Source organism: Oryza glaberrima, chromosome 2 (assembly GCF_000147395.1).
Source record: "Oryza glaberrima chromosome 2, OglaRS2, whole genome shotgun sequence".
Classification (NCBI taxonomy): domain Eukaryota; kingdom Viridiplantae; phylum Streptophyta; class Magnoliopsida; order Poales; family Poaceae; genus Oryza; species Oryza glaberrima.
In genome coordinates this window covers 28,477,106-28,592,475 of record NC_068327.1, presented here as the reverse complement: position 1 = coordinate 28,592,475, position 115,370 = coordinate 28,477,106, and the positions used below count along the sequence as shown (strand labels likewise).

General features: G+C 44.1%; 13 protein-coding genes and 1 long non-coding RNA gene across 18 annotated transcripts; 8 read left to right on the top strand and 6 right to left on the bottom strand.

The window, feature by feature from the left end:
- Positions 1-4,148: 4,148 nt before the first annotated feature.
- Positions 4,149-13,229, bottom strand: LOC127761210 (uncharacterized). The gene is made up of 14 exons (XM_052285463.1): positions 12,729-13,229; positions 12,458-12,519; positions 12,072-12,186; positions 11,814-11,937; positions 11,549-11,629; positions 10,770-11,111; positions 10,505-10,671; positions 9,594-10,423; positions 7,779-9,129; positions 5,491-5,902; positions 5,327-5,395; positions 5,067-5,195; positions 4,530-4,629; positions 4,149-4,450 (listed from the first exon to the last, which is right to left on the bottom strand). The coding sequence occupies exons 1-14, from the start codon at positions 13,073-13,075 to the stop codon at positions 4,317-4,319; spliced, it is 4,263 nt and encodes a 1,420-aa protein (XP_052141423.1). The 5' UTR covers positions 13,076-13,229; the 3' UTR covers positions 4,149-4,316.
- Positions 13,230-15,474: 2,245 nt separating this feature from the next.
- LOC127761209 (AT-rich interactive domain-containing protein 5-like) lies at positions 15,475-20,675 on the top strand. The gene is made up of 13 exons (XM_052285461.1): positions 15,475-16,290; positions 16,389-16,428; positions 16,599-16,651; positions 16,745-16,790; positions 17,362-17,454; positions 18,679-18,798; positions 18,881-18,911; positions 19,004-19,079; positions 19,301-19,367; positions 19,512-19,562; positions 19,733-19,825; positions 19,905-20,068; positions 20,153-20,675. Exons 1-12 carry the CDS (start codon positions 15,605-15,607, stop codon positions 20,007-20,009), a joined length of 1,461 nt encoding a protein of 486 aa, XP_052141421.1. The 5' UTR covers positions 15,475-15,604; the 3' UTR covers positions 20,010-20,068; positions 20,153-20,675.
- Positions 20,676-21,575: 900 nt separating this feature from the next.
- LOC127763870 (pyrophosphate--fructose 6-phosphate 1-phosphotransferase subunit alpha-like) lies at positions 21,576-27,299 on the top strand. The gene is made up of 18 exons (XM_052288670.1): positions 21,576-21,787; positions 22,533-22,705; positions 22,925-23,037; positions 23,641-23,829; positions 23,918-23,985; positions 24,106-24,189; positions 24,432-24,485; positions 25,002-25,082; positions 25,169-25,262; positions 25,368-25,441; positions 25,509-25,619; positions 25,710-25,754; positions 25,858-25,914; positions 26,037-26,141; positions 26,225-26,341; positions 26,435-26,538; positions 26,654-26,819; positions 26,928-27,299. Exons 1-18 carry the CDS (start codon positions 21,698-21,700, stop codon positions 27,054-27,056), a joined length of 1,854 nt encoding a protein of 617 aa, XP_052144630.1. The 5' UTR covers positions 21,576-21,697; the 3' UTR covers positions 27,057-27,299.
- Positions 27,300-29,897: 2,598 nt separating this feature from the next.
- On the top strand, positions 29,898-32,592 carry LOC127762983 (diacylglycerol O-acyltransferase 2D-like). The gene is made up of 9 exons (XM_052287528.1): positions 29,898-30,244; positions 30,361-30,435; positions 30,525-30,610; positions 30,897-31,003; positions 31,189-31,344; positions 31,465-31,551; positions 31,664-31,761; positions 31,845-31,932; positions 32,132-32,592. Exons 1-9 carry the CDS (start codon positions 30,027-30,029, stop codon positions 32,231-32,233), a joined length of 1,017 nt encoding a protein of 338 aa, XP_052143488.1. The 5' UTR covers positions 29,898-30,026; the 3' UTR covers positions 32,234-32,592.
- Positions 32,593-32,836: 244 nt separating this feature from the next.
- LOC127762984 (uncharacterized) lies at positions 32,837-37,123 on the bottom strand. Of its 2 annotated transcripts, none has more exons than XM_052287529.1 (8): positions 36,669-37,123; positions 36,419-36,542; positions 35,737-35,863; positions 35,428-35,464; positions 35,093-35,333; positions 34,759-34,879; positions 34,590-34,682; positions 32,837-33,841 (listed from the first exon to the last, which is right to left on the bottom strand). In XM_052287529.1, the coding sequence occupies exons 1-6, from the start codon at positions 36,912-36,914 to the stop codon at positions 34,788-34,790; spliced, it is 867 nt and encodes a 288-aa protein (XP_052143489.1). In that variant the 5' UTR covers positions 36,915-37,123; the 3' UTR covers positions 32,837-33,841; positions 34,590-34,682; positions 34,759-34,787. The 2 variants fall into 2 exon arrangements, with proteins under 2 accessions (XP_052143489.1, XP_052143490.1); XM_052287530.1 differs by having other exon boundaries at positions 34,759-34,876; positions 36,669-37,122.
- Positions 37,124-39,583: 2,460 nt separating this feature from the next.
- On the top strand, positions 39,584-44,900 carry LOC127761214 (3-hydroxy-3-methylglutaryl-coenzyme A reductase 1). Its single transcript, XM_052285467.1, has 4 exons — positions 39,584-40,707; positions 42,790-42,971; positions 43,585-43,931; positions 44,160-44,900. Exons 1-4 carry the CDS (start codon positions 39,848-39,850, stop codon positions 44,400-44,402), a joined length of 1,632 nt encoding a protein of 543 aa, XP_052141427.1. The 5' UTR covers positions 39,584-39,847; the 3' UTR covers positions 44,403-44,900.
- A 10,849-nt stretch (positions 44,901-55,749) lies between these two features.
- On the top strand, positions 55,750-61,964 carry LOC127761316 (AT-hook motif nuclear-localized protein 25-like). Of its 3 annotated transcripts, none has more exons than XR_008015234.1 (3): positions 55,750-56,198; positions 56,460-57,887; positions 61,846-61,964. XR_008015234.1 is itself a non-coding variant. In XM_052285589.1 (2 exons), exon 2 carries the CDS (start codon positions 56,561-56,563, stop codon positions 57,569-57,571), a length of 1,011 nt encoding a protein of 336 aa, XP_052141549.1. In that variant the 5' UTR covers positions 55,750-56,198; positions 56,460-56,560; the 3' UTR covers positions 57,572-60,003. The 3 variants fall into 3 exon arrangements, 1 of the variants encoding a protein (XP_052141549.1); XR_008015235.1 differs by lacking the exon at positions 61,846-61,964 and adding an exon at positions 60,414-60,517; XM_052285589.1 differs by lacking the exon at positions 61,846-61,964 and having other exon boundaries at positions 56,460-60,003.
- Positions 61,965-64,330: 2,366 nt separating this feature from the next.
- LOC127764749 (uncharacterized) lies at positions 64,331-64,755 on the bottom strand. The gene is made up of 3 exons (XR_008015940.1): positions 64,680-64,755; positions 64,527-64,588; positions 64,331-64,415 (listed from the first exon to the last, which is right to left on the bottom strand). It is a non-coding gene; the product is annotated as an uncharacterized LOC127764749 (long non-coding RNA).
- Positions 64,756-71,212: 6,457 nt separating this feature from the next.
- Positions 71,213-73,287, top strand: LOC127764748 (F-box/LRR-repeat protein At5g02910-like). Its single transcript, XM_052289667.1, has 3 exons — positions 71,213-71,293; positions 71,463-72,347; positions 72,886-73,287. The coding sequence occupies exons 1-3, from the start codon at positions 71,213-71,215 to the stop codon at positions 73,285-73,287; spliced, it is 1,368 nt and encodes a 455-aa protein (XP_052145627.1).
- A 1,442-nt stretch (positions 73,288-74,729) lies between these two features.
- On the bottom strand, positions 74,730-77,981 carry LOC127763828 (thioredoxin reductase NTRB). The gene is made up of 2 exons (XM_052288625.1): positions 76,943-77,981; positions 74,730-75,142 (listed from the first exon to the last, which is right to left on the bottom strand). The coding sequence occupies exons 1-2, from the start codon at positions 77,865-77,867 to the stop codon at positions 75,072-75,074; spliced, it is 996 nt and encodes a 331-aa protein (XP_052144585.1). The 5' UTR covers positions 77,868-77,981; the 3' UTR covers positions 74,730-75,071.
- Positions 77,982-79,918: 1,937 nt separating this feature from the next.
- Positions 79,919-80,692, bottom strand: LOC127763829 (uncharacterized). Its single transcript, XM_052288626.1, has one exon. The coding sequence runs from the start codon at positions 80,573-80,575 to the stop codon at positions 80,123-80,125; it is 453 nt and encodes a 150-aa protein (XP_052144586.1). The 5' UTR covers positions 80,576-80,692; the 3' UTR covers positions 79,919-80,122.
- A 2,617-nt stretch (positions 80,693-83,309) lies between these two features.
- LOC127762642 (LOB domain-containing protein 12-like) lies at positions 83,310-89,080 on the bottom strand. Its single transcript, XM_052287117.1, has 3 exons — positions 88,933-89,080; positions 85,802-85,815; positions 83,310-83,462 (listed from the first exon to the last, which is right to left on the bottom strand). The coding sequence occupies exons 1-3, from the start codon at positions 89,078-89,080 to the stop codon at positions 83,310-83,312; spliced, it is 315 nt and encodes a 104-aa protein (XP_052143077.1).
- Positions 89,081-96,285: 7,205 nt separating this feature from the next.
- LOC127764045 (probable L-type lectin-domain containing receptor kinase S.5) lies at positions 96,286-100,667 on the top strand. Of its 2 annotated transcripts, none has more exons than XM_052288858.1 (3): positions 96,286-96,451; positions 96,728-98,470; positions 99,488-100,667. In XM_052288858.1, exons 2-3 carry the CDS (start codon positions 97,102-97,104, stop codon positions 100,357-100,359), a joined length of 2,241 nt encoding a protein of 746 aa, XP_052144818.1. In that variant the 5' UTR covers positions 96,286-96,451; positions 96,728-97,101; the 3' UTR covers positions 100,360-100,667. The 2 variants fall into 2 exon arrangements, with proteins under 2 accessions (XP_052144818.1, XP_052144817.1); XM_052288857.1 differs by having other exon boundaries at positions 96,286-96,472.
- Positions 100,668-101,076: 409 nt separating this feature from the next.
- LOC127761795 (probable L-type lectin-domain containing receptor kinase S.5) lies at positions 101,077-104,772 on the top strand. The gene is made up of 2 exons (XM_052286127.1): positions 101,077-102,900; positions 103,453-104,772. The coding sequence occupies exons 1-2, from the start codon at positions 101,352-101,354 to the stop codon at positions 104,304-104,306; spliced, it is 2,403 nt and encodes an 800-aa protein (XP_052142087.1). The 5' UTR covers positions 101,077-101,351; the 3' UTR covers positions 104,307-104,772.
- The last annotated feature ends 10,598 nt before the right edge of the window (positions 104,773-115,370 follow it).

Below are 115,370 nucleotides of genomic sequence, written 5' to 3'. Positions count from 1 at the left end.
ACCCAACATAAAACATGGTCCAAAACCTTCAAGAGATGTTGAAAAACTTGCAAAGAAACCCGGTGTAAGTGTTGTGACAAGTGAAACAACTCGGGATTGAAATTTTGACTTAGGTTTTTCAACTCACACAAAGATGAAGCATTTTGAGCACTAGTATTCTACCAATAATATGCATGTGGTATCCCTCTTAATAGTACGACATTCCTACGACACAATGTAAGGTAAAAGATACAATATACTATTTGATCATTGCCGCATTGCATCGTGATGTCGCATTCATGGGGTATGCATCTCATTACAACATGTCGAGGACATAACAACCTTTACATTTGCTTGAATAAAAGTGTTAGTCCTCTCTAATCGCATTGTAATCAATCATCAAAATCATTAGGGGCCTACATGCACTTTCACCGGCAACGGGCGATGCGGTGGGCGGCCTTCTTGGTGCGGTCTAGGAGTTGATGACCACACGTGCCACCTCCTCCGCCTCCACCTCCACAGTGCACACCTCCCACACCATCCTTCTCGCCAGGAATCCCCTTGCTGCAGCCCACCTCCTCGATGACGCCCACCACCAATCCTCACGCCCTCGTCGTCGCCACCGGCTCGAGACCTACGACATTGTCGTCGAGGCCACGCGCCGCCTACAACCGCGTCGCGTTCCAGCTCCGCTGATCCAAGGCCATCCTCAACTTCCCCAACGAGGTCACAGCCGACTCAAATTCCTACATGAAATTTTCTTTGAATGCTTGTCTATAACTTTTCTAACATTGTACGAGTGAAATTCATTTGTTTATAACCCTCAGTAGCTATTAAAAAACTAAACAATTAGCTATCTCAAACGGAGCCTCAATATTCAAATATAAGGAATATTAGGTTCTACCAATATCTGTTCTGAACATACTAACATATACTTCCTCCGTTCCACAATATAAGACATTTTGGCATCTTCATACCTCGTCTAAATTCACCAACATCTATATAAATTAGGACGCGTATATGAAATACATATATGGATCCATGCATCTATTTAAAACCCAAAACGTCTTGTAGTGTGAAATAAAAGATATCATATAAATTCACCAACATTCATATGAATTTGGACATGTATATAAAGACACATACATGGATACATGCATAACTATTTAAAACTCAAAACGTCTTATGGTGTGAAATAGAGGAAGTATAAATTTAAAATATAGGTGTATATATTTGGCATATCCTTTTTATTTGTTCTATAATATATTATTAGTCTGTTTGTTAAAACTCTAATTCCTAAATTTAACTTCACTTGCTTTAGAGTGGAGTTGTGAAGCGGCTCGAACCCCACTCAGTTTACCTCTCTAGTCCATTTTATGATAGCTCTTCAGTATTTTCCGCTCCCTTTTTAGGTGAAGCTATAGTTCTGCCAACAAGCTCTCTATCTAGTACTACTGGTTCTATTATAGTTCTTGGTTAAGTACTCTCTCCGTCCTAGAAAAAATAAATCTAGGATTGGATGTGACACATCCTAATACAACGAATCTAAATAGAGATATGTTCAGATTCATAGTAGTAGGATGTGTCATATCTAATACTAGATCGGTTTTTTCTTGGACGGAGGGAGTAATGCCTTCCATGTGCATCCTAGCCATTCAGTTCTCTAGGCAAATTCTCTTGGCCGGCACTTGACCTAGGGCTCATTTGGATTTGGAGGACTAATAATTAGCCCTCCGAAATCTTGCTATTTAGAAGTATTTAATAAAGTCTATGTACAGAACTACTTGTTGAACCCCTGGGCTAATTCGCAAGACGAATCTAACGAGGTATATTAATTCATAATTAGCGGATGATTATTGTAGTATCACTGTAGTAAATCATGGATTAATTAGGATTATTAGATTCGTCTCCTAAATTAGCTTACGGGTTATGGAATGGGTTTTGTTAGTTATCTACGTTTAATACTTCTAAATAGTAAAGATTCTGGAGGGCTAATAATTAGCCCTCCGGATCCAAAGAGGCCCTAGTTGATTATGCTCCCTTCAAGAGCCAGACCCTCGCTTTCCCCTATAGATGGCCATAAGGCCCGCTCGGCACGGCCCGGCCCAGGCACGGCTAGGCACGGCCCACCAGCCATCGGGCCGGCACGGCCCGATCGGCCGCACCTCCGGCCCAGGCACAACCCACCAGTAGTCGGGCCGTGCCGTGCCGGCCCGAAGGCACGGGTGGCCCATCGTGCCTTTTTTTAAATAAGTCTATTCTCCCTCCCTCCTCTTTGGGCTGTGACATATTCCCTCCCTCCTCTTTAGGCTAACATATATATAGCTAAAATAAGTCTATTTTATGTCCCTATTCTTTGGACCGTGGCATATAAAATAAGTCTATTTTTACTCCCTTTTGTTGTGTGTTGGGCCTGGCTGCTGGCCCAACGTGCCGGAGGAGGGGCCCAGGCACGGCCCGGCGGTCGGGCCGGACCGGCACGGGCCCTACCCCGTCGGGCCGTGCCGTGCTTAGGCCAGGCCAAAATGTCGTGCCGTGGGCCGGACCGTCGGGCCTCGGACCTTTTCGCCATCTATACTTTCCGCTTTCAAGCTACAGCTCTATCGTCGCTTGTTCGGCCCCTTTTCCTCCTTTCCTCCGATGATTCGTCGTCGGCGGAGAGAGGGAGAGGGGTCCGGTCCTTCCCCCTAGTATTAGGTTAGTTTAGTCGGGTTTTCCTGTTTAGTCGGGGTTCTCCCGTTGTGTAGTTGGTTTTTTGAGTCCGGAGCAAGATGAACACAGCTGGAGCTAGCTCTGGAGTTTGTTCTCAGGGTCTTCTAGTCATCACTCGGGATCCCTCCAGATCTGCGAGTTCACAGGTAGCGTCGACCAACTTTCATTTCTTCGACGAATTTCTTCCTCGGCTGGTTCTCCTCTGCTACTTCTCCAGCGAAGGATTTTTTTTCTCCAAGGCGTTTGATATTTCCAAGTCTAGCCGAGATGGTCTCAATCTCCTATGAATCGGGTATGCCTCTCAGTTTTCTTTGCAAACTGCTACGTTCTCTCTCTAATCCTCGCCAGTGGAATAGTTATAGGGTTCATCCTGCCAGTGGAATAGTTATAGGGTTCATCCTTGGAATTTTTGTCTGCAAGCCAACTTTCTTTCACTGATCCGGATCCGGCGAATTTCTTATATGTTGTTGCTGATATTATTATGTGAATTCCAACATCCAAACCTCCTTTGCAAGGCCCCGTTTGGGACAGCATGTTGGTTCAATCTCCTGCAGCGCATCCTCCACCGTCGGAGTCAAGTTTCTGGATTTCGTCGTTGGGGTTGAAGGCAAAAAAGGGGGAAAGGACTCCATTGCTTTTTGCTATTTTTTAAGTCCTTTTCTGCACTTTATTAAGCTCAAGTGTAATTTGCCCAGTTCTAAGGGGCTTTTCTGCAAACCTGGTTGTATTCCAGTGTCCTCCACTGTATGCAAACTTGTACTCGTGTACTGTGTTACTTCTCTTACTTAAATAAAGTTACATGAGTTCAAAAAAAGAAAAGAAAAGAGCCAGACCAATAATCGGAGAATGAAAAAATATTACCAGGCTATTCTACTTTTACTTGTCAGGAGCATGAATTATCTCGATAGAACATTATGCAACTTTTACTAGGAGCCAGTTAAAAGGAGAGAATACTGATGCTACATACGTATGCTCCACTTTTCTATACATCAGCTATCTATATGATGTCTTCAAAAGAAGTGATCCATTCCATCCTATAGCACACAATGCACTGTCGTACAACACAACGCACAACGAATTGAAGAGGTAATTCTTCTTCCCAAATAACATACTTTCTTCATTTCACAATATAAGTCATTCTAGCATTTCCCACGTTCATGTTGATGTTAATGAATCTACTAACATCAACATGAATGTGGAAAATTCTAGAATGACTTACATTGTGAAACAGAGGGAGTACCAAATAATCAACCAGCATGTGTTGCTATAAGAACTCAAAATGTAGAATAAAACATGAGTTTTAATAAACAGTCATATCAATATTAAGACAGAAATAAGCGCTTTTTTCGGGAGCAAGACAAAAAACGAGCACTTGTGCAGATGTGCTCTGCCTCCAGTAGTATACATGTCAGGAAATAAAGCAGTGATTGTGTGCGCTTTGCTCAAGAAGGAACAGATGAGCATCAAATGCCTTATTTTACCATCACATATTGAGATGTTTATGAAGACGTCAGGCCAAAGCCATAATTAAGATAACTCACTCCACATTATTTGTTTTTACTGGAGCTGAAAGTGAACTCTTACATTTAGGAAAAATGGGAGTAGCCCATTACCAAAAACAAAGTTCATATTTGAAGGGCATCCGCAATCGAACCAGCAAGGCTCAACACCTCAAATGGAGGTTGTTGGTTGATGGCTTTCACTGTTTGAGGGCAGGAGTCAGTGATCCAGAAATACGCAAACTTGTCAGCTGACCCAGCTGTGAGAGGGAAAAAAAAAAGGGTGAGAACTGAAGTTGAGTGGCTGAAAGGTAGAAAGAGAAGAGAATCACGAATTACCGGAATTAGTGTGAGTGAAGCGCTCATACGACTGCTTGGGAAAAACAGCATGAGTAACGTAAGCACTAACTTTTGCAGCACCATGAGCAGCCAAAACTTTCTGCAAAATAATTAGACAAAGAAGCATTAATGAGAAATGCAACATAAAGCAGCATATCCCATCAACAGTTTATGAATTAGTACATCCTCAAATGTGTTAAAACAATTACATGGAGTAAAATGAACATCAAGCCTACTAAAAAATGAAAATGCAAAAATAAGCATGTGACTGACTTTGCTAAGATCAGGTTTCACAAGGGCATGTAATTAATCTCTGTTTTTCAGGACCTCTGCCTGTTGGCAATTAATATGTGAAACGTATATTATAGGAGGCATTACTCTTTGTCAGACAACTAAAAACAAAGATAGCAAAAAACCATATCCCTCTTGGCCTCTCCCACTAAAGTGGAAGTAAGAAAATCCAACATTAGTAAAAATTAAGTCACTGAAGCACTACTTTGTAGTATCATGGCAAAGCCACAGAGAGTATGTTGATACCTGACATTCTCTAAGAGTTCCCCCAGATTGCACTAAATCATCAACAATAACCACATGCCGGCCTTCAGGATTCCCCTCCTTAATTCGAACTATCCTCTTGTCACCTTCCCGAACCTTTGCGCAGACAACCTTATAATCAAACAGCCCAAAGTAAAAACTCGGAGTCTTTCAACCAGAAAAAAAAAAAAGAGCAATTCCACAATGGCATGCATAACCGAATTTCGACATGTTCATTCATTCACACAAAACAAGAAGCTAACCATTGGGAAGTTGAGCAATAGCTTGTGGAAACGCTTCCACGCCCCATCATCCGGGAAGGCAATGGTGATCTGCGCAACACACAAATCACACAAGTCAGAGCAGTAGCAACACGAATTGGGTACTTGAAAGAAATTAGTAGGACACCGGTGGCCTTGCTACGCACATTGTCAGCATCGGGGAGCTGCCGGAGGCGCTGCAGCAGGAGCGGAATCCCGGTCTCGAAGCAGGGGAGGACGTCGTCCCCAAAGTAGAACCTCTCCTGGAGCGCGTGGATGTCGTAGATGACGACGCTGGTCGGGCCGCCCCGGGACTTGGGGATCATGGAGAGGATGCGCGCGAGGGTGAACGCGGTGGCGACGTCGCCCTCCTCCTCGACGCGCTCGAAGGAGCCCGTGGGGAAGAAAGGCAGCACGAGCGTGAAGGAGGCGATGAACAGCTTGGGCAGCGCGAAGATGACGGAGATCTGCTCGAAGATGACCGACGGCGAGCTGAACGACGCCAGGAACGCCACGTGCTGCCCCCGGATGTCGTGCGCGTTGTTGATGAACAGGTTGGGGAACCCGTCGTCGAAGCTCCTGCGCGGCGGCGGCGGCGGAAGCGAATCAGCGAATCAGGTGACTCCACGAAACCGGCGAGGAGGAGGAGGAGGAGGACGGGGAGCGTACCTCCAGTTGATGGACTGGAGATGGATGGCGTCGGAGCTAGCGGCGACCTTGAGCGCGAGCTCCTCGCACTCGGAGCAGTAGAAGAGGTTTATCTGCTTCTTCGCCTTCGGCTGCCTCGCCACGACGACCTCCATCCTCGTCCCGGGCTCCCCGGCGGGCGGCTGCAGCGGCGGCGGCGCGCGCGAGCGGAATCTCCGAAAAGAACGGCGCGGGGGGACGCGAGCAGTGTGGTCGGCTTTATCGACAGGGGAGAAGCAGCAAAGGTCTAGGAGCAAATTATTCGCTCAACACTTTTCTTTTTTTTTTTCGCGAGCGTAAACCCTAGCTTAGACCCCAGCCGCGCGGCGCGAGCAGGCTGGATTTGGGCTCGAGGCGAGACTAGCACCTACTAGTAGCGGCGCACATTGGGGAAGAAGATAATGCGAGATTTTTATAGAGCGCTACTTGCAAAAACTGACGAAAAAAAAACAAAAAGGGAGAAAGCATGGAACGCGCCGCCGCCGCTGCAACGCGACGGATTACTATCACCAATCCGATACCATATGGTGTCATAGAGAGGCATGAAGTACACAACCAACGGCTGGCTCTCAGGGATTAAACGTCGGTTCTAAAATGTACACACCGTTTCGAAATATTTGACGCCGTTAACTTTTTAGCACATGTTTGATCATTCATCTTATTCAAAAAATTTAAGTAATTATTAATTCTTTTCCTATCATTTGATTCATTGTAAAATATATTTTTATGCAGGCATATAATTTTACATATTTTACAAAAGTTTTTGAATAAGACGAACGGTCAAACATGTGCTAAAAATCAACGGTGTCAAACATTTCGAAACGGAGGGAGTACTAGTATACAGTAGTACAAATTTGAATTGACTCATATCTAATACTATCTAAACGGATATTCGTACGGTCAGATTCGCTAAACAAACTCTTACCACACTATCTAATACTATTACTACTACTAATCTATAAATAGAGATTCGCTAAATAATAAACTCTTACTATACAATCTAATGACCTGTTTGGTACAGCTCCAACTCCTAAATTTAGCTTCAGGAGTTAGGTATGTAATAAAGTTGTGGAGCTGCCTAAAGAGCTATACCTGTACCAAACCGGCCTAATACTACTATTAGTAGTATGTAGTGTTAGACTGTAGTATTATATAATATCTAATTCATTATTTGGTTAATATATTTTAGTACGAATGAAGCACCGAAGAGCATTGTTGGTGAAGGTTTTTCCCATGAAAACAAAGCGTACAGAAGCAAGGGAATCGTAAGAAGCATATGAGAACCTGAGCAGAAGACAAGAAAATTTCTCGAGTTCTAATGGGAGACATGGGACTAGTTTATTCCCCATTTGTCTCTAGTGGGGTGCTAATTTACACCAGCCCGTCTTGTGTGTGTGATTGATTATCCTTAGCCAAAATCAACGGTACAAAAATCGTAAGTTACAGAAATGTGGTCAATCCAAAAAGGTATACGAAATCAACACCTGAAAAGAATGCCAAAACTTTTGCAATGATCCAACCGCTGTTCACCAACAGAATCTGATCCAGGCCTATTCAAGAATTAAGATAAAACTGGCGTGTTTTTTTCAGGAGCATACCTCGCTTCTCCGGAACAAAGCTAAGAGCTGCCAGAGTATCTGAGTATATACAAGTCTAGCTAACGCACGGATCAGTTGACGAATAGCCCTTTTCCAAATTGAATTTCGGCTCGCTGGGATATACAAAGACAGTTGCGGCTGAGGCTGAAGGAGTCAGTGCAGCAGAATACCTCACTGAAGTAATTGTTATCCTTGGCAGCTGCTGGGAACCAGAACCAAGCGGCACAAGCTTATGGCTAACAATATGCTCGGTTTTCGGCAGAATGGATGCAGCATGATTGTGAGCCCCAGAGAAGACGAAGTTCTGGGAATCAACAAGAGAGTACTTGATTTCCTGAAGTAAGGATGTTGAATTGTAGATCTTCACATGAAAAGTGAAAGGGATTCCAAGGATAGCATAAGGAGGGCACTCCATGGTCACAACAAGTGGCGGCTCCTCGATATGAATTTCAGGTAACCTTTCTTTCATTATAACACGGCTATCTTGACTCTCTCCAATGCTTGAATCTCTTGACCAGCTCAGGCAAATTTCACCTAGAAAAAAGCTTGGACTAATAGTATGTGGATTCACTGAAAATATTCCTTTGTATTCTTCACTAGGAGCAATAACTGCGTATTCATTGGAAATCCCACTGATCTGTTGCACTGAGCAGAGTTGTTTTCCATCATCATTAGACGCAATAGTCATCGTGTGTAGCCGCAAAGGTACCTCTGTGCAATTTCTAGCACTTAAAATAAGCATATTTGACTCGTTGAAAGCAAGAGAACTTTTTTTATCATCATCACTTGAGGATCTGATCCTAGATAATAACAGGGGTTCTCGCCTAAATGGTCTCAAAAACTGTTGACTGACTATCATGGGGATCTTACCTTCAATTTGCAAGCTTCTGTGCACATTAAGTCTGTGCAGTGCTGCTTCTTCAGTCGAGTCCAGGGAATAGCCAAGTGAGACATAGAACATCACTGACATTGCTTGATGCCATTTTATTTCCAATTTGCATGACCAGGAATCACCTGCATATAATGTGGGAACAGATACAACCCCAAACGAGTGCTGGATTTTTCTTATGCTATCAACTTCTTCCTTTGACCCATTTTCCGTGGTCACATCTGAGACACCAAGAAGTTCAACATGATGACTTTCAGATTCTTCTGCTTCCCTAGGACTCATCAAAAGGCCTCCACCTTTGGCATCGACAAGGTTGATTTTCAGTTCACCAGAATGAACTGCGTGTCCTTTTGACAATATGGTCACTGGGACTGTAAATAATTCTCCAACCAATGCAGGACCAGGACAATCTAAGACAAGGTCAACTTGAGCATCTGGCTCTTCAACTTGGATCAGTTTCTGCCCAGAAAAAGCAAGTACATTGTCCTTCATAGGTAATGCCTCTACTTGGTCCTCAAATTTCCACAATGAAAATTCTCCCATTGAAACAGGACTTTCCGCTTGGCAGCAAACTACAAGACGTTTACTTATTGTTGCCTTCACCGCCAAACATTCCAGCTTTCCACTCTGTCCTGCAGAAAGTACTCACATTGTTATTTCATGATAGGACTAACAGAAGGGGAAAAGTTTAACATCAGCAAATGCCGAATAAAGCTTAAATTTTGATTTTCAATCTATCAGCCACAGCCAAAATTTGGATTTTAGAACTTAATTTTATAGTTGATTTTGATGTTTTTTCATCGTAGTTCATTTTCCAGCATTGGCATTTAAGTCGCTAAGAACACATATAAAAGAGTTTTACCCGCAACTTATGTTTTGGTTGCTAATAAGTGTCATGACTTAAAATCGGTTGTACGCAAAACGATGAGACTGGTAATGTCCTGTTGTTTCTGTATGTTCAGATTAAGATACTAATATGACAATATTTACAGGTTACTTTTCAAGAAATAAAACATTTACAAGTTACAATACGTGCAGAGAGCGGGTGGATGAACATCTAATGAAATAAACTATATATAATATATATAACTGATACCTGGTTTAACTTCATGAGTCAACCGCATCCATTTATCAGTGAACAGTGTCAGAGGAGTCTGAACAGCTCCATCATGAACATGTGAATTTGATGCAGAACAATCTTCCTGTGCACTAACTATGACAAAGTTACAGTCGGATTGGTTAAACTGAACCTCCAACTTATCAATCATAACTGGACAAGGAAGATGAGACTGTAGAGAGACACTGACAAGCATTGGTGAATCAGGTTTTACAGATTGATCGTGAAAAGCAACAGATGCGAGAAACACTATCCTTAGTGGACTTATTTGATCAATATCGAGGTGAGTAGATTCTTCCATCAAATGAAGATCAAATTCATCATCAGTGTTCTCCGATGCATGCTTTCCTTCCAAGATATTAATAACTTCCTGCTGTATAAGCTCTCTACTGGAAATGGTAGGAGATCCTGCTGGTCCATTTTTTCTTTTATTTTCTGAATTTCCCTGTCCACTGCCAGAGAATAAAGGTAATGCAGCCATCTCAAGTGAATAACTGATAAAGTCCTTCAGAGACTTAAGTTTCCTTGCACATTCTCTCAAGTAACCTAGGTTTTCCCAAAGTAAAGTGGCCCAACCTTCTTGACGGTATAGGCCAGCAACACCATCAAAAAGTTGTTTTGCATTACTAAAATCCCCTGCTGCATAATACTCAATGGCCATTCCACCACTACAGGCAGAAGCCATTCTTGTGGCACCTAGGCTCCGAAATGATTCATAAGCTTTTCTGAACAATGCAATTATCTCATAGGAATCTTGAAACCTTTCAGCTTCTGACAAAGCATAGCTGGTATACTCAGTATCAGAAAGGCTGCAAGCACAGTGTCAGATATAAGTAGTCATATAAAAGTTACGTTAACATCTAAAAGTAACTAAGGGTCAAAGAACTTACGGAAGCACCGCAACTGTATCTCCTTGCTCAAACAAGCGTACATACTGACCAACATATACGGAAGGCATTACTGACTCAGGTAATCCATTGACTCCTTTGGTAAGGCTTACACTTGATGAAGAGAACTCTAAGGCATACCTCTTCTCTCTCAAGTAATTTGCCGCCAACTGCCAGAAGGGAAGGCATCATAAAAAGATCACTAGTGTGGTCAAGTAAAAGGAATGAAACATCCTCTGTTGTAGTGCTGTGTAGGGAGAGGTTGAACCTGATAGTAGTAAGCTGGTTGAAATTCCCACTCGGTCAGTGCGTTGTCAGCAGTGCCAAAACGAGGAGATAGTGTATCCGGAACAGTTGTAGATGTTGTTTCTATGAGCTCACCAAAGACAAGGAACTGCCTGCTAAACCATTCCCAGTGAAGAAAAGCAACTTCTGGTGATCCAACAACACGCTCATAGCTTCTGATATGCTTACGGAACCATGTGATTGCTCCCACAACCTTCCCCCCATGAAGTAATATTGTTGATATCTTAAAGTGAAATTGCTCAGCAACTGCTTTTACCTCAACAAGGCGTTGTGTTGGAGGCAGTCTTGTTGAAGTTCCTATCATCTAAATAAGAGCAATTGTCAATGAAGGGTGTAAAGCCAATAGAAACTGCTTAAGCAATAGTGTCGGAAAAATAAAACAGTAAGGAATCTTGAAGGCTTTCAATATGTAATGTGAGATGCAAACACACATGGAGAGGATAGGGCAGGATAGAGTGGTAGCTTGGATAAATTATCTTTAATGCTAGACAGGTATGAGATCCTCATGAAGTGTTTTCTATATTTAATATTTTAAAAGTAGCACGTGCACAAGGGTATATTCAGCATTACAAATATATACGACATTTGGATGGATAGCAACCATAGCTGTCTTTCTTTATTTACTCATGAGTTCAGTGTCACAATAATCTGGCTTCTAAAAGAGTATGTCAGGTGTGGATTCACTTAATTATCAGTCTTTTAAGGTCTATGGCAAACATGGAACAGGGATCCAATTCACACCTCACGCAGAACACGAATGCCCTCCTCATAGAACTTTAATGCTTCAGGCCAATCCCGCCTAAACTCCGCATAAACAGCGACCTGGTGTTAGAATCAGAAATATCAGAGGAATGCAGCCCAAAAAAAATAAAAATTAGAGTAGTGAGAAGTCATTAGCACTACTGACTTTACCAAGCATGTGAAGAAAAATTTTTGTCCCAATACCACGGGCATTAAGAATGACTAACAGTGCTAAATTGAACCAGAGAGAGATTCCTCTTCCTACCTTGAAACAGTAGCGAATGCTCAGCTCAACAGATGAGAAATTCCTTTTCTCGATGCGAGCTTTGACCCTTCGTCCTTCATCCTTATAGTATGTTGTACATAACTCCGCAAAAACAGTTGTCAACCTTTCAATACAGAACATAATGCAGGTTAGTAGGTATAACTCCAAGGAACACATGAAAAAGAAAAGAGCAAAAGATAGTTTCAAAAAAAAAAGAAATATAACAGTAGAAGATTAAGGGGAAGTTTCAGAGCATACTTGTTGAGAGATTTCGTCCATTCCATTTCATCTCTCTCAACCAAAACAACCAGGTGCTTTGAATCAATTTCTGCACGTTTCCTCAAAGCAACCGTAACATCCTCGCTCAGTTCATCTGCAAAATGTTATTGGCTATCTGGTTAGGTTTGACGACACAAATATCATGCGAGTATAAGGGTCTGTTATCATAAGGCCCATGCCCAAGCCCAACCCTCGATTCCCATGACGCAGAGTGTAGGCATTGACATGTGTAAAATAACAGATCTAATGCTGTTGCAGATATGGCCAGTTGCAGATTGTTTAGCTAAGCTTCGTAAGCTAAAGTGCTAATTGCTTGTTCAGCGAGAAAATGTATTACTATTACGTATACTCGAGAGGATGCTTACCACCAGCTTGACTCTGTACAAGGATCACCACTAATTTAGTGTTTCTTCCCTGAATCACAGACCTGCAAAAAAAAAAAATGAACATTACTTGGTATTTGCGAATTCAGTCTGTGCTACACTAGCTGCTTATACACTGCTGATACTTCAGAAAAGTCCTTAATCCAAAAGAGGTCGATAGTTTCCAATTTGCATTGCAGGGGTGATATTTATGAGTTCTGATTATGCGCACATCTATTTGGGATCAACGATGCAAGAGATGTAGAGGAGGTACTTGAGGTTCTCGAGATCGGAGCAGGCCTGGAGCCACTGGGCGGGGTCCCCGGAGACCTGATCGGCCCGGAACATCGCGGCGACGGCGGCGGGCACTCGGGTGCGGTGCTTGAGGAGCCAGTCCTTCTTCAGGATCCCGGCGGGGGCCTGCGGCGGCGCGAGCGGGTCGCGGGCCTTGGCGGTGCGAGCGAGGATGGAGGCCTTGGAGAAGTCCGGGAGGGCGAGCAAGTTCATGGGCGGCTGCCTGGAGCTCAGCGCCGCCGAGATCGCGGGGTGCAGCTCCGGGCACCCCACGATGGACACCAGCGACAGCGGCGGCGTCCGCAGCTCCTCCGGGTAGTCCTCCATGGCCGCCCCACCCGCGGCGCCGCGGCGAGGCGAGGCGAACGGTCGGGAGGCGCTAGGTCCGGTCGCCGCCGGAGTGGTGGCCGGGGAGGACGGGGAGCTCGGATCTGTGGTGGCTGTTTGGTTCGTTTGGAAGAACCGGGTGGGGGCGAGGACGACGACGCGCAAGGAGTGGAAACACGTATCGCTATGTGAGATGTAATAATGAATATAGTCAGGGTGTTTTCTATGAAGTCTGAAGGACCTTGTTATAAAATTTCAGAATTCTGACAGTCATAAGGTTAAATGAACAAATCAATAAACTAGCTAGTACTCCTTCCATACTCATAAAGAAAGTCGTTTAATACAATATTTAAGTCAAACATTAGAAATATAAATCATAAATAACTCTCAAGTTGTTGAGTTTGAAAATGTAAAAAATATATGAATAGATTTGTCTTGAAAAATACTTTCACAAAACTATACACATATCATTTTTCAATAAATATTTTTATAGAAACAAGAAGTCAAAGTTGTGTTTGGAGACCATGTCGCTGTCCAAAACAACTTCCTTTACAAGTACGGAGGGAGTAATTCGTTTATGTTGAAAATGAAGATGAACTTAGAGCACGGAAAACAAAAAAAATCATAGGCGTATGATTAATTAAGTTTAGTTATTACAAAATTAGAAAATGGTTTTATCTAACATTTCAAAGCAATCTATATATAGATAGTTTTTCACACGAAATACACCAGTAGGCAGTTTGAAAAAACTAAAATATAGGGATGCAAGCGGGTCAACCCGCGAGTTCACTTATAGGTCAAATACTCCCTCCGTACTCGTAAAGGAAGTTGTTTTGGACAGCGACACGGTCTCCAAACACATAACTTTGACTTCTTGTTTCTATAAAAATATTTATTGAAAAGTGATATGTGTATAGTTTTGTGAAAGTATTTTTCAAGACAAATCTATTCATATATTTTTTACATTTTCAAACTCAACAACTTGAGAGTTATTCATGATTTATATTCCCAAGGTTTGACTTAAATATTGTCTTAAACGACTTCCTTTACAAGTACGGATGGGAGTAGATGATAACTCATGGATTTTTGCAACGTGGTCCGACTTGCCGCATCTAGAGATGCAAGTGGGTCGATCTATAAACTCATTTATAGGTCAAATTAATAGATAACCCGCAAGTCAAACCCATGGGTTACCCACTAATTTTGCCTATAAACGGGTCCGCGGACAAGCCTGCTTGCACCCCTAGTGAAATATTTTTTAATGACAAAAGAACATGATCTGTTTGGATCCCATGAAGACAAATATTAAGTATGGACATGTAAAACTAGAAAGCCAATAACACATGGTTAATTTAGTTTTAATTATTTTAAACTTAGAAATGGATTTATCTTATATCTTAAAACAATTTCACATAGAAAGTTTTAGCACAAAATACATCGTTTTAGCAGTTTGAAAAACGTGCTAATGAAAATCGAGGTAAAATATGTATCTTATAAGACAACGGAAGTCATTCGAATTTTTTTAGTGAATATCAACAACTAATTCCTAACTACACTAATTCGAAAGCAGAAATCACAGATTCAGAGGTCGGGTGGACCGACACGGGAACAGAGGAGGCCCGCGGTGGTGGGGCGATGCCATGCTCCCTAGCCTCCCCACTCTTCTCGCCAAGCTCACGCTTCCCCTCATTGTGTCGCCAAAGGTGATGATACCTAGCCTCTCTCTCTCTCCTTTCCCATATCTTCCCATTATGTTCTCTCCTATCTTCACGACGCCGAGGCCTGAGGCCCTCACGACAGCAAAAACGACAACCTAAGCATCAACCTGAGCTTCCCCATCTTTGTCACCGACAGAGCTCGGTGATGCCGCCGCCACCGTCTAGCTCCTCTCTGCCGACTACCGCCCTTCTCCCTACACAGGCACGTGCCATGGAGCCCTGAATAGAGATGAGGAAGAGAGAGAGGGGAGGAAGAAGATGTTGTTTCAATATTTAGGACCATCATGATTTTTTTTATTTTCTATTTTTGCTTTTGGTTCCAGGTCAGCTTAACAGAGCCTACAAAGCTGCCTTGGGACTACATTCGTTTGTTTTGAAAGATAAAGAACGTGTGTTATACTTATATCTGGTACTGCGGTCCAAAGACACGGTTTGAACTCAACGTGAATTATGAGGGACCTAAAGTGAACTTATTCTATCACGCGGTTGGAGTTCAATAGTCTATCAGGCCCATCCGGGCAGAGAGAACAAAGCGGCCCATCCAGGCAGAGAGAACAAAGCGGCCCACCACTGGCGGGAGTAGGCGAAGGAACAATCTGTCCCTCGCTCGCAAGCCGTGGAGATCCATCCTTTTTTTCGCATTGCGTGCCAGTTGCCACCTCTCCACCCCCCGCCCCTGGCTCACCCTCCGGGCCTCCCTCCCCCCTCCTCTCCTCTCCCCTCTCTCGCGGTCGCCTCGGTGCAGCCCGCGAAAATAGCAGCCGCCCGTTCCCTCCCTCTCCCTCTCCCCTGCCCTGCCGAAGCCGCGGCGATGAACGGCGCCACGGCCGGCTCCGGCTCCGGCTCCGACCACGACGACGCGCGCGCCGCCGAGGAGGCCAGAGGGGAGGAGGCGGCAGGCCGTGCCGTGGAGGTTGAGGAGGAGGAGGAGGAGGAGGAGGCGGTGCCCGTGGCGGAGGAGAGGGCCGCGTGGGGCGGCGGCGGCACTCCCCCGACCCCCGAGCCGAAGAGCGACGCGGACGCGGAGGGCGCGGGCTCGCTGGATCGGGTGGAGCTCAATGCAGGGGCGGGCGGCGGCCGTGAGCGCGAGGACGACGAGGGGGAGGACGAGGCCGTGGGGGCGAGGGGGGTGGAGATGAACGGGGAGGACGCCATGAGCCACGACGGCCACGACGGCGATGAGGATGGCGATGACGAGGAGGACGGCGACGACGGCGAGGAGGAGGAGGAGGATGATGATGAGGAGGAGGATGACGATGACGACTCCACCCCCGATGCGTCGCCGAGGGCGGAGGCGAAGGCGGAGGGCGAGAGCTCCACCGGGATGGCGGGCTGCGCCAACCAGGCCGCTGAGCCCGACCCCTTCCTCGACGGTGACGACTCTGGAACGGAGGAGGAGCAGGCGGCGTTCATGGTGGAGCTGGAGCGCTTCCACAGGGAGCACGGCCTCGAGTTCAAGCCTCCCAAGTTCTATGGCAAAGGTCTCAACTGCCTCAAGTGCGTGTCTTTCTACACCTCTCGTTTCTGTTAGCTCCTCAACCCGAGTACACCCATCTCTTCTCGTCTAAGCTTGCTTTGTTCCTTTTCCAATCCAGGTTATGGAGGCAGGTTGCCCACCTGGGAGGCCATGAGCAGGTATGGTCCTCGACTCCTTGTCACTAGCTTGCTCGCTGCTGCTACTGTAGAGTAAAATATTTTCGGTGACATATGTCCGGGTGGATCACGATCAAATAAGTTCAACAGTGATTAGTGAGCTGAAAGGACCTGAGTTATATTTATTCTAGTTAAATATTTTGCTTGTTCAGGTAACAATTTGTAAACTATGGCGTCAAGTTGGAGAGACTTTCAGGCCGCCAAAGTAAGCCTCTAATTTTCACAGAACATGTTATTCGCAGAAAAAAAAAAAGACTTCCATATGCGAGTAATTTGTTGCTGCCGTAATCCTTTGCAGGACGTGCACTACTGTATCGTGGTCGTTCCGAATTTTCTATGAGAAGGTGATGCATTTGCTGCATGATTTTCTTTTGCCTCTGTACTTGTCACAAGAGAACTTCCCCCTTTTCAGTTCTTTCTGTCACAAGTAAATGGTCACCAACAATCATTTTTTTTTCCTGCAATCAGTATCATATCGCATCAACTTTATTGTAAGTTTTAGTTGCAAAACTGTTAGACTTATTAGTATAGTTCTTAGTTTCAAACATAAGAATTGATCTAAAATGATGGGTCTGCCTTTATTAGTGTAAAAATTTTAGGGGTTCCCGTGTCAGTTAATGTTGCTTCCTTTTTTGGCAGGGAATATTTAATGTTCTTACTTCTTACTTTTAGTTTAACGAGCAATTATCTTACTTGATGCGTCCCTTAATCATTTTATTGAAACTGTTGCGCTTTCTTCAGATGCTATTACTCTTAATTCTTTAGATCATTAATTTTCTTAGTTATTTATATGCTAACTGATGCATGTTTTGGATGGAATATAGTACAGAAGCATTATTGTAAGCTTAGATTCCATCCCATATTTATGCATTGTTTTCTGCTTGATTTGTTAATTTTTGTTTCTCATTAACTTAGGCACTTCTCGAGTATGAAAAATACAAAGTCCGAACTGGCCAGCTTCAAGTACCATTGTCTGCTTTACCACAGCCTGGTGGTACTGGCCGTGAGGTAATTGTTCTAATAGTGCAGTTTTTAATAAGAGCTCTAATTTATTAATTCAGTTTATATTTTAGTTCAATACTGTACAATTTAACGGGATTCACCCTATTTGTGTAAATCTTTAATAATTAGATGAACACATGCTGTCCTTTTAGGACCTGTCTAATTCGCGCCTGCGCCAAAAGTCATGATCAGTTACGGACAGGATGCAGCCACGCAGGACTTTTTTTTTAAAAAAAAAATCATCACTGGAAGAATAGTAAGACGAGAGCACCCAGAAGGCCTCAATCCAGTTCTTGTGTCCCCAACTCGTGCAGCTTGCATCTCATTTCTTGAACTCCCCAGTCACGGTCACGCATGGGCATGGCGCATTTGTTTATAGCTTTTCGTGCATAGTCTCCCCTAATCCTTTCCCTGGAATTTGTAGCCCTTCTTGTTCTGCATCCCGAAAAGGGAAACTTTCAACTTCTCATTGCAAAAAAAAAAAAGATGCTACTAAAAACCTTTGATTGGACAACTTTCATCTGGAACTGAAAACTTTCACCTGGAACTTTCATCTGGTTACTGAAAACTTTCTTTTGGAGACTAAGCTTTCTACTAGAGATTGAAAAGCTTCCTATTGGAGACTAAAGAGCTTTTGATCGGAAAACTTTCACATGGAGACTTTCATCTCGAGCTAAAGCTTTGGAGCACACAACTTTCATATAGAAAACCAAAAGAATAAAACGGAAAAGAGAAGGGAAAGCATAATCAATGTGCTTGTCAGGGGCCTCCTGAGTGAATGCCAAGCCTAAACAAAATTGCATACCCCTTCGTGTCGATCAGGCCCGTATGCTAGCATTCCTCACAATGTGCGTGAGGGGATTTACTTTTTTTTTTATATCCATTTGTTTATGGAATGGTGTTACGCCTTTGTTAGCATGCACCTCATTAGTCATGTATAAAAGAAAGCTGTGATATTTACGCCAACCTAGCTGAATTAAGGACACAGTCTGGTTATATCCGGAAAGACCAAGGGATTTTAGTCACTGAATTCCTTCTTAAAATTGAGTGTTGGTTATGGATCCAATTTTATTGACATAGACGCACTAATAACTGATTTAAGATGCCTGCCATTTGTTAAGGTTTCCATCAAGATGTGTGGTGTTGCGTTGTTGCCAAAAGTGTTTTCTTGTCGATGCGTGTAAACTACTAGTTTTAGCTAGCTTGACAAGTTTGTTTACTGCCTTGCAGATTGGTATGAATCAATCATCTTCTGCCAGAGTTAGAAGGGATTCTGCAGCGCGTGCTATGCAGGGTTGGCATGCTCACCGTCTCCTTACCAATGGCATATATGGAGATCAAATGTTGAAGGTTAAAAAGATCTTGCTCTTTGTTTACATGTACCTTTTCAAGTCACCAACTATTTAATCAGAAAAGATTCAAACTTGTACAGGAAAAAGATTCAGTCCCTTCTTCAAGTCGTGGTAAGAACCTAAAGTATTTGGTATGTTTGATAAGTTTTCTTTCAGCAGTGCATCTGTTGTTTTTTCTCATTTATTTGTTTTGACACATTTAGGAGTACTCAAGAGGAAGAAAGCATCTAGTCCAGAGTGTGCTATCAAGGTGTCTCGTACAAAAATAAACAAATCACAGTTAAGACTTCCTTTCCTTTCTGTTGGTTATATAGCATTGGCTGATAATGACTTGGATTTAGCTACGGAATATGTCATTACAAAATTTTATAGGAAAATCCTAAAAATTACAGTCACATGTTGTTCAATTAAGCTTCTCAGCAGAATTTAAATCCATATATTTGGATACTTAGCCTATGAAGCCTGAACTTGTATTTATGTAACGGGATTCTCAATTTCAGGGATGACTCAATGGTCACTGATGTTGGAGAACCTGCCGAGTGGGTGAAGATTAATGTACGACAGACTGTAAGTCTCATATGGTGCATTGATATTACAGACAAGTTTTTCAGTGCTCTTCTGAAATCCTAATAGCATTTGAGCTGGTTTTTCTGTTGAGTTGCCATTTTTATTCGGGAGAAATCTCTTCATTTGGCTGTTTCTTTCCTGCAGAAAGATTGTTTCGAAATCTATGCTCTGGTTCCTGGACTTCTACGCGAAGAGGTGAGAAAAAATATCTTTAATGTTGAACGCATCACTTCAAACTGTTCCATTTTCCTAAAATAAATACCTGACTTAATTTGTGCGTAACAAACAAAAAGCTTCCACTTCTTGAACTGAGGCACTACCTGCGAGAAGAAATGAATTGTTGAATTTTGTTCTAAATGGTGCAGGTGCATGTTCAGTCAGATCCTGCTGGGCGTCTGGTTATAACTGGGGACCCAGAGCAGCCTGATAATCCTTGGGGGATCACTCCATTCAAGAAGGTGATAGCAGCAATTTGAATACTAATTTGAGCACGTTTGCATTCTCTTCAGATAACATGAAGTGATTACTCTTTCTCAGGTGGTCAATCTGCCATTGAGGATCGATCCTCATCAAACATCCGCCGTTGTCACGCTTCATGGCCAACTATTTGTTCGTGCACCATTTGGGCATGCTGATATGTAGATAGTTTCCTTTGAGTGCAGATACCACTGGCCCGGTGGTATTTCTGGAATTCTTTATAGGTTTGTGATTCACCGTTGCATCTATCCCTTGCTTCAAATTAAGCTCGTCATGCTTTGATATCAGGTATTCTGTTTTTCATGCAGGCTTTAGACAATTTTGTTGCAGAAGCAAGTTTTTGTGTGAGCAGACGCTCAATGCCGAGCTGACAACGGAATTTTGCTGTAATCAGTAGCAAGACTTGGGGATCTGCTATAATAGTATTGTTTATAGTAGTTGACATAAGTAGGCTGGTTTATTTTGGTTTGACCTACCGGAGATTTTTGTTTTGTTGTTTATTTTTAGTCGGAAGCAGAGTATATCAAAATAGAGAGATGAAAATAGGTTAAATGAAAGCTTAACTTCTTTATTTTTGGAAAACAAAGGATTAGTTTCTTAACATTATTATTTACTATTTTCATAGTAATGTTTATAAGTGCCTCTGGGCAATGCTTGTCCTTAAGCAAATTTTTTATGCTTGCATTTGATTCCTCGTCCCAATGGACTATTGAATTCTAAATTTTGTTGCTGGCTATCATCGAATATTAAGGTCCATGTTCTTTTCAGCTATTTCACTAGATATTGTTTGTGGATTATTTGTTTCATGTGTCCAAAAATATTGAAGCTGTTGCTAACTTTTCTCTAAAATTTACATGAGCCATCCCTAATGAATTTCGTTGGATTTGGTGAAAAAAATTCCACATATACAATCTTATCTACATCGAATTTATACCGTATTAGATTACCTGATAGAGGCATTATTTTCCAATGCTATTGGGTGGGTTGATTTGATAGACTTCTTTTGCTTTTGATAAATAATAGCGATAAAAATACCAAACTAAAACCCCTTGAAATCAAGGGCAGCCCCATCGTTTGGCATACTTGAGGAAAAAACGGAATGGCATATTTGCAAATAAAAAATAATTGTGAATAAAACTTTTATATACGTGTTTTCAACAATCCAAAAGCAAAGGCTGGAAAATAAACTATGATGAAAAATTCCCAAAATCAACTTTAAATTTAAGGTTGAAAAATTTAAATTTTGGTTGATAAGCATAAGCGAAAAGATGAGAATGCGAGGCTGCGTTCGTTGGAAAGAGTTGGGAACTAATCCCTTGCACACAAATGGAACGAATTGTAGCGTATGATTAATTAAGTATTAGCTTATTTATTTTTTATGAGAAATTAATTAATATGATTTTTTAAAGTAATTTTCATATATAAACTTTTTACAAAAGGCAATACGTTCGAGATGTGAAAAAACGAAGAATGTGAGTTGAGAAAGCCGGCAAAAGAACACATCCCTAATAGCTCCAGTAACTGAGCCCACTTGTAACTGCGATCCTACGGCCCAACTCCCAGGGCCCATCAATTAGTAGTGAAACAAATCCGGTGGTGGGCCCGATTCGCAATTCGCCAAACGGCAGGGACCCGACGCGACCGCATCGGCATCGCGGCAGCGGCAGCGTGCGGTGCCGACTTGTGGGAGGAGCCGCCTCCTCCGCCTCCGACTATATAACAAAAATCCTCCCGCACCCCCGGCACATCGTCCCCGCTAGTCGCCGCCAGTCACCAAGCCCAAGCCCACCCCCCCAAGCTACCAACACAGAACGAATCGGAGCGCCGCGCCGCGCCGCGCTGCGTCACCGGCGATGGACTCCGACTACGGCGTGCCGCGCGAGCTCTCGGAGGTGCAGAAGAAGCGCGCGCTCTACCAGCCCGAGCTGCCCCCCTGCCTCCAGGTCCGCACCCACCCATTGCCGCTAATCCTCCTTCCCCTGCGTGCGACATTGCGGTCCCTGGCGCGGCTTCCCGGCCCTAGATCTGCGTGCTTCCGGACCGCGCGGCGCCAGATCCCGCGCCGCTCCGGCGTCCGGATCAGTCCATCTCACCGGCGCTGGTCGTGTATACTGTTCGTCTGCTTCCGATTTGATTTCTCGGGGGTCTTAGGCCATAGGTTTACGTGTATCAGCTGTCAGTCTGTCACTCGTTTTCGGGTAACCAGATTGGATCTGAATCGTGCTGGACCTCGCCTGCGAGGTGCAGGGCTCTGTCTAGCAATGTACTAGTAGATCCAACCGGCGTGCCTGGCTTGCGGGAGGCTGCGTGCGCGGGGGAATTTTTTTTTTGAAAGCTCGTTTTGCCGTGTTGGTATTGTCGTGTTGCTGTTTTATTTATGAGTTTAGTAGTGGAGCGTAGCAACTTGGAATAAACAGTAGAGGGATTGATTCGTCTACAGCAACCATGGACTTTTCTTTTTGGACTAGCTTTCACGGTCCTGTGTTGTGTTGTTTACTTTTGTGGTGACCCATGAATCGCTATCAAATCGTAAGACTTTCTCCTGTTTAGTTATGCTGTTTGACTGGTGGCTGGATCGGATGAATTCATGATAATTTTGCGAATGATTTTCTCGCGTGCGTGTGATTGGTGGTGGATGAATGATTTTGTGAATTCACGCTCTGAATTTCTTCACTCCATGTAAATCAGGGCACCACTGTGAGAGTGGAGTATGGTGACGCTGCAATTGCTGCTGATCCTGCAGGCGCTCATGTGATCAGCCACGCGTTCCCCCACACATACGGGCAGCCCCTGGCCCATTTTCTCCGGAAGACGGCTAATGTCCCCGATGCTACTGTCATATCAGAGCATCCTGTTGTCAGGTATATATGTATTTTTTACTTGTGATATTCAATTTTTTTACTTGATATGCCATCTGCTGCAAGACAAGAAACTGTTTCGAAAAAAAGAAACCAAATACTAGTAGTAAAGTATTTGTCAAATTATAAGAGAATGCTGGAGAGAAATTACATCAAATTATTTGTCTTCGCCTCTCACTGCCTGCACATATAAGACATCTGATTGTTTTGTTTTGGATGCAGGGTTGGTGTTGTTTTCTGCGGAAGGCAGTCCCCGGGAGGCCATAATGTCATCTGGGGACTCCGTGAGGCAATTAAGGCTCACAACCCAAACAGCAAACTTATTGGTTTTCTTGGTGAGTCCTTTGATATGCAACTATGAATGTATTAATAGTTCGTTCCCTTTGTTCTCATGTCTGCTTGTTGCGTCCAATCAGACTTTCAGCGTTTGCTTAAATAGCTTCACAAGCTACTTAGCACACTATGTGTTGTCGACTTCCCCTAGCAGCCACCAGTGTTTTAATTTGAATTAACTCAACATTTTTGTTATATTTTATTTGTTTTCATTACCTTAGCAGGTGATCACAACTGTATAGCATCAATACATCATTTAGTATTTTTGTCACATAAGTAGTGACATCTAAAGCTCTTCAACCGAACTTTGCTAGGTCCACTTAATGAAATTAACAACACAGTGATATACCTATACTAAAAAAAAAAAACAATCAGTGATGCTTTGCTACAAGATCTTGGACAGAGTACCTATCTTTCTTAAGTGTCTAATCCAAATCAAATGAGTTAATTTTGTGATTGGCATCCTGTGCATGAATCCCCCCAAGGCGGGCTTCTGTCTCTCATGCCTGCTTTTCTGAACATGTCTAACACTTGGAGCTAATGCTTACAGATTTTCTTTAACTGTTTCTTATGTTTGTGTTTATTTCGTTCTTTTGTTGAAACAGGTGGAAGTGATGGTCTTCTCGCACAGAAAACTTTGGAGATTACCGACGAAGTTCTTTCTTCATATAAAAACCAAGGTGGTTATGATATGCTTGGCCGGACAAAGGATCAAATTAGAACAACAGAGCAGGTCAATGGTGCCATGGCTAGTTGTCAGGCTTTGAAGTTGGATGCTTTAGTAATCATTGGAGGTAGGCTTTGTGGCATTAGTCTACTAAATAGCTACATTGTGTATATTTTTTTTAATCCTAACATCTGTTTAATTTCTGGTTTCTGAAGGTGTTACATCCAATACGGATGCTGCTCAACTTGCTGAGACTTTTGCTGAGGCTAAGTGTGCAACGAAGGTATATCATAATTCCCTTTTCTTGTTGCAGTCCGTGCCTTGGTTCCTGATTCCCTATTTCCATTGCAAGTGTATGTTTTACTTGCCTGTAAATGGCATGACACAATTTATTATTGAACAGGTTGTAGGTGTTCCTGTAACTTTGAATGGGGACCTTAAGAATCAGTTTGTTGAGACAACCGTTGGTTTTGATACCATATGCAAGGTAGCTTTACATTACTATGCTGGGGCTCCATTTACCTTTACTGTCCTTCCATTACCTCTATATGATGCATAACTGACCTGTTAGGCATGTTTGGTTTTGTCAATTGAGGTTGTTTATGTATGCGAAAGTGTGTTTTTTGTGCTATGGATAACTTTCCAAGTTGCCCATTCAAAAATACTACGCATTTAATTTACCACTTTGCAATTTTTATTTATTGTTGAACTTATTTATTATTATAACAGGTGAACTCACAACTTATAAGCAATGTATGCACCGATGCTCTTTCGGCTGAGAAGGTAATATCTAATATGGTTGATCCGCTTCTTCTTTAGTTGGATGTACTTTCGTGTCTGTGATACTATTTAGCTATGGTCAATTCCTTTATTTTTTTCTCAGAATTAAATAATCAAATTGAATTGAGACAGTAAAAAAAACTCTGAATTGATACTGTTAAGTCCCAGTACAGAAAGAGCTAAACAAATATAGAACACGGGCTATAATTTGCGGTTCACTCCTTAGTTCGGCCTATGTGGGAGGTTCACACTTCACACACAGGTGTACACAATCTTTGTATAGGCAATAAAGGATGCCAATACTGATTGATAACAATGCAAATTCGCCTAGGTCCATTAGACAACTGAATTATCCTTTTTCTTGGGGTTCCATGGTCCATTTGTTCTTCAGTATTTCTCTCAGCGTGGTTATTCAGTAGACATACTTTTCCAGCAAGGCCTGCTGAGCCTTCCTGTTTACAAATTCACATTACAAAAGTAACAATTTTATATGCCTTGTGGTTGTATTCTTTCTGGCAGTATTACTACTTTATTCGCATGATGGGGCGGAAGGCTTCTCATGTGGCATTGGAGTGTGCTCTTCAATCACATCCGAATATGGTTTGGACTTTTCAACTTTTCGCTTATGCTTCCTGAGTTGCTGCAAATTCTTCTTGCATTTGTTTGAACCTGTATCATATGTTCAGGTTATCCTAGGTGAGGAGGTTGCTGCATCAAAACTTACCATCTTTGATATCACGAAGCAGATATGTGATGCAGTTCAGGCAAGGGCTGAGAAGGGTAGGGGCCTTCTATTGTGATATGCTCATGTAACCTTGCTTTCACCAATGAAATGCCATTTTGTGAAAATTTATGAATTTACTTAACTTTATATTTGTTGCACAGATAAGTATCACGGAGTTGTACTTATTCCGGAGGGACTCGTGGAGAGTATTCCTGAATTATATGCTTTGCTTCAGGTAAGTTTGTACATGCCATATGGCTATTCATTTACAACATTTCTAAGTGGCATCTATGTAATTGTAGGAAATTCATGGGCTTCACGGCAAAGGTGTTTCCATGGAGAATATCTCCTCACAGCTTTCACCTTGGGCATCTGCACTATTTGAGTTTTTGCCCCCATTTATTAGGAAGCAGGTGTGTATTGTCTGATACTCATCTATCAACTCTTGGACATTCATAACTCTCATCAGGTCTCTGATATTGCATTGTTGTTTTCTGATGCAGCTACTTCTCCATCCTGAATCTGATGACTCAGCTCAACTTTCTCAGGTATATTATAGTATATGCAGCAATACTTTCAGTCATTTGCGTATGCTTTTTTTGTTTCATTTCATTATGTCTGATTACAACCTCCACATGGTTACCGGTGCAGATTGAAACCGAAAAACTTTTGGCCCAATTAGTTGAGGATGAAATGAACAGGCGTATGGTATGCTTTCTGCAGCCTTTCTTGTAACTGTCTCTTGGTTCTGAGGCATTACTGATGTCTCAGTCTACATGTGGAGTGAGTAATATTTATATTGGCTCATGATGTTCTTGGTATCTCTGCAGAAGGAAGGCACTTACAAAGGAAAGAAATTCAATGCGATCTGTCACTTTTTTGGCTACCAAGCTAGGGGTTCACTGCCTTCAAAGTTTGACTGCGATTACGCCTATGCAAGTTTCAGCTCACCTTTCTACTTGGACAAAGCAATTTTATTTTGCTGTTGATTAATTATATGTATGTTGTTTGGCTTCAGGTTCTTGGACACGTGTGCTACCACATCTTAGCTGCTGGTTTGAATGGTTACATGGCTACTGTGACAAATCTTAAGAGTCCTGCGAACAAATGGCGATGTGGTGCGGCTCCGATTTCGGTGAGATTACTACTGTGCACCCCCTTTTGGCAAAATTAGATGAGTATGATATGAATGAAGGGAACACCTAACCCACAATTCTTTTCCCTTTAGTCTATGATGACCGTGAAGAGATGGTCACGTGGTCCTGCGGCTACTCAAATAGGGAAACCTGCTGTCCATATGGCTACTGTCGACTTGAAAGGCAAAGCATTCGAGTAAGTGTGTACACAATCTATTAATCCCATCTTATATTCGATCGCTGTACAGTTGCTGTCATTGGTCTAAAGAAGATGCATAATCTCATTGACAATAACAAACTTGTGTTTACAGGCTATTGAGGAACAATTCTACCAGCTTCTTAATCGACGACATCTACAGAAACCCAGGACCACTCCAATTCGAAGGAGCAGGTGCTGATTCAAAGCCTATTTCACTGTGCGTGGAAGATCAAGACTATATGGGCAGGATCAAGAAACTCCAGGAATACTTGGAGAAGGTACTTTCCATAATCCCAATAATTGATCGATCTTCGTATCGAACAATCTGAATTCCTGTGGACAAATGGCACATGTTGGTGTCTATTCTAACTGTTGTTGCTGCGCAGGTGAAAAGCATCGTGAAGCCTGGGTGCTCGCAGGATGTTCTCAAGGCAGCGCTGAGCGCTATGTCATCTGTGACCGAGACATTGGCGATCATGACATCGTCTTCCACTGGCCAGGGAACCCCACTCTGAGTCAAATGGATTACTAAATCCACATTCGCTTGTGTCATCTGACATGTGGGGTTAGAAACAGTGATGTTGCAACCCCACGGCTTTCTTTTTCGTGTTTTTTCTTTGGAGAGTTTTGCCATTTTTGAGCCGGTAGCGTGAGAGTCTGCTATTGATGTGTTTGGTTGGACTGGAATAATAATTGTTCAGACAGCGATGTTCTTAAATAAACCAAATTTTGGTAGGCAAAAAATTACAGTTTGTGTTTTTCTTCCCTCCTTCGAGAGGGTTGCACTGGAGGAGTAATGGCTGATGGTACATAACTCGTGAGGCCAACTGCGTGGATCGGAAGAGCGGGCAAAGCTCCGGCCGCAAGGTTTGGCCGGGACCCCATTCGCTGCGTAAGCCGAAAGGCCAAAAAGGAAATTTTTTTCTAGAGTCCCTGATAGCTGATAACCGATAGTATTGGGTCTGTTCGGCAGCCCTATACAGCGGCTGTGCAGCTGCTACCATTGATCTTCTATAAATTTCACTGTAGCAGCTGGCTGCCAATTAGAGCTACCGAACAGGCCAATTCTTTTTTTTGGAGAAACGTTATTTTCTTTCCCGATGGCGAATCCCTACCGTTCTCGAGATACGTTGGCAAATGACCATTTGATAATCCTTGGAATGGTAAAACATAGAGCAGGTTAAAAATGCAAATATTAAAAAATTACCTAATATCATTTTTTCCTATCAAATAAATAAAATGAGTAAGTCCTCAAACCCACGCTGGTTAGCCCATCAAATTGTTGAGGGAAAGGAGAGGACCTGTCACTCAGTTTTGAACCTTTGAACCGAATTAACGAAATATTAATTTTTGTTCCAAGATGAGGTTCTTGTTGGTAAAGCTGCGCCGTTTTGGTTTGATATCAAAATATTGCCATACCAATGTTTTGGTAGTTTAAATAGTAAATGTGATGATTTGGTTTAAAGCCAAATATTTGGTAATGCCTGTACTCAATTTAGCATAATTCTAGAATGTTCTTCACCACAATTTGAAATTTGGCTCTCAATTGACATCAATCCAAAGACACTCATTTACAATTCTACCCTACCAAAATATTGGTAGTGCCAAAACTTGCCTAGAGTTTGGCACTACCAATATATTGGTAGGGTACTAAACCAAACAAGCCCGCTCTGTTTTTACCCATTTTTCTTCCTCTTGGTTGAATCTTCAAGAATTCCCTTCCATCAGCCAGCTGAACATAATATTATTGTGTCCAGGTCCAGGCAGCCCAGCTGAACATAATAGTATTACTGTGTCACACTCTTGCTACCTTCTCAACTCCACAAGTCCTTTTCCTCATTTGTGTGACGAGCATTCAGGAAGTTTAGTACTTTAGTTCGCAGCGTGCAGTCGGAAGGACTGCCCATATTTCCATAATACTCCTATTTATTAAAGTACCGTCATAGCTCTAGTACAGACATCCTACGTGCAAGTGTACAACAATCATTGGCGTTAATACCCATAGAGGGATTAGGTAAAGGTCATTTTCGATGGGTGGAATTCTTGAAGTTCTTCAAACCGGGGGGAGTTTAACACGGTTTAACAGCTTGTTGGTTGTGACAGTTTTTTTTCCCCACCTAACCCTGGCTATGATCATATATAACCTGCAATTCTAAAGGCTTAAATTTACCGAATCGAACAGCGTTGCGCGCTGGACGCCTAGATTTAGTACAAGTGGTACTACAAATCTACCATCTGTTTGCCCATGATCCATTTTTACGAGACAGTTGTGTGGACCTTTGTGCGAGAAAATCTGCATTCCTCCCCTAGCCGGCCATCCATGCATGTGCCGGCCACAGCCATCTGATCTAGCCGAGCAATCAATGCGACAGCATTGCACGGTATCGATTGCTACAGTAGCCGCTACATGGCATATTGGCATAGGTTGTGTTTAGTTTCACGTTAAAATTAAAAGTTTGAAAAAAAAAGTTAGAAATTTATGTGTGTAGGAAAATTTTGATGTGATGAAAAAATTAAAAATTTAAAGAAAAAGTTAGAAACTAAACTCGGCCATAAATCACAGGGCGTCCCGCACTCACAGTGACGTCACCGTTGGCTGCGTACTCGGTAACCGCACAGTCCAGACCTTCATCTGTGAGTTGTGACGCCGCCGAATGCTGCAAAACCAGCCGGTCTGAGTGTGGGTGTGGGACGCCCCTTTTTTTTCTACGAATAGTGGATGAAAATTTTTATCATTGTGACATATTTTTTAAACTGCCCAACAATATATTTCTTACGAAATTTATTCTAAAATATTAGATAAATCTTTTTTAATCATACATTAATACCATCTTATTTAACGTAAAATATTTAATTTTTATTTTTATTTTCATTTCCAACACAAAAGAACACCGCGGGTCGCTTTCCTGATCCGATCCCGTTTCTTTTAAAAAAACACGATCCCGTCTAGTCATGTCCGCATCTTGCGAGTCAGCTGCTGAGCTAATCAATAGCGGCAACAGCAACAGCGAGATAAATCACGGTAATCACAGCAACAGCAACAGCAACAGCCGGTCCCGGTTTGCACTGAGAAATCACTCGGTTAGCCAGCCGTTCGAATCCAAAATAAAAAATAAAATTAATCAAAATGCAATCATTTTGGTACTAAAATTTATCGGCAAACTTATTCCGAAAACCCTGCGTCCAGCTTACCTCGCCGATTCGCGCTGATCCGCACGAACGGGTTCGTCGTCGGGCGCACGCACAGCACAACCAACCCATCTACTCCATCTCATCTCCCTTATTCCAAGGGATGGCCCACCTGTCAGCCGCGCCGGCTATAAGTTGGCAGCGTGGGGCACTGACAGGTCAAGCCCGCGAGCCACAGCGGAGACGACGCGACGACGCATCGAAATCGCCCGCGACGCGAGAGAGAGGCGGACAATACTAGAAGCATCCCTCGACGCGAGACGCGACGTCTCTCTCGTCGCCAGCGGCGGCGGCGGATGGGGGCGGGGAATGGTGAAGTGCGGTACGGCGGCGGCGGTGCCGGCGCCGGCGAGGCGGCGGTGATGGCGGACGACGGGACCACGGTGTTCCGGGGGACGGCGCAGCCGCCGGTGCGCACCACGGTTGCGCTGGCGCTGTGGCTGGGGGCCATCCACTTCAACGCCTTCCTCCTCCTCGCCTCGCTCTTCCTCTTCCCCCGCCGCGTCGCCGCCATGTAACCTCTTACCCAAATCTCTCCTCCAGCTTCTTTTCCCTACCTCGCGCTCTGCTCGCCGTTGACGGGTTGGGTACTTGGGTCTCACTCTCGCCTCTCCGCGCTGTATTATCCAGGGTGCTCGCCACGCAGCTCTTCTTCATGTTCGCGCCGGTCAATGATATGAGCAGGTTGGGGCGCAAGATCGCCAGGTTCGTCTCCTCGATTTCCTCGGCTGCCAACGTTTTTTTACCTGACCGCATTGTTGGATCTTACATTTTGGAGGACGACGCATCCTCAGGTTCATCAGCAAGTGCGTGATTGGGTACTTCCCCGTCACATTACATGTCGAGGATTACAAGGCTTTTGATCCCAATAGAGCTTACGGTGAGCTTCCTCTTTATCTCATTCCATCTCTGGAATCTTGATTAATTCTTGAATCACATTGATGATTGATACCGAGGCTTTTCAGTTGATTCCTAAAGCTAAACAGAAACAACTACTAAAGATGATATTGTGATACTTGAATCTTTTTAATCTTTAAAGTATCAAACCCTTTTGGCCTATTTCTAAAAGCTAAGTAAAGGAGTAGTAATATATAGAAAAGTATGGAGTCTTTTATATAGAGGGCACTGTCCACTGGGTTGGTGATTATATTGTGCTGTGCTTGCAGTGTTTGGTTATGAGCCGCATTCTGTTTTGCCCATTGCCCTTGGGGTCCTTTTGGAGCTTGTTGGATTCATGCCATTACCAAAGATAAAGGTTCTTGCAAGCAGTGCGGTGAGGTTCCCACTTCCCAGATTTCCTTCCTAGGAGTACATTCTTAAGAGTTTGATCTTTCGACACTCTATTACTACATATGCTATTTATTGTGGCTGCGAACATCCATCTGGATGTAGAGGCCAGGTTTTAATCCATTTTCTAAATAAAGATATGCTCTTTACTGGTGAATTGGTCGGTGTTAGGTGTTCTATACCCCATTCTTGAGGCAAATATGGACATGGTTGGGGTTGGTTCCTGCATCCAGGAAGAATTTCTACTCCTACCTTAAAGCTGGTTATAGCTGCGTCATAGTGCCAGGAGGGGTGCAGGAGATGCTTCACATGGATCATGATTCAGAGGTAACTGCGGATTTCTTCTTTTATTATCAATAAAGACATTGCCTTCTTTCTCGTGCAAAACCAAGTGAAACACTTACATCTATTACCGGAATAGTGATGGTTAATTTTTGCAAATGACAGGTTGCTTTTCTTAAATCAAGAAAAGGTTTCGTTAAGATAGCTATGGAAACAGGTTCCCCTTTAGTCCCTGTTTTCGCTTTCGGACAGGTAATCTACTCTTGCACCCAATAAGTTCATAAATGCAAAATTCCTTATCCATATAGTAAATTTATTCATGGTATTCAGTTTGCTGATTTTTTTTTGGCACTACTTTGACTAGAGCTATGTTTATAAGTGGTGGAGACCAGGTGGCAAATTAATTGTCAAAATTGCTAGAGCAATTAAATTTACTCCAATTATGTTCTGGGGAAAATTTGGGTAACTTTCTGCAGTTTATATATATTTTTTCAATATTTTTTATTTGGTCAAGAGTTCATATGTCCTTGCACATTGTGATGCAGGACTCCCATTCCGTTTGCAACACCCATGCACGTGGTTGTTGGAAGACCAATTGAGGTTAAGAAAAATGCTCAGCCTACCTTTGATGAGGTGAAATATCATCTTGACATTATGCCAAGTACACCTTTTGATCAGTCTGCACACTAAAAAACTGAAATTAAATGATGTTCTAAGATAAATATTACCATGGAAAGTAGGATCTTTTTTGTTTTAATTGTTTTTGAATGGTAAAAAAATAAAAATGTATATATTCTTACAATTAAAATTGGGTAATTCCCTGATGTGGCAGATAAATGAAGTCCATGAACAATTCGTTGTCGCACTACAAGAACTGTTCGAGAAGTACAAGACTAAAGCTGGATATCCCAACCTCCATTTAAGAGTTCTATGATGGCTTCTGTAAGTTCCAGCAGTAAGCTCTAATGATCTGGATTTACGGAATAAAATGGCTATGCTGTTAGGCCATCAATTCAATCCCTCGTAGCACTGAAGCTGGAGTGTGTTCAGTTCAAGAGCCAGAATCAGAATTCAGTAGCTTCAGACATGATCCGCCACATTCCCAACAGCAGTTCAGTAAGGCAACGTATTGACTGACGAATTATCCTCTGGTGGTTTGGCTTTGGCAGAATAGAATGCATTGTATGTAAAGTAAATGTGTACATTTGTTTATTACTCACGATTCTCTCACATCATTATCAGCACCAGTGATTGAATCGTGCACAGAAGGGGAAATCTCAGGGTTCATATTCACAGACCTGGTGTACTTCCAAAGCTCCAAGTTAGTGCATTGGCAGCAGCAGCTAACTCGAGCTGAGAGCATTGTGTCGTCATACAGAAAACACTCAATTTTCTGTAACAATATTTCACAAAATAAAGACAGCGAAACCGCAGATAAATCAGTTCAAATAGTAAAGTTTTTAACAACCTAGACTTGAACAATATCGCTGACTCGGGCAGAGAGCATTGTCGACTTGTCGTCATACAGAAAACACAATTTCTGAAACAATATTTCACATAATACACAAGACTGCCAAACCGCAGAACAATTTGTACAAGTTTTAACGATCAAGACTGATACCGCTAACTCGAGCAGAGAGCATTGTCGTCACACAGAAAACACCCAATTTCTGAAACAATTTCACATAATACACATCACTGCAAAACAGCAAAACAATTTGTACAAATAGTACAAGTTTTAACAATCCAGGCTTACACAATACCGATAAGACCCCAAAGCATGGGTTTCTCATCCGTACTGATTTATTTTGGTCGGACAACAAAGTGCCGTTCTCGGAAGTCGAGGAACTGCTGAGCACATAGCAATGAAAAATTAAACACATAACAACAGTTCTGATACCGATACCAGTAACACAATAGACGGTAGTTCTGATACCGATACCAGTAACACCATAGAAGATAGTCCTCGTGACCTCGCTACCAGTTGGTAACGAGTAACGACCCTGAGCAGTTCCGGTAGACACTTGGGTTACAGATACAGGAGGAAGGACCATCTTGGTCCAACATTTTGGACATGATGAGTGAAGCGGACGCAATAACTATTTATACCTCCAAAGGCCGATCAAGCATAGATCACGACGATGACCATAGACAGACACAAGACTGACGGGACGGGCTACATTTGTTGGACTTGTGCCAGACTTCAACACTGGGATATAATCAACCACATAGTAGCTTGATGATTCTTCAGGAGTTTAGGTGAACAATCATATGAGTGCATCATGACGGATTAGTCATCTTACAGAGTGCTGGACTCCATTCCAGCATCCAGTATATCTCCATGGGCTAATGAGCTGTCAGATACAGGATCAATAATGCTGTATCTAGAGCTTCAAGCTGCAGCAATGGTCGCAGTCCCATTGAGACATAGGATGTAACCAAGCAATACTGACAAGAGCAACCGTTGCTCTTGGATCATTGTCCCATCCATCGGGGCAACATCATCATTCCAGGTACATCTGATGACCATGATAAGGACAACCTGCAGAAATTTCATAGCGAAGATTATCATAATAATCAAAATTACAGAAATAGAACTCAGGTCAATAAAATGAAAACTTGTATATGATAAAAAACAAGATGCATGATCACATTAGTATACACGTGCGGGCACATGATCCAATTGGCTTACAATAACTTCAGACAAACACGTATAAACCATTTCCCAATGTTTTGAAACAAGAAACAAAGAAAGCCTGAAGCAAACAGAAAGAATTTCTCTGGGAAATTTTTGCTATTTAGTGTCGACCATATCATATCACAAGCAAACAGATTGATTAAGATTCAGTTGGCTGTTTAGTCTGTATGTTCAGAGTAATGATGAACGCCATGATGCCATCAATGTACTTATCTTCTGTTAGATGCAAAACTAATCTGACATCAACGTTAAGAATGAATTTCCTGGTTTGGTTTCAAGTTAATTATGGGAAAGCATCACCCAGTATCGAATGCAATACTATTGGAGCATGATAGGAGATCCTAAAAAACATAACGAGATTAAGGAGTACAACAATGAGAATAAGAGACAAAACACAAGCATATTAACATCAAAGTTTGTCCCTTTTGAGTTCTGACAAGTTAGAACCAATAGGTAACTCCATCATTTTGTTCTGAAACAAAATGCATCTGAACTTCTGAAGGGCAGAATATTGATGGACTAATTTCCCATAAGAGTAAGATTGGCATTCTATGAATGTAAGCATGGCTTCTCAGTACAGCATAATTGGTACCTTATGAATGCAAGGGGGATTACTTGCCAGGTAAGAACCAGTACTACAAATACAGCAGCACTGCTCTTTTGTCCTGCTGCAATCTAAGGGTACCTATTAGGGACAGAAAAAGAACAGTTACTACCAGATAATCACAAGAAAAGATAACAGCAGTCCAGACAGAACAAACCTCAAGGTACAAATGTTTGGCAGCATAGTTCAGCTTGCTCTTTGGTCTGAACCACTAGCCTGTGTAAACTGAGGTGAGTGAGTTGGGAGGACCAAGTGCGGGTGAGTAGGAACCGGTGCTGCTACAAAGGCCAAGTAATATGAAGTTATTCACAAAAGGAGAACACTTAAGCAGACACTATAAAAAGATGCAGGGTGACGAATGAACGATAGCATCCATGTTAGCCTGGTAAATTTGGTGTGAGAACATATAGCATAACACAGTATTGTGTTTTCTGGAAAGACAAGAGGAATCACTAAATACTAAAAAAAATAGGCAAAGAAGACCACATTACCAACTAAAAAGGGGGCCTGAATGGTGGGCCGAGGTGTAGGCGATGCACTGCTAAAGTTTGATCCAGTTAACTGTACAAATGGATTTCCTGGCACATTGTAACCATGAATAGCCACATAACCATTACCCCCACCAGAAATGGACGGGCTGAACTGGCTAAATGGTTGGCTAGCAGTATTTGCTGCGGATGAAACTCCATAAATTGGAACATATTGCTGACCAACATATGGGTTTAATGTACCCTACAAAGAGATCTCTCATCAGAATCAGTCGATGCTTTGTAAAACCCTTATGTTGCGCAAGGAAAATTAAACGTAATATTTTTCACACTTCAACCTGTGGATAGATGTATTCTGTCCCATATGTAGTGTAGCTGCAAAAGGAGGAAAATGAATGACCGAACACACTTTATTGACTTCCAAAACAGCGATATTATGTTCCACGAAGAAAATGAACATATTTATTTGGCAATTTTCAAAGAGGAGCAGAAGAAAAATAGGATGCAGGCTATGCACAATCTACACAAAGTAATTGCCACAAGATTATATGCCAAATGTGGACGCCTAAGTAAGAACTACTTGAAGATTGTCACAAATGGGCCATCTAAGAGCAGGAAGCTGCATTGGAAAAGTTAACACATCATACCTGTATTGCGGAACCGGGAATCCTTGGTAATACCCAAGAGGAAGTGTCCGGTGCTGACCATAACCCCCTACATAAACACCCCTTGGAACTGGAACGCCAAAGTAGGACCCAGCTGATCTTGGCCTCCCTGAAAAGATTGTGCATGTATTCAGAACAAATGCATACAGAAATAGAACTATTATCACCGCATGAGCACTTCCAAGAACTGTTTAAGGTACCAAAATGGTATATTAGTAGTCATCGTATCACCATTAGGGGTGGCATACTGTAATTTGTAGTTTTTTGTTTGCAAAACAAAACAAGCACATGCCAAACACCAACATCATCAGTACTTCTGTTCAAATGAATGCTCAGTATCATTTTAGCTCACCTGTGGTGTTATTTTAAGTCCCAAACCCACTTGAGAAGGTATATAGTTGACTGTACCTATGTTCACTTGATTATCAATTTTTCTTCTTTCCATAGTTGTCTTATTCTAGGAGGACGAGTGCGGGTAACTAAATTCTAGAGCAAACACAATGTAGAACCGATCAAATAAGTTTGCAGAAGGCAACACAATCATACCACAGATACCACTGCAGTAACTTGCTAGCAAGCAAATCCTCACGGTGGTATCAAAATGTGCTCATAATCTACTCGAATAAGTTAGTGCAAATCAGTGTCAAGGCAGGGAGATCAATACCGAGAGGAACTGCAGGCTGAGCGCGGCCAAGCGACGCCAGGTTACAATTGGCACGCCTGCCGTCGATCACCGGCGTCGGGTCCTCGCATGCCTTCCTCGCCGACTCAGGATCGCGGAACGTCACCTGCACAAGGTCAACATGACACTTGTATAAGCCAACCACTGTTTACAGCCAGCAATTCCACGAACAAACAAACAAACGCCCGGAAAAAGCAGGATCAACAGCGGCGAAAAATCGAAGGGCACTGACGAAGCCGTAGCCCTTGGAGCGGCCGGAGTGGCGGTCGGTGATGACGACGGCCTCGAGGATCTCCCCGAAGCGGTCGTAGAAGCGGCGGAGCCTCTCGCTGGTGGTCTCCCACGCGAGCCCGCCCACGAACACCTTGGTGTAGGTGGTGTCCCCGAACGGCGACGCCAGCAGGTGCAGCCCCGAGCTGGAGCTCGACGCCGACGCCGACCCCGACCCCGACCCCTGCTGCTGCTGCTGCTGCGCCATCCGGCGAGCTACGCAGCGATCGGCTGGAATCCCTTCGAGGATCGGTGGTGCGGGTGGGCTAGCTTCGCTGTCCCCCTCTCCGACCTTGGGATTGGAGAGGGTTCGCGAGTGGGAGCGAATCGGCGGTGGGATTTTGGAAGGGGGAAAAGGTGGGCGAGTCGGCGGAGGAGGGGAAAGGGGGGATTGTGACTGGGGCCGACGGTTGGGTTGGCGCGCCTTCTTCTGCTACGGGAACCCAAGTCACGTTCGTTTGCCAGCGAAGAAGCCAGTGTGTGTGACAGTGTGAGAGGGAGAGAGCTGTTTGGGTTTTTCAAATGGATCACGCGGTTGACAGCGAAATTGCGGGCGCTTCGAAATATTAGAAACGAATTTGGAATCGAAGTGTTCGTGGATGATGAGCAAATTTGCTACTTGTCGTAAGTTTTGGTCGATATGAGGTAAGTTGGATTCGGACATGTTTGAGTAGATTGGCATTGCGTTGCATCACGGTATGATAATATAATTTTAAAAGTTCGTTGCATGTTTTTCGCGTTTTTATACTGTTTATATGATCTCAGTTAGCATGTAAGCAATTGATTTTATATAAAACAAGTTGAAGAGCTACATGCCTCTTCTATTTGGATTCAATGGATGTGATGTGTCATTTTTCTTTAATTTTTGGTTCAAGGATATTCTTATGAGGTTGTATTTATAATTTTAACAAAATTAATTAGAAACATGTATATTAGAGTATATATAACATGTAACTTACTAGCTATTTCTTTGACTTACCAAGTCATGAGAAAGGTGTTTTTAAGGATTAATTAACTATCTCTATGCGAAGGAGAAAACATCTCCATACTAAAGTGGAATTGAGATGTTGAAGTGGTGTTATGCTAAGATAAATTACTACCACCTTTTCCATAAAATATAGGGATTTCTAACTATACACTTAGATGAATTTTTATAATCGTGGATAGATATAGTACATTCAATATATCTTTATACATGATAGTGTGGTTGCTGCAGTAAACATAGCTTTTCCTATAGATAAATTATCTTATCCGTAGAGTGACATGAAAAAAAGTTAGGGCTAAAAATTACTCATTTTATCTTATCCGTAGCATATATAGAGTACGTTCCATACATCCATCTTGATACATGATAGTATGGCTGCTACAGTAAATATGGTAGCTTTTCCTATAAATGAATCATTTTGTCCGAAGAATGACATGAAAAAACTTAGGGCTAAAAGTTACTCATTTGATCTTATCCGTAGCATATCCTATTTTACTCACTAAGTTGTCGCACCCTTTTTACGAAAAAAGAGCTAAAAGTAGAAGTTATATAGAAGACCTAAAGTATGTACTTAACACTTCTAAAAACATCTAATGTACTATAATAGTAACACACAACAATTGTCGTGAAACATGTACTTCTTAATTCTTTATCTTTATCCATAAGAGAAATTCAAAATTACTTTAGAAAGTTTTATGACCACCATTATATTGTGTGATCAGTAAAAGTCCTGTGAACGTATGAAATAATCTCATACGAATTTGATCAAAAAAATTTTAGGGAATAGATCATATACTGTACTCCACCTGTCTCAAAATATATGATTCGTAGATATATAACTTCTCATACTAAATTAATTTATTTTGGACGAAGTGAATATTTGTTTTAACTATGTGCCTTATGACAAAGATTCTGCGTTCGGCACTCACTGCTGGGAACATATATGTTGCGCACGAAAAATAGAGCGGTCCATTAGCGCGTGATTAGTTAAGTACTAGTTTTTTCCCTTCAAAAATGAATCAATATGATTTTTTAAGCAGCTTTTGTATAGAAACTTTTTGAAAAAAAAAAATACCGTTTAACAGTTTGAAAAGTATATGCGCAGAACACGAGAGAGAGGTGTTGGGAACCAAGTGTACCGAACTGGGGGTTTGGATGGAATGTCACATCGGATGTTAGACACTAATTAGATGTATTAAACGTAGATTATTGACAAAATCCATTCCATAACTCTAAACTAATTAGCGAGACGAATCTATTGAGCCTAATTAATTCATGATTAGTCTATGTGATGTTACAGTAAACATGTGATAATTATGAATTAATTAGGCTAAAAAAATTATCACGCGAATTAGCTCTCATTTATATAATTAGTTTTGTAAGTAGTATATGTTTAATACTCTAAATTAGTGTCAAACATCCTATGTGACAGGTACTAAGATTTAGTCTCTGAATCCAAACATAACTGCCAGTCATGATGTAAAATATTTCCAAGGTGAGCCGTGACTGAGACCAAAATCTCGCACACCATTCCCATGCTCGAGCGAGTTCATCACATCAACCACACATTTCATCATAGATTACCGAGTAGAGAGTGCTTCTCGTTCACACTTTTCCAAACGATCGACTGCGTAAAAGAGAGAAGAAGAAAAAAAAACACATTTCTCGCTGAGCTCCATCGATGACGGATGACTCACACTGCTGACAAAAGAGCAGATTTGCAATTTGCAAACAGCATCGGACGTGGAAAACGCCCGAGCCTCTCCTGTCTCCTCCCGGTCTTCTGCTTGGAAGAAAAGAAAGAACCCGCCGCCCATCCGCGCGCGGGCCCCGTGCCGTTCCCCCTCCCCCGCCCACGCCTCTGCTTGCGGCTTGCCGCTTCGATCCCCCTGTCCTGTCCTGTCACGCCGAACATCTGAACGCCCGAGGCGAGCGAGAGAGAATCCCGCGGTCACCTCCCCTCTCTCGCTGCGCCTTCCGTGTACACCACCATCACACCCTCCCGTCCGTCCGATCCCCCCTCCGATCGCGTACCGAGCAAACACGCACACGCACAGCCGGGAGGGGGGAGGCGAGGTCCGCGTCGTTCGCGATCGCCTTGGGTTGGGTTGTGTCTCTCTCTCTCTGTCTCCAGTGATCCTGGGCCAAGGAGGCGGATGGACGTGCGCCGGGGCGGGGGCGGAGGGCGCATCGTCGGGGCGGCGCGGAGGGCGCTCACCTGGGGGGCGCTGCCCCTCCCGATGCGGATCACCAACGGCCTGGCCATGGTCTCCCTCGTGCTCTCCTCCTGCGACCTGCTCCGCCTCTGCAGCGACAGGGAGCGGCCCCTCGGTGGCCGGGAGTTCGCCACCGTCGTCTGCCAGCTCGCCTCCGTCGTCTACCTCCTCAGCCTCTTCGCCCACCCTGACGCCCCCGCCACCACCACCGGCGACGACGACGACGGCCAGGGGGGCTCCCGCCGCGCGCGCCCCGCCGCCGTCGCCGCCGCCGCGGAGCCCGCGCCAATGCATGGGCATGGTGGCGGGATGATGGAGGCCGACGACGAGGAGATCGTCGCCGCGGTGGCGTCCGGCGCGCTGCCGTCGCACCGCCTGGAGTCGCGGCTCGGGGACTGCCGCCGCGCGGCGAGGCTGAGGCGGGAGGCGCTGCGGCGGGTGACGGGGCGGGGAGTGGAGGGCCTCCCCTTCGATGGGATGGACTACCAGGCCATCCTGGGGCAATGCTGCGAGATGCCCGTCGGGTACGTGCAGCTCCCCGTGGGGGTCGCCGGCCCGCTGCTCCTGGACGGCCGCGAGTACCATGTCCCCATGGCCACCACCGAGGGATGCCTCGTCGCCAGCGTCAACCGCGGGTGCAGGGCCATCTCCGCTTCCGGCGGCGCCTTCAGCGTTCTGCTCCGGGACGCCATGTCCCGCGCTCCTGCTGTCAAGCTGCCTTCCGCAATGCGGGCAGCGGAGCTCAAGGCGTTTGCTGAGGCGCCTGCGAATTTTGAGTTGCTGGCTGCTGTCTTCAATAGGTACACTCCACATCATCCACTAATCTAGTTTGTTGATTTGTGTGCTTGCTCAAAGTGTTATAAGACTTTGCGCGACAATAGGCAGGCACAGTGTTAATTAATGGGGGAAAAATGTGATCTTTCAGTGTATCTTAAGGTTGTCGTCTTATGTTTGAGTAATGGACTGATGTTGATAGCTAGCACTGAATGGTATTTTAAGACCAGGTGATTTCCCACAACGGAAAGCCCTTCTATCATGTGATTGCTGACAGGGTAGAGCCCACAGTGTGTAAGCTAGCACATGCACTGGAGGTACTGGACAATGCATTATCAATACTATGTTTACTTGTTCTAAGAGCTACCAGCTAAATGCAGATAATGCCAGCTCATAGATAATACCTTTCTGAAGTGTTCACCTTGAATTGCCTTTTTATGTTCGCTTAAATAATACCGAATGTGAATGAATCATTGGTTTGTGCTCTCCAAACTTGAGAATATGTGGATTTAAGATCTCAACCTCTAGTGTGTATCTTTGCACCTTCAGATGTTCAGGGACTCAGGGTACACACATCTACTGACAGTTTACGGTGTTAGAATTTTCAGATTAATGTCATTTGTCTTTTGGAGTTTTTCTGTGTTACTGACTAGTAACTGTCGCTCTGTAGTCAGTATCCTTAGAGGATCTATTGTCTCTCTCTTTTTTTTTAAATGTACGATATGTTGTTTTGTTTTATTTTGTTGTCTGGAACCTTTACGTAATTGTAGGCTCATGTTCAAAAGCTTTGGTTACTGTCATTAAGTACACTTTAGATAACAGTAGGCTTGTGTTCCAATAAGTTATTGTTGGTTTTCATGTTTCTAATTAATGTATCTTTTCTTACATTGTTTTCTGTCATTTGAGAGTACTGAGAAAATATGGAGGTTTTTATTGAATCTCTTTAAAAAATTGTGGCCGTGTGTTTCAAAGTTCCAAATAGGTCCAACAGTTAGTTCCTAGGTATGCTGCATTTAGTATACTTTCCTAATATCCTCACTTGTGCTATTTTACCACACAAGCCACTTCTGTGATTTCCACAACTTTGTTGTGCAGATTTTTCATATTCATATTTTTCTTTGATTTTTCGTATCCAGTTATTCAGACACTGTACATATCGGCATATTATTCTACCAGTCAAAGTCAAAGGTGTCTATACATCTTATTTGATTTCTGATCTTTTAAACTGTACAGTGTTTTATAGTTGTTCTTGGCAGCTAGAACCATCTACCCAATACCGACGCAACTCTATGGGTTGCATATATGGGCAAGTGTCATGGTTCCATGGATACCTTTTTGCATAGTGTATTCTCCAGGGACTTTTCCGGAGCTAAGTGTGAGTTTGCCATTGACATTGTTCTTTCAACCTCTGCATTTTGGATTGCATATGTTTCAGTCTTAGTTTTTGATGTGGCAAATGTCACACAATATTTTAGATTGCACTGTGGTTGCTATACAGTGTTGATTTGGTACTATTGTTTGAAGATCCATTATACTGTGAGAATCAATCTGTTTGTACAACTTATCTGATTGTTATCCTCCTCTGTGCCCTATATAAGTTCTAATTTAGTAAATTTCATGCATACTTTATTGTTGGCTGTGTACACTCTTGTGGAGTGTAGAGGCCGGAATGATATCCATTATCTAAAAAATGTATACTTTATTGTGGAAATTTTCATTTGAGGCAATCACGCAGCTTGCTTATCTAAGGCCCCATTTAATCTCCACATTTGGAGATAAATTTTGGTTGCACGTAAAACGAGAAAGCTCATTAGCACATAATTAATTAAGTATTAACTATTATAAATTTGAAAAATGGATTTATTTTCTTTTTTAAAACAACTTCTATATAGAAACTTTTTTTTTTAAAATGTATCATTTAACAATTTGAAATGCGTGCTAACGGAAAACAAGGAAGTTGAAGAATAGAACGGGGCCTAAGTCGTTCTTACATCATCCTTTTTTTTTCTTTTTTGCTCTATTGTTTCGCTTCCTTAGTAGAACCAATAACTCCATATAGAGGTCATCTTCTATTAGAATTGACATAAAAACTGTTTTAATCGGTGTAGGTCCAGCAGATTTGGTAGGCTTCAAGACATTCGTTGTGCACTCGCTGGGAGGAACCTATATATGAGATTTACCTGTATCACTGGAGATGCTATGGGAATGAACATGGTGTCAAAAGGTGTTGAGAATGTCTTGGGCTATCTGCAGAATGTCTTCCCTGACATGGATGTCATCAGCGTATCTGGTTTTAACTCTTCCCCTTGAACTTTGCATGCTCCAGTTAGTTTTGCTTTCCTCTCTAAGTCAATGCCTCCTTTTAGCAGAAAACGAATAAAAAATCACATTCTTTAACTTCTGTTTGGAAATGTTGCGAAGGAAATGATGAAAAACATATTTCATCAGCACCCAAAATATTTCCTCTCCTATTGCTTTGTAACTTAAAGAAACATGTCCCTAATTAGATTTTTCCGATCTAGAGAGGAAACCCTTGGCTTCATTTACAGAAAGCAGATATCGGTTCTTAGAAGATTCAGCAGGTTATAAGATGGATTTTTTTCATCCCTAAGAAGTATTTTTGGATGCCTTTTTATTTATTTTCTGCTCATTGTGCACTAGCCTAGTTCAATTGTAAAATATATTCTGATTACCGAATAACAGTGAATGTACTACTTTTCATCAGACTCGCATCAAACATAGTCTAATATTCTCTGATAATATATTTGCGTGTATCAATTAGGCATTTGTGCCGGGGGTGCTTTTTTTGAAACAATGGGTGTTCACACTATCTGTTTTCATCAATTCACCATGTATTTTCTTGTCTTTGCATGCACATTGATGAATTAATCTGTGTGCATCAGGTAACTATTGCTCAGACAAGAAGCCGACAGCTGTAAACTGGATAGAAGGCCGGGGGAAATCTGTTGTTTGTGAGGCTATTATTAAAGGAGATGTTGTGCAGAAAGTTCTTAAGACGACTGTAGAAAAACTTGTCGAGCTTAACATTATCAAAAATCTTGCTGGATCAGCTGTAGCTGGGGCTCTTGGGGGTTTTAATGCCCATGCGAGTAATATTGTTACTGCATTATTCATTGCTACAGGACAGGATCCTGCACAAAATGTTGAAAGCTCACAATGCATCACCATGTTGGAAGAAGTAAATGATGGAGATGATCTTCATATCTCTGTCACCATGCCGTCCATTGAGGTGATTATTTATTCGTTTTACTTTCCGTTCCTACCTGCATTATGTAGATTATAGCATAACCTGCTAGCCTTAAATGGAGCTGCAAAATCTATAGCATAGAGATCTTCTTGTATTAACTGAAGTAATATTTTGTTTTAGCATGCAGTTTGATCGTGAGAGCAATATCCGCATCGATTTTTATTTATTTAATTTCTTCATGTTAGTAAAATGGTTCATTTTTTCTCTCAGGTAGGTACAATCGGAGGTGGTACATGTCTGGCCTCACAGGCGGCTTGTTTGAACCTGCTTGGTGTCAAGGGTTCAAATCATGGCTCACCTGGTGCAAATGCTAAACGTTTGGCTACCATAGTAGCTGGCAGCGTGCTCGCTGGCGAGCTCTCGCTCCTTGCCGCTCTTGCCTCTGGTCACCTTGTCAAGAGCCACATGATGTACAATCGATCAAGTAAGGATGTCGCCAAGGCTGCTTCTTGAGCAGCCCTTCGCATCATTCAAATGCTGGACATATTTAGACAGGGATTGCCCTGAGCTTGTGGAGAAGCGAATGAGCAATGGGCTTGTACATACTGCTGATAAGAGAGCGATTCTTTAGTTCCAAACTCAACCTGTATTATACTAGCATAATGTGTGAGGAGGCATTAACCTATAGTGCAGCTTCTGACTGTAATTTTACCCTTCAGTTTTTTTTTTCATTCTTCTGTAACCAATCAAACTTATTTTTCCATTTTTTCTGGATAGCAGCAGGTCAGGTTAACTTATGCTTTTGTGCAGTATAGCAGCTCAGTAATTTTTGTTTACAGCATAGAGAACCTGACTGTGTATGTTCATTTTACTGTTCGTTCTGCCTTTTGTTCCCTCCATGTCCCTCAGTTCTGAATTTTGTAGCCTGTATTGCATCTTGCCTGACTGCCTGTTGCCTGTGACCGAGTGTTGATAGTGTGGATCAAATCAGAACGCCTTCTCTTTTTATTTTTTCGCAATGGTGTGCCTGTTGCTGTCAGGTACTTGCTTTGATTTATAAGGTAAGTCGAATATACTGGTCCGGTTCGTTCCATAAGCACACAGATTTCAAAAGCCAAATGTGCTGTGATTCCTTGAGCTCACAGATTTCGGTGCGAAAATTCTCGTGTTCAATCACGCCTACTTTCTATTGTTGTTGCTGAAGAATATCCTCGCCGCGCTATGCTGGTTCCTACACCGCACTAGAACCACTTGAAATCTTGAATGATTCTCCTTATCTTTAACCAAAATCCTACTCCTAGTAGCTAAATAAATCCTACCTCGAATCTACAAGTGCACATATAATAACTTCTGTTCTTGTGTAGTCGCTTTCAATACACAAGTAGAAAAGGCAGATTGGATCAAAATCCCGGAAATTTCCACGCTGTTGAAGAGCAAACGAACAGTCTTCGGGCCAGATTTGTAGCCCAAAACAGCCCATAAAGCACCCCAACAATTCTCCCGTCTTCTCTCCGGCCCAAGAGACCGAAATGAACAGACTTTGGGCCAAATTTGTAGCCCAAAACAGCCCATAAAGCACCCAGTCAATTCTCCTTCACCTCCTCCTCCTCCAGTCCTCCACCGTCCAGCACTATCTCCTGCAACTGCTAGTGCAAGATCAACCAGCCCTCGCACGGCACAAAAATACACAATCCTTGCGAAAAGTTTGCTCCACCACCAGTACACCACACCCCCAATGCGCGATCACGTCCGCGTGAGGCACGGACGCCGCCACAATCCCGCACGCGACGACATCGGAGCGTTCCGCGCCAAGGCGATCGAGACCGCGATCAGCAGCTGACGCGACGGCACGGGTGGGTGGACGGATGATGGTGGCCTCCGGCCTCGGGCTCGCGCGCGCGCGGCCACAGTGGCCAACGCCGCTCCGGGACGCGGCATCCGCCGGCATCGTCACGTGGCCGCGCGGCCCACGGCCACGGCCGGCCCGTATCAAAAATTCGATGTGACATATCTCGGCCCCCCGTCCCCTCCACCCAATTCGCCTCGCCACCGCGCGCGCGCGGGGCCGTCGCCCACGTGTGGCGCGTGACCCATTCCCCGCGGCGTTACGTGCGCTCTCTCTCTCTCTCTCTCTTCCTCCTGCAGTAGCCTGTGCGGTGCAGCCAACAGTAGACGAATCCCCCTGAAAAAGAAAAAAACTGTAGGCGAATCCCAGGGTCGACACCTGTCCCATATCCTTGGCGTGACACTTCACGCATGGCTTTTTCTGATGCCATTTCATCATTAGTTAGGGTTCCCAGGTTTACTTATGAATAAAGATTAGTAAGTACTAGTACTACTCCTGAACAAACAATTATTTATGTAGTAGAATTGAATCATCGAGCCAGCTTTATATATAGAGAGAATTAATACTGTAAGCTTTGGGAGCCAGGCAAATTATACGAAATGACAGGAGACACAAAAGAGGCACAAATGAGTACGTGCTTACAAATTAATGTGACAATTGAGAGGTTGCCTGTCTCTAACCCAGATTAGGTCACCGCAGATTACGACCTCCCCGCGGGTGGCAACTGGGCGCATATCTCATATCATTTCAAGTCTCTTCCCGACCGATAAAGTAATCAACTGGCTGCTTAATAAGGTCATTAACAATCAAGTGCTAAAGTCAGACGGCTTCAACGAAAAGATTAGCATTATCATCATCAGGTTAACCATGGCGCCATGCACGGACAAGCGAGCTACCGATCGATCGAGAGACGCTTGGCGCCGCAACGCGACAGGCGAGGGAGCTAGCACATGCCCGGCGATGAGACAGCGCGCCGCTCGGATTATCTTAATCCTGCCCCCCTAATCTAATCTAATCACTCCTCCCCACTTGCATCCACGCAGCTTTAATCAGCCTTTCGCCCAGGCACTAATTCTTAATTAGCCGGCCGGCCATCGGATGCTGCCTAGCTAGCTTAGCTTATCTCTTGGCCATGATTGGTTAAGGTGCAGAAAATATTTAATCATATCATGGTTCTCTTGCTCCCCTGTCCAGTCGCGAGCTAATTAGCTTAATTAGCTTGACTGCAGCTAGCTACTAAGCTGATGTACATTTTTTGCTGTGCTCAAATTCGATCGGATTCTGTGGTTAATTAATCAAAACTAAAGCCTAGAAATTTGCGTGGCTGGGAGTTAATTAGTGTTAACTTATTCTGATGCACTGTCCTTTTCAACGCAGTGAGTTATTCCCGAAATAGATCGTGTGTGTTCTTTTCCGGCGGTAGTGTATTTTTGCATATATATGGATCGTACGATCTGCAGTTTCAGCATGCATGCACGCGCTGATCTGCGCGTACGGAAGGGAATCGGACGTGGAAGAAAAAGATGAAACAAAGCTATGAGTTTCGCCTTTTCACAGATTTGTATATTGCTTAAGTACTTTTCTGGCTAATAAGCGACATCATGACAGGCTTTTTGATTCTGTACGTACAGATTGATTAATTAACTTGGTGCCTGCGGCTAGCTAGGCATATAGCTGTAGTTGCTTAATTGGCTGCTGCGTGCTTTAACAATTGTGCGCCAAAACAGGCTGTAAAGAATGGTTTTCTCTAAGATTAATTCTGGTCGTATAGCAATACTCCTAAGCAATGACTTTAGTTCATATCTTCGTATATCGTACTTCCTCCGTTTCATATTATAAAACTTTCTAGCATTATCTATATCTAGATTCATTAACATATATATAAACGTGGACAATGCTAGAAAGTCTTATAATATAAAATGGATGAAGTAGATTCAAATTCAGTTGTACTATGCTCTAGTAGGGTGTGCAGACTTTGACTATTTAGAGGCAGGCATAGTGTTATCTGGTACTGGAGTAAGATGGCTTAATTAGCTATAGTTATTTGAGTTCAATGAACACATAGGAAAAACTGCACGCTCTCCGAAATAAGAAAATAGCTAAATAACAAGTCATGGTATAAAAGCTAATATAATAATTGAATAAATAAATCAGTACTCCCTCCGTTTCAGGTTATAAGATGTTTTGACTTTTAACAAAGTCAAACTGCTTCAAATTTGACCAAGTTTGTAAAAAATAATAATAATATTTTCAACTCAACACAAATTTATTATGAAAATATATTCAATTATTGAATTAATGAAACTAATTAGGTATTATAAATATTATTATATTTATGTATAAACTTAACTAAATTTGAAGTAGTTTGACTTTATAACCATGTCTTATAACCATGGAAGTGGAGGGAGTAGTACAAAAGTTGATATATGAATTAAATAGTATAAAAATTAATAGATATGGAATAAAATACGGTCTCGATATCACAAAGCTACCTTATATTCTGCGACAAGGCAAAAGTAAGATTCATGCATGTATTGCCTCTGAGGATCTTATTGATTAATTAGTTATTATTTCTTGTGCTTTTAAATTAGTAGTAATATACTCCCTCAGTGCTCAGAATATAAGGGCATTCCCAACCCAATGATTAGGATGGTATCCATAGCATTAAATAAACTGTCACCTATGATAAAAAATGATGTGACAAGTGAATAAATGAGGAAAAAGAAGAAAACCTTGTCTTGTATGAGACATAGTTTATACACAACATCCAAAACATCATGTGAGATAAGTAGCATTAAATTTAAGTATGGAATAGTGGTGTTTGCATTGGAAGAGTAGTGTCTAGTACTCCCTCCATTCCAAAATATAAGGTACAACCACCCTTAACCCAAAGACCAAGAAGTAATTATTATCATCTTGTAGTTTGGATCATCCTCATAAATATAATGTATGCATTCAATAGGATTAGATAATATGAGAGTGGAGGATTTAAAAAAGTTATAATTTAATAAAGAAGATGCCATAGTTAATTGCATATTTGTATGCATGCCTTATATTATGGAACATGTAAGAAAAATGGTTGTGCCTTATATTATAGAATGGAGGGAGTACTAGTTTCTTGATGATGTGGAGTTTATGGAAACCATATCTAGTGTCTTAGGTTGGGAATGGCCTAAAAGAAGTCGTTTTGGACAGCGATACGGTCTCCAAAACACAACTTTGACTTCTTGTTTCTATAAAAATATTTTATTGAAAAGTGATATACGTATACTTTTATAAAGTATTTTTCAAGACAAATCTATTCATATAATTTTTTTATTTTTAAACTCAACAACTTAAAAGTTATTTATAATTTATATTTTTAAGGTTTGATTTAAATATTGTTCTAAACGACTTTTTTTACGAGTACGGAGGAAGTAATTTACAGCAATCGAAACATTGAATATAGTCCTATCTTGCCTGCTGGCGGTGATATTGCGTGTGCGCTCCATCATATGGTTAATTACATTATTATTCGATACATTGATCTTTGCGAATTTTAGAGGCACGTACGCCGTACAAATTAACATCAGTATTGGATCTCTGAGCTATATATCCCTCTATGTCCAACTTGCGGCTGTATATCTACACCGGCCGGCTGGGCACTTGGGCAGTAGTACTGGTGGACTACTGGCATTAGTGCATTAATTAGAGCCGTCAGACAAATTAACTTAGATCTACGCGCACATCAACTTACTTTCTTTGTTAAAAAATAAATACATCCTGACTACGAATCTAAACCTAGCCTATATCCAAATTCGTAATCAGAAGTTGATGATTTTTTCTTGGACGGATGGCTATGTGCATAAATTAATGTTGAACTCGACTTAATTTTCCACCAAATTATTGGTGAACTAGTTAATTACTACTCCCTCCGTCCCATAATATAAGGGATTTTGAGTTTTTGTTTGTATTGTTTGACCACTCGTCTTATTTAAAAAATTTGTGTAAATATAAAAAGCGAAAAGTTGTGCTTAAAGTACTTTGGATAATAAAGTAAGTAAAAAAATAAATAACAATTTTAAAATTTTTTGAATAAGACGAGTGGTCAAACAGTGCAATTAAAAACTTTAAATCCTTTATATTATGGGACGGAGGGAGTAAGTACCAGCAAGCTACTCGCGGGCCATGATAGTAATAATAGTTTTGTTGGATCTTAATTATCATTGAGTTTGCTGTAGATGTTTAACTATTGGCAGTTGAATACCTGAACCTAATTAGCTGCAGGACTATTCGCCTGTACAAGCTGGATATCCGGAGGCAAATGCGTCAAACTAAACAAAGCAGCGGAGCTAGTCGCAGCGCACCAATCGTCAACTCTGAAAGTCTGAAGTCGTCATGAGTTTTATTATCCATAACATGCAGGCATGGATCGATTACCTTAGCACTGTCTTATATATGCATGCCTGGTAGAGTATAGTATTACTACTTGATTTTTCAAACCTACCAGAAGAACATGCAACATGTATCTATAACTGAATTTGCTTCTCGTTCTCTCTTTCTGCATTCAAAACACAATTTTCTTTGCAACCAGAAAGCAGAAAACCTTACACGCATATAATCCGTACTACAGGTGAGCACAGATTCCCTTTTCTTTAGTTGAGTTGCCGCTCATTGTTTATGTCCCTGTACGTACTTGACTTAATAAACGACGAAATAATTAAAGGCAGAGCTAGCATGCTCTTGCATGCACAGCCACCAACAGTGAGAAGAATTAGGTCATGGCAGTGGGCATGGCATGGCATGTAAGGCAGTTTTTGTCGCCATCCACGCAAGGCGTCACATCAAAATATAGCTTCCAAGTGTAGCTAAGCCGAGTTGGCCCGGCCATCTAGCTCGCCTGCCCAATTTTATAACCCCCCTAGATAACTTAATCATAAGCTCGAACACATAAACAATGGTGTTTAGTTGAGGAAGCCAACACCAGCACTCTTTGGATAATGAACTCTTAATCAAGTGCACAACTGCTCAATTATTTTACAGGCCAGTGGAGAGATCGTTCCAACGCTTTTGTCCACCCTATGTACAATTCTATATCTGCAAAAATACAAGCGAGAGCCAATAAACCCCCGCCATGTACTGTATCATTTGTTCTGGTGTCTTTGATATGCTATAAAACTTAACGTACCTTGGAATTGGATTGGAAGCATGATTCTCGTAGCTTCGATTCAATACTAGCACTAGCTAGTAAATAAATATGCCACCAGGAAGAGCAAACTACCCCCCCCCCCCTCCCCTATATGTATGCGCATGAGGTCACTCATGGGTGCATTCATGGACGATGCTTGTCGCTTTAATTTAGAGGCAGAGCTATAGCTATATAGACAACAAATCAACAATCACTATTCGCTACTGCAGGATAATGTTTTGATTTGATCTTGTCACCCACCCAAATTAATACTGCACAGTAACTAAACTATGGAGGAGAGTACCAGCCTAGCTAATCAATTAAACGATATCCAACAACACAATGCTTCAATCGCATGCATGTTGCCGATCTATCAGAGAGGCGCTCGATCGGCGGCCTCGCATGCGTAAGTGCAGTGTGGCAGCAGCAGCACGTACTGCTTGCGAATGGATCACACTGTGCGTGCGTGCAGCGTATGCTGCAGGCAGAGATCAATAAAAGAGCGTGCTAGCTAGCTAGCGCGCATGCACGGGAAAGACCGAGAAATCAAAGGCGCTGGCCGGGCGGTGATGATAATTGATAATGATATTGATACGGATGCGAGCGCACTGTGTGTGTCTCGTTGCAACAGGGGGCCAGCGGCCATGCTTGCAGCGATCGATCGATCGATGGGATGAGACATGGAGGCATGGGACGAGAGAGAGGGGTTGGGTAGGCACCGGCGCACCGCGCGAGATACGTTTACACAGGCACAACCGCTGATCAGGGAAAGCAGATGGGTATATCACTCGCATCGCGTGTTTGCAATGCAAATGCATATGCAGTGATCACGGAGAGAGAGAGAGAGAGTCCAAGTAGTGAAGGCTGCAGCTAGCACGGGATACTATACGGGCTATATATCTAGCTTGATACAGGGGGCGTCACAGCTAGGTATACAGAGCTCACATTTGCGTTATCTTGCTGCAGACTTGCAGGAGGAATGGGAGAGGAAGATGCAGTGATAAGAGCAGTTACAGCTGTAAACATATTTTAATGACATAAAAGATGAGAGAGAAGAGCAGCGGGCTACAGATCTATAGCCAGCTGCAGCACGTACTCCAAGATACAATGTGTGTATGATATATGGGACCATATATTAATAATATAGTAAATAACTATTGTATAAATTGACTATTAAATTGGCTATATATAAATTGGAGCCAATAGTGGATTATACTATTAAACTTGCTCTAAAACGGCCGTTTGATTCAGGCGAGGCCGGCCGATGCCAGTGCCACCGATGAATTTGGGGATCGCGAGAGATTGATGAGGAGGGCGAGATGGGCTTAACTGTGGCGCGCGTGGGCGTGGCCGCGAGGGCGATCATATCATATCATCGCGGTGGCTGATCGATCTCTCGCTAGCTAGCTGCTCGTGCTAGTAGATGGTGACCGAGACGCGCCTGCCCGCCACCACCACGTGTCTGACAGCTGTACGGGCGGTGTAGCCGCCCATCACCCCCACATTGCGTTCTCGTTTATTTTGACCGGACGAGAGGGTCCCCCTAGCTTATCCTTGACCGCACGTGACGGTGATCTAGCTAGCTCTTGCAGCTACGAGGCTCGATATCGGTCCAACGGAGTCCTGCCAGATCGGTGCAGTAGTACTTTTTCTTCGCGTGCGTACTACGGAGAAAATCAAATGTACATATATAATCATTTTATCCTAAAATAAACAAATCTAACATACAATGCGATGTAGTAGTACTATTTGAAGTATAAATCTGTTTGTTTTGGCTGATTTGGGATGAATCGGAATGGCGATGCATGGCTTTAATTTTACCACAATACCACCGTGTATATAGATGGATGGATTCATCTTCATATATACTAGTACTGCGGAGTATCATATGACCGAGTTAATTTATGTGCTCCGATCCAGTAACCAATTGGTTATTTAATTTAGGATCTAATTGATGCTAGAAGTGCTGACATGCACGCGTGACATGGCACTGTGCACAGCGCTTTCTTTAATTTCATGGTGCCAGGTCTGCACCAATTAAGTACATGCAGCTATATACTATCTCCGTCCCAAAATAAATGCAGCCGTAGAAATCCGTGTCCAACATTTAACCGTCTGTCTTATTCGAAAAGTTTATAAAAAAATTAAAAAAAATAGTCACACATAAAGTACTATTCATGTTTTATTATCTAATAACAATAAAAATATTAATCATAAAAATATTTTAAATAAGATGAACAGTCAAATGTTTAACATGAATAGTGTAAAACTGCACTTAATTTAGACGGAGAGAGTAACTCATTCTTAAAAAAAAAAACTGTGAAAAAGAATAATACAACTGCTAGAGGTATCCATTTGTTGACATGATATGTTATGGTACCGATCACTTTCAAGAAGATGGTTAATTAATTACGTCTGCACCGATGGCTGTTTTAATTTAGGGCAAAGTGGCAAAACTGATCTATAATTGATGCTACAGCTATTGTAACTAGCAGCCGAGAAGTTCTGACATGCATGCACGCGTGACATGGCACTGTGCACCGTGCAGAAATGCTTTTTAAAAATAAAAAATAAATCATGATGCATGATAGGCCAGGTCTATGTACCAGGTGCATGTAAGAGCAAGTTTAATAGTGTAACCAACTATTAGCTCCAAATCATTTATAGCCAATATAATAGCTAATTCATACAATAGTTGTTTACTATAGTATTAATATCTGGTTCTATCTATCATACACATATTACGTCTTAAAGTCTATGCTGCAACTGGCTACAGATCTGTAGCCCGCTGCTTTTCTCTCTTCATTTATCTCTTTAAAATATGTTTATAGCTAGCTTATAACCTGCTATATTGTACCTGCTCTAATGCAATCAATAGTTAGCTGGTCAACAGTTAAACGATCTCAAGATATCATGATCTCTTGTCTTTTAAGAATTACTCCGAACAAAAGAGATTCAACTTAAGAGTGTCCAGCGCGTGTTTGTGGTACCTGCGTTTAGAGTCAAAATTTAGAAATTACTAGTAACATGCTTACTCCAGTATGTTACTATACGGCCGCTGTCAAAAAAAGATGGTTAATTAATTGGTGTATCAAAGTCAACATGTGTACTGGCCCATGCACGTAAAAGACGGGGAAAAAACTGGCCGACCGAAAGACGTACTCGCCTTTGGATTTCAACCTGTTTTGTTGCGTGCTAGCTCCTTCCTTTTTTATATGCTCGTGTAGCTTTCATTGACATATACACCATTCATGTCTCCACTCTGCTAATCTGTGGCGACGATCATTAAGTCACTGTTCGTGATTGCGCGGCACTAAACTAATACCGCTGCGTCTCGAGATCCAGCCAATCAGGCCGTGGTCATTCAAATTTGTTTGCTCTCTCTCATGCGTCACATGACAATGACCCGTAATCCGCTATTAAAAATTAATTGAACACTTGAGAGCATACGCAAAGCGACAAGGTTATCTTGGCTTCTCCACGCCGAGAAAAGCCTGGTCACAAATTGCAAAACTCAAGTTTTCGCCCAGCTCGTTTGATTAATTTCCAGTTCCTGAATGGGACCTCTCACCAAACCGGACCTATCCATGCATGCCACATGCCAGTATTTGGGTGCAGCCGATAATACCTCGAGTCGTCCTTGATTAGTTGAGAAACCACTTCATTTCTAAAGTTATCCAATCTTGGAATTGTGAACAGTTGCTTGTACCCATGTTGAAATATTTCCAAACGTAAGCCGATTTCTTATCCTAAACAGGCTCTAGTACATGCAGTTTGGTTTAACGGAACATATCAAGGCTAGCTCTAGAAGCTTGCGATACACAGCGCATGTATATAATCGTTGGACAATTACGTACGTACAGTGCTCCAACTGGGGGCCAAAACTTATACTAGTACTAAACGAACCCAATACTCTTGGATATGATCGAATGAAAAAGCCTTCATGCGAAACCTAGCTACTCCTATTTTATACGCGTCCTAGCTGCAACCCCATACTATATAGTATAATTAAACTACATATATATAAACCGGGCAGATTTTTTTTAATATAAAAAAGCTTCACAAATCAGGACCGGTTCGTAGGTTTTCAAGTAGTAGCAGGAAGGAAGCGTACGTTGCATACATACTCCCTCCGTCCAAAAAAAAAATGACAAACCCTGTTTCTGTGTCCAACGTTTGACCGTCCGTTTTATTTGAAAAAATTATAAAAAAAATTAAAAAGACAAGTCACGCATAAAATATTAATCATGTTTTATCATCTAACAACAATAAAAATACGAATTATAAAAAAATTTTATATAAGACGGACAATTAAAGTTGGACACGGAAACCCATGTTTTGTCTTATGCGGATTGCTTGTACTTCCGGGCGTATATAAAAATCACCGGTACAGTAAAAAGCGACGACCCAATTGTTTAACACGCCTTGTAGGTCCAATTATTTGCTTGCTTGTCTGCCTACTGTCCAGTGACTGACCGAGCCCTGCACACCCTACGTGACAGCACCACTACCCTCGACTTGGCACCGATCGATCGGTGCATGCACATGCACCGCGCTGCCGCTGCCGCTACCGCGCACGCATTTGGGCGGCCGCCTGCGCGCGAGAGCAACGGCGCGCCCGCGAATTTCACGACGACCCGCGTCGACCACGACGTCGTGGGCGAACGCGTCGCGTGCAGCTGCAGTGCGGGCGCGTCCCGTGGGCGCGCGCGGGGGAGGGAGACGTACTCCACGTTTTTTATGTTCAACGAACGCGACAAACGAGTCCACGGCGCAGCGGGCGCCTCGTTCGCTCGCTTTGGCGTACGTGGCCTCTGCTACTTCGGGTTGCCCCCACACGCGCGCGCGCGCGCGGTGGCCTGGCCTGGGCGGGGCAGGCCGGCCTTTCCGTTCCCCGAGCGAGCGAGCTGCTAGTAAAAACCGGGGAGTTGGTGTGGGTGGGATTGGCATTGTATCGTGAGAGAGATTGATAGAGAGAGAGGCGGACCTCCCTGACCTTATCGGCAGCGCCATCCCATCCCTTGCCGTCCCCCCAAGAGCTCACCCCTCCGCCTCGCTTCTTCATCTCCTCTCCTTTAATTCGGCCCCGCGCCGCCCGCTTCACCCCCATCCCACACCGCGTGCCTCCTTACCTTCTCTTTGTTGGAATAACGATCGTTTCGCTTGCTGCTCCGGGGAGGTTTTTCTTGGGCGATCGATCGGCTGGGCAGGTTCGTCGGAGGGAGGTTTCTGCCGCGCGCCGCCGGGGTGTCGACGTGTCGAGCGGTGCGTGGAGGAGGAGAAGCGTGCGGCGGAGGTAAGGAAAACATGCTAGCTACAGCGATCGATCGTTTTGAGAGCTTCATCATTGCTGGGTAGCTTAGCTATGCTAGCTAGAGCTAGCTGCTAGATGTGTGGACAAGTCAAAGGCCAAAGCTTTGCTGTTGATGAAAAGATCTCCCATTTCGCTTTGGTTGCTTTGCTTTGCTTCGCTGTTTGGGTTTGGGCTGCACTACTGTGCCATGCAAATTACTCCGAGATTCTTTACAAGGGGCTTAATCTCGCTTTGTCTTGGCAGGTTGTGGTGGTGGTGGTGAGGAGCGAGTTGTAGAGGAGGAGCACCGATCAACCGGGAAGCTGGCGGCCGGGAAGTGGTGGGAGCGGCCAGATGACACGGCCATGGCCGGGATGGACCCTGGCGGGGGCGGCGCCGGCGCCGGCAGCTCACGGTACTTCCACCATCTGCTCCGACCGCAGCAGCCGTCGCCGCTGTCACCGCTGTCGCCGACATCCCATGTCAAGATGGAGCACTCCAAGATGTCACCCGACAAGAGCCCCGTGGGCGAGGGAGATCACGCGGGAGGGAGTGGAAGCGGCGGCGTCGGCGGTGACCACCAGCCGTCGTCGTCGGCCATGGTGCCCGTCGAGGGTGGCAGCGGCAGCGCCGGCGGCAGTGGCTCGGGTGGGCCGACGCGGCGCCCGCGCGGGCGCCCGCCCGGGTCCAAGAACAAGCCGAAGCCGCCCATCATCGTGACGCGCGACAGCCCGAACGCGCTGCACTCGCACGTGCTCGAGGTCGCCGGCGGCGCCGACGTCGTCGACTGCGTGGCCGAGTACGCCCGCCGCCGAGGGCGCGGCGTGTGCGTGCTGAGCGGCGGCGGCGCCGTCGTCAACGTGGCGCTGCGGCAGCCGGGCGCGTCGCCGCCGGGCAGCATGGTGGCCACGCTGCGGGGCCGGTTCGAGATCCTGTCTCTCACGGGCACGGTCCTGCCGCCTCCCGCGCCCCCCGGCGCGAGCGGCCTCACCGTGTTCCTCTCCGGCGGCCAGGGCCAGGTGATCGGCGGCAGCGTGGTGGGCCCGCTGGTCGCCGCGGGGCCCGTCGTCCTGATGGCGGCCTCATTCGCGAACGCCGTGTACGAGCGGCTGCCGCTGGAGGGCGAGGAAGAGGAGGTCGCCGCGCCCGCCGCCGGAGGCGAAGCACAAGATCAAGTGGCACAATCAGCTGGACCCCCAGGGCAGCAACCGGCGGCGTCACAGTCCTCCGGCGTGACAGGAGGCGACGGCACCGGCGGCGCCGGTGGCATGTCGCTCTACAACCTCGCCGGGAATGTGGGAGGCTATCAGCTCCCCGGAGACAACTTCGGAGGTTGGAGCGGCGCCGGCGCCGGCGGAGTCAGGCCACCGTTCTGACCCATGTCTTAGCATCCAGTTCAAAAATTCTCCAAATTAAGAATCGCGCAGTGCAGAAGCCATAGCAATCCAATGCAGATATGCAAGCTAAGCTAATGGTACAAAATTGCGACATGCATGTTGGATTGTTGATTGGACGATCGACAGGCCTTTGTACTGGGTGCAACATACGTATGCATCTATCATGCATGCGTTGCAAATTAAGATTTCAATTCATATTCATGAGGAGGTTTATCATATACACATATTTTAACATCTGTGGGGGCAAGAAGAAGCTAGAGGAGAGTTGCAAGAGCAAGCTCGGAATAAACCAAAGGTCAGTGAGATTATCCAATGTTTTGTGTTTAATTCTACCAAGTGTTTTTTTTTCATTTTTTTTCTCTTTTGCATTCTGTAATATGGTACTATCCTATTCTAGTTTGTATCTTTTGATCGGTAGAACCATGTTTCTGAAAAACTCTTGTTCCCTTTTTTCAACCTCTGAAACATGTGCAACACCAGAACTGTCTTATGGTCACTTTCACTGGTCTGAATTCAAGCTCACGATTTGGTGGCGTTGAATATTATTTTTTATTTTTATTTTTTGTTTTGGAACCAGATGGTGATATTGAATGGTTCTCGACCTGGTCAAAATTTCGAACCCTAGCTAAGCTAGGTCGATCTGAAGCATGCATTTTGAACACCATTTTTTTTTGCAAGAAAGTAGGAGTAGTAGTATACTCCTAGCTTAAAGTTTGCTCTCAACAAATTCAGGATAGTATACGATCAAGTACTGTACTATCCTGTGCTTAATTTTGGCGTTCTTGTACTGCTACTCCTACTATACTGTACTGTACTTAGTTTTGGCATTCAGTATATAGGTCCAGAAGGAACCAACCACCAGGAGGCAGGAGCCTTCTGCCCTCCCTCTTTTTGTTTCACCTGCAGCTTTTATAATGGCCTCTGAATCTCTGACATCTTCAGTCATGTTTTTGGCGTTTCATTGCTTGGAATTATATGTGTGATTGAATACTGTAGTATATATAGCAATACTTAAGACAGTGTCTAGGTGAGGTTCCGTTTAACCAACAGGCAAAGCTGTAGCAAGGCAGTGGCAGTGAGGTTCCGTTTAACCAGCAGGGCAGAGCTGCAAAATCTGGAAAGCTGCTGGCCATGAGATGCCAAGCCCAAAATTGACACTAGCTGCAAGATTCTCACCATCTGCTATAGTACTTGTACTATCATGCATCTTGCATTCTCGAAGTACAAATCTGGAAATAGGGGCTCGGTCCCTTAATGGGAAATAAAGAGGAGAGGGACGTTTCACACTTTCGCATAATTTGTGGGGGGAGAGAGAAGGCCCAGAGCTTTGGAACTTGCTCATAGCTTTGCAACCTTTGTCCTCTCGGAGTCCTGGAGATCAGATGCCAGAGCATCCCCACACCAATATCTGGTGGTCAAGCCTCTCCAAATCCGGGATACTAAGCTAGTGCCATACTGTCATAGTATCTCTCCCCCCTTTATTTGGAGCATCATCATGTCCATTTGTTCAGTACACTTTAGTTTTCAGATGTCGATGTGTTCAGCCACCTTTCCAAACCAACTGTTTAGATTATGAAGTATATTTGCTGAATTAAATTAGCTGGAGTAATCCAAACCAGCACAAGTGTTAATTAAGTTTTTGCACCCATGCATGCATAGCACTAGCTTGTTGGCATTATATATCTTTCAATGTTACTAGCTAGCTAGTACTATATGCGAGTTATAGTAGACATGATTTGGTCTCTAATTGGATATATTATTAATGAAATGCAAGTTGCGAAAGGAAAACTTAAGACGAGGTCTAACCGTCTAATAGTATTAAGTGCTAATAACAGTGCATATATATTAGGGTAAATTGTATTAACATGCACCTTGTCTCTAGTTGGGTGCTGTCATCTACAAGACTACAACTAAATCTTGTGGAATTCCATTGAGTGGCATTGGATGTTGTGTCATCTACAACTAAATCTTGCAGCAAGCGAGCAAACTGTATTTGCTATTGTCTAGAGGCCTAGTATTCAGATTAAACATAAAATATCGATGCAAAACATGCAAAAACAGGATTAAAATATGCAGTTGGCAATAGTTCAACCTACATTTATCTTATGAATGATAACTGTACCTTGCAACTTTGCCTTAAACAGAATATTTTTGTGATGAATGAAATACTTAACTTGGTGGTTAAAAAACCACTATATATTATTGTTTGTTCACCATAATGCCGGCCGTTTATTTGCTTGGTAATGGGTGGTAGTGATAATCATGTGGATTAATTTTTAATTTTCATGGCTTTAATCAGCTTATGTTTTAAAGAGATGATCATACTAAATAATGTACTGTTTCACCTGATTTGATCCCGTTAATTTATATAGAGTTTTGTTAACATTTCTATGTTATTTGTTCCCGGTACATTGACAATAATGTAAGACTAAGATCTTGCTCGATTTTCTACCTGATGATGCACCTCTTATGACTTCTTTCGTCAAGAAGGCCTTTGTCAAATCACATTGGAGTCAAGCATCAGATTGCCAAGTTTTCCTAATTTGGTCCTATATATACATGTTGTTCTCTATATTATGGTACATTAAATTTGAAAGAAACTAAAGGAACTTAGTAGCAAGGGCAGATCCAGAATAAGACTATAGGGGGGACTTATCTTCTAAGAACTAGCTTGGGATTTCATAGTTGCTGAAGCTAGTCTCTTTTCTTTTACTAGAAAAAATGTCCATGCGTTGCAATAGGTAAAAATATTTTTTATCGCCTATACATTATACTCTTATTTGGTTTTGGACCGAAAGCCCATTATTTTCTTCCTTTTCAGCCCTATCGTCTTCAACCTCCGGAAGTGCATGTACGATACCGGAGCCGATCCTCCCATCAAATTCGGTCGAATCTTTCACGATGGGTTAGTTGAGGGTTTTTATCCACTCGATCTCCTCTTTTCCTTTTTAAAAAATGGAGCAATCCACAAAACTCGGAATAAAAATAGTGATTGAGATTAAATCCGGTGAATTAAAGACGAATTTTAAGGAGAAATCAAGGGGAAAATGATGAGGGAGTTGTGGGAATCAATTTTTGCAATCAATTAGAGGAAACGCATAGAGGGATAGATCAACGTGGCGGCTGAGCTAGGGTTCAGCCTGACGACAGAAGAAAACCTAGTTGATAAAAAAACGAATCCTTACCGCATGCGAAAAAACGTAATGTAAAAAAATTGGGTTGAAAAAAAAGCGTGCCAAAAAGACTGCGATGTAAAAAAAAGTGGATGAAAAAAACCCTGAAAAAATGGCCAAAAAAACATGTGAAGAGAAAACTGCGATGAAAAAAGTGGATGAAAAAAAGGGGGGGGGATCGGTGAAATAATACGGACGGAAAAATACCGAGAAGCCTTATGTATCTTTTTATTAGCCTTATGTATATTTTATTATGTATTTTTTTATTAGGTATATAGAGATATATATTTGTTAGCATCATGCGGTTCTAATACATGCACAGATAAACCAATACAATTTTTCTTTATCTTTATATGCGATGACAAGATGAGTGGAGTTGGATGGATAAATTTGTTATGGAGGAGGCATAATAGGAATAGGGGAGGAAATAAATTGAAGGTGAAGTAGATCTTAGCGTGACACTCGGTGCAACCTAGCTTCCAGCTAAGTTAGCTAGCTCCCAACTGTAACATGGACATTGTTTTTTTTTAAAAAAAATCATTTCCTAGAAAACTAACAAAACAAGAAATTTTGTGCACTCACTGGGTAATGGATAATGTGAGCCAGATGACTTTGGTGGAGAAACCATCTTTGCTCGGTCGGTCAAATTCCACAATAGTCCCCGGTTCTAATAAAAACCGGGATTAAAAAGTATCTTTAGTCCCGGTTTAAAAGTTGAGGGGTACTTTTTGATCTTTAGTAGATCATTTTTAGTCTCGGTTCAAGAAGTTGTTGAGTTCAAGACAGACCCCGATTATTTTTACTCCCGGTTGGTATAAACAACCGGGACTACAAATAGATCTTTAGTCCCGGTTGTTTATACCAACCGGGAGCAAAGAGTACCCCGAGCCGTGCGCCATCTCGATATTATCCGCGCGTCTCCTCTCGATTTCCTCCCCTCTTAATATCTCCTCCTCCATCCCTTCCTCTCCCCTTCATCCCCTTCCCCTCCCGTTCCTCCCCTTCCCCTCTATTTTGTGATGTGATGTATTTGTGATCTCTGATGCATTTCTTTTCAATCTGTGATGTATTTCTTTCCAGATCTGTGATGCTATGATTTGTGGATGATTTGGGGATATATAGGGAGCAGATCAATCTGAGCAAGAAACAACAAAAAAAAAAGAAAGAAAAAAACTAGGGATCAACCGGACTGCTTCCACCATCACCAACCGGGACTAAAATATTATTTCACCCGGGACTAAAAATACCCGGATTTGTAGTTCCGGTTGTATAGGGGGTTCCCAACCAGGATTAAAGCCCCTTTTTCCACTAGGGTGAGGTTCGTTTCGTAGGGTCTAAAATTTCAGCAACGCTATATCAACGCACGTACGTACAGGTAGCCTAGCTACCCGGCCATTACCCAGTGAGCACACAAAATTTATCAGGCCCAGATGATCAGGCGTACGATGGGAAGAAGAGGAAGACTGGAAGAGGAAAGTAGGAAACTTACGGCGTGTACTGCTGCCCGCCCAGATGATCAGGCGTACGCTGCGGGCGCAGGTACGGAAACTCCCTCCCCCAGAACGTACGCCGGGCCTTCCGCCGTGCAGCTTGCCGCTACCGCGACGAGATGCGTCGCACACTCGCACGCGCCCGCCGCGCCGGGATGCCTGGTATAGTGGTACGGTGGGCGGCCGCCGGCCGGCGCTGCGCAATCACGCAGAAATCCGGTCGGTTAGATTTTGTAGGGGGCACCGGCCGGTGTCCGGTGGCCAAGGGCTAAAGCCAGTAGAGGCCGCGATATGATCTGGGCTGAGCGTGCCCAGCCTGCGAGCCCTGTAACATAGGCTGGCTGGGCCGCACAGGTAGTTGGGCCGTGAAGGTGAAGAGAAGATGTCCATGCAGAGGCCTCTGATAGCCCCGCAAGCAGGTGTACACTGTTACATACATGTCTAGACTCTAGAGATGGCAACAGGGAGCTATGACCCGACACCTGACTGGTTTTTACTCTATTAGAAGCTAATTATCTATTATATGCTAATTATGTTCTAACTCTTATACCCATAAGTTTACCGACGGGCGAAAGTTCTTACCTATTAGGTACATGGGTATGGGTCTATTCTTTACCTACTCGTACCTACCAACCCGAGGGTGAAAAAAACCTGTAGATTAAGCCTAAAACCATGAGTAACATAAAACTTCTTTCTTATCTTAAGTTCTATTCTAGTTATATGAAATTATTATTTGATTTCTTGATTATGTAATATGGTTGTAGATTTTTTTTACTCGACTTTGAGCGCTAATGTTAATAGCATTGTTGCCAGAAGAATTATTGATGGGTTACGGTTCAAAAATAGCTAATTATAGAACAAAACTATAAATGGTATGAGTCAATTATATGGGTATGGGTACCCGTTACCCGCACGGGTGTGGGTACAGGGATGATATCGAAAGCAATACTGTTTTGAGATCCAATGTGATCCGATTTTGTATAATTAAGAATGCGTTATATCTTGTATTCTGGCTCAGGAATGGTTTTGAAACTTGACAGTAAAATGAAGGAGCTCAAATGAACATTTTCCTAGGCTGGCTAGGCTGCATAGGTCGTTTGGTTCGTGAAATGTCCACAGGGTTTCTCAGGCGCAAACATGTCCTGGTGTTTTCTCTCAAAAAAAAGCGCGCGTGCATGCACAGGGGGAGAGAGACAGAGCCATCCATTAAGATTGTACTAAATCTACTACCAATTTTGTTTAGATTTTGGAGTCGGAACTCCTATCCGATCGAGTACGTGTATGTTTCGGCAAAAATTTTTTTTTTACCTAATCCCTTTCCTGTTCGGTCAGCCCGGATGTAAAATATACAGTATAGTGCCTGCTTTTCTCTGCAGCAGTTTTGCACAGAGGGTCCAATTTTGAGTGGCATCTTATATTCTTATACGTGCGGCCTGCCTCCGGTTCGTCGGGTCTAGATATGGCAACGGGGAATTCTCCATCGGAGGTTACTCCACCATACCTGCCTCCGCGGTGAAGAATTTTCCCCATCACCATCACCGTGAAATGCAATGGGGCAACGTCTTTCCCCATCACCGCCTCCGTGCGGGTAATTTATCCCCGTGGAGCCTCCATCCCCGCGATCAACTTACTCAACAGTCAACATGTATGCATTTCTCATATCAAACAATAATTTAGATACAAAAGATTAACACTCAAAATAGCAATTCTAGCCATCAATTTCAGCACATCAACAACAACTACAAAAACACAAGTTCACAAATTCAGATCACAAATTCGCAAATGCACATCATCAGTTCACAAATGCACATCATCAATTCATCACTTACAACAACAGTGCAGCAACAAGCAGTGCAACAAAAGTGTGCCCAAGAATACAATATCCATCATATTCCCAGATTAAGCAACAACACAATAATACATGATCATTCATCATTCATCAGTCATCACTCATTAGTTATCACCATATTGCAGCAGCAACACATGTTGTCCAGGCATACACAAAACCATAGTCGGAGTAGGTCTTCTGTGCCAAATATCCAAAAGCATTGCCATGGTTTACAAGTTTATCATGACACATAACAGGGGTTACAAACATCCAAAATCATTGCAAGAACAGTGCATGTCCATACATTCATGTCTTCAAACAAGAGCAAGTCCCTAAATTAAAGAAGTAGCAAAAGATATTCAATTAGTCAAGTATTTTATAAGGATATAACAAATAATGGCAATAGGAGTTTGATTGCTAATTTTAAGTTGTTGAAAGAATACCTCAATCCGATCTTGGATATCTTGAAGGCAACTCCAAAAGCTTGCTGCTTCTTCATTATCAGCTACAATATAACAATTATAAGAATTATTTTGCATCCATTGCATTGTAAAATCTATGCTAAGCATGATGTATGAATAAAACAGCATATGTACCTCGATACTTGTTTCGCAGCCAATCTTGTGAGCACATTAAGGCCTCCAAGAGTTCTGGAGTAAGCCGGCTACGATGCTCACTAAGAACCCTTCCACTTGTGCTAAATGCAGATTCAGATGCAACAGTGCTAACAGGAATAGCAAATATATCTCGTGCTACCTTCCTCAATGTAGGAAAGCTTGTCCCAACCACTTTCCACCAATCAAGAATTTTAAAGTTTTCTGTATTAATTGAAACCAACTCATCCTCTAGGTACCTGTCTAGCTCTGATTTTAACGCGTATTGCTGCTGGTCTCCTACTAGTAACACGTGCTGTGATTGAAGACAATAAATCAGAATTGACAAGTGGAGGAGCTGAAGATTCCGTGTTATCCTCATCATCTTCCACTTCATACTCCATCAAATCATATAGAGTGTCTTTCACCTCAGCAACTTTCGTTGCACACTCTTCATTTGACTGACCAGTGATGGTTTCAATGAACCCAAGGAGATAGTCAATCTTAAACCTAGGATCAAGAATGGTGGCCAACCCCATTGGCCCTTGAATATCTTTCCAGTACTTATCAAACTTTTGAATCATTTCAACTGACGTTTCCTCTATAGTAGAATCACCACAAACAGCCCACTTCCTAATTTGCTCTTTAGCCTACAGATTTTAAGTAGTTGAATATTGGAAGTCACATAATTTGTGCCAGAAAATACTGCAGTGATGTCATTAAACAACTTGAGCCTATCAACTACCTCACTAGCAAAAGCCCATTCTTCTTCACTAGGAGCACAAATCTTCGAAAGCCAATATGGTCAACAATAGATAAAGGATACTCATGTAATATTGAACCTCAATGAAGATTGTGCAAGTGTCTTTGGCCCCATCTTGATCTTTCTCAATGTGCAAATTTTCAAATGGTCATGTAGATGTGAAGTCCCATTGCTGCCCTTCCCTCCAAGCCGCTTGTGGCAATGAAGGCATTCAGCCTTGACATCACCACAGACTTTGACTTTCTTGAAATCCTTCCAAACAACAGAAGTAAGCTTCCTCTTTGTGCCAAAATTCTCAGAATCATCTTCTGGCTCATCATCTTCAACTTGTATTGGCTCAGAATCATTAACAGACTCTGCTTGTGGTGGAAGTGACTGCGATTCTTGCTGGCTGCTACTCCCACAACCAGTACCAGCAGTTGAATTCGTGGTAAATCTGACAATTGACAAATAAATATATATCAATATATCTTTCATCCTATAGAATAATCTTGGAAAACTTGAAATGAAGAATCTCTACACATAAAGCATACTGAAATCTGCTACAGCCTATAGAATAATAAAATTCTTATGAGCTACACTACACAGATTCAGATTCCTTTAATTTCAAAAACTTAAGTTCATTACATATTTATAACTTAACAACATTCAATGTACAACCATACAATATACATGTAAAGATATCTAATTTTCTACAGATACTCTAAATACAACATTCAATATCTAAGAAAATCAAGCAAGCTGCAAATTAATAAATTGCACATGCTAAATTGTTAGGAACTTAGGATTACGAAAGTGAAGCTACAATATATAAAGGGTTAGCGTGAAATCGAACCCCATGGATTTGAATAAGCGCACGCTGTTGGCGGAAGATGAAGCTTCTGGAGTTCTTGGAGTAGAAGGAGCTCCTGCCTTAGTCGAAGCAGAAGGTGCTCCTGCAATCGCAAGACGGCTTTTTGGCCTAGTGGTGGTCCTTTTTATAGGTGGTTGCAGCGGCCGACTGCAGGCCTTTGCACCGGAGTTGGAGGAACCAGATCTGCCCACATGAACAATGGCAAATCCAGCAACAGGCACGACAGCAGGTGTGGCTGCAGCTGCAGCGCTTATAGCATGCGATGGCTGGTCCAACTCCGCATTGGCGTCCCTTATTGTGGACCGCCGAACGTGAGTTAGTGACTCAACGAAACAACGATGCAGCCATGGAAGAGGAATTTAGTGGAGGGGGAGGGGGATATGGTACTGTAGTTAGGCGTCTAGGGAGGGGTACTGAGTTGGGAGTAGGACAGCTAGATGTGCTCACCTTGCATCGTCGTCGGAGCTTAGCAGTGGTGAAGGCGAAGCCATGGCGGACTCGAGCGGCTGGTCGTCGTGTGGACTCGTCGTTTTCCCCTTTCTTGCCACCGAAGCCTTCACCTACATCCATCATCAGCAAAACAAATAAGGCTACATGACGGATCAGATATTGACAGAGGGTGGAGGAGGAGGTCGACGTCCGGTGGCCGGTGCCGAGTCCACGGCGTCCTCGGACCTGGGAGGCTGCGAGTGAAGGGAACGGGACGGCGCGACGTGGCACTGGGACCTGGCCACGGGGCTCGGGAGCTGGGAGCTGGGCCACCTGGGACCGGGCGGCTCGGCGCTGGTGCGGTCGCCGACACGGAGGGCGCGGCGGCCCGGCGCTGGCGCGGTCGCCGACACGGCGGGCGCGACAGCCCTGCGCGCGCGGGCACGAGATCGGGAGCCGGCGCCGCTCAGCCGCTGTGGCCGACGGACGGTGGCGTGGCACGTGGCGGCGTGGGGATTGGGACGAGCGGGGCGGACGGCGGCGTGTGGATTGGGGAATGGGGACGAAGGGGATAAGGATTGGAATGGTTAGGGTTACACAACTGCTTTATATACTCTATGCTTTGGGCCTGGTTTTTATGGGCCATATGGGCCAAATACACAGGATATTACTACACACATACTTTTATATCGGGCCTCCACGGAGGGCGGGGACGGGGGACGGTGAACCAAACCCGCCCCCGCCAGACCCGACGGAGACTACTTTCTCTCCATTTGATTCCCCATGGAGACACAATTGATACCATCACCATCACATAATGGGAGAATTCTCCACGGGGGACCGGGGACCGGGTACCCATTGCCATCTCTAGTCGGGTCCTTCGCTTCTTCCCGTGGACGCCGATCGTCAACCCGGTAAGTTGGTACTACCTTCCCTTCTTCTTCTTTGCTAGTGTTGCTGTTGTCTTGTTTATGACAGCGCGGCGCGGCGTGCTTTGTATGGTTTCGTGAAGGGGATGTTTGTTTAATGCATAACATTGCTATAATTTAGATTAGTTGTGGTGTGGTGACGCAAGTAGCTTAAAGATAGTGCCACAAATAATAAAATAAATACTATGATATCACTTCAGATGAAAATAAACTTTATAGAAGAGTTATTGATATCATTGAGATCTACAACTTTGTAGTGTATTACTTTTTCATTTCAAATCATTTGGAGTATCAAATAAGCATTAGTATTTCTTAAATAAAACAATTAAAACTAGTGAAAAGAATTTGGATACAAATAAAATAAATTACATTTAGATCTCTCTGGAAGGGATTTTTTTAAAGGACATGAGACCTCTAAATTTGTAAATTTTCAAAACAAAAATTTATTTTTTAAATATTTCAACAAAATCTCTATCTCTATCTCTACTACTTAAAAAAAAAGATGTGCTTCCATCGTCCGTAAAAAAAACCGGGCGAAAAAATCCGTCCGATCCAAAACAAAACGGGCTAAAAAAACCGGACAAAAAACGGGCAAAAAAGAAAAGAAAAACCAAATATGTCCCATCAAAAAAGGGCAAAAAAAAAAGAAAAGAAAAACGAATCCGATTCCGTGGTAAAAAAAGGGCGAAAAGAAATAAAAAAGGAATATGTCCGATTCCTTAAAAAAGGGGCGCAAAAAAAAACCAGGTGAAAAAAGGACCACCCAAAAAAAACGAATCCGCGTGGACGCGGTAAAAAAAGAGAAAAAAAATAAATAAACAAATCTCCAAAAAAAAAAGAATTATATGTGGTGCAGTAAAAAAAATCGAATCCTATTATATTTGACACGGTACTATATCTCTATCTTCTTTATCTCTACTACTTAAAAAAATTAAAAACGTTTCCGTTGTCCATAATAACGAAAGAAGGGCGAAAAAAACATTAAAACAGAAAAAAGAAGGTTCGATTCAATTTACTTCCATCGTCCATAAAAATCTTATCTTATCTTAATCTCAATCTTTCCAAGGGGACGAGCGGCACCCTCCATCCCCGCCCGCGCGATGAAACACCAGCCAAAGAAAAAAAAACAAAATTGAGCAGAGGGATAAACTAGATTGAAGTTCCCAAAATTAAAAGAGGATAAACGATATTGAAACTCCCCTAACTCGAAACGAGGGAATAAAATATATTGAAATTTCCCGACAAAATTCTCTAAATTCGAAGAACCCTAATTTCAGGTAAGAACCATAAGAGTCAAATTCAAATCAATTAATCCAAGGGTCTGGGTTACTTACCGGACTTGAAGCCCCTGAGCTCATTGGAGCTTTCCGGGAAGTGGCACTGCCGCACCTTCACCTCCTCGCAGTCGTGTCGGGTTCCCTGCATGCGCGCTGTCCTGGAGCACCCCTCCACCGTCCTTTGCCGAAGACGGGAAGCGTCGGCTTGGCGTCGCCCCTACCGTCGATGAGGTCAGGCCGCTCGGCGCTTGTCGCCATTTGGACGCCCACCTTGCCGGACCGCTGACGTCGTGGCATGGCTTTGCGCCGCCCTCGGGTGTGCCCCCCAGCCGGCGAAGCAGGAGCCGCTCAGCGGTCATCGCTGCACGTGCACACCAGCTTGCCGGACCACCGTCGTTCCGCTCTCTCGTCGCCGGAGAGAAATGGGATCAGGAGAGAGGGATTTGGGAGCTAGGGTTTTGCCCCTCTCCTCGGTCGGCGCTTCATCCGGTGCGGGGACGATTGGAGCTGTCCATTAGATCAGACGGCTCAGATTCGCCCAGTGTCGGGCCGTCGTCGCCGTTGATTACGCTGCGCCTAATGGGCCACGGAAGTGCATCGGACCATCCCCGCATATGTGGGCCATGCTCAGCTGCTCAGCTTGTGTGCCATCGAATGGACTCAACTCGCCGAAGATGGGCCAGCCCAAGTTTGGGCCGGCTTGGGAAGACCTGGGCCGAAAGCAAATTTGATCAAACAATGTGGCTCACATTTTTCAAATTAAAGTCCGTCGGATAAACTCTTAAGTAGGCTTGAAAAATAAATCTAAAACTAAATCCTAAATCCTATGCTAATTGATCAAATTAGACTCGGTTCTACCTATTTGTTAATATATCAAATTATACTTGATTTTTACAGATTTGAGGTTTTTAGGGTGACACTATCAAACGGCGTTTTTCCCGTTGCAACGCACGGGCACTATTGCTAGTAATATAAAAATAAAAAAATCGAGCGAAACCGGTCCATAATAGGGACAACAGATTTTGTGCCCATGGCCCATGGGGTGAATGGTAGAGGGCTTCGTTGCTTTACCAACCCTAGGGCCGAGCTTTTTTCTTTTCTTTTTTTTTTTTGACTAAACACCTGAATTGTCATTGCATAAAAGGGAGAAAAATAGTTTTGTTACAATGGATTTAGAGTTTGTAGACAGGAAGAGAAAATTTGTTTCCAATCATCTATTACGGATCTATTCTGCACCGCTAGTGTTTGTCCCCAAAAACCTGCCTCGCTTATCCCTCGTTGAAGGCATGCAGCTACAGAAGGTTGTTGCCCCCTGAAAACCACATCATGCCTATGATTCCATAGCACCCAAAAGCAGAGGAGGTAGAAGACATGGCAGTGCTTTGCTGGCAGAAGCTGCGTGTGACTTAGCCGGTAGAAGAACTGAAGGTCTTGGATTGAGGGTTGCACTCCAATATTTGTCCAGAAACTGACCACAAAAGGGCAAGTGAAGCACAAATGGTTTGCCGTCTCGTCGCCACTGTTGCAGATCACGCAAGACGCTGACTGAACAATCTTCTTCTTCAAGAGATTTTTCATTGTGGACAGTCTATTTCGAACCAGCAGCCAAGCAAACAGTTTTACCTTCAACAGTGCTCTGCAGCTCCAGGTGAACTTCCAATTTGGCGAGGTAATACCTGCAGGAAATTTTGCCTCATAAATTTGTTTAGATGTGAGTGTGCCAGAACGATCGTCTTGCCCCCCGTCAGTCCCTCTCCGGTCGCCGACGGCCGCTACTCGCCGCCGCTAGTCCGCCACCTTCCCTTCTTCCCTCTGTAAGCTAAATCGGGGCCTTTGTACCTGGTCGCCGACCACCTCTCCAAGCTAAATCAGGCCATCTGTCCCTCTACCTCTGCTAGTACCGAGTAACAGTCTCCAACCCAAATTTCGACATTATCGATTTGATTCAGTTGAATCGAGGCAAGGTAGAATCGTTTAAGATCAATCCAACGTATCCGGCGCCTGTTTTTTTAATTTTCACTCTCTCTTCTACCTAATTGCTGCCTCTCGTCGGCGGTAAGTATCTCTCTGTTTTTTTTTTTTCTGTATGCTGAATTGCTGATTGAGGTCTCCTGAGCGATCTATTTGGAATCACATACCTCCGGTTTTCCCACCTAAATTGACAAAGTATAGTATTTACTTAATTTCGTTTTGAATACGGAAAGACACAATCCAATTTCAATCAATGAAACGTGTCGTTTTTCAGGTCCGGTGACCTGTTTTATTCGGTTTATCATCAATCTGCAATGGCTAACAAGGGAGGGTATCTAAGCGTGTTAGCGCCCATTGAAACTACACCAACCATCAAGCAAGACCACATTACTTCCGTAAGCGTTTTATTTTGTAAATCTACGTCATTCTTCCCCCTCCCCCATCCATGAATCCTCCAACTTTTCCTTCGAATTTTTCTGCGGTCATATAGTTCCCTTCTTTGACTGTGGTCGGTATTTCAGATTTCATCTTTAAGTTTGCTTAATGTTTTCGCACCAAATGCAGAATGCTGTCCTACAAGACAGGATTAGCCAGTTGCCAGATGATATTTTGCTAGCCATCCTTGATGGACTCAATGTCCGAGATGCTGCAAGAACAAGCCTCCTCTCAAAGCGTTGGAGGCCACTCCCCACTATGATATCACATCTTACAATAGATGTTTCTGACTTTGATCCCAAGAGCATGTCCAGCTTCTCTGATGATGAACTGGGTCGGATCAATGCAACAGTGGTTAAGGCAACGAAGAGCATATTGGCATGCAGGAAGTCAAATGAGCACACTATCAGCCTCCTATCCATGAGATTCTACTTGAGAGACGATGACTGCATATCCTTTGGACACACTGTTGGCCACGTTATGGCAACCCAAAAAGTTGAGATGATTGAATTTACAATTTTGACAGAGAAAGATGACAATCAGTGCATTGACGATGATTTCATCGTCTATGGGAGACGTTTTGCGTTGTTCTTCAGTTATTGTCCAAATACATTCGGAGGTCTCACAGGACTCCAACTTGAGAATTTGAGATTTGGTGAACCAGAAATCATTGATGTCCTCAACACTTGCAAGCGATTACACTATTTACGTTTGTATAACTGCAGCTCAGGAATTTCCACTTTTTTGGAAGTTGAACACTTGCAACTCAGTGAACTTAGTATTATTAATTGCCGTTTTGGAATAATCAAACTTAGTTCACTCCCAAAACTCACACGGATGATCTTTGGTGGTTGGATAGCTTTCCAAGATCCACTTTCTTTTGGACATGTTCCATTACTGGAGTCTGTAACCCTCACCAATGTTGGTCTTAGTTGGCACAATGCGGTGAAGTTGAGCAAATTTCTGAGCAATATCTCTATAAGAGATCTGACTTTAGATTTTAATAGTGAAAAGGTATATCAATGTTATTCTTATAGTTCCATCTAAAAAGGATTATTCTTCTGCTCTGATGGCTTTACTTGTATGTTTGTACCATGTCATGTACTCATGTGTTCTTTTCCTTGTTGCATATTTGGGTTCAACCAGAAGGCCCAAAAGCACTTGCATCTGCATTCCACAAACTAAGGGTTGTGAATTTAGTTGATCTTCCTGAAGGGTATGATCCCTCGTGGACAATGTTCTTTCTTGAGGCTGCACCCTCCTTGAGGGAGCTATACGTGGCGGTAAGCACCTGCAACTGATGCTTGATTATCTGCTAAGCCTTTTACATCAGGGGCGTAGCCAGCTAGGTGGCACCGTGGTCCACGGACCACCTAAAAATTTGAAATTATAGTATATGTGCTGGTTAATATAGTAAAAATTGTATAGTGGACCACCTTTTTAATTGACATATTACATATAGATGGACCGCTTTTACTTTAAATTCTAACTACGCCACTGTTTTACATTTTGCATTGACTGCAATTTCTGAGATATGTTTTGCGGCCTGCAGGTATGGGATCATCTCTGCGAAATAGAGACGGATGATGAGAGGAGGAAAGCCTACTCATACAGCGAGAATAAGAACGCGGATTGGAATGCGTCTGCGTCAGATTTCAAGAACCACAGCCTGTCAACGTTAGTCATGTTTGGCTTTCAGTCGAACGACGAAAACTTGATTAGGTATATCAGACTTGTCATGGATGCAGCGGTGAACCTTGAGGATATATTCCTGTATAAGAGGATGGCGTGTGAAAAGTGCAAGGGCAAGAATCCAAGGCCCTTGAGGTACCCGTCGACCAAGAAACAGAGACAGGCACTGAGGAACAGAATTGCTCTGGGGACACATTCGCTTGCTACGATCCATTTCCCAACTGTATTAAGGGCTAATCACTATGCAAAACTGTTGTATTAAGGGCTCAAAGCCGCGTACTAAGTTATCAATTTTTTTTTCATACTTCCTTTTTAAGCTCTAATAAATGTCATCGGCTAGCGTCTAAAAAATATCATACCATTGTACTCCCTCTGTCCCCTAATATAAGGTATTTTGACATCTTGTTTGTATTATTTGATCATTCGTCTTATTCTAAAAAAATTAAAATTATTATTTATTTTATTTGTCATTTACTTTATTATCCTTTATTATCCAAAGTACTTTAAACATAACTTTTTATTTTATATTTGTATAATTATTTTAATAAAACGAGTGGTTAAATGTTAAAAGAAAAAGTGAATATCTCTCCTATTAGGGTATGGAGGTATCCATCTTTCCTAAAGAAATGTCATCGCCGTCGGTTTTCCATTAATAGCCAACCGTGTTTACTGTCGGTCAACACGGTCAAAATCCGCCGTAACAAAGGGGAGCTAGATGCATCTGAAGAATGCCGTAAACGCTGAGATCGACTGCATCCTCTCCATGTCTGGCCGAACGCGAGTTTGCCGATTGCTTTGCAGCTGGTGATCTAGCGGCCGATTCCTCGCACGTTGCATCGACATGGAGGAGCCCCATTGCCGGCAACGAGAGGAGGGAGGGAGGAGAAAGGGAAGGAGAGATTTGTACACAGCTGCAGCCAGGTGAGACCCACCATGGTACGTTGCGCCGCGCCGGCTTCCGCGCGGCGGCAACATGCCGTGGCGGTGGCCGCAGATGCCTCGACTGCAAAGCATGTCGGCGCGGGGTGCAGCGGCCAGCTGCAGCCGTGGTCGTCTTACCGCGCGCGGTCCGCGGTGCTTGCCGTGCCAAGACGTGGAGCTATGCCAGTATGCCTCTCGTGCGTGCTATGTTGTGAGCAAACACCACGTAGCATCAATATAATCCCTCCGTTTCATATTATAAAACTTTCTAGTATTACCCATATTTATATAAATGTTTATGAATCTAGACACACACACACACACACACATATATATATATATATATATATATATATATATATATATATATATATATATATATATATATATATATATTCTCATTAACATCTATATAAATATGGGCAATGTTAAAAAGTCTTATAATATGAAAAAGAGGAAGTATGTCGCAAACACCACATAGCATCAATATATGTCGCAGAGTTAACGTTGCAGGTGCGGTACGCCTCACCAAAACACGTAAAGAATAAGTAAGTGGCTTTAACCTAGTAGTAACAGATAAAGTTCTCGTTGTCACTGCTGAGACTTCACATAGCCCGGCAATAACCTAGAGGCCGCGATATGATCTGGGCTGGGCGCCCTGCCTGCGAGCCCCTGTAACATAGGCTGGCTGGGCAAGTAGGTGTACACCGCTACATACATGTCTCTGTATTCTCTCAGGGTTAGCAACCTGCTAGTGAACTTCTAATTACTCCTCTTTCCAGGAAAACAATAGTGATATCCACCATATCAGTAGCATTGATCGGAATGGTCTTCAGAATACACAATTCCTTGCTAGTTTGGTACTAAAAACGCCAAATGTCACAATAACTCAATCATAAGCAAATGCAGAAAATGCGGATACCCGCAAGCAATACGTCGTCTTCAGCGTAAATACAGATAAATCTCCAGCACATCAAATAATACGACGCTAATAAGGGGCAGGAAAATCCGGTAGAAGCATTCAGAAGTCAGAACAGCCCATGGCATAAACGTTCAGAGTGTAGCTTTCAGCAGCGACAACGTTGGACTTCTTGAAACGCTGGTGGTCGCTTCCTCCTGAGATAGTCAATCGGCCTTGCCCTCCTGTGCACCGACCTCCTGCAGATAGTGCTCCGCGTCCAAAGCAGCCATGCACCCTGGATACAATGATGAGTTAGAAGTCTGCCACAAAAATTTTATGCTCAGCAGTAGCCATCAATGATGAGTTAGAATTGATCTTGTCGACAGAGTCATGCATATAGACAATTTCTCTCTTTTTTTGAAGTGCATGTCTATTGGATCAAACTCCTGAAACAAGCTAGCACAAAATAATAGTAATAATAATAAGGCTTCATCATGTACTAACCATACTGACCATGTATCAACCAACATGAAAATCACAAAGGAAAAACTCTGTATGCTGCTTCTGAGATGAAAATCTTATCATCAGGCTTTTTCCTTTCACACGACAGGTAACAAGGTAGTTCTTTCTGAAGTATATAGAAATGGCATACTGCTTTCATTCTACATCAGCAGTACTGGCCTTATTCCCTGATTCCAATTTTTGCTAAACAACCAGACATCAGGATTAAAATCAGTCTCCTATGTCTGTGTCCATCAAAAATGCCAATTTGGATTGTTTCTGACCAAGACCATACTTGGTAACATTATTACTCCCTCCTTCCCTAAATGTTTGACGCCGTTAACTTTTTAAAACATGTTTGACCGTTCATCTTATTCAAAAACTTTTGTTAAATATGTAAAACTATATGTATATATAAAAGTATATTTAACAATGAATCAAATGATAGGAAAAGAATTAATAATTACTTAAATTTTTTGAATAAGACGAACGGTCAAACATGTTTAAAAAAGTCAACGGCGTCAAACATTTAGGGATCAAGGGAGTACTTTGTTTATGACCATCCGGAACTCAAGTTTACAGAGCATGCATGGAAAGTGAACCCAGTCTCTGCTTATTCCTCCACTATGTTGTCCATCAAAAAGGTCAATTTATTTCAGCAAGTCCATACTTGGTAACATATTAGTTTACTTTGTTTATGCCCATCCGGAACACATGTTCACAGCACGCAGGGAAAGTGAACCCAGTCTCTGTTTATTCCAATTCATTCTTTTATGCAATAATAAGTTCAAACTTCATCTCTGACAGGATCAAGAAGGGAGAATGGCGAAACATGACCAATTATTGAAGTTTGAGCATGGAGAATTTTGCATGTGCCCTCTAACCACATGAAAATGTAACTTGCACTCTAGTAAAAATACTTGCTGCAACATCAGTTAGCATGTAAACGCTTAACAAAGTTAACTCACATCACAGGAGTGACAGAGTGATGTACTGACCATACTTCTGTTTTTGATTTTTTTGCAAAAATACAGTCCGTACTTTGTAGTGTAGAAATTGAAATGCACTCTTCTATACTAAATGGGAAGTAGCACTTTTTTTTATTCCTAACAATATTTGGAATGCTTTAACTATGAAAATCCCAGAATAGCTTGAAAGTCACTTATCCCAGTTCAACAAATTCCATGATTAACTACCAGCTACTTATTAGTCAAACATATGAACCTACATGGTACTTTGGAAGCATTAACCGGCCTCAAATACACCTAACTTTTTTTAGGACTAATACACCCAATCCTAGCTTGGAAACAGAGCACGCATTCAACATGCCCAAAAGGTAGTTAGTATATCTAATCAACTATGCTAGATACATAATGAAAAGCACTTATTTCAGAAACTCAAACACGTTAACTCTATGATAGCTTAAAAAGGTTCTACTTTTGACCATCATCATTCGCTCACTACATACTCAAGCCCTGAACAATTTCTATTGCAATTCGCACTAGCAAATTGCAACCCATGAAGCAACTGATCTCTAAGAAAGTGCAGAAAAAAATTAATCACAGGTAACCTGAAAAATCATCAATTCACAAACCTGATCCAGCGGCAGTAATAGCCTGGCGATACTTCTTGTCCTGCACATCCCCAGCAGCAAAGACCCCCTTCACACTGGTGTGCGTGGAGCCTGGCTTGGTGGCCACATACCCATCAGCATCGAGCTCAAGCTGCCCGCCGAGAAACTTCGTCGCCGGTTCATGTCCGATGGCGAAGAAGAGACCGGACACCTGAAGGTCGGAGATCTTCCCAGTAACCAAGTTCTTCACCTTGACACCAGCCAATGGACCTCCACCCTCGCCGCCGTAGGCCTCGACGACCTCAGAGTCCCAGAAAACCTGGATCTTGGGGTTTGACAACGCCCTGGCCTGCATGATCTTGGAGGCGCGGAAGGTGTTGCGGCGGTGGATGATGTACACATGGGAGCCGTACTTGGTGAGGAAGTTGGACTCCTCCATGGCGGAGTCGCCGCCGCCGATGACGGCGATGGGTTTGTTCCTGAAGATTGGGGCGGCCCCGTCGCAGACGGCGCAGGCGGAGATGCCGCGGTTCCAGTAGGCGTCGGAGCCGGCGAAGTGGAGTCGCCGGGCGACGGCGCCGGTGGCGACGACGACGGCGTCGGCGAGCACGGTGGTGGAGTCGGAGGCGACGCGGAAGGGGCGGGCGGAGAAGTCGACCGCGGTGACGGTCTCGGAGATGATGCTGGTGCCGAACCGGAGGGACTGGGCGCGGCACCGATCCATGAGCTCGCCGCCGAGGATCCCCTCGGGGAACCCCGGGAAGTTCTCGACGTCGGTGGTGGTGGTGAGCTGGCCCCCCGCCGCGATGTCGTTGGCGAGCCAGCCCTCGAAGAGCACGGGCTTGAGCTCCGCGCGGGCGGCGTAGATCGCCGCCGTGTGCGCCGACGGCCCGCTCCCGATGATGCACACGCGCGTGCGGAGCGGCGCCCCGGCGGATCCCTCCATGGCTTGGCTGCGGCGGCGGCGGCGCGGGTCGGAGTGTCTCCTCAAAATTACGCTTCCTACCCGGCACTGGTCAGACCGTCAGACCGAGAAGGGAGGAGGCGACGAGCCAATCAACGGCCACCGCGCTCGGTCGGTCATACCCCCAGATGGATGTTGAGTTGTTGACCGAAACTATTTTCTTTTTCTTTGGACAACAAGTTGCAGAAAATCCACAATAATTGACAAATGGCAATTTTTTTTAAAGAAACACACAACAAAACGTAGACACTCACAACACGTGCATACTCACACTTTTGAACGCGCCGTACTCCTATAAACACCTCCAAAAAAACTGAACTGATATATCTCCATATGAACACACACTTTATCCCTATTAGCACATTTGGAAATCTGGATTAACATATCTTGAGTTTCATGAAGTTGTTGTGAGCGCATTACTATCGACGGCTATATTGTCTACTGTTGAAAGAATAATTAACCGTAAAAGCGAGCATATGTGTCAACTTTATAACTTCGATCTGAGTTGGATTTGAGCTACGCTCACTTGACGGCAAACTTTTCGACTGCACAGTATGCACGCACTAGATTCACAGATCGCAAGCGAGAGCGATCAAGTGATGTTAACAAACTAAGCTCAAAAATAGCTTTTGTGGTGTGACGACACAAGCAAAATCATGTCGGAGTATTAGGATTCGTGGTGCGATTTGCACATACGTGGATCTGCAAATCTTGCTCCTTCCGACCAGCTTCATTCAGATGAGGCCCGCCAAAAAAAGAAGGGCTTCATTCAGATGATGGCGAGAAATAGTGGCTTCCATCTTTTATCTTTCGGATGGAAACCCAAACAGATCGATCGAAACTTCCGCTGCGTGACACAGCCAAAGTGAATCACTCTCTTCCCATCACTACTTCCACTCTCCGTGCAGTTTCGTTAAGATAATGGCCAGTACGTGCGCCATGTTTATTTGGATTTGGTCGTTCTAATGATGATGAATTGATGATGATGTCCTCCTCCATTGCTGCATTACCTGTCGAGCTTTTCAGGATTCAGGCAGGAGAGACACGAGCACAGGAACATGCTGCCGACTGCCCACTGCTTTAATCCTTTTTGTTCATGCAGCCGATCAAATCTCGCTTTCGATCCCTTTGCTGTAAACAAAAAATTCAGAGGCAGCGTTTCGTTCAAACGGACCAGAATAAACAACACTAGCCGCTGGCCCATGAGCAGATTTTTCTCTCGACCAAATCCACGATACTAATTGTAGCAACGGGCTTTTCTACTACTACCCGTGGGCTTTTGGCTAATGACCCAGCCTTGTCTCAGCTTCAGCATTTTTACCATTTATTCACGCTACATCATTGAAAATTTTAAATGCAGTTCTTTCAGGATGATGCAATGGCACTTTCAGACAAAGAAAAACCTGATCGATAGCAGTGTCGGTGTCCGGCTGTCCGCTGCTCCTGTGCTTTCACTAACTAGTTGACAAAGATAAACCAGCATTGTCCACAGAACAGCTAGTGATAAACAAATTAAGACGATAAGAAAAATCAGTAACAGGTGAGACGCAAAGATTTGTTTGGCCAGACTAGCTATGTGTTTCTGACTTTCTGTAATTGGTGAGAAATTAACCCCATCCATTTGGGCATGCATTAATTTTTTTGCCAAAAAAAAAGACAGATATCGTCAAACTGACTCTCCATCGACACTTACTTTCAGCAGAAGAAAATGGAGTACACTCACACGGCAGAACAAAGAAATTGGCATGTACCATTAAAAAAAAGAGAGAGCATGCACGCTGCATGGAAAGTTTTTTTTTTTTGAAGGAAATCACTGCATGGAAAGTATATCTGTAACAGTCTGAAACGTTAACACGTATTTGAATATTCAGTTGTATTATTCTTGCCCCGTCCTTTTCTATCGAATAAAATCCCATGGACCTGGACGGCTAGACGGCCGTTCGTGGAAGAAAAATTTTGTCACACAAAATTAAGGTCTACTCTAATACAGATGGCAGTTGGAAAACAAGTGTTAATATCTATCTTGAACCAATGAGCATGGGAAAAAAATTCAGATTATGCGGCTCACATTTCACACCCTGTTAATTACATCCTCATGTGTATTAAGACATGAGTGTCGTCAATCCAAAAACTAGTTTCACATCTTAATTTAGACTTCATTCGAAGCACACATTTACAACCTTTTAACTAATCTGTATCTTTGTTCCAAAAAAAATTGCAGCCATTCCAGACTTTGATCAGATTGTTGTCAGGTCTACCGATGATCTCCTGCCGCTGGAGCTGGCGTAGTCCTCGACCGGGACGGAGTTCCGCTTGATGAACTCGAGGCAGTCGGCGATCGCCTGCGCGTAGAACGAGTTGGACCGCATGAACGACGGCGGCACTGTCCGCCGCCCGCCGTCGACCTGATGCTTCCCGCCGCCGACGAGGAACCTCGTGCTGCTGCTCCGTGAGCAGCCGCCTCCAGCCGACGACGAAGACGACGACGACGACCGCGGCCGCCTCACCGTCAGCAGCTGGCGCACGTACCGGCCGACGAGGCCGAGGAACGTGAGCAGCTTGGCCCGCAGCCGCCGCACCGAGAACCGGTTCCTCGGGCACAGCCGGAACCCCCTCGCCGGCGGCCGCCGCCTCCGCCACCTCCTCCCTATCCTCACGTAGCTCTCCGGCGAAGACGCACAACCCTCCATCTCTCTTCGAATCTTCGATCTCCTTTACGTGCGTGTGTGAATTGCGATCGATTCTGTACGGCCTCCTGGATCGCGAGCTATACTCTGCTTGATGCTGCCGCTGCCGGCTGCCGCTGCTGCTGCTGGTCAAGTGGCAGCAAGCGAAGCAAACTGGGGTATATATAGCTCTCGCGCGCGGGTGTCGGGGGAGAGGAACGAGGCAGGAAGGTAGGTTTGAATCGAGCCTTTTCGCGAGAGCGACATGCGCGGGGATTAGCTTAATTAAGCTGCTACTCCACTAATTAACACGCGATGTGAAGCCGGTACGGACAAGCAAACAGCCAGTGAAGCCGGGGGGGCAGTGTGACGTGTCCGTGTAAAATGTGAAACGGGTGGCCAGCCTGCACGCCAAATTTCGCCGCGTGATTGGTTGGGTCATCGACCAAGCAGATCAAACAGCAGCTGCTGACAGTGTTACTACTAGTAGACATGAGTGAATTAATTAGTGGGCATGCGTCCGTGCGTGCGCCCTGCTCAGTTCTACGTAACTGCGTAGAGATTACGTATAGAATAGTGATGTTTCGTCCAGCAGAGTGAGTGGACTTGTAGGGGTTAAGCGCAGCAGTTAACCATAAACATGCGAGTTGGCAGGAGTTTGGCAGGGCTAGTTAAAAACTCAAAAGAGCCATTAACAAATGTACTGGCATGACGGATCTGTCAGGAGATCTCTCGGCACACGGTATATGGGGAGGTGGATGGAGTTTGTTCGTACCGGCATGAGGCCAGTTGCTGCAGACAGTTTGATTCTTGTGCCCCCATGAACTTGAATAATAAACTGTGTGCGTATCAGCGAAGAGCTAGTATATCTATTGAAATACTATGAAATGATGTGCGTGGATACTCTGATATCCAGCTGGTGTGTACGTCTTTGTCCCGACCAACAACCCAAATATTTTCGTGTTGCTGTCCTCTCGATTCAGTTTTCATGCATACATATATTCAGCTCAACGAACGTTAACACGTAACACCACAGCAAGAACACACGTCAGATCATATCCTTGACAATCTCCCTCTTGACGTACAATGCATGCATTCCAGAACTTTTTTCAGGCAGATCGATGGAAAAATCCGTCCGTACATAAATTAGAGTCTTGGATCGATTAGTCAAACCGTTGAGCTTGAGGTCACAGGAGAGCCACACGTACCGCATGGCACGCACCTGCCGATCGATCGAGCCGCACGCAACGCAGGCACGGGGGCTCGCGCGATCCGCAAAGTCGCGATCGATCGATGGTGGCCGCGCGCGCGCGGTTAGGTACGCCGTGAGCCGGCGAAACGGCCGGAGCCGAACACATGGCGCGCGCGCGTGCGCGTGCGCGTGCGCGATGCGAGATTGCGAGGAAATAATCGTATTCTCATGCCGAGGCTACCACGGGAGACGGAGTTGGTCGTACGTGCGCCGGTGCGCCCGGCGGAATCTCGCGGCTCGGCACGAGGGCGAACGGGGCGTGGCATGCGCGGCCGCTCACCTACGACCGCGACCGTGCGTGCGTGTGTGTGTGTGAAGGAGACACGGCTTCGCATGGAGGGGAAAGGGGGCGTGAGTGAAGGGGACACGTGTGGTGGACTGGGGGCTGGGACTGACGGCCGTGTGGGTGAGTGGCGTGGCGCCATGTCGTTTTTGCCTTTTTGTGTCCGTGTTGGGCCGATGAGTGAAAAGCAGGAGTAGCACGTTTTGTTTGGAGCACGAGCCACAAGGTGTGCGTATAATTAAAGAAAAGGGGATGGTTTACTTTTGGACTTTTTGAGTCTAATGGCATTTGAGTACATGCAGCACTGAGTAGGAGTACGTTTTAAGCTGCTGATTAGTAGTATATACTTTGCTCTTAGAGCAGTACAATAGCAGGCTATAAACCAGCTGCAAAGATATTTTAAAGAGATAAATAAGGAGAGAGAAGAGCAGCGGGCTACAGATTTGTAGCCAGTTATAACACGGACTCCAAAACGCAGTGTGTTTATGATAGGTGGGACTAGATATTAATAGTGTAGTATGTAACTATTGTATGAATAAACTACTAGATCGGCTATAGATGAATTGGAGATAGTATTTGGCTATACTATTAAACTTGCTCTTACACGGTTACACCTATTGTGTTCTTCCGGAAACACGGAAGTGTGTTGACGACCTGGAGCCGATGTTCTCCCTGAAGACTGAAGACCGAAAAGAGTACAGCTAAGGTAAGCTACTGATGGAGCTGTTGTGCCGATTCGTTCAAAAAAAAATTGATGGAGCTGTTGTGCAGCACATGGCAACCGACAGGGCCGAATCTGACGTCAAATGCCAATAGGCCAGATGGAGGCCCAAAAGTGATTACGGCCCATTATAAACTGGAGCCCACCAAAACGTTCAGCTTGGCCTGCAACGCTACGAGAGGGCCCACAACTCGCGGAAAAAGTACACCCAAGGTCCCTCAACTTGTCATCGAGATACAAAATCATCCCCAACCGCAAAACCAAATATATGACATCCTTCAACTTATAAAACCGTTCACTTTAGATCCTTCGGTAGTTTTGACCCCGGTTTTGTCTAACGTGGCAGCTGAGTCAGTATGGGTCCCCATATGGGCCCCACATGTCAGTGTCCACGTCAGCACCTTCTCTCTTTTTTTCCATCTTCTCTCTCTTCCTCCTCTCTCACATTCTTCTCGTTCTCATTGCCATCGCGGTGCTGCATTTGGATGCAGAGGATCTCGCCCTATGCGACGGCGAGCTGCATCTGTAGCTGTGACACCTGGTTCTGCATGAAGGAGATGGCCCCGACGCAACCGTAGACTGGGTCCCTCATCCGGTCGTTCGCCTCGTACACCAGGCTACTCACCGCGTTGCCTTGCTGCTGCGCCAGCAGCTCCTGCATTGGAAACACGCATCAGACGCAAGCATGCATGCACGGTGGCGCGGGCACCGCCATTGATGACGACCTTATACGTGTTCGTGCATAGGCCATGCAATGCCAATGGACATATACACATATATGTATGTTGGGTAAGAAGAAGTTTGATTTAATATACCTGGAGGCTGGAGCATCTTGCTAACATTGCTGTGTTAGACTTCAGGAGTCTTTTATTGCTTGGCTTCACTATTCTATTTGGGATTTGGGCCTGATGGCCTTGTAAGGTGGCTGGTGCGTGAGTGAAGGCCCAGCTGTGAGCTGTGTACTAGCTGGAACCTTTATATACTTTGCCGAAGCGCTGGTCGTAGGCAACGAATAAGAAAATACAATATCACCAACCTCCTCTCCAAGTCAATTCCCCACTCTGTTCTTGCTCAGTTCCTCTTTTCTTCCTCTCAAGTTGCTCGATCCGTGCCTAGTTTGGCGTTTCGCCAAGGGAGATCTCACTGATTCGTGACAAATCTGGTATCAGAGCAGTGGATTTTGGGGCAGCTTGGCAAGGAAGAAGGCGAATCCAACATTGATGGAGCGCATGGCGGCGGTGGAAGGAGAGGTTGAATCGCTGACGACGAGGGTGGCGGAGCTCACCACAAGCCTCAACTCCATCCTGGGATCCCTACAAGGTATGGAGAAGTGGATTCCGGCGGTGGATGAAGGCATAAAGGACCTGCGTCAAGCTGTAGAACAAGTTGCCTCGCGGGTGACCACGCTGGAGGCAAAGGCGCCGGCGACAACTACGCCGGTGACTATTCTGCCCGATGGGCACGGCGTAGCTTTGAACCACCAGGGAGCTGCAACTGGTACCCCAGTGGACCAGGGGCGCGCCCTGGTCAAGGGTAAGCTGCAATTTCACAACTCGCCAGTTCATTTTGATTTGGGGGATTGCTCTGAAAAAGGGATGGGAGGATTGCAGAGTCCTGGAAGGTCTAGTGGATCTAGGTTACCCAAACCTGATTTCCCAAAATTTGATGGAGACAACCCAAAGCTATGGAAAACTAATAGTGAGAAGTATTTCAGTATGTACCAGGTTTCTTATGAAACTTGGTCATCCTTTGCCACACTCCACTTTGTAGGGAATGCAGCGTTATGGTTACAAACCTATGAGGAGTTGCACTATGTAGAGAGCTGGCCAGAATTGTGTGTAGCAGTGCATGGGAAGTTTGGTAAGGACAAGTACCAACAACATTTAGAGGAGTTAGAAGGGTTGAGTCAAGTTGGGGGAGTTGATGAGTATTATACTAAATTTGAGGAGTTGATGCATAGGGTCTTAGTTTACAACAAGAGCTATGATGAGACATTTTTTGTTACTAGATTCAGGGGGGTTTAAAAACTGAGATCAAAACAACTATAAAGTTACACAAACCGAGAACGGTTGATCTGGCGTTATCTTTGGCAAAAACGCATGAGGAATTATTGCTGGAGAGTAGCAGGAAGAACTACTCCAAAGGAGGATACAAGGATGCTTACAAGCCGGTGATTAAACCTATTTATCAAGGCAAAGGGATTCTGGGAGCATCACCAGAGGAGGCTAAGAAGCCTGAGGAGAAACCCAAGTGGGAGGAAAGATTTGACACACTGAAGGCAGCAAGGAGAGCTAGGGGAGAGTGCTTCAAGTGTGGAGAAAAGTATGGCCTAGGGCACAAGTGTCCTAAGTCTGTACAAATTACATGTTTTGGAAGAATTGCTTGAAGTGCTCCAATTGCAGGAAGATGGTTCCCAAGGTGATGATGAAGAAGAACAAAAAAGTGATGAAGAGCTAGTTTTGTCTGAGTTTGCTGTGGCTGGAACCATGGGAAGGAAGACGATTCGATTTCATGGGATGATACAGAAACAACAACTGCTGATACTGCTAGATTCAGGTAGTTCCAGCAACTTTTTAGCAGAGAATGTGGTGAACAAGTTGGGACTTCAGTGTGAAACTGTGCCAGCAACTCAGGTGACCATTGCTGATGGTGGGAAAATGCAGTGCAATCAGCTTGTATCTGGTGTGGAATGGTGGTGTTAGGGGCATACTTTCACCATTGATTTTAAGGTACTGAATTTGGGAGGATATGACATGATTCTGGGCATGGAATGGTTAGAATCATTTAGTCCCATGTGGATAGATTGGAGAAGGAAGAGTATCAGATTCACATATATGGGAGATAGGGTGTCACTAAATGGAGTTAAACCAAACCTCTCCCAGACCACAATGCTATCTGTTAAGCAGTTGAAGGGCTTGCATAAAGATGGGGCAATATCACAGATGGTGCAACTTTGTGCAATAGAGGAAGTTCCTGATATTAAGCAAGAGTTACCAGCAGCAGTTGAGCTTGTAGTGAAGGAGTTTCAAGATAGGTTCAAGGAACCAACTGAGCTGCCTCCACATCGCCAGTTTGACCATCACATACCACTGCTTCCAACAGCTAAACCGGTTACTAAGAAACCTTATAGGTATGCCCCTCAGCAGAAGGATGAGATAGAACAACAAGTTGTACAGATGCTACAGCAGGGAATTATTCAGGCCAGTTCTAGTCCTTTTGCTTCCCAGTGTTGCTGGTAAAGAAGAAGGATGGCTCTTGGAGGTTTTGTGTGGATTATAGGGGGCTCAATGACATAACAGAAAAGAATAAATATCCAATGCCAGTGGTTGATGAGTTGCTAGATGAACTAGCAGGGACTAAATGGTTCACTAAACTGGATCTAAGGTCAGGATACCATCAGATAAGGTTGGCTGAACAAGATGAACATAAGACTGCCTTCAGGACTCATCAAGGTCTATATGAGTTCAGGGTGATGCCATTTGGGCTTACAAATGCACCAGCAACCTTTCAGGGGTTAATGAACACCATATTCACTGCTGCCATCAGAAAGTTTGTGCTAGTATTTGTGGATGACATTCTAATCTATAGCAGGACTCTCTCTGAACATGTGGAGCATCTGAGATGGGTGTTCACTCTGCTAAGACAGCATCAACTCTTTATGAAGGCAAGTAAATGCTCTTTTGCACAACAGGAATTGGAGTATCTGGGCCACATAATTGGGGTCAGAGGTGTGGCTACTGATCCTTAGAAAGTGAAGGCTGTACAAATGTGGCAAGTTCCTAAGAATTTGAAACAACTTAGGGGATTCCTTGGTCTGGCAGGGTATTATAGAAAGTTCATTCAAGGTTATGGCCTGATGACAAAACCTCTTACAAATCTGCTTAAAAAAGAAGTCAAGTTTGTTTGGGAGGAAACCCATCAGCAAGCATTTGAGTCTGTCAAGAAGGCTTTAACCACAGCTCCAGTTCTAGCACTTCCAGATTTCTCTCAGGAATTTGTGGTGGAAATTGATGCTAGTGACAAGGGGATAGGGGCAGTGCTTATGCAGCAAGGTCATCCATTGGCTTTCATTAGTAAAGCATTGGGGGTCAAAGCGCAAGCCATGTCAACTTATGAAAAGGAATGTTTGGCAATATTGTTGCCAGTCAATAAATGGAGACCATATTTACCGCACTCTGCATTTGTGATTCAAACTGATCACAAAAGCCTAACACATCTGGGAGAGCAGCAGTTGAACACATCAATGCAGCATAAAGCTTTTGTCAAATTAATGGGCTTGCAGTACAAGATTCGATACAAAACAGGGGTAGATAATCAGGTGGCAGATGCTCTTTCCAGGAAAGTTGAGGATGAAGAGGTGCTGGTCATGTCTATTAGTTCACCAAAATGGATGGAGATTGTAACTGAAGGTTATGAGCATGATCCAAAAACTAAACAGCTCTTGGAAATTCTGCCCCTTCAGCCTAAAGGATGTGACCACTTCCAGTTGGTTAATGGGGTAATTTGATACAAAGGAAGAATATGGCTTGGGCATCATAAGGAAGCACAACAGGCAGTTTTGCTTGTATTACACAACAGTGGGGTTGGTGGGCATTCTGGTGTTACAGCTACCTATCAGAGAATCAAAAATCTGTTTGCATGGACAGGGTTGCAAAAGGATGTGCAGCAATATGTTGCTCAGTGTACTACTTGTCAGCAGGCCAAAGTTGAACACTGCAAGTCTCCAGGTCTGTTGCAACCATTGCCAGTCCCTGTGCAAGCTTGGATGACTGTCAGTATGGACTTCATAGAGGGACTGCCTAAGTCAGGCAAATATGACACAATCATGGTAGTCGTGGACAAATTTTCCAAGTTTGCTAAATTTATCCCTCTTGCACACCCTTTTACTGCTTATACAGTTGCTCAGGCATTTATCCAGCAGGTGTATGATGTCTTTGGGATGCCTCAGGTTATCATTTCTGACAGAGATAGGATTTTTACTAGGAGTTGTTCAAACTAGCGGATGTCAAACTTAACATGAGCTCTTCTTACCATCCACAAACCGATAGACAAACTGAGCACTTAACCAGTGTTTGGAAGGTTTCCTCAGATGCACAGTTCACTCTGCTCCATCTAAATGGTCTAGTTGGCTGTCCCAGGCTCAATACTGGTATAACACCTCCTACCACAATGTGCTGAATAAATCTCCATATGAGGTCTTGTTTGCCAGAAAGCCTACACATTTTAGCCTTGTGGATGTGGGTGCAAGTACAGTGCCGGATGTGCAGCTTTGGCTCCAAGAGAGAGCTCATATGAATGAACTTTTACATCAGCAATTACTAAGGGCTCAACAGAGGATGAAAAGTCAGGCTGATAAGAAGCGTTCTGAGAGGCAATTTGCTGTTGGAGATCGAGTTTATCTGAAATTGCAACCGTTTGTACAGATGTCTGTTGCCCGAAGATCTTGTCAGAAACTGACCTTTCGGTATTTTGGACCGTATACAGTGTTGGAAAGGATTGGCGCTGTTGCTTACCGCTTGGATTTACCTGCTACTAGTCAGATACATCCGGTGGTGCATGTTTCCTTACTCAAGGTGGCAATCAAACCAGGCACCCAGGTCAGTTCTGATCTCCCTCTCAACTATTCTGACGAACAATCTACCATTCAGCCTGAAGCGGTTCTTCGTCGAAGTCTGATTAAACGTGGCAAGAGTGTTGTTCCCTATGGGCTGATCAAGTGGATTGGCATGCCTGAGGAGCTGGCTACTTGGGAGAACCTGCACCAACTCCGAACACGTTTTCCTGATGCTACTGCTTGGGGTCAAGCAGGTTCTTAAGGGGAGGGGAATTGTTAGACTTCAGGAGTCTTTTATTGCTTGGCTTCACTATTCCATTTGGGATTTGGGCCTGATGGCCTTGTAAGGTGGCTGGTGCGTGAGTGAAGGCCCAGTTGTGAGCTGTGTACTAGCTGGAACCTTTATATACCTTACCGAAGCGCTGGTCGTAGGCAACGAATAAGAAAATACAATATCACCAACCTCCTCTCCAAGTCAATTCTCCACTCTGTTCTTACTCAGTTCCTCTTTTCTTCCTCTCGAATTGCTCGATCCGTGCCCAGTTTGGCGTTTCGCCAAGGGAGATCTCACTGATTCGTGACATGCTGGCGCCGAAGACCTTGTGGACAATGGTGAACTTGTGGGGTTCGTCGGCGGGGAAGAAGGGCGCGAAGATGCAATCCTTGGTGCACCGCCGCCGCAGCAGCTTGCACGACGCGCACGGCGACCCACTGCACATCGTCCCAATCCTCTCTATCTAATGTGCACACACGTATAAAACGCTTGTACGAATGACAGTGGCGGTCAGTGACGGGCCACGTGGCGGCGGCGGCGGCGACGACAACGTGGGAGAAGGAGACGCGCCTCCGCTGTGGGGATCGGCTCCGACGGCGGATTGCTACCTCTCCGCCCGCTGCCGCGCTGCTCCGCCCCTTCGGCTTCAAGCGCCGTCGCTCCACCCGCCGCCACCCAATCCGCCCCTTTGGCTTCGCGCGTCGTTGCTCCGCCCTGCCGGCTTTCGCCCGCCTGTGCCGTCGCCCCGCCGGCTTTGGGTGCGTCGCCATTCCGCCCGCCGTCGCCCCACTTCGCCTTCCTACGCCATCGCCCCACTCCGCCCGCCTCCACCCTGCCACCCCCGCTTGCTTCGCGTGCGTCGCCGCTCCGCCCCCCGTCGCCCCGCTTCGCCTGCCTGCGCGCCATCAGCCCGCTCCGTCGTTGCTCGCCTGCTCCGCCGTTCCCCTCGTCGCCCAACGCTGCGAGGCCGCTTCGCTGCCGGTGGTGACACAACGCCATTCGTGACCGGCCGCCGCCCTCGCCTTCTCCCGCGTCGCAGCCGCCGCCGCCTCCTTTCTCGCCTCGCCCCGGTGGCCTCCTCCCCAGCAGCGCCGCTGGCTTGCCAGAGAAGAGAAGAGAAGAGTGAGAGAGAGAGAGAGGAGGAGGAAGAGAGAGGAGAATGAAGAGGGAGGGTACTGATGTGGCATCCTGACAATGTGGGCCTGTTAACAACCAAATTCTGTAACATCTATGTCAGGAAAGAAGATTGGATCAAAGCAAAGTTGGAGGCGGAGATCGAGTTCGGAAACAGAGCAGGAATCGGCTGAAGTCCAAATCGGCTACGATTAGGATCAGCTGGGTCTGAGTCGGGTTGAGTAAGCCGATACAGCCGATTCCGACAATACGAATCGTACACGACATCGGGTTCAAGTTAATGTATTTCAAGATGATTGCCACGCACGGATAGAGTCCTGGGAAGGAAATTGTATCTATTAATTAGAATATTTTATGTAAAATCCTTATAGATAAATATGGGCAAAAGTCTGCCGTAAAGACTTGTGGTATCTTAGAGTTTGTTAGAGATAATAGTCGTGTCCGGTATGGGCATATCTTGTAATTCTCGGGTATAAATAGACCCCGAGCCTTATATAATTAACAACACACGTTCAATACAATCTCGGCGCATCGCCACCCTTTTGCTTTAGTTTTGTTTCGACGAGTTCTTGCTTTCGGGTTGAGCTGCATCGGTTTCGATCTTCAACAAGAGGTAAAACTCGTTATGACGGATTATGTTTTTACGATTAGTGCTTCCATCTTTATGATACTCTAATCTTATTTATATAATTCGTTGAGTTATCATATATCTTATATAATCTCTAGCAATATCGCCACCTAATCTACTATCGGCTAACATCTGTACGCAGAGGGCAGCTGATTGGGTTAGATCTTGATGTTGATCTAGATTATATGAGATATCTACCATTCTATGAAACTTCTAGTGGCTTGATTGTCTAGATATCGTTATTCTTTTCATACTTAATGCTGTATCAGTTGAGTTTGACCTATTGAGTCGTGCTTAGAATACCGATCTATAGCCTGCCTTCTAGTTGCCGATTAGAATAGCATCAGAGTTTCAGCCGATCTTATCTGATTTAATTATATTTGTTCTATATGCTTCATTGACATGTTAAATCTGCCCTCTATATCAAGATATTGCTGTGTCTAAGTATATTAGGCTCTTGTTCAATATATTATTCTTACTTTAATATCCTGATATAGAGTAGTATCGGAATATTAGCTGATACATGCTAGATTTATCTGATCGGGTACGCTATAAACATATATAGTCCTATTATTGATATATATTTCAATCTAAGTGATTTATACTGTCTCGGCATGATGACCGATCTATCCCAATCACTTGATTTAAGTATACATCGATATAAGGAGTATATATCGTGAATATCTACAGCCGATCGAGTAGATTTAGTTCTTCTTTACTTATTCATGACTGCCGATCGATGCACAGATGACATCGGCTTAAAGATAAATGATATGTCATCGGCATCTAGCCGATCGGCTATCATTTATAGATTTAACCACGGTTCCTTTGCTTATATTTCTTGTTGATTACAGGATCAAATCAACTGGCACGCTAACACATCTGAAGGCGAGCTTTGGACCTGCACTGGAGTTAAGCAGATCTCCCAGACCACGTGTTTTCTGTCAACAGAGGCCCACGTGGGTCTCACGTTGACTCAGCCGCCACGTGGGACAAAACCGGGGTCAAAACCACTGAAGGACTTAAAGTGAATGGTTTTTATAAAGGGGGCTACTATATAAGGGAATCCCGTTTTCGAACGGGATGATCCCGAGTAGGTATCAGGTGTAATACCTATCAGGTATCAGACGATTCTACACATGTTTCAGGTGATACTTGCAAAGTATCAGGTGATACTTATCAAGTATCATACGATTTCTACCACGTATCGCGTGATACTCGCAAGGTATCATGTGATACCTATCAGGTATCAGACGATTTCTACCACATATTGTGTAATACTCGCGAGGTATCATGTGATACCTGTAAGGTATCAGACGATTTCTACCACGTATCGCGTGATACTCACGAGGTATCATGTCAGGTATCGACGATTTCTACTATGTATCACGCGATACTTACTAGTATCGGATGATACCTACCAGGTATCAGGTGATTCCTACTAGATATAACTGGACATCTCGTTGGGGAGAGGAGCATCCGACGCGCGGCCGGCCACCTGCAGTCATCCCTTGTAGACGGCGACGACGACGGCGGCAGCGGTGGACGGGCGCGGCGGCGACGGCGGCGGCGGGCGCGGCGGCGACGACGGCGGCGGTGGGGGACGGGCGCGGCGGCAGCGGCGAGGGGCGGCGACGGCAGCGGTGGGGGCGGGCGCGGCGGCGATGGCGGCGGCGGTGGGGGACGTGGACGGCGGCGGCGAGGGACGGGCGTGCGTTGATGCCTTCAGCTGCGTCGCATGGATGAGAATCGCATCTGTGGAGGAGGAGTATCCTGTTGAGGGATGGTATCCCGTCCCCTAGCATTCCCGTTTATAAATTGAGGGATGCCATATATCTGGTTTTGTGGCTGGGGAACGATTTTGTAACTCGATGACAGGTTGAGGGACCTTGGGTGTACTTTTTCCACAACTCGCAGGGCGGCAGGGTCTAGCAGATCAAGCGAGGCCGAGGCCCAATCGAGTTTGACGAGCCGGGGACGCAGAATCCAACTCCTCCCGGTGGAAGTAAGGTTGGGCTAGGCTGGCTAGCCAAGAGGGCTTTTATAGGCTCCTGGGCCGCATCGCCCTGCTTCGGCAGTTCGGCGTCAACTTCTCCGCGGATTTGTTCGTCTCTCATCTCTTCCGCACGCCGCTGCTCCTCTGCCTGTTCGTCCATCTCCGAATTTTCTCTTCTCCTTTCGACTCTCTTTGATTCTCTCTCTGATAAAAAGGTCGTTTTTTCTCGGTTTGTTTTCTCATCTACGTGGATGTTGCCGATCACAATCGCTCGCGGAACACCGCTGTGTCTAGCTTCATGCCCCTGCGGTGTTCGTCGAATTGCCCGGCTGGGCATCGATGTGTGACCAGCGGTTCAAATGATCAAATTCCAGTGTCGTTTTCAGGTATTGCGCTTTCACTCTAGAATCACGCGTTTATCTCAGCAATTTCTTCCGTTGGACTGCATAAAATCTGGATGTGATGCTCGGCAGTATCGCGCTGTTCAGGTTGGTGGCATGTCGCGACATTGACTTGTGCCTTGCGGCGGGTTTATTTCCTCTGCTGCTTGGACGCATTTAACTACAAATTGACATGAATAGTACTAAATTAGCATGGCCTTTTTAATGGTTGCTGGACTCAACTGCTCATTAGCTACGTCCGTTATGAAACTTTGAGTTTGGTATAATCGAACGTGGCTATTTGCTGTTTCAATGGTAGTTGATGATAAGATCCTCTTTTTTTTTTCTAATATACGAGACATTAGGTAATGCACAGGACAAAAGCTAATTGGCCATATAAGATTGATTTGACTACTTGCTTATTCGTGATACAATTGTGACACAAGCTGCATACGCTTGCAGCTCTTATGTCTGAGCAGTGTTATAATAATTAGGTGACTAGGATGACAAAGTAGCCAAGCTTATCCTTGTTTTTTTTGTATGATTCAACCCTTCAACGATGTTAATCTTGTTGAAGCAGTAAATCGGCAGCTCTTAAGAAGTGAGTGCACTGGGCTCTAAAACACTTTTCAACTGAAAGACTGAAATGCAGAACTTTTTACCATATTTCCTCCTGATACCACTGTGGCAACCAACTACCATAGACTACTGTTTTTTAAAATAAAAAAAATGACACCAGTCACATGCTTTTTCTTGATGCCAAGCCATCAAGATACCGAAATCAAAAGAAGCAGGTGATCTAGTCATTTTTGATCGATGTGCATCTTCATTTCATTGGTTTGTTGACCTTTCTTGATAAATTATTTTCAGAAGAGACCTTTTGCAAAAAAACAAGTGTTTGTCATGTATGCTGTGATTTTGCTTGAACTGAGCGGGATTAATTGGATGGAATCACTGAAAGTATGTTACTTTTTAAGTTTTATGGTTAGTTGACAAAAATACTATATCACTGAAACACTTGCTCAGAGAGAAATCTAATTAATTACGCGTGTGGGTACCTCATTATTGAAGAAATCAGTTGATTAAATATGCCATGCTGACTTTATTCTCCTGTTCATATGAAATAGTACAGATTTGGTTGCATCATTTATGGTGACTTCCTAAAGGTATGACTCCACAGGCTTAGTTAAACTGAGACGATTCAGTTGTGTTCACAAGGGAAATTGTTGCCTCTTATTATTATATAAATCAACCAGTTGCACATTACTAGTTGGTTCTTTGCTCAGTTTAAATGGACTCTGAATAAATAAGTACAACTGATTCATGTTCTGTGAGGATTACTGATCAGTCTTCCTGATATTTCAGTAAAATGTACTGAAAGTGTACAAGCAGGACTATACCAGGTATTCGGTAGAACTAATTTTAACTCGGTGGAGTGTACATCTCCACCAGACCACCACCTTGGTTCGAGTTGTTTAATACTTTGATCCAATTTGTGTGCTTTTTATCTGTTTTGTTAATAAGAAATGTAGTTTTCCTACATGTTTTAATTTTCATCTTGTTCCAATTATTTACTTAAAAAATCAATAATTCAAATTATTGCTGATGTTACTTACCAATCTCCCCAGTATTAATTAAAAGGTGTGTCATGTAATCACAAAATGAAAGGGGGCTTGTCTATTTGTATTCAGAGGTAAAGATAAACGACACAGGTACACAAATTTAAACCACAGCTGATGCCACTATGAGCTGTCGTTGAATTGTTATTGCATGGTTGACAGGTTTTTAAGTTGCTCTCTTGATGTCCAGCAGGTGAAGCAAGGTAATTTCTCAAGTGATGCCTTGGACATAAACATGTCAAGCTGTCAACTCTTCTTAGTTGAGAGGCAGTACCTGACATTTAACTCAAGAAGAAGAGAAGCAATTTGTATTAGAGAACTACAAAACCTGCTGAATTTCTGGGCTATGTTACATTCATGTTCTCGTACCAAGGTTTGCAGTCACTTTACTTAGAACTTACCTCTACTAAAACCTGCTTCACTTACTAGAAGAAGTCGTTTCGCTGACTGGCCGAACCGTGCTTGTCGGGGTTTGAGTGGCACTATTTTCTTAGAGATAGTAACAGCTATGCATGAACTCATACAATTGATGCCCCCATGTGCCGTAGTGTATTGATGCCTGTGCAGTTGGCCTTCCCGTATGTGTGTACTCGAACTGTTAAGTGGATAGTAAAATGCACAGCTTCAGGGTAAATAGGTATAAAAAATAGTGTGTGACAGACTTGACAATGCTAGTGCTATTGTGGTTACCCAGCATACTTGCTAGAAAATGGCTTGGAAGCTTAAGGGTGTGTTTAGTTCACGCCAAAATTAGAAGTTTAGTTGAAATTAAAACGATGTGATGGAAACGTTGAAAGTTTATATGTGTAGGAAAGTTTTGATGTGATGGAAAAGTTGGAAGTTTGAAGAAAAAGTTTGTAACTAAACAAGGCCTTAGGAAAATGGATAATCATTCGTCATGATCATATACGTCAGATTTGCAATTTTTATTGTAGCTTGCTGACGCAGGATTTGCCGGCCAGAGCAGTGAAAGGCACCTCCAGGTCCGGACTCCAGATGAGAGCTACCTCGAAAGATAATGCCTATCCAGCAGGCTTCGCAGAAGGGTCCATGCGAAGGAATTCCCTAATCCAGACACTTTAGGTAACCGGTCACATCAAACTCAAAAACTACATTTGGGCCGAGTTTAGATCCAAACTTTTTCTTCAAACTTCCAACTTATCCATCACATCAAAACTTTCCTACACACACAAACTTCCAACTTTTCCGTCACATCATTTCAATTTCAACCAAACTTTCAATTTTGATATGAACTAAATACACCCTTGGTCTAGTCATATGATGTTGTATTTCTATGTACTAATACATGACAGTGATTGAACTAGTATAAGAAGTCTACAAGGCACGTATGTTCTCTGTACTTGAGCATGTAGATGCACATACATCTGAAAGAAAACACATAATAAGGGAGATTGAGGGAGGGGCTTCTAAATTCTCGAAGGAACATTCCGTCGTTATTTATATATCATTCAAATGGTTGAAAAAAAATAAAAAAAATTCAACCAAATAGATTAATATGAGATAGATCACTCCACAAATATGCAAGTTAAAATTCAACTTCTACATGTTGAAAAAAAATAGAAAACACTATGGCTAGTTAACGTGTTTTCACAGTCAAATTTGTTTTTTTCGTTACAACTTGTGAAAGTTAAATTTGACCCTACATATTTGTGGAGTAATTTATCACATATTAATCTATCTTATTAATTTTTTTTTCAATTTTTTTATAATCATTTAGATGACATGTAAATAATAAGGGATATCGCCTTGAGAATTTATAATAGTTTCCCGGGAGATTGATCAGGGTGTACATTGCTTGCTTATTGGGCAAAACCCTGTTTGAAATTTGAGAAAGAGATAGAGAGATGATCACAAGGGTTTGACTTTGACCAGGGATAGAGGAAGGCGCAACGCTGGGAGCAAATGAAAATTGACCATTGACCGGCCGATCGGTATGACGAGAGATTAGCCCGTTCCTTCTGCAAAGAGACAAAAACATCACTGGAGCCACACCAGCACATGTTCTAACCTATCAGGATTCCAATTTTTTAATGTGGAGGTAATAGCCATTCGCCTGCAGGTAATCACTTTTTTTTTTCTGTGCAAGCTTCTGTTATATGAGTATGTTTTCGCCGGGTGTTTTATGAGTATGTTTGCTTTTTTTTTTCTTTTTTCTCTCTCATTGTTTTTTTAGAACCAACAGTGCCAGTGTTGAAATTGATCTTGTTTATTTCGTTTGGGAGAAACCTGTTAGCTGTGTTTGAGACATCTGAATTTTGTGTACTCTGAAATTGATATATGCCTTGACATTTACTATTTTATTTTCCATTGACAGATTATACAGTGACATGCCGAGCAACAAACCGGCCTACTATTTTTCTTCTTTCCGGATGGAGTCACGATCACTGTTGCACGGACATTTTGTCTATGACGCGGTAAGAGGGAGGGAAAAAAAACAGTACATATTATGGACGTTTGCGTTGCAGCCTTGCAGTTGCAGGTTAGTTGGATCAGTAGGAAGGTCAGAGAGTTTCTTCAAGCAGAGAATCAGATCTGGGGAATGGAATGGCGCGAGCAAGGAAGCAACCAACCGTCCACTTCCATTTATAACTCGCGGCTCGCGAGCTTGCAAACCCCCCTTGCTACATCACCAACCCCCACCCTTTTCTCCATTTCGTGGCCAACTCCTCCGCAGACCTGCCCTTCCGTATGGGCCTTCCCGGCCGTCGCCACCGCGGCGCCATGGCCGGCCGCGCCCTCGTCGTGCTGCTGTGGTGCGTGTCCGCCTCCGTGTTCCTCCCCTCCGCCCGCGCGCAGACCACCACCTTCACCAGCGCCATCGACGGCAAGAAGGCGACCACCTTCTCCTTCCCCACGTTCGACAAGTCCCTGATGCAGCTCGGCGCCAACCTGACCTTCTCCAGCAACGCCACCGTCAGCCAGAGCGCGCTGCAAGTCACCCCGGACAGCAGCAACAATCCTCTGGCCTACCTCGTCAACCAGGCCGGCCGCGTCTTCTTCCCCACCCCGTTCGTCCTGTGGTCCTCCAACTCGTCCAACTCCACCGCCGATGGCAAGTACGTCGCCTCCTTCTCCACGGTGTTCAGGGCCAACCTCTACCGATCAAACACGACCATGAAAGGAGAGGGGCTGGCGTTTGTCATCGCGTCCACCAACGCCATCAACCCGCCGCCGGGCAGCTACGGCGAGTATCTTGGTCTCACCAACGCCTCCACCGACGGCAACGCCACCAACGGGTTCGCGGCCGTGGAGCTGGACAGCGTGAAGCAGCCCTACGACATCGACGACAACCACGTCGGCCTCGACATCAACGGCGTCCGCTCCAACGCCTCCGCCTCCCTCACCCCCTTCGGCATCCAGCTCGCGCCCAGCAACACCACCACTGACGACGGCAGCTACTTCGTCTGGGTCGACTACAATGGCACGTCGCGGCACGTGTGGGTGTACATGGCCAAGAACGACACCAGAAAGCCCTCGACCCCGGTGCTCGACGCGCCGCTGGACCTCTCCACCGTCCTCCGCGGCAACAAGGGCTACTTCGGCTTCTCGGCGTCCACCGGCGAGACGTACGAGCTCAACTGCGTGCTCATGTGGAACATGACCGTCGAGAAGCTCCCCGACGAGGGCGCCACCAAGAAGAAGGCGGCCCTGCCCGGATGGAAGCTCGGGGTGGTCGTCGGCGTGTCATCCTGCGCCGTCGCCGTGGTGCTCGGGCTGTTCGCCGCGCTGTACATCCGGAAGAGGAGGAAGAGGATCGGGGACGACCCGAGCTCCGTGTTCAACACCACCATTGATTTCAGGAGCATCCCGGGTGTGCCAAGGGAGTTCGATTACAGGGAGCTAAGGAGAGGGACCAACAACTTCGACGAGAAGATGAAGCTCGGGCAGGGCGGCTACGGCGTGGTCTACCGCGCCACCGTCGTTGGGGAGAACGGCCAGAACATGGAGGTCGCCGTGAAGCAGTTCTCCGGTGCCAACACCAAGGGGCAGGAGGATTTCCTCGCCGAGCTCAGCATCATCAACCGCCTCCGGCACCGTAATCTCGTCAAGCTCGTCGGTAAGCTCTACTACTTTTCTGAACATTCAAATCTTAGCTCGATATTGTTTATGTTTTTGTTCGATGCATGATAGTATCTTTTTGTGATTTAGTGATTAAGAATAGCTGAGTAGGACATTGATGCCGCCCTGATGAACTGCTAATTTCGTGATGAAATATTTCCTCAAGAACATCACCTTAATAAATGCCAACCCAAATCGCCAGATTATCTTTTGATTTGATTTGAAATATTTTCGCTTTTATTGAAATGGATGCTCCGATAAGTTTAGACTTTGTACTTTGTACTTGTTATTAGACCGCGTAGATGTTGTCTACTCGTGCCAATTTTTAACTGTTACATTCTCAGCAACAATTTCCTTCGTACGGTTGCGTGAAAATGAAAGCTTCCGAGTTCCAAGCCGTCGGAAATTTCAGTAGCCGTCTGAGAATAGACAAAAGTAAGCAATTTTTCATACCCACAATCACATGAAAACGATACACCACGACAACGATTACTGCCTTTATCTCAAGAAAAGTAGCAGATAAAATTCTAAGATAAATACACACAACAGATATACTAGTAGATATTTTTAGCAGCTCAGCACGCCACATGGCAACTTGGCACCTAAGTTCAAAATTAAACACTGACCAGTTCCCACCGATTACCGAGCGGATTGGATCATGGCCAATACAGCTTGGATCAAGGCAAAGGTTTGACATCGTTTTGTCGCTTGCATTGTTGTTCGGAGAAAAATATTTGGTACGGAGTAGTTGTAGAACGGTCTGTATACCTTGCAACACTAATTAAGCCTTTTTTTTAAGGAAATCCTATTAGTTTTTTTAATCTTGAGAATAACCACTTGTCTCTGACTTGAATAATTGGGTCATTGACAAAACTAACATGATTCATTCTACGTTTTTCACGTTTCAAAAATAATACACAATTCTATCTCTTGGGATAAGCATTCAATATTGATAATAAGCTAGTGGTGTACCAAAATACACAATCCTAAAATATTTTGGACGACCTGTCTGCAGGTTGGTGCCACCAAAATGGCGTCTTGTTGCTGGTGTACGACTACATGCCGAACGGTAGCCTGGACACGCACCTCTTCGGCGGGCCGGAGTCGGAGGTGCTGAACTGGCAGCAGCGCTACAACGTCGTCACCGGCGTCGCGTCGGCGCTGAACTACCTCCACCACGAGTACGACCAGATGGTGATCCACCGCGACATCAAGCCGTCCAACGTCATGCTCGACTCCGCCTTCAACGCGCGGCTCGGCGACTTCGGCCTCGCCCGCGCGCTCGAGTCCGACAAGACGTCGTACACCGACATCATCGGCGTCCCGGGGACGCTGGGGTACATCGCGCCGGAGTGCTTCCACACCGGCCGCGCGACGCGGGAGTCGGACGTGTTCGGCTTCGGCGCCGTCATCCTGGAGATCGTCTGCGGCCGCCGCATCTCCTGCAGCAACCCCGCCGGGTGCAGCCAGCTGCTGGAGGCCGTGTGGAAGCTCCACGGCGCGGCGGGCGGCGGCGGCGGCGGCCGCATCCTCGAGGCCGTCGACCAGAGGCTCGCCGGCGAGTTCGACGAGGCCGAGGCCGAGCGGCTCTTGCTGCTGGGCCTCGCGTGCAGCCACCCGAACCCCGGGGAGCGGCCGAGGACGCAGGCCATCCTGCAGATCCTGACGGGCGCCGCCCCGCCGCCGCACGTTCCGCCGTCGAAGCCGGCGTTCATGTGGCCCGCGATGCCCGTCGCGCTCGATGGCGACGACGACGACGAGACGTCGCGCAGCAGCACGGTGATGAACTCGTCGTCGTCGTACTACGTGTCCTCGTCGGGTTGGACCCAGAACTACCAGGTCAGCAAGGAGCACGAGGTGGCGGACAGGGACGTGGCGACGGTGTGACCGTAGACGAGTCCACGGCCCACACGTGCGGCCGGGACCCGACCCATCGCATCGGATTTGGCACGTTACCGTGGAGTTGGTGACAACGTTGAGAACAAAGATGGGACGGATGAAAGGTGTAAATAATGTCCATGAATATGCTATCGAGCTTTCCATTTGTTTTTTTTGCTCTGGGAGCTTCTTTAGTACAGTGGAGTACAAGACTACTGGTGTTTAGATTTGTTTCATTTTCTTCATACTTTGATGTCAAGCTGTAATGTTCTCAATTGGTGTAACAATGGTGGCTTGATCACTTCCAAATAGCGGAATGTGTAAGCATTAGTCATGATAGGCGATTGCTCCTTATACTCGCGTGCAACATGTTCCTCTTTGCGTTCGATCCTTCAAGTTAGAGGTTAGTTTTTACGGCACGTAAAATAACACGAGTCATTAACACATGAATAACTAACTATTAATTATTATAAATTTAGGAAATGGAATTATTTGATTTTTGTGAAAAAAAGCACAAAATATATCGTTTACAGTTTGAAGATGAGAAAGCTACACGTTCAAGTTTCTGAAAAGAACGGTGTCTTAGTGCTGGTCGACACTGGACCTTAAACTTCACATTACACTGTCACACTGCCTTTTCTGTGGCTTGCAACGTGAGAGCAAACTTCAGCAATACATGGATCAAACCTGTGGGAGCAAATCTGACATCTGTGGCTTGCAACGTGAGAGCTTCCATGCTTATATATTACTTACCCCAGCAATACATGGATCAAACCTGACCATTGTAGACCATGCAAATGTTAATGGAGCCAATTGGTTCTCTGTATTTTGTTAGGCAAATCTGCAATCGGAGAAGTCATGAACTTCCAAAGGATGCTAATGTGCTTTCCGAAGAAGGGCATGAACCTTCGGCATAACCCAATCGGAAGTTGCTGGTCCCAGTCTGTCTTGGTCTCTTTGTTCAGTCATGGTCTCTCTTGGACTCTTGGAGAAGAAGAGTTATGTACAATGTATGTGGCAGGTGGCACGATTGGCAAGTCCGCAAGTGGGAGAAGTCGACAACCACTGGACCAATTCCTTCCCGCGAATACCCCCTTGACTGTACATCAGTACATCACCAACTCCATCTCCCTTTACTTATGCATCGCCAACTCCACTGCTCCATGTTGCTTCTGCGCCGTCTCCGCCGTGCCGCCATGGCCGTGCTCATGCTAATGTGGTGCGTGTCCGTTTTCTTGCTCCTCCCATCTGCCACCGCGCAGGCCACCACCTTCACCAGCAACGTCGACGGCAAGGAGTTCACCACATTCTCCTTCCCCAAGTTCGACAAGCCCCTGTTGCAGCTCCCCGACAACCTGACCTTCTCAGGCAACGCCACCATCGCCCAGGACGGGTTGCAGCTCACCCCGGACAGCGGCAACAGGCCCGAGATCTTCCTCGTCAACCAGGCCGGCCACGCCTTCTTCACCGCCCCGTTCGTCGTCTGGGAATCCAAGTCGTCGTCGTCGTCGTCCAACTCCACCGCCGCCGCTGCCGCCGATGGAAAGTACGTCGCCTCGTTCTCCACCGTGTTCAAGGTTAACCTGTTCCGCTCGAACCTGAACAAGACGGTCAAGGGCGAGGGGCTCGCGTTCGTCGTCGCGTCGAGCAACGCCCGCGGGCCGCCGGTCGGTAGCCACGGCGGGTTCCTCGGCCTCACCAACGCCTCCACCGACGGCAACGCCACCAACGGGTTCGTGGCCGTGGAGCTGGACACAGTGAAGCAGCGCTACGACATCGACGACAACCACGTCGGCCTCGACGTCAACGGCGTCCGATCCACCGCCGCGGCGCCACTCGCCCCACTGGGTATCCAGCTCGCGCCCAGGAACACCACCGTCGACGACGGCATCTGCTTTGTCTGGGTCGACTACAATGGCACGTCGCGGCGGATGTCGGTGTACATCGCCAAGAACGAGAGCAAGCCCTCCGCCGCCGTGCTCAACGCGTCGCTGGACCTCTCCACCATCCTCCTCGGCAAGACGGCGTACTTCGGCTTCTCGGCGTCCACCGGCGCCGCGACGTACCAGCTCAACTGCGTGCGCATGTGGAACATGACCGTCGAGAGGCTCCACGACGGCACCACCACCACCGCCACGAAGCTAGCCGGCACGTCCGGCTGGAAGCTGGCCGTCGGCGTGTTGTGCGGCGTCGCCGTGGTGCTCGGGGTGGTCGCCACGCTGTACACCCGGAAGAGGAGGAGACGGAGCGGCGGCGACCCGAGCTCGGCGTTCAACGCCGCCATTGATTTCAGGAAGATCCCAGGTTTGCCCAAGGAGTTCGACTACATGGAGCTGAGGAGAGGGACGAACAACTTCGACGAGAAGATGAAGCTGGGGCAGGGCGGGTACGGCGTGGTGTACCGCGCCACCGTGGTCGGGGAAGATGGCCGGAGCACGGACGTCGCCGTGAAGCAGTTCTCCGGTGCAAACACCAAGGGGAAGGAGGATTTCCTCGCCGAGCTCAGAATTATCAACTGCCTCCGTCATCGCAATCTCGTCAAGATCGTCGGTAAGCGATCATTTCTCGTTCTGGTTAACCGAAAAGGATACTTAGTTTAGATTGAAGTTGTGATTAGAGTATTAGATTGGGTACGGTTTGTCTAATAGTTTGGAGTAGGAAATAATATTCTGAGATGGCACACAAGTTGGCACGGCAAATAGATGTTTAAGAAGCTCACCACGCTATGTGGCAACTTGGGCCACTTGGCAGCTAAATTTAAAATTGAATCATCAGTCCATGACGTCTTTGCAAGCAGATTGAATCATAAGATAGATATTGGAGTGCTCTGGTTGACAATATGATAATGCAAGATTTGATCTTTTGCTTGCATTGTGTTAGAAGAAATATAGCGTTCGTTAGTTGGAACTTGGAACAGCCATGCAAATGCACATCTCTCTCTCTATATATATAGTTTAATTAGCTGCCAATTCACCATAAGAGGAGACATTCATATCCCAAAACAAACACCGTACGTTCAGTCTTCATTTTTCAAATTTCAAAATGATACGAAATTCTGTAAGCAAGTTCTAAACACATTTTGGACGACATGCACGTCTGCAGGTTGGTGCCGCCAAAATGGCAGGCTGTTGCTAGTGTACGACTACATGCCGAACGGCAGCCTGGACAGGCACATCTTCGGCGAGCCGGGCGCGGCGGCGCTGGACTGGAAGCAGCGCTACAACGTCGTCGCCGGCGTCGCGTCGGCGCTGAACTACCTCCACCACGAGTACGACCAGATGGTGATCCACCGCGACATCAAGCCGTCCAACATCATGCTCGACTCCGCCTTCAACGCGCGGCTCGGCGACTTCGGCCTCGCCCGCGCGCTCGAGTCCGACAAGACGTCGTACACCGACATGGCCGGCGTCACGGGGACGCTGGGGTACATCGCGCCGGAGTGCTTCCACACCGGCCGCGCGACGCGGGAGTCGGACGTGTTCGGCTTCGGCGCCGTCGTCCTGGAGATCGTCTGCGGCCGCCGCGTCTCCTGCAGCGACCTCCCCGGCTGGCTCAGCCTGCTGGAGTGGGTCTGGAAGCTCCACGGCGCGGCTGGCGGCGGCCGCATCCTCGAGGCCGTCGACCAGAGGCTCGCCGGCGAGTTCGACGAGGTCGAGGCCGAGCGGCTCCTGCTGCTGGGCCTCGCGTGCAGCCAGCCGAACCCCGGGGAGCGGCCGAGGACGCAGGCCATCCTGCAGATCCTGACGGGCGCCGCCCCGCCGCCGCACGTGCCGCCGGCGAAGCCGGCGTTCATGTGGCCCGCGATGCCCGTCGCGCTCGATGGCGACGACGACGACAGCGAGACGCCGACGTCGCGCAGCAGCATGCTGCTGACCTCGTCGTCGACGGGGTGGACCAAAATCTTCCAGGTGAGCAAAGAGCATGACGTGGCGGAGAAGGACGTGGCCGCGGTGTGAACCGCCGGGAAGAGTCAGCGGCTCGCGTGCGGGCGAGGCCTGGTCAATCGAGACCGCCGAGCTGGTGGAACACTGGACGACGTGCAGGAGTATGACCAAACAAAACGGAGTAAAAAAATGTGCGTTGCCATGGAATGGCGGAGGTTGTTTTTGCTCTAACATTTTTCAACTTGCTGCGTTAAATACAATCTAGTGGTGTACGGCGGTGAGTGTAGTTTATGCGAGTAGTAGCTGTATTTGTCACGTCAGAATTTTTTTTTCCCATGGTGCGCAAGAGGGAGGGGAAAACAGTTGCTTATTGTTCCAAGCTTTGCAGCCACCTTAGTACTACCATACTGGAGTATTGCGAGAAAGGAAGGTCTTGGAGCACGTTTTCAAAGATGCTTTCTTATTTTAATGGTTCAAACATTTCGGTTGGGGTTATCGACTTGGATTATATCAACAATACTAGTGTACTGGAAACGTGGTTATGAATTTATGGTGCTCTTATCATCCAAACTAGCTGGGTGGCCCGCGGCTAGCACCTAAACAAAATCATATACTTTTTAGTATGATTTTACTTAAAATTTATTAAATAGCTATCTCATTGTCTTAAGACTTTGAAAGACCAAACCTTATCATCATCGTGTTTCTAATTATATAGTTTTTGAAAGTTATACCAGGTGCTACTCCTTATGTCATCTCCTTCTTTATTTGCTTGTTCGATCTACCACTATTTCTATTCATTCTTCTTGGAACCTTTAAAAATTAGATTTTATAGTTTTTAGAGTTTATTGTCACGTTGGGTTTCATTTTTATAATTTCTAGATGTCCCGTCAAACATTACTATTATACTCCTTTACGGCCCGTCCACTGTCTCTTCTCTTTATTGTTATTGAGATTTTAAAAATCAAAAATAATTATTGTTTGGGTTTATTTTTACTTTCTAGAAGTCCTGCCAAACCGTTAGCGGCTTTGCCATTGTACTCCTCTACGGCTCGCTCGCTGTCTTCCTTCTTTATTGTCATTGAGATTTTAAAATCGAACATGATTATCATTGGGTTTTTTTTTTTACTTTTTAGAAGTTCCGAACCTTTAAAAATTTTGTAGTTTTATTTTTTTTATAATTTTTAGAAGTCCCATCATACGATGCCACTATGCCCCTCTACAGTCCGTCCGCGCCGCCTACTCTTTATTGTCATTGTGATTCTAAAAATCGAACATAACTATCGTTGGAATTCATTTTTTATTTTCTAGAAGTCCCGTCGGCGACGGCTCTGCAACTATACTCTTATACACCCTGTCCGCTGCTTCTCCTTTTTATTATCATTGAGATTTTAAAAATCGAATATGATTATCAATGGGGCTTGTTTTTTTTTACTTTCTAGAAGTCTCGGCAATCGCCTTACTCGTTTACTTCACGGCATGCATGACGTCCCTCCTTTTAATCGTCATTAAGATTCTATTTGGTGTTTTATTAACAATTTTTATATGTCGTATCAACCGCCACCACTCTACTCCTTTATAGGCATGTTACTTAATTTATCTCGTCATGTGTTTTAGATGGTCTTTTCTTTCAATAATCTTTATTTTTATAATAAATTTTATTTATTTATAAATTGTATTCCTAATTGAAATATTTTTTTTCTAATTTTAGATTTATTTTGCTAATTTTGGATTTATTTATTTTGATTCTGAATTTTAATTAATCTCGTATTGGGTTCTTATACGGACTCTTCTTTTAGTATTCCTTATTTTTAATTCCAAAATTCAGTTATTTTTAAATTGTATTCCCACTTAGACTCTCATTTCCTTTTCTAATTTTGGATTTTATTTTATTTTTATTTCTAATTTTGATTAATCTCGTATTGGGTTCTTATATGGAAACTTCTTTCAATATTGCTTATTTGTAATTCCGAATTTCAGCTATTTTTAAATTGTATTTCTACTTGTACTCTCCTTTCCTTTTCTAATTTTGGATTTTATTTTACTTTTATTTCGAATTTTGATTAATCTCGTATTGGGTTCTTATATGGAAACTTCTTTCAATATTGCTTATTTTTAATTCTGAATTTTAACTAATCTCGTATTGGGTTCTTATATGGACTCTTCTTTTAATATTCCTTATTTTAAATTATTAATTTAAGCTATTTTTAAATTGTATTCCTACTTGGACTCTCATTTCCTTTTCTAATTTTGGATTTTATTTTATTTTTATTTTGAATTTTGATTAATCTCGTATTGGGTTCTTATATGGAAACTTCTTTAAATATTGCTTATTTTTAATTCCGAATTTTAGCTATTTTTAAATTGTATTTCTACTTGGACTCTCCTTTCCTTTTCTAATTTTGGATTTATTGGGTTCCTATATGGACACCTCTTTCCATATTGTTTTTGACTCCCCTTTTCTTTTCTAATTTTGGATTTTATTTTATTTTTATTTCGAATTTTGATTAATGCCATATTGGCTTCCTATATGGACTCCTCTTTCCATATTGCTTATTTCTAATTCCGAATTTAAGTTCTTTTTAGATTGTACTTCTATTTGGACTCTCCTTTTCTTTTTTTTTCTTTCTCTCCGATTAAAGTGGGAATTTCTAGCTGGGTGGCCCGCGCAACTGCGCGGCTAGCTTCCATTCAAAATTATTTTTTTACACACATTTTTCTTTAAAATTTACTAAATAGTCATCTCATTATCTTACATATTTTGAAAATGAACCTTATCATCATCATTTTATAGTAGTAATTCTTAAAAGTCACACTAATCGGCACCCCACACTCCTTAGCCTCCCCTTTATTTTCTTATCATGTTTATCACGACTTCTATTCATCACCCTTTGGAACCTTTAAAAACATGTCTCGTCAGGCTTTCTTTTTCATAGTTTTTAGAAGTCCTATCAAACTTAACCACTATACTCCTTTACGGCATACCCATTGTACTCCTCTTAATTATCATTGGGATTATAAAAATTAAACTTGATTATCATTAGTTCCTTTTTTTTTTACTTTTTAGAAGTCTTGTCAACTGTCACACCCGAAATTCACTAATAATTTCCGAACTAATTTGTGCATAAAATCCTCGTCCAGAAATCAGCCGAGGTACACAAACTGACAATTTAATATACAAATCCATCATAATAATAACGTTACATACTTACAAAAGAAAAGAAAAACAGCAGCGGAATTAACGGTCTAGCGATAGCTTTAGCTCCACTCCCACAGGCAGCTCAACTGGAGTATAAGCCAAACGTCTTCTCCTTCTGGATCTTTTCTCTTCAACTGAGGTTGATTGATTATTGCAAGGTGAGCATATGACATACTCCGCAAGCCACACAGCAAATATGCAAGTGCACAAGGATACCAAAGGATGGCATAATATATTCTCATTTGCAAAAGCAGCATTTAGCAAATATTTAAGAGAAATAAAACAGCAGAGTACTTTAATCATTAATTTTAATCAACACTGAACAACACGCCCATGCTGCTCAGGCCCAACCATTCTGAACAACCATACCCGGCTGTAAAGATCTAACTCCAAACCAGGAGCTAAACAAATTATTACCAGTTATAGCATCAATAATTATTGTGAGAGGTGTGAGACTAATCACGAAAAACATTGCTCAACTCGCCCATAACCGCGGGCACGGCTATTCGAATAGTTTTACTTTGGCCAGAGGTGTACCACTGTACCCACAAGACACAGCCTCAACATCATGTCTACCATACGTCGCGATACTGGAAAGTACCAGAATAGAGGCTGTGACAATACCCCCTGCACAACACAACTCATCACAGTGCACCATTCCTGGATCATAATCACCCCCTCTATAAATATAACCAGAGGCATGGACTCCCCAACGACCCCCACGAACTTCTTGCCGCTTCTCAGTCTGGTGCCCCGCAATGAATCATGCTATACAAAAGGTAAAGCCGTTGCCCACGCTGGCTTGTGGTTGGTACGGTTAATGTTTCACAACAGTAGCTCGCGAACCGGTCCTTAATTGTCATGAGCATGACCTTCAAAACCATGTGCTCACAACCCACCATTGACAAGTTTTAATTATCAATTAATTATCATAACACGATTAACCATCGTGAGCTACCATTAAATATAATCATAAATAATAATGTAGTATGATTCATCCCATTAATGAGCTAATGTTTCTAAGCATGGCTAAGCAAATATATATATATATATATATATATATATATATATATATAGCTTTTAGCTGAACCAAACCAATATATAAGCTTCAAGCTAATCAATTTGTTACCCAAGGTATCAAGGAATAAAGTAATCAATGCAAATTGGCCATAACAAAGGAATTGGTTCACACCACCAGGTGACATTCGAAAATAAATGCACAGTTGAAATAAATAGAGAATTTAAATATAGGATCAACATGCTCAAAGGATTTGTGTTTAGTATCTGTGTGACTTGCCTTGTAATAATCGGTCTTCAATTAATCTTCTTGAACATTCCGACGCACTCACGAACCTTCGCAACGACGGAAACGGCAAGCTAACACGCAAAACGGAGAAAAAAACTAATAAAAACCAAATAAACAGTACATAAAAAATAAACAAACATGTAGATCATGATTTTAGATGAATTTAGAGACTTGAACGGCATCATTCCGAGTTCATATGAATTAGTTATGAATTTTACAAGACTAAACTGATTTTAACATTTATTTTTAGAAGGGAAAGGGGCTTTATGACATCATCGATGATGTCATCACCAGCGAGAGGCTCTGAACCATGAGGTCGCCGGAGCTAGAGGACTCGGCCGGGTCTTCCGAGGACTCCAACGTGAATACGACGACGACGCGAACTCACCGGTGCAAAGAACAACGACGGACGACGACGAACGACGGCCGGCGACGAGGTTCGACGGTGGCTCGACTCAGGTCCCCGACGGCAACGGCGCTCCGGTGGTCTTCGGCGGCTGCGAAGGGGTGGACGGGGTTCCTCTCCTCCGTGCGCACCCGACGGTAGCGACGGACGGCAGCGGCGACGACTACCGCGGCGGCGCGACGCGGCTGGACGGTCGCCGGCGGTGGCGGCTAGGGCAAAGCGGCGGCGGCGCTACGGGCGACGTGGGAGCTCGAGAGTTGGGGCAAACGAAAGAGGACGTCAAGGGGATGCTATTTATAGGCATGGGAGAGAGAGATCGGGCTTGGAACGCAAGGAATCGCGCCGAGAAAACCTAGGGTTTGGTGGAGAGATAAACTCGAATCTAGCTCGATTTCGCGTTGATTTCTTCGGGATAAAGTCCGATTCTTGGGGGAAAAGATAGAGGAGGATAAGAAGAATATTTCCCCTCAACTAATTTTAGAAAAACACAAGGGGAAAGGTCGGATTTGGAGGAGAAAAACCGAGCCAAATCGGTCTCAGTTCGGCTGCTAGAGGTAGAAGATAAACAGTGTTGAGGGACGCAAATTAGACTTTTCGTCTTGGGCTGGCTGAAAACAAAGCAAAGAAAGAAAGAAAAGGAGGGAGCTCGGCTGGGCCGACTTGGGCTGCACGGCCGTGCACACAAAAGAGGGAGATGGGCTGGAAAGGGCCCAAGACTAGGAAGAGGATTATTATTACTTTTCCAATTAAATTAATCAATGAAATGATCTTTGAATTGTTAAAAATACTTCCAATGCTCAAATAATTCCAAGAAAAATCTTGAACATACTTGGACACTCAAAGTATTTAGGAATATTAAAACCAGACCATTTAATGATTAATTTAATATGTGGATAATTACTGAAATGTTCTTTGTATGATTAAAATTAGGAATTGAGCTCCGAAAAATCCGAGAAAATTCCAGAGAGTATAATTAACCATGGAGAATTTAATAAAAATTAAATCCATCCATGCTTTATATTTAGGAAATTTTATTTCCCACATTTAACTTCACTTGTAAATTAATGAACATTTAATATAAATTCTAATAATAATTTATTAAATAATTTATAAATCATAAAACGAATATCAGGATGTGACATCAACCGTCACGACAATACTCCTTCACGGCCTCCCCGTCGCCCCTCCTCTTAATCGTCAATAGGATTCTAAAAATTGAATCTAATCATCATTTAGGTGTTGTTTCATAGTATTAGATGTCCCATCAACGGTTATCATCCTACCCCTTTACGGCTTGCTTGATGTCCCGTTCCGTATAGTCATTTTCCATAATGTCCCATTCTTTATCGTCATTTGCCACCCTTTATCATAGATAGACTTTTTTTAATATTCTTTATTTTCTATTTTGTATATGTGCTATTTATAAATTATATTCTTACTCTTATTTTCTATTTTCTTATTACTAATTTTATTTTTATTTATTATTCCAAATTTTAATTAATTTTGTGCTCCTATTTTCTACATGGACTTTTTAAATTATTTTTTATTCCAAATTTTAATTGTCTCCCTAGTTGAACTAATATTTTTATTTTTATAATTACTGAATTTATTTATTTATATATTGAATTATACTTAATCTCGTGTTTATGTTCGAGATGGTCTTTTATTTTAATATTATTTATTTTTTATTCTGAAATTTAGTTTTTTTTATAGATTTTATTTCTACTTGAACTCTTATTTCTCCTTTTCCATTTTCGAATTGATTGTATTCTTTTTCCTAATTTTAATTAATCTTGTATTGTATTATACATGGACTATCTTTAATTTTAAACTCTTATATTTTTCTCTGATCAATGTCAAAATTTCTAGCTTCCACATATGAAGGGCCTCATCTTTTCGTTTATCCTTATGCTTATCAGCCAAAATTTAAATTTCAACCTTAAATTTAGAGCTGATTTTCAGGTTTTTCATCGAAGATTCATTTTTCAGTCTTTGCTTTTAAATCGCTAAGATATATATATATAAGTTTTATTCACAAATTACTTTTCGTTTGCAAATATGCCGTGAAATGATGGCTCTGGAAATTTCTAAATTGTAATAGCTAGGTGGTCCTCACATTATGTTGCTAGAACCCATATAAAATTATCTAACTTTTTTACGCATGATTTTCTTTAAGTTTTGTTAATCGTTGTCTTAGGATTTGAAAAAATCGATTATGTTTTCCAGCCGTGTATGTTGAGCATCGAACAGACTCCGTGTGTGTGCTCACCACGACTAACGGTTGATACATATATACATGCATGTGGTTTCTAGTTGCCAACTTGAGATTTAAGCTGATCGTCTGATTTTGATAAATGCAAACCAAGTTGGTTTTGCTTTTCCCGTTCCAGAATTAATGTCGATTGGTTTTTTTTACCTTAAATGGTTACTTTATCGTGACTATTGCCGAAGGCAACGATATGATGCTGGTTAGGGTTAACAACCGACACCTATAATGCCTCGAGTTATAGGTGACGATTGTAAGCTTCAATGCCTCGCGAGCACGACCTCGAGTAGGAAATTCGCTATAGACTGGGTAATGCGAGATGGAAATCTCTTTCAATAATATTTTGAGTCAACGATTTATTTAGGGATACAGAGGGAGTAAATGTTTGTAGTTGTATATATACATGCAAGGCTATAATTTACATGCAATGAGCAATCCAGATGATACTGAATCCAATTTAAATGGTACCCAGGCTACATAAACATGTATGGGTCAACAGCTTGCTAGTTTGCTCCATCGCTTGTTTCATTTGTAGGTCCACTGGTATGTTGTGACATGCATGAGAATGCTTATGTGGACAGCACATGTACAGCAGCATGTTAATCCGGCTGCAAACATATATGCAATCCAACTCTGCTTCGGCTTGTTTTATCCGATTCATTCTACAGCAAAAGTGTGGGGATATTTGCTGTGTATGATTATTTCTCTAACTCTTTATCCGTTTGTAGAAAGACAGTAATATTTCTATATATTCATAGCTCAATCTGAACCATTATAATCTAGACCCACTATGATCTAACGGTGTAGATATTTCTTTTTTCCTTCGATTAATGTGGGAATTTCTAGCCTCCACGGTGAACGTGGTGCCTTTTTTTCGAGCTGTCTTAATAATATAATAGATAGATCCGCGAAGGTTGTCGCAGTGCCGTTGGCTACTGCCAGAAAAGAATTCTCCTGTAAAGCTGCATTTGCATGTTACTTGTCATAGAATTTCTTTTTTTTCCATTTTTTTTAAGAATAGGCTGGAGATTTACCTAAGAATATATTAAGGCCATCTAGATCCCCTGGCTTCAAGAAGCTTGGGCAAGTTGCTATGTGCCGCTGTGTAAGACTGTAAGGTTATTCTCCCTGCAGAACAATCTGAAAAAAGACTTGTTCAGAATTCTTTGGGTGCTCAAGTGCAAAAAAAAAACCTTACATACCAAAATTTGGCAGCAAACTAAATGTAGCCACTTTTTTAGCAACTTTACTAAAATTTGATAAGGTTAAAAATGACATCAAAGTAAACAGGCCCTTATTTTTCGGAGCCTTATAAGGGCCCAATTCACCATGATGGCCCAATAAAACTATCGGTGCTGTGCACCCCAGGCCCGCCATCTCTCTGGGCTCCTTTCTTGTCGCGAAATTTGTATTGGGCCCAAATCACCATTATGGCTCAAATCACCATTACGGCCCAATTCATCTTCTCTTCGCCTGCTGCCCAAAACTGTATGTAGGCCACCCAGTCGACAGCCATCTGGGCTTCTTTACAGGCTAACAATTACAGCCCAACGCCCTCGCCGTCGTCAGAGGCCGAAAGGCCATCCCGATGTTCGCCGTCGAGTAGATCACGGCTTCCCTATGTACTTCTATAGTCTCTATTCATCCTCAACACAACTACACAAGCGACGGCGGCGCGGTGTAGTCGTGAGTTGTGACGCAGCCGGTGCGCCATGCGACTTTGGTTGGCATCGTCGAAGCATTTTGGTTGGCATCGCGTCCTCAGGTGCGAGTGTGTGACAGTTGTTCCGCAGCGCGCTCATGCCCACTACTGTGAAACGTGAATGCCCTGCGCCCCTGCCTGCTGATCACCTGCCGCACAGTGCCCGCACTCCGGTATTTCGCGATCGCGGTGGTAGCCTGTGCAAAGGCAGCGAGCAGCAGTACTACTACTCACTTTGCTATAGCAAATATAGTGCCCAGTCGTAATAACACTACACTGTAAAAAGTCTTCCTGGCTAAAGAAAACAGTAAAAAAATTACTTAAGTTTTTACTTATAACGTTTAACCACTCGTCTTATTCAATTTTTTTTTACAAATATAAAAAACGAAAAGTTGTGCTTAAAGTGCTGTAGATAATAAAGTAAGTCACAAATAAAATAAATAATAATTTCAAAAAATATTGAATAAGACGAGTGGTCAAACGTTGCAAGCAAAAACTTAAAATCTCTTTATTATAGAACGGAGGGAGTATGTACTAGTAGGCCGTGTTTAGTTCCCCAAATTCCTAACTTTTCATCACATTACATCACATCGAAAACTTTACTGCATACATAAACTATCAATTTTTTCTCTAAACTAACAACTTTCTTCCAACTTCTCAACTTTTCCACCTCTAAACATGGCCTTAGTATCGATGATTTGTTCCCTTTCCTCGATCCTGGGCTGGCTGGACCCGACCGCTGATACCGTAAATCGGGACGAAACACGAGGCGAGCTGACCAACGAGTATGGCCATGCTTTCGCTTTGCAGCACGCAGAGCCAAGAGAGAGGCGACCCACCAACGGGAGGACTGGCCCGCGCCGCACACGCACACCCAAACCCCACATCGTGTCGCGGAGCTCGCCGTCACGGTCACGTGTCGCGAGACGCCAACCGCTGCCAGTTACCGTTGGTTCAGCTGGCCCCGCCGCCCCGTCGCGCCCCGCGCGGCCGGCGATGTCTCACTACGCGCGCCAGCAACGTTACCACCTCCCTTCACGTGCGCCTGCATGTACAGTAGAGGTTGCGTGGCTCAAATTATACAGATGGGCCGAGGCGTCTCCCGGTCGTGTCGCGATCCGCCGCGCGGCGCGCGCGCGCGTCGGGCTGGTTCCACGTACTACTACTGTACTCCATCGAAGTTATTTTGGACAGCGACACGGTCTCCAAAGCATAAATTTAACTTCTTATTTATATAAAAATATTTATTGAAAAGTGGGACATGTATATTTTTATAAAAATATTTTTTAAGACAAATTTTTACATTTTTAAACTTAACAACTTGAGTTATTCATGATTTATATTTCTAAGGTTTAATTTAAACATTGTTATAAACGACTTTGTCGTGACAGCTAACGCCTCGCGGGTTCGCGTGGCGCTCTTCCCAGCTTGAAGACAAAGGTTTGGCTCTCTTCGCTTTCTTCTTCTGTCTTTCGTGGGGTATCGACGCGCAAAGCCGCAAACGGCGCAAATGGTGTGGTTGGTGGTACGTACATTCGCTTCTTGCCCCAGCAGATTACTCCACCAGGTGCGACTATACTACTACTGCTGCTACCTCGTGATATTACTTTTCTATGCCAAATATGCGTTACCTGTCTTATTCCATTGTTGGTTTTGATTTGAATGACTGTGCCGCAGATTGCGTAATCTGATGGGCCTGAACCCTTATGTTACTCGTGTTACATGATAGCTCTTTCACCAGAGAATCCAGCCAATTCATGCTAAAAGGTTTGAGTATGGAGGAGTCGGTGTTGCTGGTGGGTTACGGATTATCAAAGGAACCAACTTGGAACCTTGGACTGAAAAACGGGGTTATGCTTGTTCACGTGTGTGAGTTGATGATCGCTGCGACATTATATAGATAAGCTTTGTGATTCAGGGTGCTGTCTGAAAGCAAAATATTTCCGAATCAGCAAGGTAATTAAGGGATTGTTCTGAATCTGTCACGGGCAAACATTGGGCCTCCCTTTCCGGCACATTGACCTTCCATCAACGGACTGTGACATTCTAGTTGCGAAATTAGATTTGGAATGTTTTGCTTTCATTGGATGATACGTCTTCGTCGACATGGACGCATAACCCACCGTATTTCTCAGACCCGAGTTACGTTCAAGTTTCCCTGTGAGGCTGTTGTCAGTTGCTGAAACAACCGTTCTTCTGTGAAGCGACGATGGAAAAACATGTTATCGTGCCGATTTAATCCAGTAGTGAGATTAAAAAC

Excerpts from the sequence above, each read along its gene's own strand:
- LOC127762642 (XM_052287117.1), bottom strand. The coding sequence starts at position 89,080 with ATGTGCAGTGGGTCGCCGTGCGCGTCGTGCAAGCTGCTGCGGCGGCGG.
- LOC127762984 (XM_052287529.1), bottom strand. The coding sequence starts at position 36,914 with ATGGCGCAGCAGCAGCAGCAGCAGGGGTCGGGGTCGGGGTCGGCGTCG. Across the intron at positions 36,543-36,668 it reads GCTCCAAGGGCTACGGCTTC|GTGACGTTCCGCGATCCTGA; the intron begins GTCAGTGCCCTT and ends GACCTTGTGCAG. Across the intron at positions 34,880-35,092 it reads TCAGGCCCCCTTTTTAGTTG|CAGCACCGGTTCCTACTCAC; the intron begins GTAATGTGGTCT and ends TGGCCTTTGTAG.
- LOC127763829 (XM_052288626.1), bottom strand. The coding sequence starts at position 80,575 with ATGGAGGGTTGTGCGTCTTCGCCGGAGAGCTACGTGAGGATAGGGAGG.
- LOC127763828 (XM_052288625.1), bottom strand. The coding sequence starts at position 77,867 with ATGGAGGGATCCGCCGGGGCGCCGCTCCGCACGCGCGTGTGCATCATC. Across the intron at positions 75,143-76,942 it reads TATTACTGCCGCTGGATCAG|GGTGCATGGCTGCTTTGGAC; the intron begins GTTTGTGAATTG and ends CATTGTATCCAG.
- LOC127764748 (XM_052289667.1), top strand. The coding sequence starts at position 71,213 with ATGGCTAACAAGGGAGGGTATCTAAGCGTGTTAGCGCCCATTGAAACT. Across the intron at positions 71,294-71,462 it reads AGCAAGACCACATTACTTCC|AATGCTGTCCTACAAGACAG; the intron begins GTAAGCGTTTTA and ends CACCAAATGCAG. Across the intron at positions 72,348-72,885 it reads TAGATTTTAATAGTGAAAAG|GTATGGGATCATCTCTGCGA; the intron begins GTATATCAATGT and ends TGCGGCCTGCAG.
- LOC127762983 (XM_052287528.1), top strand. The coding sequence starts at position 30,027 with ATGGGGGCGGGGAATGGTGAAGTGCGGTACGGCGGCGGCGGTGCCGGC. Across the intron at positions 30,436-30,524 it reads TTGGGGCGCAAGATCGCCAG|GTTCATCAGCAAGTGCGTGA; the intron begins GTTCGTCTCCTC and ends ACGCATCCTCAG. Across the intron at positions 30,611-30,896 it reads TGATCCCAATAGAGCTTACG|TGTTTGGTTATGAGCCGCAT; the intron begins GTGAGCTTCCTC and ends CTGTGCTTGCAG.
- LOC127763870 (XM_052288670.1), top strand. The coding sequence starts at position 21,698 with ATGGACTCCGACTACGGCGTGCCGCGCGAGCTCTCGGAGGTGCAGAAG. Across the intron at positions 24,486-25,001 it reads ATGCTCTTTCGGCTGAGAAG|TATTACTACTTTATTCGCAT; the intron begins GTAATATCTAAT and ends TCTTTCTGGCAG. Across the intron at positions 26,142-26,224 it reads TTGACTGCGATTACGCCTAT|GTTCTTGGACACGTGTGCTA; the intron begins GCAAGTTTCAGC and ends GTTTGGCTTCAG.
- LOC127761316 (XM_052285589.1), top strand. The coding sequence starts at position 56,561 with ATGGCCGGGATGGACCCTGGCGGGGGCGGCGCCGGCGCCGGCAGCTCA.
- LOC127761210 (XM_052285463.1), bottom strand. The coding sequence starts at position 13,075 with ATGGAGGACTACCCGGAGGAGCTGCGGACGCCGCCGCTGTCGCTGGTG. Across the intron at positions 10,424-10,504 it reads GATACAGTTGCGGTGCTTCC|CCTTTCTGATACTGAGTATA; the intron begins GTAAGTTCTTTG and ends CTGTGCTTGCAG. Across the intron at positions 4,630-5,066 it reads GAACTCTTAGAGAATGTCAG|AAAGTTTTGGCTGCTCATGG; the intron begins GTATCAACATAC and ends ATTATTTTGCAG.
- LOC127764045 (XM_052288858.1), top strand. The coding sequence starts at position 97,102 with ATGGGCCTTCCCGGCCGTCGCCACCGCGGCGCCATGGCCGGCCGCGCC. Across the intron at positions 98,471-99,487 it reads TAATCTCGTCAAGCTCGTCG|GTTGGTGCCACCAAAATGGC; the intron begins GTAAGCTCTACT and ends ACCTGTCTGCAG.
- LOC127761795 (XM_052286127.1), top strand. The coding sequence starts at position 101,352 with ATGTACAATGTATGTGGCAGGTGGCACGATTGGCAAGTCCGCAAGTGG. Across the intron at positions 102,901-103,452 it reads CAATCTCGTCAAGATCGTCG|GTTGGTGCCGCCAAAATGGC; the intron begins GTAAGCGATCAT and ends GCACGTCTGCAG.
- LOC127761209 (XM_052285461.1), top strand. The coding sequence starts at position 15,605 with ATGAACGGCGCCACGGCCGGCTCCGGCTCCGGCTCCGACCACGACGAC. Across the intron at positions 18,799-18,880 it reads ATGGAGATCAAATGTTGAAG|GAAAAAGATTCAGTCCCTTC; the intron begins GTTAAAAAGATC and ends AAACTTGTACAG. Across the intron at positions 19,563-19,732 it reads CTGGACTTCTACGCGAAGAG|GTGCATGTTCAGTCAGATCC; the intron begins GTGAGAAAAAAT and ends TAAATGGTGCAG.
- LOC127761214 (XM_052285467.1), top strand. The coding sequence starts at position 39,848 with ATGGACGTGCGCCGGGGCGGGGGCGGAGGGCGCATCGTCGGGGCGGCG. Across the intron at positions 42,972-43,584 it reads GGATGTCATCAGCGTATCTG|GTAACTATTGCTCAGACAAG; the intron begins GTTTTAACTCTT and ends TGTGTGCATCAG. Across the intron at positions 43,932-44,159 it reads TCACCATGCCGTCCATTGAG|GTAGGTACAATCGGAGGTGG; the intron begins GTGATTATTTAT and ends TTTTTCTCTCAG.